The sequence below is a fragment of the Rhinopithecus roxellana genome, chromosome 21, assembly GCF_007565055.1.
Source record: "Rhinopithecus roxellana isolate Shanxi Qingling chromosome 21, ASM756505v1, whole genome shotgun sequence".
NCBI classification, from domain to species: domain Eukaryota; kingdom Metazoa; phylum Chordata; class Mammalia; order Primates; family Cercopithecidae; genus Rhinopithecus; species Rhinopithecus roxellana.
The window spans coordinates 5,531,438-5,639,207 of NC_044569.1; the positions used below are offsets into that span (position 1 = coordinate 5,531,438).

Sequence of the window (107,770 nt, forward strand, 5' to 3'; positions counted from 1 at the left end):
AAATTAATTTTTTAAAAACTTTTTTTTTGAGATGGAGTATTGCTCTGTTGCCCAGGCTGGAGTGCAGTGGCGTAATCTTGGCTTAATCACAACCTCTGCCTCCCGGGTTCAAGCGATTCTCCTGCCTCAGTCTCCTGAGTAGCTGGACTACAGGCACATGCCACCATGCCCAGCTAATTTTTGTATTTTTAGCAGAGACAGGGTTTCACTACGTTGGCCAGGCTGGTCTCAAACCCCTGACCTCATGATCCACCCACGTCGGCCTCCCAAAGTGCTGGGATTACAGGTGTGAGCCACTATGCCCAGCCTTTTGTTTTTTTTGTTTTTTTTTTGAGACACAGCCTTGCCCTGCCTCCCAGGCTGGAATGCAATGGCATGATCTCACCTCACTACCCAGCCTAATTTTTGTATTTGTAGTAGAGACAGGGTTTCACCATTTTGCCCAGGCTGGTCATGAACTCCTGACCTCAAGTGATCCACCCACCTCGGCCTCCCAAAGTGCTGGGATTACAGGCATAAGCCACTGTGCCGAGCCTTAAAAAACTTTTAAAATGTGCTCAATTTTAAAACAAAAATCAGTATGGAGTCACTCACATACGCTTGTTTTCTGTGGTCTCACACAATCTCTCATTTAGATTAGTCACATATATGCTGACTTTTTTAACACAATGAAAAGAAAGAAAAAAGGTTTCAGAAGATAGAATCCATGAAGAGGCTAGTAATGAATCCTCTGACCACAGAAAATCAGTGATAGACTGCAAGATCACAATTTATCCGTATCATAACAAAGAGGTATAATAAATTTTTTCTAAAATACCCAATTCATTTTTACAACGAATCACACTGATAAATATTTCTAAATGATTCATGTACTTTCATATGAGGTTATTAATAGTTATGCTTTTCTGGTAATAGTTTTTTCCTATTCTTGCTTCAAGGTCCAACCATAAATTTCTGGACAGTCTCAAATATCCCAAGGGCCAGGAATAAACCACAAAAGTGATAATTCTGGCCGGGCGCGGTGGCTCAAGCCTGTAATCCCAGCACTTTGGGAGGCCGAGACGGGCGGATCACGAGGTCAGGAGATCGAGACCATCCTGGCTAACACGGTGAAACCCCGTCTCTACTAAAAAATACAAAAAACTAGCCGGGCGAGGTGGCAGGCGCCTGTAGTCCCAGCTACTCGGGAGGCTGAGGCAGGAGAATGGCGTGAACCCGGGAGGCGGAGCTTGCAGTGAGCTGAGATCCGGCCACTGCACTCCAGCCTGGGCGACAGAGCGAGACTCCGTCTCAAAAAAAAAAAAAAAAAAAAAAAAAAAAAAAAAAAAAAAAAAAAAAAAAGTGATAATTCATCAACATTTATTTTTGCCAATGCAATAAATAAATCTGTCATGAGGTTAATTTCTCCTAATTTGTATAAAATAATCCCATTAACCTGGAAAAGTAATGATCATATTGATTTTTCTAGGGCTCAAACCCTTAGACAAATATCTCTTTGATTACCTGTTAGTGTAAAGAAAACTGAATGCATTTTATATTAATATTTAAACTACTGGTAACTGTAAACAAAGTAGCATTTATTAAAATAGAATATACACTTAATTTATACTAAATTCCAGGGAGATTTATACAAGTTTTTCAGCCTTAATTTTTAAAGGAACACATGATTTTTTTTTAAACATTACCAGTCAAGTATATACAAAATTGAAATACGCCATTCAAGCCAGATTGTGATTTTAAAATAACAAACCTCTAAATAGCTAAATAATATACAATGCGTAAAATTCTAATTACACACAGGTATAATTCTTACATAAATATTGGCCCTATAATACCGAGCGATATTTACAAGCAAACATGATCCAAACAGCACATGCAGATTCAGGGTAAGTAAACACTCGGACACGAACTGCCAGTCGCACTTGGTCTCCACGGCAACAGATAATTTCTTCACAGAAAGGAGATCTATTTAAGAAAAAAAAATTATTCAATTAAGAAGTGACTATACACTTTAATTCCTTATTTGCAAGTAAATCAGTATTTCAAATAATTGTCTCAGGCTAGGCGTGGTGGCTCATGCCTGTAATCCCAGCACTTTGGGAGGCCGGGACAGGTGGATCACCTGAGGTCAGGAGTTCAAGACCAGCTTGGCCAACATAGTGAAACCCACATCTCTACTAAAAATTACAAAAATTAGCCAGGTATGGTGGCAGGTGTCTGTAATCCCAGCTACTTGGGAGGCTGAGGCAGGAGAATCACTTGAATCCGGGAGGCAGAGGTTGCAGTGAGCCAAGACTGAGCCACTGCACTCTAGCCTGGGTGACAGACTGAGACTCCATCTCAAAAATAAATAAATAAAATAATTTTTTCAAATTCTGTCTCTGCTATCAAACACCCTATAATTTTGGTCAAGCTATTCACATTATAGACTATTGCCTTATATTCCAAACAAAATCAGAGATACCTGAGACTGCACCAAAATCACTGGGAAAATAATCCCAGACTATCTAGGGCTACATTTCAGACCAAATGAATCAAAATCTGTGGCAAGGAGGGTAAGTCACTGTAAAAGCTCCCATGTGACTCGGATGTCATTCCTAAATAACCACCAGATTAGGCTGGGTGCAATGGCTCACACATGCAATCTCAGCACTTTGGGAGGCCGAGGTGGGAAGACTGCTTGAGCCCAGGAGTTCAAGACCAGCCTGGGCAACATAGGAAGACCCCATCTCTACAAAATAAAGATTTTAAAAAAATAGCCACGTATGGTGGCACATGCCTGTGGTCCCAGTTGCTTGGAAGAGTGAGGTGGAAGGATCGCTTGGGCCCAGGAGGTCAAGGCTGCAGTGAGCCGTAACTGTGCCACTATACTCCAGCGTGGGCAGCAGAGCAAGACCTTGAGTTAAAAAAAAAAAAAAAAAAAAAAAAAAAACGAAATAAAAAAAACCCTGCCAGACTGATCTCTTAAGATTCTTAAACTGAAAAAAGGATTCCATAAATTACACCTTACCGAAGACATGTGGCAAATGCACGTCTTGCATTTCTATACACAAAATGTATTGGGAACCCTTTAAATGTGTGTCCATCAGGTACAGCCCTTCTTATGGCATCCTGAAATTCTTCATTGCCTGCTGAAATACTTGTTGTACGCTCAAATTCATAAGAAGCCAAAGCTGGTGATAAAAGGTAGGAGAGCTGGTCTTCCCAAACAGTAGTGAGGCCAAGATCCTATAAGCAATCAAGAGAAAAAAAGTGAAATACAAAAATATTTTCAAAACCAACTAAATAAAAATGTTGATTATTTTAATGTATACCAAGAAAAGATTTTTAAAAGCTATCATAATATTTTAATAATAATAATTATAGGGATGCATAGAAATAAAAATCAGATAAAAGGAACTATAGGTGATCAGATTTTACTTCTTAGAGAAATAACCAAAAAAATATTCAAAACAATGACGTTCATGAAGTCCCCAAATCCTGTACTACTCTAATATCTACTACAAAATACTATATGAAATAGCCTTAATATGGAGGACAGGTATAATTCTTATATTTTGAGATATTTTACTTAACTTTAAAGAGTTTAGGCCATGCGTGGTGGCTCATGCCTGCAATTCCAGCACTTTGGGAGGCTAAGGTGGGCTGATCACGAGGTCAGGAGATTGAGACCATCCTGGCTAACACGGTGAAACCCTGTCTCTACTAAAAATACAAAACATGAGCCGGGCGTGGTGGCGGGTGCCGGTAGTCCCAGCTACTCAGGAGGCTGAGGCAGGAGAATGGCGTGAAGCCAGGAGGCAGAGCTTGTAGTGAACCGAGATCACGCCACTGCGCTCCAGCCTGGGCGACAAAGCGAGACTCTATCTCAAAAAAAAAAAAAGAGCTTAGTAAGAATGAATCTGTTTATTAGACTGACTCTTCACTGAACTGCAGAGGTGAGAAAAGTCAACAAATTAATTCTATATGTGATTAAACAAATATATACTGAACATGTGCTCTATAAAACTTATATACTGTAAGAGATAAAAAGATGAACACATTTTACAGGCCCCTAGGGAGCTTAAAACATATTTCTATGGAATGTTAAAAACACGTGATTCCACTTATTTTTTACTTTTTTTAATTTTTTGAGACAGAGTCTTACTCTGTTGCCCAGGCTGGAATGCAGTGGTGCAATCTCGGCTCACTGCAACCTCTGCCTCCCAGGTTCAAGTGATTATCCTGCCTCAGCCTCCTGAGTAGCTGGCATTACAGGCACCCACCACCAAGCCCGGCTAATTTTTGCATTTTTAGTAGAGACGGGGTTTCACCATGTTGGCCAGGCTGGTCTCGAACTCCTGACCTCAAGTGATCCACCCACCTTGGCCTCCCAAAGTGCTGGGATTTACAGGCGTGAGCAACTGCACCCAACCCATGATTCCATTTCTAACACCAAATGATATCTATTGATATCTAGACACATAAAGTTAAAAATAATATTGTTACAAATACAAAAAATTCTCAAAATTCTAGATATTTTGATTATCATAATGGATCTCTGACATTTCCTCATTTCACATTCAAGGTTTTAACTCGTCACAAATGGTCTCAAAGGTCCATGATTAACAATGCTTCTCCTGTGGCAAAATGTGAACTTTTGCTGATTTACAGGCACCTTAACTTAAATAGTGATCAACACTGGCATCCGTCACAGCTTTGTTTTCTTTTTCTATAAACAGTAATTCTTTCTTTCTTTTTTGTTTTGTTTTTTTTGAGACAGGGTCTTACTCTGTCACCCAGGCTGGAGTGCAGTGGCACAATCTCGGCTCACTGCAACCTCCGCCTCCCTGGCTCCTTTCACCTCAGCCTCCAAGTAGCTGGGACTACCGGCATGCACCACAACACCTGGCTAATTTTTGTACTTTTTGTAGAGATAGGGTCTCACCATGTTGCCCAGGCTGGTCTTGAACTCCTGAGCTCAAGCGATCCACCCATCTCAGCCTCCCAAACTGCTGGGATTACAGGCGTGAGACACTGTACCTGGCCAAAAGTAATTCTTATAAGATATTGCTTTTATTTGTAAGCAGAACCTATGAAAAGAAAGCTAAAGGCAATACAAGTGATGGAAGGAAAGAAAAAGTAATAAGGGCCATTCATTTCCAGCAATATAATGGACCAGAGGTATCCTGACCAACTCTTGCTGAAACCATATTACAAACGCCAAGTTTTCCAAAATATATATTTAAATGCTTTGATAAGTGAATAAGAAATGTATTAGAGGCCAAAGCTAAGAGTAACTGGGAACCCAGAGAACATGTTTGATAAATCAGATTGCCTTTGACAGCCTCAAAGAACATAGAAAACAAGGCTCACCCAAGGTGGGGACTGGAATAGGGAACCCTAAAAGGCGAATTAGAAATAAATCTTGTAGGAATTTTGGATTCTAGTCCTTTGTTGGTGATATGTGTTACAAATAACTTTTCCCACCCCACAGCTTCAATCTCTTAATGTTTTCTTTTGATGAACTTAAGTCTTTAAGATACAATCTTTTCCTTTATGACTTAATACTTTTTATATCTTCTTAAAGGCACTTTACAAAGGAAATCTACATGCTATTTGACAAGAGGCTTGATCTGGCTGGGCACAGTGGCTCACAACTGTAATCCCAGCACTTTGGGAGGCTGAGGCAGGTAGATCACTTCGAGACCAGCCTGGCCAACATGGTGAAACCCTATCTCTACAAAAAATACAAAAATTGGCGGCATGGTAGCACATGTCTATAATCCCAGTCATTCAGGAGGCGGAGGCAGAATTGCTTAAACCTGGGAGGTGGAGGTTGCAGTGAACCAAGATCATGCCACTGCGCTCCAGCCTGGGTGACAGAGTGAGAGACTCCATCTTAAAAATAAAAATAAAAATAAAAGTAAAAGAGGCTTGATCTCATAAGTAATCAGGGAAATGCGGATTAAAGCCAGACATCTACTCAGTTGAGTATAATATGAAAACAAATAGAAACCAACCTGGGGAGAAAAATGAATATGAAAAAAATATGACCCAGTATACATATTTTTTCTTTTTTTTTTTTTTTTTTTTTTTGAGACGGAGTCTCGCTCTGTTGCCCAGGCTGGAGTGCAGTGGCCGAATCTCAGCTCACTGCAAGCTCCGCCTCCCGGGTTCACGCCATTCTCCTGCCTCAGCCTCCCGAGTAGCTGGGACTACAGGCGCCTGCCACCTCGCCCGGCTAGTTTATTTTGTATTTTTAGTAGAGACGGGGTTTAGTAGAGATGGCCAGGATGGTCTCGATCTCCTGACCTCGTGATCCGCCCGTCTCGGCCTCCCAAAGTGCTGGGATTACAGGCTTGAGCCACCGCGCCCGGCCTACATATTTTTTCTTTAAAAAATAATAGAGTGTTTCACCATATCCCCCAGGCTGGTCTTGAATTCCTGGGCACCAGTGATCCACCCACCTCAGCCTCCCAAAGTGCTGGGATTATAGGCGTGAGCCATCAAGCCCAGCCTAACCCAGGATTTTTAAAGGGGCAAATATGCGAATAAGCATTTCACAAAGAGGAAATCCAAATAGTGGTATTCAGCAAAAATCTTGACTCTAAGGGATGTGAACAAGTTCACCATTCTTCATTTCTAGGAGAAAGTAATTCTTTTTATAAGAATTAATTTGGAGATTTTTGAGTCTCAGAACTTAAACTCTCACGACTTTCAAAATTATAAGCTTCATAATAGTAGGGACTGTAGTTGCTTTGTTCAGGTCTAGAATAGTGACTGGCACTATCACACACACCAAAAAATAAATACATAAATACATAAATGAAAAGAAGTAGGAAACTACAACTGTTTCAGTGTGAATTACCTTCCTGTGTTCTGACACTAGAAGCCTCAGCTGCATTTCAATTTCATTACTTGTTACTGATGCGTCAATTGTGGATGCACACAGAGGTGGAAAGGGAGGAAGGGATGTTGTAGCTCCAGGAGCACACACAGATTTAATTGCTTCCTCACTCATGGGTTTCCATTTGGATTCATCATTCAAATCAAATACACAGGTTTCTACTGCATCAGAGGGTTGACAATTTCCCAGGAACATCTGATGGTTGAAAACACAACCAATTGTTCGATATGGGTACAGTGGTTTGGGCTGTTCAGCAACTGGAGGTTCATCAGGATTGGTAGGTTTATGGATGTACCTAAAAAAATTAAATAATTTTATATATGAGAACTTAAAACTTAAGAAGGCAGCATCTTACTGAGAAAATTATTCTAACACTTAAGGCCATAACTACTTTTCAGAACTAGAGTTTAATACTTGTTTTTCTTTATTTCCACAATTTGATTACTCTGTATTAATTGTATGGTACATCTTACAATACTGAAACCAACTCGAAACAACAGAATACATTCTATGTATACTGTTAAGATCAAAGGCTGGGCGCGGTAATACCAGCGCTTTGGTAGGCCAAGGCAGGTAGATCACTTGAGGTCAAGAGTTCAAGACCAGCCTGACCAACATAGTGAAACCCTGTCTGTACTAAAAATACAAAAATTAGCTAGGCATGGGAGCGTGTGCCTATAGTCCCAGCTACTTGGGAGGCTGAGCCAGGAGAATTGCTTGAACCCGGGAGGCAGAAGTTGCAGTGAGCCGAGATGGCATCATTGCACTCCAGCCTGAGCAACAAGAGCGAAACTCCATCTCCAAGAAAGAAAAAAAAAAATCAAAAAAGTTTGCCTCAGATAACATAATTAAAATAATCTGGTTATGCATTTTTAGGCACAACTAACCAAAACATTACTGGGCATGATTATCAACCAGGGAGAAAAAGGACTCAGGGAAATGAAAAGAGGGCCCATGGCTGGGCCTCTAGAACACATACATTTGAAGACAAGATAAAGGAAAAACTGCGAATAGCCAGAGAGGAATAATGAATATTGAAAGACAATTATAAGAAATAAGCTAAGGAAAGAGAATATTCCAGGAAGAAAGAAGTGAGACAGCCAGGTGGAAAGGGGTCCCCAGAGAAACTCCAACCAGCCTGTGCACTGGGAGGAGTGCACACTGGGGTGGAGCCACACAAGTTCGAGCAATTTGCAGTGGGGAGGAGCCTGGCCCCTCCTCTTCCTGAGTGGAACCTGAAAGTCAATCCGCCAGGCGGGAAGCACACTAGCAGGCACTATGGCTTTGTGGAGGGTCCCTGTTTCCCAGTTTTTTTCCTTTTTGTCCAATAAATTCCATTTTTCTCCCCCTTCAAATTGCCTACAAGCCTAATTTTTCGTGGCCGTGTGACAAGGACCCAGCTCTTAGCTGAACTAAGGAGGAAGTCCTACAACAGAGGTACTCAGCTCTTTCAAAATCTAAAAAATCTAATGACAGGCTAAAGTACTTCAAAAAATGTGTCCAGTGGATTGCCAACATGGAGATGGTAACCACATCAAATTTAAAAAAGAAATAATGATTTACAACTTGAACTTATTTTCAGGCTTAGGGATGATTATCAGAAAAAAACATATGCCGGCCAGGCGTGGTGGCTCAGCACTGTGGGAGGCCGTGACAGCCCAGGAGTTAAAGACCAGCCCAGGCCGGGTGCGGTGGCTCAAGCCTGTAATCCCAGCACTTTGGGAGGCCGAGACGGGCGGATCACGAGGTCAGGAGATCGAGACCATCCTGGCTAACACGGTGAAACCCCGTCTCTACTAAAAAATACAAAAAACTAGCCGGGCAAGGTGGTGGGTGCCTGTAGTCCCAGCTACTCGGGAGGCTGAGGCAGGAGAATGGCATGAACCCGGGAGGCGGAGCTTGCAGTGAGCTGAGATCCGGCCACTGCACTCCAGCCTGGGTGACAGAGAGAGACTCTGCCTCAAAAAAAAAAAAAAAAAAAAAAAAAAAAAAAAAAAAAAAAAAAGACCAGCCCAGACAACACAGCAAAACCTCATCTCTACAAAAAAATTAGCTAGGCATGGCTGTGCACACCTGCAGTCCCAGCTACCCAAGAGGCTGAGGTAGGAGGACCACCGGAACCCAGGAAGGGGATGCTGCAGTGGGCTGTGACTGTGCCACTACACTCCAGCCTGGGCAACAGAGTGAGACACTGCCAAAAAAAAAAAAAAAAAAAGAGAGAGAACTGAAAAAAAAAAAGATGCTAATCAAACACAGCTAGTAAATATAATTTACTGTTTACCAACATCATGTTGGTAAAGAATATTTGAGGTAAAAGTTTTCTTAGAGTTCATTTACTTAGCTGCCATAATTGAAGTACTTTTTTACGTAATCACTAAAAAGGCTCTAACTAAAATCATCAACACGTACCTTCAAGTACCATCAATATGGACAAAAAACCCTTATAATTTAAAATACTTATAACTTAAGCTGGGCACGGTGGCTCACGCCTGTAATTCCAGCACTTTGGGGGACTGAGGTGGGTGGATCACCTGAGGTCAGGAGTTCGAGACCAGCCTGGCCAACATGGTGAAAACTTCTCTACTAAAAATACAAAAATCAGCCAGGTGCAGTGGCGTGTGCCTGTAATCTCAGCTACTGGGAGGCTGAGCCAGGAGAATCGGCTTGAACCTGGGAGGCAGAGGTTGCAGGGACCTGAGATTGTGCCAGTGCACTCCAGCCTGGGCGACAGAGCAAGACTCCGTCTCAAAAAAAAATAAAACTTATAACTTCATTTTAATATCCTTATACACTTAGTAGACTAACCTGTGTCCTGTTAAACTCTCCCAAAAAGTGATGGTCCCATCAGTTCCACAAGTCATAACCCAAGCATGAGGCACTCCTTTTGCCTTGGTCCCAACACAAACAAAGGCTTCTAATCCATATCCAAGAAGAAGGCTGCACAGAAGGTTCGCGTGATCTTCACAGTCACCCTGGAAGATAAGACAAATTAAAATGAAGTATTCATTCTTCCATATTGTTTCCTCATTACATACTTAAATACAAAATTATAATAAAAATTTATTGGCCAGGCACAGTGGCTCACGCCTGTAATCCCAATACTTTGGGAAGCCGAGGCGGGTGGATCACTTGACGTCAGGAGTTGGAGACCAGCCTGGCCAACATAGGGAAACCCCGTCTGTACTAAAAATACAAAAATTAGCTGGGCGTGGTGGTGCACACCCATAGTCCCAGCTACTCAGGAGGCAAGGCAAGAGAATCACCGGAACCCGGGAGGCAGAGGTCGCAGTGAGCTGCAATCACGCCACTGCATTCCAGCCTGGGCAACAAAATGAGACTCTGTTTCCAAAAAAAAAAAAAAAGTTTTATAAAGAACTCACACAACATAGAAAGAAAAGTAGATTTTTTTTTTTTTTTTGAGACAGCCTTTTGCCTGTCCTGTCACCCAGGCTGGTGACATTATTCACAGCAGCCTTGACCTCCCAAGCTTAAGTGATTTTCCTGTCTCAGCCTCCCAAGTAGCTGGAACTAAAGGTGTGCACCGCCACACCTAGCTAATTCTTTGTATAAATGGGGGTCTTACTGTGTTACCCAGGCTGCTCTTGAACTCCTGGGCTCAAGTGATCCTCCTGCCTCAGCCTCCCAAAGTGTTGGGATTATAGGCATGAGCTGTTCCCAGCCTGGAATATTTTAATAGATTAATAGCTGAAGGACATGAACAAACAAGCAAACAAGTCATACAGCAAGAAATGCAAATAAATGGAAAACACTCAACCAATGACTGATAGTATCTATATGTGATAATTTCAAGAAAAAAATATATATAGGAAAAATGACTGGCAAGAAGAACAACAAAATGCCAACAATGGTTACTACTGGGGAGGTTATATATAATTTTCCACTCTATTTTCCAGATTTTCTTTGATGTGGTTATATTACTTTCAATTTTAAAAAGTTATAAAGACCTATAAAAAAACAGAAAATATTAGCTGGGCATGGTGGTGTGTGCCTGTAATCCCAGCTACTCGGGAGGCTGAGGCAGGAGAATCACTTGAACCCGGGAGGCGGAGGTTGCAGTGAGCTGAGATCATGCCACTGCACTCCAGCCTAGGCAACAGAGTGAGAGACTGTCTCAAAATACAAAAAAAAAAAAAAGAAAGAAAAGATCTGATACTGTGTTCTGTGAAAAAAATTACTAAGATATTAAACAGTATGGCTACAATTTTTTATTTAAGTGTACGAAAACTACAGGCAAAAGCAAAAATAACTATTTGAGTTGAGTTTCAGAATGAAGAACTTTCTTTCTGTTTTTCCCCTCAAGATAGGGTCTAGTTCTGTCACCCAGGCTGGAGTGCAGTGGCGTGATCTCAGCTCACTGCTGCCTTGACATCCTGAGCTCACTGCAGCCTTGTCATCCCTAGCTCAAGCGATTCCCCTGCTTCAGTTTCCTGAATAGCTGGGACCACAGGCGCTCATCACCAGGCCCAGCTATTTTTTGTGTTTTTGTAGAGACGGGGTTTCGCCAAGTTGCCCTTGCTGGTCTCGAATTCCTGGGCTCAAACAATCTGCTTGCCTCAGCCTCCCAAAGTGCTGGGACTACAGGCATGAGCCACCTTACCTGGCCAAGAAATTTCTTTCTCCAAAAATTTGCATTGGTGGTGCTACAGTTTTTTAAAAAAAAAATAACTGTAAGAAAACAAACAGCATTTTATAATTCTTAAAGTGACTTTACAAAAATTTAATAACCAATCTTTTATTTTTTAATTTACTTTTTTTTTTTTTTTTTGAGATAGAGTCTCGCTCTGTCACCCAGGCTGGAATGCAGTGGCGTGACCTTGGCTCACTACAACCTCCTCCTCCCAGGTTCCAACGATTCTCCTGCCTCAGCCTCCAGAGTAGCTAGGACTACAGGTGTGCACCGCCACACCCAGCTAATTTTTGTATTTTTGGTAGAGACGGGGTTTCACCATTTTGGCCAGGTTGGTCTCGAACTCCTGACCTCAAGTGATCCACCCACCTTGGCCTCCCAAAGTGCTGGCATTATAGGCATGAGCCACTGCATGTGGCCTAATCAACCTTTTAGACCCAAGTATTTCTGAGATTTTGTCCTAAAGAAAATTCAAAAGTAAAATAATAATATCTGCAAAGATAGTCAATGTAAAAGTTCATTCACGGTAACATCGAAAAATTAAAAATGAGCTTAACTTTACGGCCAGGTGTGCCGGCTTTTGCCTGTAATCCCGGCACTTTGGGAGGCTGAGGCGGGCAGATCAGTTGAGGCAAGGAGTTCGAGACCAGCCTGGCCAAGAAACCCCATCTCTACTGAAAATACAAAAAAAAAAAAAAAAAAAAGTCAGGCGTGGTGGCTCCATGCCTGTAGTCCCAGCTACTCAGGAGGCTGAAGTAGGAGAATTGCTTGAGGCCAGGAGGCAGAGGTTGCAGTGAGCCGGGTTCGTACCACTGCACTCCAGCCTGGGTGACAGAGCGAGACCCCGTCCCAAACAAAACAAAAGAAAACAAACAACAACAACAAACCCACTGAATAAAAAAAAGACCCGAACTTGGCAGTTAGGGAACTTAACAATAGGGAAATAGTTAAGTATATTTTGTATATTGACTCAATAAAACTTAAACACTCATTAAAAAAACGGAAATCACTTCAGGAGGCCAAGGCAGGCAGATCACCTAAGGCCAGGGTTTGAGACCAGCCTGGCCAACATAGTGAAACCCCATCTCTACTAAAAATACAAAAATGAGCTGGGGGTGGTGGCAGGCACCTGTAATCCGAGCTACTAGTGAGGCTGAGGCAGGATAATCGCTTGAACCCCGGAGACGGAGGTTGCAGTGGGCCAAGATCGTGCCATTGCACTCCAGCCTGGGCGACAAGAGCAAAACTCCGCCTCATTTAAAAAAAAAAAAAAAGAAATCAGAAAGATTGTAGCAACACATAGAAAAATGTTCATAGCATAATGCTTAATTATAAAGCAAGATACAAAAATTTATTTACATTAATTATAATTATGGAATAAATGATACATACATGGGAGAAAAAATATAAAAAGAAATGATAAACTGGGAATAGAATTATGGGTAAAGTTTCACCATTACTGTTAATGCTGTTGTTATATACATATACATACACACATATGTGTGTATATATATATTTTAACTTGCTCTGTCACCCCGTTTGGAGTGCAGTGGCGTGATCTCGGCTCACTGCAACCTCCACCTCCCAGGTTCAAGAATTCTCCTGCCTCAGCCTCCTGAGTAGCTGGAATTACAGGTGCATGCCCCCACGCCTGGCTAATTTTTTGTATTTTTAGTAGAGACGGGGTTTCACTGTATCAGCCAGGATGGTCTTGATCACCTGACCTCATGATCCGCCCGCCTCAGCCTCCCAAAGTGCTGGGATTACAGGCGTGAGCCACCGCGCCCAGCCTAAAGATAGTTTTACTTGTTTGTTATCATACTATCAACATTTTTAGAATACAGATTAGGAAATATCCCATAATCTATAAAATTAGTTTACTGAAATCAAGTCATTCAAAAAGTGTAATTAAATATACATTTGTATGTAAAACTAAACAAAATAGCATGCCATTGAAGATTTCTTTTCTATATTCATTTTGTACTGCCATTTTATCTTTTTGCTTTTTTTTTTTTTGAGATAGTTTCGCTCTTTTGGCCCGGCTGGAATGCAATGGCGCAATCTCAGCTCACAGCAAACTCTGCTTGCCAGGTTCAAGCAATTCTCCTGCCTCAGCCTCCTGAGTAGCTAGGATTACAGGCATGTGCCACCACGCCCAGCTAATTTTGTATTTTTAGTGGAGACAAAGTTTCTCCACGTTGGTCAAGCTGGTCTCGAACTCCCGACCTCAGGTGATCTGCTCACCTAGGCCTCCCAAAGTGCTGGGATTACAGGCATGAGCCACCGCACCTGGCCCCGTTTTCTCTTTTTTAAAGATGTATTATCTGAGCAAATTTCAACACATCAATAGTACCAGAAAGCCATGGTCTGGTCCTGGTGCTGTCTCTAATTCATTCTGTAAGTTGATTTCTGACACTTTAGTACTTGTAGGTCCCTACATCACAGAAATCACAATAACTTAAATAAGAAACCACATGAGAAAATAAAGATGCTGAGTTTTTTGTGTATTGATTTGTTACGAAAAATAGAACAAGGTTCTGACGTGGTCAAGTTGACAGCATAGCTGTCTCACGGTGCCCAAAGGGGTTAGTTCCAGGACCCTTGTGAAAGAGAATCCATGGATACTCCAGGCTTGTATAAAATGGTATATAGTATTTGTTTTGTTTTGTTTTTTGAGACGGAGTCTTGCTGTGTCCTCAGGCTGGAGTGCAATGGCGCAATCTTGGCTCACTGCAACCTCCACCTCCCAGGTCTAGGCAATTCTCCTGCCTCAGCCTCCTGAGTAGCTGGGATTACAGGCACGTGACACCACACCCAGATAATTTTTTGTATTTTAGTAGAGATGGGGTTTCACCATGTTGCCCAGACTGGTCGTGAACTCCTGACCTCAGGTGATCCACCCACCTCAGCCTCCCAAAATGCTGGGATACAGGCATGAGCCACTGTGCCCAGCCAAAATGGTATTTTACATATAACCTAAGCATATCCTGCTATGTACTTTAAATCACCTCTAAATTACTTAAAAATCTCAATACAATGTACATGCTACATAAACAGTTGTTATACTCCATTGTTTTATATTTGTACTATTATTTATTATTGTGTTATTTTTTACTTTTATAAATATTATTGATCTGCAGTTGGTTGAATCTACAGATACAGAACCTGTGGGTACAGAGGATTGACTACATGTACATTTTCCTAAAGCATTATTTTACAAATGGATTACAAATTCAGAATAACTATGATATACTGCTACTTAATTCTATTATGTGTGTATAATACCTTGTTTCTACAGAGAAAGGCCAGCAGAGTGCACCACTGCTCCTGTTTACCTCCTCCTCCAATAACAGGGGCTCGTTCATAACCAAGGACATTAACAAATCTTGCTGCTTGCCTTGGAGTATCAAGAAGTCGTCCAGCTCGAAGTGGTTTAACATAGGAACAGACTGGTCTATTTATCCCATTTTCATCCTAGGGAAAAGGGGAAAAACATCTGTAATGACATATTAATCATCCCCAATTATAGAATTTTTTTTCAAATACATTAATGTAGGATAAAATAATTCAGCATACCATTGATTGAGTACTTACCTTGTATCCGGTATTAGGCTGCAAAGTGCTGTGTATATAATTTCCTTTAATCTTCATCTCTATTATTTTCATTTTATAGATGAAAACTGAGGAGCTACAGCTATCTAACTCTGAGCTGTTTTACTCCAAAGGCTGTGGCAATAAGAACTCCTCTGAGAAACGTGTGGGCAGGTATGTAGGGGAGGGAGAGGTGCTCTAAGCTGAAATATTCTTTCACATTACCATATAGAATTTAACAATATATAGCCAGACAGAACAAATAACTCTTCTGATTGGCTGATATAACAGAAATGATCATAGCTTGGTTCTAGTTTGTTTCCGTTAGGGCCTCAAATTTAGAGATCCACAGGAAACAATAATTTGTTAACCAAGTCAACAGAAAACAAAATTTCAAAAAACACTCTAGAAAAAGTTTTACGTTCTAAATACAGGATATATCTTGGTGTTGGTGCTGAGTAACTTGTATGCATATATAGGTCTCTGATGACTGTCTACCACTGTGATTTTACAGTTAGTATTACCAAAGCCCACAATCTCTTTACCTTCATGGTTACTGGTACGGCACTGTAAAAGGGCCACTTACTATTCAAGATTTGGGGATGACCTACCCTCTCTGATAGGGCTCCTCAGGACATAAGATCTAACCCAGCCAACAGAAACACCATCTGTTTGAATTATCAGAACCACTGATGTCTTTCTCCATAACCAAAACATCTTTTTCCAATATAGTCCCATACTTCAACAAGGAAACAAAAAAAAAACTCACTTATTTACATTTGATTATAGTGAGAAAGATCACGAATTTTTATGTTGCAGAGCAAATTGGCTATAGATTCCACTCATACCTATAGTTCTCAACAGAAGAAGGCATCAATTTTTTTTTTTGAGACAGTCTCGCTGTTGTCCAGGCTGGAGTGCAGTAGCATGATCTCAGCTCACTGCAACCTGCACCCCTCCAGGTTCAAGCGATTCTTGTGCCTCAATCTCCTGAGTAGCTGGGATTACAGGTGTGCACCACCACACCTGGCTAATTTTTGTATTTTTGTAGAGATGGGGTTTCACGATGCTGACCAGGCTGGTCTCAAACTCCTGACCTCAAGTGATCCGCCCGCTTCAACCTCCCAAAGTGCTGGGATTACAAGCATGAGGTACTCTGCCTGGCCTAGAGGGCAATGATTTTTAAAACAGAGGATTATTATTCTAATTTGGGGGGGATATAGAGAACTATGGTTTTCTTTTACATGAACTTAGCATTACTAATAATCTAGTGTTGTATAAGAATACTAAGTCCTGAAATCACAAACTAAATATTAAAAGGATATCCTCAATCCTCAAGTGATTTACAACATTTTCTTAAAACCTAGTGGCCTTGAAGTTCAATTTCTGTAACTTATTTTAAGGTTTTTTGCACTAAAAAGTTCAAAAGGCATCAATGGATTACTATTATATTATAGCAAAACCAGCTAACAAAGGATAAAAAGAATAATGAATTATTAAGTATGATGGCCACGGTGAATCTACAGATCTTTGGTTAGGACTGAGGTGTAGGACTGTTACTCCTATTCTTACAAATCCACTAACAGGCAAGAAAAGATGAGCACATAAGAAGTGGAAGCATTTGCCTAAGTCAATCATCAATAGCATCTTAGAATGTAAGATATATTGTTTTATTATAGCAATATTCTAATATTATCTAAATATATCCCCACAAGCTAAAAAATAAAAAATTGTTAACCAAGTCAATTGAAAGCAAAATTTCAAAAAACACTCTAGAAAAAGTTTTACATTCTAAAGGCAGGGTATATCTGTATATCATCTATATATATATGTATTTATATATATTTCATCTATGAAAACAATATTGTTTTTATAATTAGATTGCTTTATACTGTTGTTCTTTAATTTCATAACTAGTCAAATACAGGAAGCAGCAGCAAGAAACAGGTCTGGCGAATCGAAATTAAATCAGCATTTTATTTACTCTGTGTATGGAAAGAGGTGGCATACACCAAAAAGGCACCAGTTGAAACTCCAATTTAATACAGGCTTTGCCATGACTGAGTTGCTGTTTGGCCTTGAAAAGAGTGTCCTCTTCTCTAACCTTCCTACTGTTTACAAAAAGAGCCAATGCCTGGCCACTTGACAATCTTATATGGTTACTATGAGACTAAATTACCTTCTACGGTTCAAATCTTACAATGAATTCTCAGAGAGAGGAATTCATTTAATATTTCGTAAAAGAAAACCCCACTTCCTTGACTTCCTTAGTGCCTCCCAACTTCTTCCTCCTCTTTGATCCTACCATTTCTCTGATTCACTGCCTTACTCCATCCTGAGCCCTCTCTGGTTCTAATTCCACGTGGCAATGAATAACCGCCTCATTTATATAGACAGCGCGGAGCCAGTTTTTAAATATGCATCTGTATTCATTTATATATGTGTGTCTGTATTCATTTATATATGTGTGTCTGTATTCATTTATGTGTGTCTGTATTCATTTATATATGTGTGTCTGTATTCATTTATATATGTGTGTCTGTATTCATTTATATATGTGTGTCTGTATTCATTTTTATATGTGTGTCTGTATTCATTTTTATATGTGTGTCTGTATTCATTTTTATATGTCTGTATTCATTTATATATGTGTGTCTGTATTCATTTATATATGTGTGTCTGTATTCATTTATATATGTGTGTCTGTATTCATTTATATATGTGTGTCTGTATTCATTTATATATGTGTGTCTGTATTCATTTATATATGTGTGTCTGTATTCATTTATATATGTGTGTCTGTATTCATTTATATATGTGTGTCTGTATTCATTTTTATATGTGTGTCTGTATTCATTTATATATGTGTGTCTGTATTCATTTATATATGTGTGTCTGTATTCATTTATATATGTGTGTCTGTATTCATTTATATATGTGTGTCTGTATTCATTTATATATGTGTGTATATTTTTTGATGTTGTTATTGTTTTGAGACAGAGTCTCACTCTGTCACCCAGGCTGGAGTGCAATGGCGTGATCTCGGCTCACTGCAATCTCTGCCTCCCAGGTTAAGCGATTCTCCTGCCTCAGCCTCCCGAGTAGCTGGGATTACAGATGCACACCACCACACCTGGCTAATTTTTGTATTTTTAGTAGAGACAAGGTTTCGCCATGTTGGCCAGGCTGGTCTCAAACTCCTGACCTCAGGTGATCCACCTGCCTCAGCCTCCCAAAGTGCTGGGATTACAGGCGTGAGCCACCGCGCCCAGCCAGGAAGCCAGTTATATTTTGATTGGTTTCTCCTTGCCCTTGTCCTGATATTGTTGTTACCTTGCCAACCAGTCATTCAGTATATAAACAGTGCTATCAGAAAGTCAGAAGCCATTTCCCTTATTCCCACCTCTAGTCAACCTCTCATTCCCAAGCTCCCTATCTGGAAACTAAACCACTTTTGGCCTGTTCCAAAATCTAGGGAAAGTAGGGTAAAGCTGGATGAATGCACAGGATCGGAGAAACTTAATATACTACACTATACTTATATGAAAGCATCTATATGAGGCTGAATATATACAAAATATTTGACCTGTTCCTTAGGAGTTACAAAAAAATAAGTGAACCTGACCATATAATTTATGTTGGTCTGTAAAAGAAAAAAAATGGGTTTAGGACTCAGGAAAAATGGAGGCAGAGATATATTGTTGAAATGCTTCAGTTAAACATTACTGGTCACTGGCTTAGAGGTCACGGTTATATAGAATTTTTTTTAAAACCCTAACAAAAAATATATATATGCCCAGAGCCCCCCGGTTCTGCACACAAGAGCTGGATTTACATATAACCTGCAAAGTGTCCAAATGGTTAATTATTTAGCACTAAGTATCAAGCAAATACACATTCCAAGTTAAACAAAATGGATTTTCATCTACTTTAAATCAAATATTTTCAGAAAGGGTTTAAAACAATAATTGATTCAACCTGAGAAAGCTGATTTTTCAAAAACCCACAATAATTGACATTGAAAGTAAAATAAGATATAGATTGATCTTGCCACTCACCTATGCAGTTAAAGAAAATATTACAAAATCAGCATTTTATTTTACAAATACACTTTTATTTTTTGGAATACATTTTACAGATAAATATTAAACAAAATTTACACACGTTAACAGTAAATCTCAAATACAGGCATAAAATTATTCTAATATAATTTACAAACCTGTGCAAAAATCTTAACGAGTCGTGAGTTGTGTGAGGGTCGAATTTGCAAATATTCTCTCCACCACTGCTTAGCATATACAAGAAATAATCGCTCTTTCTCTGCAGTTTTCTGACGTTCCAAAGCAAGCTTGAAATTGAAAAAAATATTTTTCAATTCCTATTCATTATCCTTAATTACTACCAAATATGTAACAAATTTATCTACTCCTATAAGAGCCTCCTGACTTCCCGAAGTTTCTACACTTACCCCTAGTACAATCCAGTCTCCATACAATAATCATAAGTCACCTTTTCTTCCTCCCAAGACAGAATTTTTTTTTTTTTTTGGTTGGCGGGATGCAGTCTCACTCTGGCGCCCAGGCTGGAGTGCAGTGACGTGATCTCAGCTCACTGCAACCTCCGCCTCCCACATTCAAGCAATTCTCCTGCCTCAGCCTCCTGAGTAGCTGGGACTACAGGCATGTGCCACCAAACCCGGCTAATTTTGTTTTGTATTTTTAGTAGAGACAGGGTTTCACCACATTGGTCAGGCTAATCTCAAACTCCTGACCTCATGATCCGCCCGCCTTGGCCTCCCAAAGTGCTGGGATTACCGCACCTGGCCCAGAAATTTTTTAATAGTAAATCATACAGGCCGGGCGTGGTGGCTCACGCCTGTAATCCCAACACTTTGGGAGGCCAAGGCAGGTGGATCATTTGAGGTCAGGAGTTTGAGCCCAGCCTGGCCAACATGGTGAAACCCTTTCTCAACAAAAAATACAAAAACTAGCTGGGGATGGTGGTACACGTCTGTAATCCCAGCGACTCAGGAGGCTGAGGCAGGAGAATTGCCTGAACCTGGGAGGAAGAGGTTGCAGTGAGCCGAGTTCATGCCACCGTGCTCCACCCTGGGCAATGGAGTGAAACTCTATCTCAACAAAAAAAACAAAACATACTGTCATTCTCTTGTTTAAAACACTTCATTCTTGGCCGGGCGTGGTGGCTCAAGCCTGTAATCCCAGCACTTTGGGAGATCATGAAGTCAGGAGATCGAGACCATCCTAGCTGATACGGTGAAACCCCGTCTCTACTAAAAAAATAAAAAAATAAAAAACTAGCTGGGCGTGGTGGCGGGTGCCTGTGGTCCCAGCTACTTAGGAGGCTGAGGCAGGAGAATGGCGTAAACCCGGGAGGCGGAGCTTGCAGTGAGCTGAGATCCGGCCACTGCACTCCAGCCTGGGCGACAGAGAAAGACTCCGTCTCCAAAAAAACAAAAAAACACTTCATTCTCCATCACACTGCAAAATACCTGCCTTGGCCTATGAACGCTGGCCCGACTCTCTCATTTTCTCCTCTCTCCCCAACCCACTACACTCCAGCCACACTAAGGCTTTCGTTCCTCCATAGGGGCTTTTGTTCTAGGCTGTTCCCAATGCTGGAAGCTCAGCCCCAGTCTTTGCGTGACTGGTTACTTCCTGCCGTTCAGACCCTTTCCCTACCTTAGTCACTTGACCTATGATCAGTCACCCAATAACCACTGTATCATATCCCCTGTAATAATTCTCCACAAAACACCTTCTACTATCTTATTATTTTGTTTGCTGACTGATTGCTTCTCCTGCACCAAAATCTGAACTCCTTGAGAGCAAGCTGTCTAGCTGTCTGCTGCCCTGTACACAGCTACATCTCCAGTGCCTGGAACAGTGTCTAGCACATTTTAACACCTGTTTAGGATCCATAAATATTTCTGACTTTAATTTCTTTTAAGAGACACGGTCTTGCTCTGTCACCCAGTATGGAGTACAGTAGCATGATCATGGCTCACTGTAGCCTCAAATTCCTGGGCTCAAGTGATCCTCCCGCCTTAGCCTCCCCAGTAGCTGGGACTACAGGGATGCGCCACCATGCACAGTTAATTTTTAAAAATTTTTGTAGAGATGAAGTTTACCTATGTTGCCCAGGCTGGTCTTGAACTCCTGGCCTGAAGTGATCCTTTTACCTTGGCCTCCCAAAGTGCTGGGATTACAGACTAATTAGCCTGGCTAAAATTTTTAATAGTGCAATTTTAAAGATAAAATTAGAAGCAATTTATCAGAAACAGAATAAACTTATGTTTTAGTCACTAGAAATTATAAATATGACAGTGGAAATATGAGAAAATATATATAAAATAGTGTTAAGTTTAAAAAGGAGAACCTGGCTGGGCACAGTGGTCCATGTTTGCAATCCCAGTGTTTTGGGAGGCTGAGGCAGGTGGATTGCTTAAGGCTGGGAGTTTGAGGTTTCAGTGAGCTATAATTACACCACTGCACTCAAGCCTGAGAGTCAGAGTAAGATGCTGTCTCTAAAAAAATAAAATTTAATTTAAAAAAACGAGCTACAACTCAAAAAAAGTAGAGCCCAAACATTTACTTTATATGTCACATAAATATATGAATAACATGATTAAAACTCATGTATAACACTTTGGAAGGCCGAGGCAGGCAGATCACAAGGTCATGAGATCGAGACCATCCTGGCAAACATGGTGAAACCCTGTCTCTACTAAAAATACAAAAATTAGCTGGGCGTGGTGGCATGCGCCTGTAGTCCCAGCAACTCGGGAGACTGAGGCAGGAGAACTGCTTGAACTCGGGAGGCAGGGGTTGCAGTGAGCTGAGATTGTGCCACTGCGCTCCAACATGGCGACAGCGAGACTGTCTGAAAAAACAAAAAAAACCCTCACGTATACATATATGTATATGTGTGTATACACCATTTATTGAAGAGACAGGGTCTTAGTCTGTCACCCAGGCTAAAGTGCAGTGATACAGTCACTCACTGTAACCTCAAATTCCTGGGTCAAGTAATCCTCCCGTTTCAGCTTCCCAAGGAGCTGGGACTACAAGCATGTACCACCATGCTTGACTGATTTTTCAAAATTTTTGTAGACACAGGGTCTCACTATGTTGCCCAGGCTGGTCCTGAACTGCTGGACTCAAAAGTGATCCTCCCACCTTAGCCTCCCATAGGGTTGGGTATTTATTTGAGTAACATCAAGATTGGTTTCCACTATGTGGTTTCAGGTATATATACCACCCATGACACATGTCAGAAGCTAGAGATTAGAGGGAGATGAGAGTTTACAAAAGGAAGGAAAAAAAGTTTAAAGAAAACAGGGCAGGGCATTGTTTGCCTGAGGGAGAAGCACTAGCATCTAACCACAGGTCTGTAAAAGGAACAGTATGACAGGCAGGGTGGAGTAAAGGGTTAGTCAAGGAGAACCATTCCACAAGTGCCATCCCAGCAAGTCAGCAGATAATAAGAACCTCCAAGCTGCAGACTGGCAGGAACTGAACGGGACAGCAAATCTAATGCAGAGGAGTGAAAACGTCTGCCGATCTTATAAGACCCAGGAAGAAAGTAATTCGTCAGAAACCTGACAGTGGAACTAGGGAAAAAAACCTTTCCAAATACACGCTAGAAGTGGCAAGCGCTTCTACCCTGAAGGCAGAGCAGAAAAGACACAAGCAGCAAGCTTTCAATAAACATCCGTGAAAGAACGTTAAAATCCCACCCCACTGAGGTTACACTCCACTCTTTTATCCTCTTCAGCTTTATCCTGTAATTGTTTCTTTTTTTTTCTTTTTTTAAGATGGAGTCTTGCTCTGTTGCCCAGGCTGGAGTGCAGTGGCGCCATCTCGGCTCACTGCAAGCTCTGCCTCCTGGGTTCACGCCATTCTCCTGCCTCAGCCTCCTGAGTAGCTGGGACTACAGGCGCCCGCCACCGCGCCCGGCTAATTTTTTTGTATTTTTAGTGGAGACGGCAGTTTCACCATGTTAGCCAGGATGATCTTGATCTCCTGACCTTGTGATCCACCTGCCTCAGCCTCCCAAAGTGCTGGGATTCCAGGCGTGAGCCACCGCGCCCGGCCTGTTCTGTAATTCTTATGTTGTCTCAATAAACGTTCATTGTATTTCCCAAACTAGAGTACAGATTCTCCTAGAAAAACAACCTTGTCTTCATCTTCTTTCTCATCCTTTTTGTGAACCTGTGAGTGCTAATCTAGAAAGTAATAAATGGTAATTTTCTAAAACTAGAGTGCCTTCTAGGATCAACAGTTAAATACACTACTATGAAAACAGACAGACAAAAAAAGAGAAACTCATAACTATTTACCTGTGTGTTCACTACTTCTTGAGATAACGTTTGATTGAGTGGTGGATACATTTCAAGTTTTATATTTAAAATTCCCACAGAAACTTTTGATTCTGTGCCTATAAACATAAATATTTAGAACTTCAGAGATTTCAATACTATATATATTTACTCAACCAAAGTATAACCAAAATAACTTAGGCACTTGGTGTTTCATCACTTACATGGAATAAAGATAACATTCAACATTACCTTTAATATTCATACTAAAAATGAACCAAATCAATGTTTTTAAACAAAGGTGTTTAATTCTAAGGAGATTAACTATTTTCTTAGCTTTCTGACGCTCTTTTTCTTCGTTAAGTAGAGGTGGGGGCTCCTTATGTTGTTCAGGTTGGTCTTAAACTCTGGAGCTCAAGTGATATTCCCGCCTCAGCCTTCCAAAGTGCTTGGTGGGATTACAGGCATGAGCCACCACACCCGGCCTTTCTAACATGTTTTAAGAAGCGTTTCTGACCTGAAGGATTTGAGACTCTTAAGTTTTATCTTCATTAAATGTATAATATCAACCAGACTTACATTAAATTCAAAGTCAAAGCAACTGTTAACACCTCATTCTGTCTCTACACACACACACTAAAAATTAGAAAGCATTTATATTGTCACTTATAGTAACTCCCATTTGTCACTTCCTATTATCAAATTACAGGCTGAGTAGAAATTTTTAATCCATGCCTGGATTTAAAGAACTAGAAAACAAGGCCGGGCGCGGTGGCTCAAGCCTGTAATCCCAGCACTTTGGGAGGCCGAGGCGGGCGGATCACAAGGTCAGGAGGTCGAGACCATCCTGGCTAACACAGTGAAACCCCGTCTCCACTTAAAAAAAAAATACAAAAAATTAGCCGGGCGAGATGGCGGGCGCCTGTAGTCCCAGCTACTCAGGAGGCTGAGGCAGGAGAATGGCGTGGACCCGGGAGGCGGAGCTTGCAGTGAGCTGAGATCTGGCCACCGCACTCCAGCCTGGGCGACAGAGCGAGACTCCGTCTTAAAAAAAAAAAAAAAAAAAAAAGAAAAGAACTAGAAAACAAATATACTTCACATCAAAATGATTTAATGTTTCTTTAGTGAATCAGAATCTGCTTGTTTCCAGGTCACTGCTATGATTATCATGTTAGGCCTATTTTTGAAGACAAATAATTGGGTATTGTCTTTGAAAATAAATTTCCTACATAAAGAACACTTTTTCTATAATTTTTATTTAAAAAAAAATACATTCTTGGTATGACTTATTAAAATCTAAATTACTGACCAGATGTGGTGGCTCACGCCTGTATCCCAGCTCTTTGGGAGGCCAAGGCAGGCAGATCACAAGGTCAAGAGATCGAGACCATCCTGGCCAACATGGTGAAACCCTGTCTGTACCAAAAATACAAAAATCAGCTGGGTATGGTGGCGCGTGCCTGTAGTCCCAGCTACTCAGGAGGCTGAGGCAGGATAATCGCTTGAACCCAGGAGGCAGGGGTTGCAGTGAGCTGAGATTGCACCACTGCATTCCAGCCTGGCGAACAGAGCTAGACTCCGTCTCAAAAAAAAAAAAAAAAAAAAAAGTCTAAATTACTAAGTCTGTGCTGTCCACTGGCAAGGTTTAACTCTGTGACTAAGGTTCACAACCAAAGTAATTCCATTTTATGTTATAGATAAAACATTGGTAGGTTTTGTTTTCTCATTTTATTAGCAAATATGTGTTACACAGCAGGCAGTATGCAAGATTCCAAGGAGACTGTGATAAATAAGATAGGCACCAGCTCTGCCCTCAAGGAGTACTTGATACTGACACTGAGCAAATTATTACCTCTTCCAAGTCTCACTCACCCACACTGTAAAAGGTTGGGAGAACACCTACTCCATATTTTGCAAGAATCACTGGTACCAAAGGGGATGTATTCCAGGGTGTGCTGGCTGGACACACATAAGTTTGTATGTGTGTCAAGAATATTAATTTTCTTTATAGCCTTACATTGTATCAAATGAACTTGAAATTAAAACCCTCAAAATTCCTGTATTCATTTTCCAGAAAAAACCATTTCTCCTAAGACAAGGTCAGATTGACCGTGAAGTGCTATAATGATACTATTCTTCAAGACATAGTCTCAAGACTAGGATGCTGGGGTCCAACTGTAACTCTAATGAAATTCTATTTTACAGGTTTCCCTCTTGGATTATAAAAACATTTTAAGGATATAAAATCTATTTACAAATGAACCATAGCTATTAAAAGGTTAACAATGACATATTAATCATCATACCTACACCCATAAGTTCCACAGTCAGACTGGTCACTCCATTTTCTGAGCCCAAAACCGATCGCCATTCCAGAAAATACGATGCTACTAAAGTCGTCTCACCAAATATGTCTGTTTTGATTAGCACCATATGAATTGGATCACTTATTGATAACATTGTTGTTGAATCAGCCATTCTGGTTCCATCACCTAGCAATATAATCCAAACGAAATTATACCACACTACATATTCAGTTAGGCCAACATAAAATAATACCTTTATTAAAGAATATACTAAATAATAAGCTTATATAAAACCAAACAGAACAATTTGCTAATGTCTCAGAAAGCGTGGAAAAAACTGGAAATACAAATACAGTCCTATTTCTATCACTAACTTTTCAGAAGACTGGCAAATTGTGATGAATTATCCAGTAACTTACAGCATATCAGTGCTTTCTGATTCATGAGATCAGTCTGTTCTTTAAAAATACTTAACTAAAGTATATGCTACTACAATAAAAAGCCTTCAAGTATGTCAACATTAATCCCCGAACTACCTCCAGAAATCCCTTTAACCTCCAGAAATTATCACTGTATAATCAACATACAACTGAAAAATACAGCACATTGAATCTAGCAATTTATCCTATTAATTGCCTTATTAGGGTAACATCTTTCAAAGGGGAAAAAAATAAATTTTAGTAATGTTTCAGTCATCTTTAAATCTAAAATTCTGAAGACATATTCTGAAACTTTGCTTAGTTTACAAATATAAAGATTTCCATATTGACAACTAAAATGTACAAAATACCTTTACTGAAAGAAGCATAGTGTAAAACAATTACAGGAATCAAGTAGCATAAAATTTAGTTATGAGAATTATATGCTTTATTGGAGAAATAAGAAAAAAGAGAAAAAAACCAAAATGACAGTTATATGTTCACATCTAAATTTGACTCTTTATTTATTTATGTATTTATTTATTTAAACAGAGTCTCACTCTGTTGCCCAGGCTGGAGTGCAATGGCGCCATCTCGGCTCATTACAGTCGCCCGCCACCACTGCCTGGCTAGAAATTTTTGTATTTCTAGTAGAGATGGCGTTTCACCAAGTTGGCTAGACTGGTCTCGATCTCCTGACCTCAGGTGATCCACCTGCCTTGGCCTCCCAAAGCGCTGGGATTACAGGCGTGAGTCACGGCACCCAGCCTATTTTTTATTTTTTGTAGACAGTGTCTCACTTTGCCCAGACTGGTCTTGAACTCCTGGCTTCAAATGATTCTCTCACCTAGGCCTCCCAAAGTGTTGGGATTTCAGCTGTGAGGCACCGTGCCCAGCCTAAACTTTGACTTTTAAAAGTTACATAACATCATTAATCTGGTTATGTTTTATAAATGAGAAGGACCATGTCTCGTTTTTCACTATATCATCCCAGCACCTGCCTAGCATAACACTATGCACATAATAGGTATTTAAGTGTGTATTACTAAAGAATCAATGAAAACAGTCAAAAAATAATCTCCAGGGAAAATGAATCGCAAACAGAATATTGCAAGAAGGTTGATAGTAGTTTAAATTGAAAAAAGCAGTGGGAGGCCGGGCGCGGTGGCTCAAGCCTGTCATCCCAGCACTTTGGGAGGCCGAGACGGGTGGATCACGAGGTCAGGAGTTCGAGACCATCCTGGCTAACACGGTGAAACCCCGTCTCTACTAAAAAATACAAAATAGCCAGGCAACGTGGTGGGCGCCCGTAGTCCCAGCTACTCGGGAGGCTGAGGCAGGAGAATGGCGTGAACCTGGGAGGCGGAGCTTGCAGTGAGCTGAGATCCGGCCACTGCACTCCAGCCTGGGTGATAGCGAGACTCCGTCTCAAAAAAAAAAAAAAGAAAAGAGCAGTGGGAAATGAAAGGCTAGAGATTCCTCCATTACAAATCTCTTCTTACAGAAAAAGTCATTGTTACTGTTTCACAATAAAACATAACAAAGATTTACTCAATTAAATGAGGATTTATTACTGTTTCTTACCCAAGCTTTCTCTGTGTACTTCAAGTAAAAAGCCGTCATGAAAATCTGGTTCACAGGCACATGGAACAGGTTTTGAACGAAAACGTTGGTTTCGATAATGTAAACATAAAGTAAACGTTGAACAAACTTGTCCAGGTAAAGGCTCAGGTTCTTGCAGATGTTCCAAGAAAGCTTTTCCACCCAAAACCTGAAGGTAAAGATACCTCCGTGTTGGATCAATATTAGCTGTAAAGTGTAGCAATATATATGAGGAAACTGCCAAATACCTTAAAAGAATGTGATCAATCATTAGGAAATAAAAACTTGACAGATAAAAACCCAAAACCAAAGACTAAAAAAAAGCAAGAGTAATAAGTTTATTACTGTATATACCAGAATCATTTGTACCCTGGGGAGAAGATACCCATATAATATGCTATTCTTTTCTGAGTTTATATCCAGGCTACTTTCTCCCAGTGGAAAGGCATCAGAGCCAACATGTAGTATACTTTTGCTTCTTAGCTGCTTATCCAACATTCCTCCACCTTCATAAACCAACTCATATAATTATCAATTCAGCAAGTGTATTTGTCAGATAATTATATTACCATTCAAAAGCAAGGCTATACAGTTTTTATAAAACATATTATTAAAACACAAGAAACTGGTGATCCTGTTTTTGCTTCTACTGTGCTATACATTAACTCTTCTGATATACTTCATGCAAAACAGAATCTATGTTTTAGCTAACTATAAAATTTTAAGTATTTTATTTTGGGGGAAAAAATGGAAATGTCTTCTATCAAATACCAAAGACTACAGCACATCAGTATTTACTATAAACCACAACTAAATTAATGTTAAAATATACATACTTTTTTTTAATGTTGATTGTCTATCAAAACAAATAGGTTGTTTTGGAGAGGAAGGGAGTTCTTGCTCAACACTGTCCTAGAAAGGCAGGGAAAAAAAAGCAAAACAAATTAGAAAACAATTATAGGTTAAGGAAATGTTAATAAACATGACTAAGCACTGAACCTAACAACAGGATAAGGCCCTTTCAAAGAACCCCTCATGGCCGGGCACGGTGGCTCAAGCCTGTAATCCCAGCACTTTGGGAGGCCGAGACGGGCGGATCACGAGGTCAGGAGATCGAGACCATCCTGGCTAACACGGCGAAACCCCATCTCTACTAAAAAAAAAAAAAAAAATACAAAGAACCCCTCATTTTCCTAGCCTAACTAAAATAATGAAAACAAAAGCCTGCATAAAAGATGACGTAACTGGTCACTCCTAAAATCAAATGCTAAGGAATTAAACTGTCTTCAAGTGATACTATCCACATAAAGCTAAAAACAAATCCTTAATGCCTTCAACAAGGGTAAACTTTCTGCATGCTTATATAACATGCTTATAATTCCACCATGAGCTGATTTTAATAAAGTGTCATCACATAGTAGAAGCTATTAGGTCAATTTTTATAACAAATGGGTTCATAAACTTCAAAAACCAAAAAAAAAGGTGCTGTATTAAAATACTTATTCCCTGTTGTATTATGAAGTCCATCCAATTTTCACATTATATTACCCAGGTATTGAGGTCACAGTTTTCATTATTGCCTCATTTTCAAACGAAGGCCTACTTACTAATTCTGCACTGAGAGACTATCATCCCATTATTGACCTATTTGTATGAAAAGATCTGTAGGACTCTTATGGACAATTATTTTCTTAAAGAAATTTGTAATTTGTTAATCATAGAGAATACCATCCCAAAAGAGTGCTTATTTTAAAAATATGCTTAATCTAAAAAAATTACAGATCATAGTGAAAAAGAACTTCGTTATGGGTAACTAATTTGACTAAAGTATGTATATTCAAAATTAACAGACCTAGAAAACAAGAAAATTCTGTCACTGTAGAGACCGGAATATGATATATAACACAAATTTCATTGATACACAGAACTATTTGGTGTATTCAAGGGCAGAGCTAGCCTATACCTGAAACAAGGACACTAGTAAACAGAATGACCTTAAAGTGGTTTCACTAAAAGGCAAGGCCCCCCGTCGGAACCTTATAAACAGTGTTACGCATTAGTATATACTTATACTCTCATTTATTTCCCTAAAAGATTACTCACAGTAACAAAATGAAGTTCTTTCATCACATCATCAATGATTCCTCGACGTCTAAGGGCTTTGATCAAATCTTCTGTTGATAAATGTTGTTGATCAGGTGCCAGTTCTTCCCGTATAGTCTCAGCAAGGATTTCTCTTATTCTGCCATGGACATCCATCTATGTAGAAAACTCATATTACAATTTATAACATCACAAAGCAGTCAAATACTGCTTCTGAAGTTTTAGGTTTCTCCAGCTAATATTAAATGCACAATTGTTACCACAATTGAATGGGAACAAAGGTAAGCTTTTAAAGAATGAATCTTTTGAGTACAAATTCTAGAAATGCTCTCCAGTGGTTATCTGGCACCTTTGTTACCATTTCTCCACAAATAACACTCAACCAAAAGGAATCTTCTGAGAGGGAGTATAGTACAATCAAAAGAACAGACTGGGGAGTAGGCAGATCAAAGCATGATCTTACTACTCTCATACTTCGATCTGCCTACTGATAAGGGACTCTTACCAGCTTTCAACTTATTAGATGTGTAACCTCAAGCCAACTTATTTACCCTTTATAAATCTGTTTCGTCACCGACAAGAATGGAAAACCCTAGTGTAGTGCCCTCTCACAATAGTGTTGTGAGGATTAGATAAAAGACGCTAGACACCTCGCACAAAGCCTGGCACACAAGGGCACCATAAGCGATCGCTTTTATCACCTTGTACTCAGTCGAGCGAGTGCTGCAGAGACTGGAGGTTCTTCCGGAGCTTCGAAATATTAGCAAATACCGTCATTACAAATCCTTTAGTAACTTCTCTTCCATGACTTCTTTGAGAATTGCTGATTGAAGCTCCAGGTTCAACTTCGCTAATACCCACATGTTTCAGGGGTGAAGAAACCCTGATATCTGCCGGGCGCGGAGGCTCACGCCTGTAATCCCAACACTTTGGGAGACGGAGGCGGGCGGATCACGAGGTCAGGAGTTCGAAACCAGCCAGACCAACATGGTGAAACCCCGTCTCTACTAAAAATACAAACATTAGCCAGGGGTGGTGGCGGCGCGCCTGTAATCCCAGCTACTCAGAAGGCTGAGGCAGGAGAATCGCTTAAACCCGGGAGGCGGAGGTTGCAGTGAGCTGAGGTCGCGCCACTGCACTCCAGCCTGGGCGACAGAGAGACTCCGTCTCAAAAAAAGAAAGAAACCCTGATATCTTATAGCAGAATATAAACCTCCAAATACAACTTACACTCGATTGGACTTCCCGAAGCTGCTCGCTAAGCGCTTCATTCTCACGGCCGTCCTAAAACGCCAAAACCGCTCGTTCTATCGCCCCAGACTCTTGCTAGCACCTGCTCGGCTCGTTTTCTCTCTCGGTGGCTACGACGCTCTCCTGCATCAAACTCAAAGCTCTGCCCACCCCGCGCTGCGCACCCCGCAGTCCTCGCTAGAGTCTCGGCAAGCAGGTGCCGCTGTCGGCCCGGGGCCGCCGGGCAGGAGGGAAAGGTCCTGGCTCGGCCCGGCGGTCTCTCCCAGCGCCCGCGACTCTCACCTTACTCAGCTGCTGGTGGATGAGCTGCTTCAGCTCGGAGGCTTTCTCCGGAGGCAGCGACATGCTGGCAGCCGGCGTCTCCCCGCCGCTTCTCCCCGCCTCAGACGCCCTAACTGCGCGGCCCCGGCCGGCCAGGGAGCGTTAGGAGCGACTGGAGCACAAAGCGCCGCAGCCGTTCGCCTAGCGCAGCTCCCTGGGGACGCAACGCCGCGTCAGGCCGGGGGCTGACCTGGAACTGAGGCCCCGGCAGCGGCGGCGCCAACTGTTTTCAAACAGTGGCGGACAAGCTGCACTCGGGGCTGGCCCGCACGCTGCCTGATCGTTTGCGCCCGGCGCTCCACCTCCCCGCTGGCCCCGCACCCCGAGACCTCAGCGCACCCCATCGCCTTGCTTGCTAGGGTCTGCGGAAGTGCCGCTCGCCCCTCTTCGCGGCCCCCCGGCGGCCTCTTTCTGCCCTCGGAACCGGCAGTTAGCTGGACAGGCCCTCAGGGCTCGGCGCCCAGGGACTCGAAGGACCCGCCTGCGCCCCGCGAGGCCCCGGGGACTCGGGCTTCCGCCTTCCTGCTGCCCTAGTTCTTTCAGTGTCACGCTTAGTCCCTGCTGGCCGCCCCACTGCGACCATGTTCGTTCCCTGCGGGGAGTCGGCCCCCGACCTTGCCGGCTTCACCCTCCTCATGGTGAGTCTCCGCTTGCGCTCGCGGCAGCTGCCTCGCGAGGCCCCTGCGGTGTCGCCACTTCGACCCGGGGTGTTCGGCGGTGCCTTGGGAGAAAGAGGGACCCTAGTTTCTATTTCAGGTTCTCGGCCGGAAAAAACAGGGAGGTTTAGCCGGAGGCAGACGTCCAAATAGAACCTTTGTCGGCTCTAAAACCAAACGTAGTCAAGTCTACAATTTGTAGTCTCTGTTTCCTGTAAAACATGATGTGTTCGTACATTCTGGATACACTGTACTTATGTTGTGCGGGGCATCTTTCAGTTTTACCCTAGAAAGTCTTTCTGCGACTGGTTTTAGAATCAGTCTTAAGCTAGCATACTATCGTTGTTAACCGGAGAACTACTGATAGGGCAATAAACGTTGATTGACTCTTGCCGGTAGTTAGCAGTTTTATCGCTCTTCATATTCGTTCATTGTTTTAATAAAGTCTATAATGTGCGGGTATTAGAATAAGACTAGGTGCGTGCCTTCAAGGAATTTACAGTGTAGTTGACAACATGTGTACTTAATAAGAGCAATAAATGCTAGGATAGAAGTTTGAAAGGATATGGAAAGGCCCTGAGGATAATTGGGAGGGAAGGGACAGAGGGCTTTGTTAAGAAAGGCTTCATAGAGAAGGTAGTAAGTAAAAGATGGAGGGGCTGTGGGCTGGGAGTAGATTTGGAAAGTAGGCGTTTCGGAAAGATAGATGTCTGTAACAGAGTCACGTAAGCATGGGGGACTTGAAGACTGCCAAGAATTTGGAATGACACGTTGAGAGAATAAGCTGTAGGCCCTGTGAACCCAGAAGGCACCACTGGAAAATGCACTATTTGGAGTGGTGTAAGGCTGGAGAGAGCTGGAACTCATTCTTATTCACTACATATAAAACACAGCCCCAGAGAAGAGTGTTTCAAAAAGGAGGGAGTGGCCATGTCAGAAGTAGCCCAGAGGTATGTAAGGTGAAGAAAGCGTATGTTTGGATTTAGCGACATGTTAATGGTGGTCATCTGGACAGTTACCAGTGAAGTAGGTGAAGAAAAAAGCCATATTGGAGTGGGCTGAATGAATGGCAGAAAACAAGTAAAGATTTGGGTTGTATAATATATATATATATCCAGTCATTAATTCAGACAGGCATGATGGCTCATGCCTGTAATCCCAGCACTTTGGAAGGCCAAGTACAGGAGAATCTCTTGAGCTCAGGAGTTCAAGACCAGCCTGAGCAACATAGTGATACTTCATCTCTACAAAAAAAAAATAATAATAAAAATTAGCCAGGTGTGGTGGCCTGCACTTGTATCTCAGCTACTCAGGAAGCTGAGGTGGGAGGATCACTTGACCCCAGGAGACAGAGGCTGCAGTGAGCTGAAATCATGCCGCTGCACTCCAGCCTGGGTGACAAGAGTGAGACCCTGTCTCAGAAAAAAAATTTTTTTAATAAGAGAAAGTTTCTGCTTATGTTTTTGTGGGCGACTTGGAGAATTTTTGCTATGTAGAGACACAAGAAATGAGGCTGAGCTAGAGGTCTATGTGGGGTCAAGATTTTCTAGAATGAAAGGTATTAGAGCATGTTTACTTGCTGACGGACATAATACAATAGTGAGGAAGAGAAGGATGGTACAGAGTTTAACCCAAGTGTCAAAATTGTTGAGAAGGGAATTACAGGAGGTGACTAGGCAATTGGTCGGTGACCACAGTGAGAAGTGGAGAACATGCTGAGGGAACACCCGGAAGGACAGAGAACAGAAGGAATTGTTGGAAGAATGCGAAGGAGGAGCTACGTTAAAAGGATCCTTTGGGGATAACCTCAATAAAAATTAGGCATGTATTAGATGTAGTTGGTAAGGGAATGGGAAGAAGTTTAGGTAGAGTGAATAATGTTGAACTTTTTTTTTTTTTTTGAGACGGAGTTTAGCTCTTTTTTGCCTAGGCTGGAGTGCCATGGTGCGATCTCGGCTCACTGCAACCTCCGCCTCGGGTTCAAGTGATTCTCCTGCCTCAGCCTCCTGAGTGGCTGGGATTACAGGCATGCACCACCACACCTGGCTAATTTTGTATTTGTAGTAGAGACAGGGTTTTACCATGTAGGCCAGACTGGTCTTGAACTCCTGACCTCAGGTGATCCGCCCGCCTCAGCCTCCCAAAGTGCTGGGATTGCAGGCATGAGCCACCATGCCCAGCGCACTTTTCTAAAATACAAAATACGGGGACAAATTTGGGCAAAAGTTTATAGTTTTGAACTTGCAGAATGTGAGTTTCCTGTGACCTAACCATGTGGAGACATCCATTAGTTTGAGGAGCTCCTACATGTTGTGGGATGTAGGTAGAGATTTGGCAGCTTTATTATTTTACATCATGAGAAAAAGAGAGTTTGTGTGTGTGTTTAGTGTGAAACGGTCACTTCAGCCTTTGGGAATGCGTGAAGAGGCACTGATAAAGCAAATGGTAAGAAGACGCAAAAGAGCTTCTGTTCGTACCTCGTAGTCTTTACACTTGCTTTCCCCCCGCATGGAATGGTCTTTCCCATTTCTCTGTAGGGCTGTCTCCTTTACCTTTTTCAGGTCTCTAGTCCTTTGTCAACTCGGCTGAGTCTTTCCTCGATCTCGCTACTTAAAATTGAAATCAGCCATGTACACACATCCTCACACTTTATTTTTCTCTGTAGCACTTACCACTGTATATTTTACTGTTTGTTTTATTACAGGTAAACCACTCTGGCTCGAATGGAAGTTCCATGAGAGCATGAACTTTTGTTGGTTTATTTTGCTACATTCCCAGTGCCTAGAGCAGCAATTGACATATATTAGGCGTTCAATAAGTATTTGTTAAATCAATAGTCTCAAAGGTGGAGGAGGCCTCAGCAGTTGTAGTTAATGAAAATCAATATCTAGCCATGATGCTATGACGCTTTCAGTACTAATACTATGATTATTGTTTTCTGTCTAAACTTTTTGAAGTGCTGCGACCAGGTGTGTTGGCTCACGCCTGTAATCCCAGCACTTTGGGAGGCTGAGGAGGGCGGATCACCTGAGGTCAGGAGTTTCGGACCAGCCTGGCCAACATGGTGAAACCCCGTCTCTACTAAAAATACACAAATTAGCTGGGTGTGGTGGTGCGCGCCTATAATCCCAGCTACTCAGGAGGCTGAGGCAGGAGAATTGCTTCAAGCCGGGAGGAGGAGGCTGCAGTGAGCCGAGATGGCGCCACTGCACTCCAGCCTAGGAGACAGAGGCAGACTCTGTCTCAAAAAATAAAATAAAGTGCTGCTAATTTTGGTGACTTCTGAACATATCTTTTATAATTTCAGCCAGCAGTATCTGTTGGAAATGTTGGCCAGCTTGCAATGGATCTAATTATTTCTACACTGAACATGTCTAAGATTGGTTACTTCTATACTGATTGTCTTGTGCCAATGGTTGGAAACAATCCATATGCAACCGCGGAAGGAAATTCAACAGAACTTAGTATAAATGCTGAAGGTATGTAAGACTTTACCTTGTATTGTTCCGCTACAAGGTAGAGTTGTTTTAAATTAGAAATAGACTTTATTGATAATTGTTTTGTAGCAAATGTTTACTTAGTGCCAACTTTGTGTAGAATTCACAATCCAGTCACATTGTCCTATTCTTTTACATCCTGGTTTTAGTTGTTAGACTCTTGTAAATGGCAACTCTTACGAAGGTTGAGAGTAAGATCATACTTGTGTCTTTTTTTTGTTTTGTTTTGTTTTTGTTTAAGACGAAGTCTTGCTGTCACCCAGGCTGGAGTGCAGTGGTGTGAGTTTGGCTCACTGCAAGCTCCGCCCGCCAGGTTCACGCCATTCTCCTGCCTCAGCCTCATGAGTAGCTGGGACTACAAGCGCCTGCCACCGTGGCCTGGCTAAATTTTTATAATTTTTTAGTAGAGATGGGGTTTCACCATGTTAGCCAGGATGGTCTTAATATCTTGACATCGTGATCCACCCACCTTGGCCTCCCAAAGTGCTGGGATTACAGGCATGAGCCACTGTGCCCGGCCCATACTTGTATATTTTATAGAATTTAAAATTTCCTTTTTTTTCAACATGGATTTTTTTCCTTCTATCCTCAGTTTTATTTCCTGTTCTTACTGGTATGTGTAACCATCACTAATAATATGGAAAGGCAAAAAGAAGATTGCTTTGGACTCAGTCCTGTAGGTTTAATATATGGTATGTCAACTAAGCCTCATCCTCCTAGTCATCCTCTTCCACTCTAGGATCCATAGTAATATGGTGTAGATAAGGCTCAAAGACATTGACTTGCCTGATGTCACTAGTAGGTGTAGGCTTTTCCCATACTGTAAATCTGTAATTCCTCATTGGACTATCAGGCTTGATTATCAGGGAACACTGGTTATAATGCAGCACAGCACCTGGTGAGTGAGAGAAGAGCTCCTGTAGATCGTGGGGCACGGGGGCGCCAGGTACTGCCTTTGATGGCTAACCATTCTGGTGACCTTTCAGCCCTCTGTTTACCATTGTAGGGTCAGATCCAGAGGGATAGAAGAGCACGAAAGGCCTTTGGTGAACTGAAAGACAAATGAAGACGCATTTTGGTTTTTGCGTCTTAACCATATCATCATTCTTAGCTTACAATAATGAAATGTACATTTGAGAAATGACCTTATTATTGAACTTCCTACAGGACAGATGGCTTTGTCAACACAAGACTAAATTTTAGTTACTGTCTCAGAGGATAAAGGACTGTAAATGGTTAAAACCAGAATTCATGACCGGGAACACTTGAGCCCAGGAGTTTGAGACCAGCCTGGGCAACAAAATGAGACCCCATCTTTACAAAAAGAAAAAGTAAAAATTTAGCCAACCAGTAGTCCCAACCTCTTAGGAGGCTGACTTGGGAAGACTGTTTGAGCCTGGGAGGTTGTGGCTACAGTGAGCCATGATGATGCCACTACACTCCAGCCTGGGTGACAGAGTGAGACCCTGTCTTAAAAAACGAAAGCCCCTAGAATTTGTATACTTTCCGCTAGTGGTAACAGCTATCTTTTATTAAGTATTACTAGTGAACTGAATGCCATGTACATTTTTTTTTTTTTTTTTGAAACGGAGTTTCGCTCTTATTGCCCAGGCTGGAGTGCACTGGCGCAATCTCAGCTAACCGCAACCCCCGCCTTCCAGGTTCAAGCAGTTCTCCTGCATCAGCCTCCCAAGTAGCTGGGATTACAGGCATGTGCCACCACACCCAGCTAGTTGTGTGTTTTTAGTAGAGATGGAGTTTCTCCATGTTGGTCAGGCTGGTCTCAAACTCCCGATCTCAGGTGATCTGCCCGCCTCGGCCTCCCAAAGTGCTGGGATTACAGGCATGAGCCACTGTGTATGGCCTTACAACTATTTTGTAAGGTAGTTTTATATATGAGGAACTGTAACAAAATTATTTATTAATATCTCCCTATATCTTACCCATATTAAAATTGGCCCAGTTTACCCCAAAATGTTGCCCAAAGTTTATTTGTCCAAACCAGCACCTATAGTATGAGGAGACTTCAAAAAGTTTGTGAGAAAATGAACAAAAAGATAAAAACAAAAAATATAAACTTTATTTCTGAACATCAGCTTCGTCAAGTTCAAGACACTTTTGTAAGCCATGACAGCAGCCATATAGTCCATCCCTAAAGAACTGAGTGGCCTGGGAATTAAACCATGTCAGTGCAGTCTTTTTTACATTATTAATTGAAGAAAAATGGGTGCTCTTTGCAGATTGTTTAAGATTAGGAAACAAAAGAAGTCAGAAGCAGCCAAATCAGGACAAGGTGGAGGCCTAATGATTTCCCATTGAAAGTTTGACAAAAGTGCCCTTGTTTGATGGGAGGAATGAGCAGCAGCATTTTTCTGATGGACAAGGACTCTCTGGTGAATCTTTTCCAGTTGCTTTTCTGAGAAAGCTTTGGTTGACTTTCTCAAAATGCCCTCATGGTAAGCAGATGTTATCATTCCTTGGCCCCCCAGAAAGTCAACAAGCAGAATGCCTGGAGCGTCCCAAAAAACTGTTGCTATGACTTTTACTCTTGACTGGTCCACTTTGGTTCAGAAGCTGAACCGCTTCTGCCTTGGTAGCCATTGCTTTTTCATCAGGATTATACTGGTAAAGCCACGTCTCATCAGCTACAGCTCCTTAAATATTTCAGGATCTTGATATCTCTTGTTTAAAATTGCCATTGAAAGCTGTGCTCTTGGCCGGGCGCGGTGGCTGAAGCCTGTAATCCCAGCACTTTGGGAGGCCGAGACGGGTGGATCCACGAGGTCAGGAGATCGAGACCATCCTGGCTAATACGGTGAAACCCCGTCTCTACTAAAAAACACAAAAAACTAGCCGGGCGAGGTGGCGGGCGCCTGTAGTCCCAGCTACTTACTCGGGAGGCTGAGGCAGGAGAATGGCGTAAACCCGGGAGGTGGAGCTTGCAGTGAGCTGAGATCCGGCCACTGCACTCCAGCCTGGGCGACAAAGCAAGACTCCATCTCAAAAAAAAAAAAAAAAAAAAAAGAAAGCTGTGCTCTTGTCTGTAGCTGACGGGACACAATGGTTTTGGTGCTCATCGAGTGGAAAGTTTGCTCAACTTTAATTGTTGAGTCAGAATTGTGTGAGCTGAACCAATTGAGAGGTCTGCGGTGTTGAAGGTTGTTTCTGCTGTTAATCGTCAGTCCTCTTCAATTCGGGCACATAGGATGAATTTTTCCTCAAATTGAGGTAGATGGTCTGCTGCTGTGGGCTTCATCTTTAACATTATCTCATCCCTTCTTAAGATGAGTTACCCATTTGTAAACTGCTGATTTCTTTGGGGCATTGTCCCCATAAATCTTTTTTTTTTTTTTTTTTTTTTTTTTTGAGACAGTTTTGCTCTTGTCACCCAGGCTGGAGTGCAGTGGCATGACCTCAGCTCACTTCTACTCTGCCTCCCAGGTTGAAGCAATTCTCTTGTTTCAGCCTCCTGAGTAGCGGGGATTACAGGAGCCTACCAGTATGCCTGGCTAATTTTTGTATTTTTAGTAGAGATGGGGTTTCTTCCCCCCCCCCCCCCCCCCGAGGTGGAGTCTCACTCTGGACGCTCAGGCTGGAGTGCACTGGTGCAGTCTCAGCTCCCTGCAGCCTCCGCCTCCTGGGTTCAAGGGATTCTCCTGCCTCAGCCTCCCCAGTAGTTGGGATTACAGGCGACTGCCGCCATGCCCAGCTAATTTTTGTATTTTTAGTAGAGACGGGGTTTCACCATGTTGGCCAGGCTGGTCTCAAACTCCTGATCTCAGGTGATCCGCCGGCCTTGGCCTCCCAAAGTGCTGGGATTACAGGTGTGAGAAGCAACTGCGCCTGGCCCCCATAAACTTTTTTATTTTATTTTATTTATTTATTTATTTATTTATTTATTTTTTGAGACAGAGTCTCACTCTGTTACCCAGGCTGGAGTGCAATGGCACGATCTCGGCCCACTGCACCCTCTGCCTCCCAGGTTCAAGCAATTCTCCCGCCTCAGCCTCCCGAGTAGCTAGGATTACAGATGCATGTACCACCACACCCAGCTAATTTTTTGTATTTTTTTAGTAGAGACGGGGTTTCACCGTGTTAGCCAGGATGGTCTCCATCACCTGACCTCATGATCCACCCACCTCGGCTTCCCAAAGTGCTGGGATTACAGGCGTGAGCCACCGCGCCCGGCCCCTCATAAACTTTTCTAAAGCATCAGTGATTTCACCATTTATCTACCCAAGCTTCACCATAAATTGGATGTTGTTCTTGCTTCAGTTGAAGCAGAATTCGTGTTGCTCTGCTAGGGGCACTTCATGTCTTATTCTTGTTACTGCCTCAGACCAGATCCTTCTCTGGTGTGTTACAGCAAGTCAGCACAAGTTTATTTTGGTGCAAAATGTTTTCATAAGTACACATTTTCTATGAACTTTGTGAAGACCCCTCACATATCCGATGGTTGTGCTGTGCCCTTGAAATCTCTTCTACGCTAGAGCAGTCCCTTTTTTTTCCATCACAAACTGATTTATTGAAGAAAAGACTGGGTGTATTGTTTTATACAATGTCCCACCTTCTGATTTGTCTGATTACGTCGTGCTGTCATTTGGCTTGTTCTAGCCCCTGTATTTTCTGTAACTGGAGTTAGCGCTAAAGGCTTGATTACATAAAAGGTTAATGTTTTGGGGCAGAATACATAAAAGGGGTTGTTGCTTTCATAGTGTATCACATCAGAAGAAAAAAGTACTAGGAAACAGGAACCTAACAACAAAAAGAATTACATAGGCCGGGCATGGTCCCACGCTTGTAATCCTAGCACTTTGGGAGGCCAAGACGGGTAGATTGCCTGAGCTCAGGAGTTCGAGACCAGCCTGGGTAACACGGTGAAACTCCGTCTCTACTAAAATACAAAAAATTAGCCCATCGTGGCAGTGTGCGCCTGAAATCCCAGCTACTCGGGAGGCTGAGACAGGAGAATCGCTTGAACCCGGGAAGTGGAGGCTGCAGTGAGCCGAAATCACACCATTGCACTCCAGTCTGGGTGGCAGAGTGAGACACTTGTCTTAAAAAACAAACAAAATTAGCCGGGCGTGGTGGTGTGTTCCTGTAATACCAGCTATTTGGGAGGCTGAGGCACGAGAATCACTTGAACCTGGGAGGCAGAAGTTGCAGTGAGCCAAGATTACACCACTGCACTCCTGCCTGGGTGACAGAGCAAGACTCTCTCTCCAAAAAAAAAAGAATTGTATGATACATTGATGAGGAGAGTATTGCTATTACCGAAGAAGTGGTAGCTTACATTTTTAAAAGCTTAGCCTGCCCACCCCCTACAGATACATTCTTTTCAAACCTAGGTCTGTTGAAACCTAGGTCTGTTGCATGTGTTCGTCACAGATAGGTTAGAGGCTGAGTAATCTGTGCCTTAGTCTCTTTTCCCTAAATTTATACCCCTTTCTCTAATTCCTAAACTTCCTTTGGACTGAATATACCTGGTGCTTGGTAGATTTGCTGAGTTCAGCATACCTCCCAGTCACACCACGTCGTGCCAGCCATAGGAGACAATCTCCGAAAGACCTGTGAAGGGGTGGCCTGCCCCTCCACACTTGTGGGTGTTTCTCGTTAGTTGGAACGAGAGACTTGAGAAAAGAAAGAAGACACAGAGACAAAGTATAGAGAAAGAAAAGTGGGACCCAGGGGACCGGCGCTCAGCTTACAGAGGACCCACACTGCCACCGGTCTCGGAGTTCCCTTAGTATTTATTGATAATTATCTTTACCATCTTAAAGAAAAGGAAGTAGCAGGATAATAGGATCATTGTAGGTAGAAAATTAGCAGTAAGACATGGATAAAGATCTCTGTGACATGAATAAGTTCAAGGAAAATGCTGTGCCTTGAGATGCATATGCAAACATCTCCGTAAACCTTTTAGCAGCATTGCTCCAGCAAGTCCCACCTTATTCCTAAAGGCGGTTTTCTCCTTGCTCAGTAAACAAAGCACACAATGGATTTTACACCGAGATGTTCCATTGCCCAGGGACGGGCAGGATTTTTAACCAGCAAGCTGCCTTCAGGTACTTGTTTAACAAAGACACATCCTGCACAGCCCAATATCCATTAAGCCTTGAGTCACCACAGCGCATGTCTCTTGCAAGGACAAGGCTGGGGGTAGGGTCACAGATCAACAGCATCTCAAATACAGAACTAAATGGAGTCTCTTATGTCTATTTCCTTCTATATAGACACAGTAACAGGCTGATCTCTCTTTCTTTTCCCCACAGACCTGTAATAGTAGAGACCTGATCCACCAAAGGATTTGCCGTTATTTGCAATCTGTTTATAGTAACCAACACTTACCCCTTAGCGCAATAGTAATCCTGTGTCCTTAGAGACTATTTTGTCCCTGACTCAGACAGGAGCTTCTCATTCCTTTTTTTGAGGCAGAGTCTCGCTCTGTTGCCCAGGCTGGACTGCAGTGGCGCGATCTCTGCTCACTGTAAGCTCCACCCCCCGGGTTCACGCCCTTCTCCTGCCACAGCCTCCTGAGTAGCTGGGACTACAGGCGCCCACCACCATGCCCAGCTAATTTTTTTATTTTTTAGTAGAGATGGGGTTTCACCGTGTTAGCCAGGATGATCTCGATCTCCTGACCTTGTGATCCACCCGCCTTGGCCTCCCAAAGTGCTGGGATTACAGGCGTGAGCCACCGCGCCCGGCTGCTTGTCATTCTTAGAATTGAAGTTGGGCAGGGAAGCCTTAAGCATCTCTAGAGTGGGCCCCTTGTAGAATCGCATGAGAGCTACGGATCCTTTTCCCAGAAAAAAATGCAAACACATTGACCCACATGACATTTTCTGTTATTTCAGATCCTTTAAAAGGTTCGGCCGGGCGCGGTGGCTCAAGCCTGGAATCCTAGCACTTTGGGAGGCCAAAACGGGTGGATCACGAGGTCAGGAGATCGAGACAGTCCTGGCTAACACAATGAAACCCCGTCTCTACTAAAAAATACAAAAAACTAGCCGGGCGAGGTGGCGGGCGCCTGTAGTCCCAGCTACCCGGGAGGCTGAGGCGGGAGAATGGCGGGAACCCGGGAGGCGGAGCTTGCAGTGAGCTGAGATCCGGCCACTGCACTCCAGCCTGGGCCACAGAGCGAGACTCCGTCTCAAAAAACAAAAAAAAAAAGGTTCTAAGGAACACACATGTACCTATTTCAGGATTTTATTACATGGCTAACATACTCCTACCTTGTACTGTTTCTTCTGTTAATCCCAATGAGTGTTGCTGTTCTCTGGAGACAAGAGGGAAGAATATCAAAAGCCAAAAAGTTCAGTTTTCTTAAGGATGATTTTAGTTGTCATAATACCAGAAATTTTCAGGGGAATACTTCTCTGGTTTTACAGTTAAAGTCAGAAAAAATAATTTTTGATACTTTCTTAGAATTAACGTTTCAGAAATGAATCTGTTCCATAGAATAAAGCCCACTGGCTCATGTTAAGGTGCTTCTAAAAGGTCTTATTTTAACCAGATGACATATATGTTCCGTATTTTAATTATTGAAAATATTTAAAGGCAAAAGGTATTATAATTCAATTTTTGTTTTTTATCATAATGATTTCAACTTGCATAACTTCACTATCATATGATTTCATTTTCTTCTTGTTTTTATAGTATATTCATTGTCTTCAAGAAAGCTGGTGGCTCTTCAGTTAAGATCCATTTTTATTAAGGTTAGTATGTCGTAGTTTGCCTTTTTGTTTATTAAAGTGTAATGAGAAAATAAGTAACATTAGGAATTAAGATTCAAAAATTACTGTTTTTAATGTATGTACACTTAAGAAGATCTGATTCTATAGAGAAATAATCTTAAAATATTTCAGATGTGTTACTGTCTTTTCATGATTATATAGAAAGGAAGTAGGACTTTTATTTTGAATGTCACGTATTTTCAGTTCGGGTAACTGGTGAAAAAATGTAAGCATATTAATATTAGAGGTTTATTCCATTTGTATTACATTTCAGCTGGTGGCATCTACATATAAACTATCAAATTATATATCAAATTATATATATGTCATAAAATAGTCTGAATCCGACTTCTTTCCTTCTCCACTGCTACCACTGAGTCCAAACCACTGTCATCTTCATGCCCGACTCTACTCTTGCCCAATCTACCTCTCGCAAACAGCAGCACTGACGATCCTCTAAACCTACACCACATCACTGCTCTCTTCAAAACCCTGCAGTAGCTTTTCCTCTCACTCAAAATTGTGATCCAGGAGAAGGGGCTTGCTTCCTAATGCACTGTGACAGCAGGTTTTTGAGAAAAGAAAGGCTTTATATTGCAGATTGACTCCCAAGGAGACGGGAGTTGAGCTCAAATCTGCCTCCCTATGCTGGCTTCAAGGCAGTGCTCTTATTAGAAAAGGTTCAGAGGGTGGATTCTGAGATTTGTAGGTGAGCGATGGAAGGAAAGGGTAGATCTGGTAAGTCCTTGGGCATGCACAGTTATCTTTTCATGCTAACTCATAGGGCCCATGTGCTAGTTCAGGGGAGTGAGTATGAAATGTGGCAATGGAGAGTCAGCTTGCGACACCAGCAGGCTTGTTCTTTGCAGATTCAACTTGTCCATATTGGTTCCAACCAATTTCAGCTGGTTCTTTTATCCCATAAGGAAAGGAAGTTTCAGTATTTTAGCAAGTAGGTTTCTTATCTGCTACCCTGCAAACTCAATAATTTTTTTTTTTTTTTTTTTTTTTTTTTTTTTTGACAGTCTCCTCTGTTGCCCAGGCTTAAGTGCACTGATGTGATCTCAACTCACTGCAGCCTCTGCCATCCTGGGTTCAAGTGATCCTCCCCGCCTCAGCCTCTGGGATTACAGGCACACGCCACCATACTGGTTCATTTTTGTAGTTTTAGTAGAGACAGGGTTTTGCCATGTTGGCCAGGCTGGTCTCCAACTCCTGGCCTCAGGTGATCCGCCCACCTTGGCCTTTCGAATGCTGGGATTACAGGTGTGAGCCACGCCCAGCCCAAACTCAAGCATTTCTGTTATTCATTGGTTTCTTTAACTCTTTGGGGATGGTTTCAAATTCACAGCCCTTACTGTGTGGCCTATGAGGCTCTATATCTGTGCTAATACAGTAGCCACTAGCCACATGTAACTATTTACAGTTTAATTCATCAAATTAAATTTAAAATTCAGTTCCTCAGTCACTACTCACGTTCCGAGTTCTCAGGAGCCCCTTATGGCAAATAGCCAGCAGAACAAGAGTCACGCTCACAGGGAGCTCTGCCAGACTGCTGCTCTGCGGAGCCTGACCTGCAGCCACACTGGCTTCCCTGTGTTGTTAAGACATTAACCTCATCCTCAGTCTTTCCACTCATTTCTCTGCCAGAATTCATTTTCTTGGAGACTCAAATGGTTTGCCTCCTTTAGTGTTTTCTTAAATGTTTCCTCATCAGAAAGGCCCTCTTAAACAATCCTTTCTTCCTTTTTTTTTTTCCCCCTTGAAACAGGGTCTCTCTTGCTTTGTCACCCAGGCTGGAGTGCAGCGGCATGATCTTGGCTCACTGCAACCTCTGCCTCCCAGGCTCAAGCCATTCTCCAACCTCAGCCTCCCGAGTAGCTGGGATTACAGGCATGCACCACCACACCCTGGCTAATTTTTGTATTTTTTGTAGAGGTGGGGTTTCACCATCTTGCCCAGGCTGGTCTTGAACTCCTGAGCTCAAGCAGTTCATGCTTCAGCAAATGCAATGGCGTGATCTCAGCTCACTGCAACCTCTGCCTTCAAATGATTCAAATGATTCTCCTGCCTCAGCCTCCCGAGCAGCTGGGATTACAAGCATGTGTCACTGCACCTGGCAAATTTTTGCATTTTTAGTAAAGATAGGGTTTCACCATGTTGGCCAGGCTGGTCTCGAACTCTTGACTTCAGGTGATCTGCCCACCTCGGCCGCCCAAAGTGTTGGGATTATAGGAGCGAGCCACCATGCCTGGCCCAGAGCCTGACTCTCGTAACCGCTATACTAGACTACCTTCTTATCTTAAAAGTTACCCTGCATTTCTTACCTGCGTTTTAAATTTTATTGAATGGTTATTTTATGAGCAGTCTTTGAAAAATTTTCATAAAGTGGGCTCCCCCTGAAATTTTATAACCCACATTCCAGATTTACCAGCTGTGAACGTCTTGCCATACCTGCTTGATCTCTCGCTAGGTGTGTACACACAGTTTCCTTCTTCGAAACAATCCAGAAGTAGGCTAGCAACATCATGTGTCACCCCTACATACTTCCGCACACATCTTTCAAGAACAAGGACACCATTACCACCCCCAAGAAAACCAGCGTTTTAGTGAATTTATTCAGGAGTATCATCCAACATACTCAGATTTCCATAGCTGTTCCCAAAATATCCTTCAATTCTGGATCCATTCATGGTTCACAGGCTGTATTTGATTGTTACATCTTTTTAGTTGTTATCCTTCAGAGTAAAATTGGCCTGCCCCGCTTTCTTTCTTTACAATATGGACCTCTTTGAGGAATCGGGGCCAGATGTGGAGCGTTCTCCATTCATCTGATTGTTTCCATGTGACCAGATTTGGGTCACAAATTTCTGGCAAGAACCCTTCACAGATGGCCATGTATTGGTTATTAGGTAACAATAGATTACTTAAGTAGAGAACTGGGAAGTTTTCTTTGTCCATTACAATAGAATACTTTTGAAATCTGGATTCTTCATGACTCATTGATTGATTTTTTTTTTTTTTTTTTTTTTTGAGAGAGAGTCTCACTCGGTTGCCCAGGCTGGAGTGCAACGGCACAATCTCGGCTCACTGCAGCCTTCACCTCCCGGGTTCGAGTGATTCTCCTGTCTCAGCCTCCTGAGTAGCTGGGATTACAGGTGCCTGCCACCATGCCCAGCTAATTTTTGTATTTTTCATAGAGATGGGGTTTTGTCATGTTGGCCAGGCTGTTCTTGAACTCTTGACCTCAGGTGATCCGCCTGCCTCCCAAAGTGCTGGGACTGCAGGCGTGAGCCACCATGCACAGCCATTGGTTTCTTAATTATAAAGATGCATTAGATAATTCATTGCTGTTTATCATTCACTTTCGGTTTAAGCACAGTAAGTGGATCTGAAAGTAATTTCAGTATATATAAATTATATATCGTTATTGCATAAAGTTGATGAGATAGTATATAGAATGTTGGTATGCTCTAAGACTAACGTTTAGATTTTATTCTCTCAATGGTGTGCAAAGTATAAATCAAAGCCATTCTGTGAAAAACTGCTTTCCTGGGTGAAAACCAGCGGCTGTGCCAGAGTCATTGTTCTTTCGAGCAGCCATTCATATCAGTGCAATGACCTGCAGCTTCGCAGGTATGTTCCTGCCTCTGGAAAGTTATTTTTGGTATGGTTTATACTATGATAATTTCTCTATTAAAAGGTTAAAATGAACTTTAAAAGCCACGTAGATCCTTACCTCTTCTCACTGGAGTTTAGAAAGAGGGGGGTAGGAGAAGGTCAGGAGACGGGAGGGAGTACAGTTAGGCAGATCTTTTCAGTTCCTGTGAGCTTAGTAGAGTTGGGGCATGGGAAAACATCGTGGAGAGAGAGAGTTTGGGAACCATGTTTTTAGTGTTTACTGTCACATGCATGGCAACATCACAGCTCAGCTAATTTAAGAGAATGAGCAGAAAAGGTACTCAAGATTTACTGGTTGATAACTTTTGAAATATTAATATTTTCAGTTATTTCCATATATGCAATCATTTTTTTAAAAACATTTACTTTTTGTAGAGACAGGGTCTCGCTATGTTGCCCAGGCTGGTCTCGAATTCCCGGGCTCAAGCAGTCTGCCTGCCTCAGCCTCCCAAAGTATTGGGATTGCATGCGTGAACCCCCCGCACCTGGCCACATGCAACCATTTGTATTTGCAGAAATCCACTTGCCTAAAGTGTAGCTCCCTGGCATGTCAGAGTGAGTTCTTAAATGTAAGACAAAGTATCTCAGAAATAGAACTAGAAGCTATCATTATCACATAAAGTTGGTAACATATCATATAGAATACTCTTATGCTCCAAGATGTAGCTTTTTATTTTTGAGATGGAGTCTCGTCCTGTCACCCAGGCAGGAGTGCAGTGGCGCGATCTCACCTCACTGCAACCTCCACCTCCTGGATTCAAGCGATTCTCCTGCCTCAGCCTCCTGAGTAGTTGGGATTACAGGTGCCTGCCACCACGCCAGACTAATTTTTATAATTTTAGTAGAGGCTAGGCTTCACCATGTTGGCCAGGCTGGTCTCGAACTTCTGAACCTTGAATTCACCTGCCTGGGTCTCCCAAAATGCTGGGATTACAGGCATGAGCCACCGCGCCCATCCCTAAGATGTAGCCTTTTTTTTTTTTTTTTCTTTTCTTTTTTTTGAGACGGAGTCTCCCTCAGTTGTCCAGGCTGGAGGGCAGTGGCGCGATCTTGGCTCACTGCAAGCTCCACCTCCTGGGTTCAAGCGATTCTCCTGCCTCAGCCTCCCGAGTACCTGGGACTACAGGCGCGTGCCACCACACCTGGCTCATTTTTTGTATGTTTAGTAGAGACGGGGTTTCACTATATTGGCCAGGTTGGTCTCGAACTCCTGACCTCAGGTGATTTGCCTCCCAAAGTGTTGGAATTACAGGCGTGAGCCACCACACCCAGACCCAAGATGTAGCTTTTAGATCATTTCTTTTTTATTATTTTTGGGATGGAGTCTCGCTCTGTCACTGAGTGCAGTGGCGCAATCTTGGCTCACTGTAACCTTTTTAGATGGTGTAGATCATAACTTTTATCACTTATACACATATAAAATCAGGATGAAAAAATACCAATAAGCCAAGAGTTACCTTTCAAAATGAGCTAATTTCTAGAACTTCCACAAAAGACATTACGGGCTTCATGGCAGAAGGAATTAATGCTGTGGGAAATTTTTGCAATGGGCTTGCCTAAGTGTTTCTGTCTTTTTATATTGTCTCCCAAGTAAGTAAGTAAGTAGCAAATCAGCAATATTTTTTACTTAAGTCTGCTGAAACTTGTGTTTTGCCTGTGCAGCAGAATATATGGAGACCAAGAGAATTTTAGCTAAAAAACCGATGTTTGCCTTAGAATTTGTATTTGTGAGTTTTTAAAAAGTTAACTATATGATTATTTCTAGTACTCCCTTCCGGTACCTGCTTACACCTTCCATGCAAAGAAGTGTTCAAAATAAAATAAAGAGCCTTAACTGGCAAGAAATGGAAAAAAGTCGGTGCATTCCTGAAATAGATGATTCCGAGTTTTGTATCCGCATTCCAGGAGGAGGTATCACAAAAACGCTCTATGATGAAAGGTGAGTTTGTTTGCCTGTTCATTTGTTTCCCACTTTACTTAAAAATGAAAGTAATGCAGTGAGCCGAGATTGTGCCACTGCACTCTAGTCTGGGTGACAGAGTAAGACTCTGTCTCAAACAAACAAGCAAAGAAAAAAACAATGAAATTAAGTCAAGGAATGTATTGGATTACTTACTGAAACTTTGAAAACGTATTTATAAAACTGGTACTATTTTAGAGTTCTTGCATTTAGGGAAAAGATTTAAACTTGGTTATAGAAGAAGTGGTTTCTAAAAAGCCATATTTAATGCTTTATTTTGTGTAACTTTTTAGGGATTCTGATACTTATTCTTTGCAAGCTCTACAGGCACACTTTTTAAAATTGTGGTAAAATACACATCCTGCAAAATTTACATACATTTATCATACATGTTAACTATATTTAAGTGTACAATCAAGTGCCGTTAAGTAACTCACAGCGTCTGTGTCCATCAGCACTGTCTACTTCTAGAACTTTGCCATCATATTAGATTTAAAAATCTGTACCTGTAAATAATAACTCCCAACTTTATTTCTGTAAAATTGGTGTTGATGTTCCCATTTTCATTTCTTACTTTAATAATTTGAGTCTTTCCTTTTTTTTTCCTTAGTCAGGCTAGCTAAAGAGTTGTCAGTTTTGTTTTTCTTTGAAGAACCAGTTTTGATTTTGCGGATTACTGTTTTCCTATTCTCTATTATTCTGTTATTCTCTATTATTTCTCTCTTATCTAATCTTTATTTTCTTCTGCTAGCTTTGGATTTGGTTTGCTCTTTTTTCTCTTTCCCCAGGTGTAAACTTAGGTTATTGATTTAAAAGTTTTTTTCTTTTTTACTGAATGTGTTTACAGCTGTACATTTCCTCTTAGCACTGCGTTCACTGCATGCCCTATGATTTGACGTTGTGTTTTCATTTTCACTCATCTCAGTATTTCCTCATTTCCCTTGTGTTTTTGTTCCCTATTCCTCTCTTGCCCCCCTCACAAACACTTACCTCCTTTCTATTTTTTATTTTTTTTTTTTATTTTTTTGAGACAGAGTCTCGCTCTGTCACCCAGGCTGGAGTGCAGTAGTGTGATCTCGGCTCACTGCAACCTCCGCCTTCCGGGTTCACGCCATTCTCCGGCCTCAGCCTCCTGAGTAGCTGGGACTACAGGCGCCGCCACCACACCCGGCTAGTTTTTTTTTGTATTTTTAGCAGAGACGGGGTTTCACTGTGTTAGCCAGGATGGTCTCGATCTTCTGATCTCATGATCCACCCGCCTCGGCCTCCCAAAGTGCTGGGATTACAGGCTTGAGCCACCGCCACACCTACCTTCTTTCTAAGAGTCAACTCACCCTTCACCTCCTGTCTGCAGCCTTGCCTGTTCTGTCTTCTAGACAAGGAAGTTGCCCATCTGCACTCCCACTGCACTCCCACCTCTTCTATACTTTACAAATCAGTCCTCCTCAACTTTTGCTTCTGACCATGACAGAGTAACTGATAGCAGACTCGCCCTCCTGCCGTAAAAAACACTGGAACCTGACAGAATTTATGGAACCTGACAGAATTTATGAAACAACTGTTTTCTAGACATTGGACTACAGGCAGCACACAGCTGTCATCCCTAAGAGAAGGCAAATTTTAAGTCTACAGTTGCCCAGCTTTCTGCTTGGAGATACTTTCTGGACTGCAGCACAGGGAGCGGAACCCAAGCAGAGCACAGTGGTCTTGCTGAGTGGAGGAAATGAGTTAAGATGACAGGGAGGCTGAGGCAACTTGAAATACAGGGCAGAGAATCAGAGGGTAGGGGTGGTGCCCATTAGACTCCGGGGGTCTGTCTCCTTGGGTCTTTTTCTGAATTCTAAGCCATGGGTATAGCGTGAAACTGAGGCCAGGCAAAGAGCAGCTTCTGGATAGCTGTAAGCTTGCCCACAAAGTTAGCAGTGATAAACAGAAAATGCTATAAAAGTTAGACCTACTCAGCATCAGACATTCGGGAAATGCAGATTTTACCCTAAAGAAACAATACTGAAAATACTCAGTTGTATCAACCAGAATAAAGTAGTTCCAAATAAAAAAGTAATAAAATAGTCATCCTCTGCCTTTCTTTTTAACAGAAGACCAGGGGGTAACATTGAAATGATTATCCCACAGTGTGTTACAAATGAGTAAGAGGCGAGATAAGTGAAGAGCACACCCCTGCACTTTCCAAGTTAGAGCCGTGAAAATGCAGGCACAGCCTGGGCGCCAGCCTTCTCCAGGCGAGCGCCTTGCCTAAGGCCGTCACAGCAGAGGCATTTAGGAACTGGAATTTTCTGAGCCATCAGAGCTCATGGTGGTTCCATACAAAGATCGAGAGCCCCTCAGGTATTTGAGAACCAAGTACTGGGCTAGTGTGAGTGGGGCTAACAATTTCTACTTTAGTTTTTAGAGACAGATACTGTGGTAAGTTAGCCTGGCATCACCTGCGACTTCCGAACGTACACATCAGAGTCTCCTCAGTGTCTTCCATCCCTTCCTTAGAACTCTGCTCGCTTTTACTTCTGTAGCTCTCTTTGTCAGTCTCTTGCTTTCAAGTTTTGGCATTTTTCTCACAGTTCTTGGTTTTAGGGTGTTAGGAATAATTTTTGCGTTTATTGGCAAGCAGGAAACTTTTTGCATTGGTATATCTCCATCTCATCACTAGCTTGAGGTGTTTATAGTGTGATAGGAGACTATGCTTTGGAGTTAGAGAGAACTAAGTTCATGTCCCGTCTCTGCCACTTACTAGATACAGAACTTTGGGCATGTTAACTACGTATTCAATTTTTTTTGTTTTGTTTTTGTTTTTTTGTTTTTTTGAGACAGAGTCTTGTGTCTCACGCAGTTCTCCTGCCTCAGCCTCCTGAGTAGCTACAGGTGCACGCCACCACGCCCGGCTAATTTTTATATTTTTAGTAGAGACGGGGTTTCACCATGTTGGCCAGGCTGGTCTTGAACTCCTGACCTCAGGTGGATCTGCCCGCCTTGGCCTCCCAAAATACTGGAATTACAGGCATGAGCCAGCGCGCCCGGCCTGTATTCAGTATCTTTAACCCTGTTACCTCGTAAGAGTAGCTAATACTTCTGTCATATTTACTGTGTGGTCACTGTTCTAAGCATTTTGCCTCCACTACCTCCTTTCACCCTCACAACAACCTGTGAAGTAGGTTCCATTATCCCCCTTTTATAGATGAGGAACACGCCTGGTTAAGGTAACTTGCCCAATATAACTGGTAGGTTGAAGAGCTAGAATCTGAATGCTGGTGTCTGTCCGTGTTCCCGTTATTCCAAACTGATTCTTTTATAAAATGGAGCTAATTAGAGCTTCCTCAGGATTATTAGAGGGGTTGTCATAACATGTGCAGATAATGCTTAACACATAATAATCACTCACCGTTTCTGGAAGAAGTAGGAACTTTTCTTTCCTTTAATGATTCCATTCTCTTCCACAGTTTCCCTCACTGCTTTAGACAGTCACAGGCGCTTCTGATAATTACTGTCTTCTGAAGTAGGTTTGGGGAGTAGATCAGAACATACCTTATCTGCTGTAGCCAAGGACACAAAGGCTGCTTTTTCATGCAGCCATGGGGTGAGGCATGATCATGCATGTTCCCCAGTGGGTGTTACAGAGGCCTGCTCTCACAAGTAGAAAACTTGATGTAGGGCAAAGGGAGATGGTAAGTTATCTTATAATGTGGCGTCTTTTCCTTACCCAAACCAGGCAGGTTATCGTAGCTGTGAAAACAGACACACTAGAATCAGCTCTTGTACCTGTGAAAAAATACTGATTCTTTTTATTTCTTGTAGCTGTTCTAAAGAAATCCAAATGGCAGTTTTGCTGAAATTTGTTTCCGAAGGGGACAACATCCCAGATGCATTAGGTCTTGCTGAGTACCTTAATGAGTGGCTTCAGATAATCAAACCACTTGTAAGTTTTCTTATAGCCTAAGCCTCTTCTTTGGTTGTGTGTATTCATTAACTTGCATTTTATATACTACCTAAGTAGACCAAATGAGTGAAGGTTTATATTAAATATAGACATATCTTTACATAAAATTTAGTTTAAGCTGAACTTTTGAAAATTAGAGGACAGTTAACCAACCTATTATTTACAGTTGTTTCATTAAAGCTGACTTTCCAAAAAGGAAAATCCTGAGTTCTTCGTTGTACTTACTATTCATGTTAGATTAATTATGCCAGACAAAGTCTTGCAATAATAAACAAGCCTTCTGTGGAATTCAGGAATTTTTTTAGGAAAGTAAGAAGTATTGCTACATGAGCAACACTGTAGCTATTGAATAAATATTACAGTTGATGTTTTCTCTATTATGAAATGAGAGCATTACACCCAGGAAAGTGAGTCAGCCTTTCGGCATAACAGAGCACCTCATAAGGCTGCTTTATAAGGTGGGTAACTAGCTTTTTAATTCATGCTTTTGCCAAGAACAACTTGATACAAATCACATGACACTGATTTTTTTTTTTAATACCGTATTCTTTTTTTTTTTTTGAGACGGAGTCTCGCTCTGTCCCCCAGGCTGGAGTGCAGTGGCCGGATCTCAGCTCACTGCAAGCTCCGCCTCCCGGGTTCACGCCATTCTCCTGCCTCAGCCTCCCGAGTAGCTGGGACTACAGGCGCCTGCCACCTCGCCCGGCTAGTTTTTTGTATTTTTTTTAGTAGAGACGGGGTTTCACCGTGTTAGCCAGGATGGTCTCGATCTCCTGACCTCGTGATCCGCCCGTCTTGGCCTCCCAAAGTGCTGGGATTACAGGCTTGAGCCGCCGCGCCAGGCCTCCGTATTCTTTTTGAATGTGATTTTCCATAATAAACTTCATCTGCAGCCTTTCTGGCATATCTTTATAATTTGGAACAGTTGACATGAAGACAAACTTTATTTTTCCTTAACAATAAAACCGGGCTACAAAAGTGTCAACCAAAAGGAACACAAAAGGAGAGTTTTATAATTCACTTTAAAAGGAGATCTGATGGTAAAAGTTTAAAGATAAAAATATTTTGTTCTTCAATTACAGAGCGATGACCCCACAGCATCTACCTCACGGTGGAAAATACCAAGTTCTTGGCGATTACTCTTTGGCAGTGGTCTTCCCCCGGCACTTTTTTGATCTGTTTTCTGTTTTCTACCCAGAACACTTAGTACCAACACAACTGTTAAACATTCTAGACAAAAAAATCATATGATCCGAGAACGTATTAGGAAATTACCTTCACCGTAAATGTCAAAGGAAAAGATTAAGGATCTCTTTGCCATGCTTTTCATCATATGCAACAAATGTGAATTTTGTACAATAAAATTTTATTTCCTAAGTAATTTTGTCTTAAATGTATTTTTTTTTAATTTCAGACTTATTAGCTTCCTAGTTCGGCTCTAATCACCACAAACTTAGTGACACACCAGTTTAATTTTTTAATTAACTAATTAATTTTCATTGTGTATGTTAAGTAAAATGAGACGAGGTCTTGCCATGTTGCCCAGGCTGGTCTCAAACTCCGGGGCTCAGGCAATCCTCCTGCCGTGGCCTCCCAAAGTGCTGAGATTACAGGCGTTACACCACTATGCCCAGCCACAAATTTGCTTTTAAATTCTGACTTCTGAGTTCTGGAAGTCAGAAATCCAAAAATGGGTCTGACGAGGCTAAAGTCGAGGTGATAGCAGGGCAGTGCTCCTGAGGAAGGCTTTAGGGAGAATTTGTGTTCTGCTGTTAGCAGCTTCTAGAGGCTGCCATATTCTTTGGCTCATGGGCCCTTGTATCTTCAAAGCCAGCAGCTTAGCATCTTCAGATCTCTCACATATAAAAGGACCCTGTGATTGCATTGGGCCCACCCCAATAATCCAGGATAGTTTCCTCATTTTGGAAGAATTTTAATCAAAATAATAAAAATGGTTTTCATTTTCGAGTGCCTGCTGCATACCAGTCACTGTTCACCCCTAATCTTTGGGACGTACGATTTCACTGACCTCTGTGCCTTAGCTTTCTCATCTGCAGCACAAGCACTACCCAGCACTCCGTGAAGGTTTCCTTTTGTTATGTAAATCATTCTGGATTCTGTGACCTTTATCTATTTCCATTTTGGTTAAAATATGAAATGGGGGTTGACATCAGCAAGATGGCAAAATAGGAAGTACCAGTCCTCATTACCCCACAGAGACATCAATTTATAGACCAAGATACCAGAAACCAGTTGAGTTGCACTCTCCCCACCTGGTGAGTGCAAAATTCAGAACAGCCACGTTGAAATGAGTAGGAAGAGTCATTTCACTTTACCCCACCCAGGATGACAGCCCAGCATGATGGCGAGAGTACGCCAGCTCCTGGCTTTTCCCAGGGTTGAAGGGGACAGACTCGGGGTCGGGGGGAGGTGGAGAAGGTTGGAGCATGTGACCAAGATTCTGGCTCTTTCATCTTGTCTGACTTAGAATAGTGACAGAACTGGCATCCTTTGGATGCCTGGGGTCTGCTAAAAGCACATGAGAGTGGAGCATAGCTTGCCGTGCCACCAGAGCCTGTAGTACCACAGACAGGCCAGGGTGGCTGGACACCATCAAGAAAAATCACTCAATTTGCATTTTCTCTCCCAGGAGAAATGGAACTTACACGCCAGCATTCTAGCTTTTTGTAGTGCTGCCCAAGGGACTGTTGCCCATCTCATCTAACTCGGGGTGCTTATAGGAAGCTGTCATGCTTTGCCAGAGAGCCACTGAGAACAAAGGGGTGACTTGCAGCTGCAGCACCAGAGAACGTGCAATTCTGAAGACAGACACCAGAGGGAGCAAGAGATTACAAGATGAAAAACCAACAACCTTTAGTTGGAAAATAACACAATCCTAAAAAGTTGAACTTGGAAAAACGTTCAAGAGGTTCCAGAATCTCTACCTGGGCTAGTTGGTGAAGGTCTCCCCGGTACAAAGCCAGTATCCAAAGATTGGGAGTGGCCGAGTGCAGTGACTCACACCTGTAATCCCAGCACTTTGGGAGGCTGAGGCGGGAGGATCACCTGAGGTCAGGAGTTCAAGACCAGCCTCACCAATATGGTGAAACCCCATCTCTACTAAAAATACAAAAAAAAAAAAAAAAAAAAAAATTAACCAGGCGTGGTGGCGCACACCTGTAATCCCAGCTATTCGGGAGGCTGAGGCAGAATTGCTCGAACCCAGAAGGCAGAGGCTGCAGTGAGCCGAGATCGTGTCACTGCACTCTAGCCCGGGCAACAGAGCGAGACTCTGTCTCAAAAAGAAAAAGAAAATATGAAGCTCACTGGCAAAGTAAATACAGACAAATGCAGAATCCTTCAGGACTATAATGGTAGTGCACTTTTAATTCTGGTACCGAACTTACAAGACAAAGCATAAAAATAACTAACTGGCCAGGCACGGTGACCCACACATGTCATCCCAGCACTCGGGGAAGACAACTTGAAGCCAGGAGTTTAAGACCAGCCTCTGGGCAACAAAGTGAAGCCCCATCTCTAAAAATCAAAACAAAAACTGTAACTGTAAGAATATGTTAAAATACCTTAATGGATACACACTATGTAAAGGTGTAACTTGTGACATCAATAGTTTTTTCTTAGCTTTTGCAAAACAACCAGCAGACAACCCAGAGTGAGAGAAATTTGCAACTATGCATCTGACAAAGGAGTAATATCCAGAATCCATAAGGAACTCAAATGAGCTAGAAAAAATAATCCCATCACAAAGTGGCAAAGAACATAAATAGACAATCTTAAAAGAAGATATACAAGCAGCCAACAAACATGAAAAAATGCTCAACATCACTAATCATGAAGGAAATGTTCATTAAAACCGCAATGAGAATCACGTTACTCCTACAAGAATGATCATAATTAAAAAGTAAAAAAAAACAATAGATGTTGGCATGGATGTGGTGAAACGGGAACACTTCTGCACTGCTGGTGAGAATGTAAATTAGTACAACCACTAGGGGAAACAGTGCGGAGGTTACTTAAAGAACAAAAAGTAGAACACCATCTGATCCAGCAATCCCACTACTGGGTATCTACCCAAAGGAAAATAAGTCATTATATGAAAAAGACACATGTACACACATGTTTATAGTAGCACAATTCACAGCTGCAAAGATACAGAACCAACCTAAGTGACCATCAACCTAGTGGATAAAGAAAATGTGGTATATTCATCATGGAGTACTACTCTTCAGCCATAAAAAAGGAATGAAATAATGTCTTTTGCAGCAACTTGGATGGAACCGGAGGCCATTATTCTAAGCAAAGTGACTCAGAAATGGAAAACCAAATATTGTACCTCTCACTTGTAAGTGGGAGCTAAGCTATGAGGGCTCAAAGGCATAAGAATGGTATAATGAACTTTAGCAGTCCGGGCACGGTGGCTCACATCTGTAATCCCAGCACTTTCGGATGTCAAGGTGGGCGAATCACTTGAGGCCAAGAGTTTGAGACCAGCCTGGCCAACATGGTGAAACCCCCATCTCTACAAAAAAAAAAATATATATATATATATATATAAATTAACTGGATGTGGCAGCATGTGCTGGTAGTCCCACCTGCTAGGGAGGGTGAGGCACAAGAATCACTTGAACCCAGGAGGTGGAGGTTGCAGTGAGCCAAGATTGCGCCACTGGACTCCAGTCTAGGCAACAAAACAAGACTCTGTCTCAGGCCAAAAAAAAAAAAATGATATAATGGACTTTGAGGACTTAGCCAGGGAGGTTTAGAGGTGGGTGAGGAATAAAATACATGTTGGGTATAACATACACTGCTTGGGTGATGGGTACACTAAAATCTCACAAATCACCACTGAAGAACTTATCCATGTAACCGAAAACCACCTGTACCCCAAACACTACTGAAATAAAAAATTTTAAAAATAATTTTTTAAGATGAGGTCTTGCTATGTTGCCTGGGCTGGTTTTGAACTCCTGAGCTCAAGCCATCCTCCCACCTTGGCCTCCAAATGTGCTGGGGTTACAGGCATGAGCCACTGCACCTGGCCCTACATCAATAATTTAAAAGTAGAGTTGTAAAAGTGGTTTTTGTATATGATTGAGGCTAAGTTGTTATCAGCTTAAAATAGATTGTTACAAGTATAAGATGTCTCATGGATAACCACAAAGTAAATACCTATGTTCTTTCAAAATTGAAGTTTTAGGCCGGGCGCGGTGGCTCAAGCCTGTAATCCCAGCACTTTGGGAGGCCGAGACGGGCGGATCACGAGGTCAGGAGATCGAGACCATCCTGGCTAACACGGTGAAACCCCGTCTCTACTAAAAAATACAAAAAAAAACTAGCTGGGCGAGGTGGCGGGCGCCTGTAGTCCCAGCTACTCGGGAGGCTGAGGCAGGAGAATGGCGTGAACCCGGGAGGCGGAGCTTGCAGTGAGCCGAGATCCGGCCACTGCACTCCAGCCTGGGCGGCAGAGCGAGACTCCGTCTCAAAAAAAAAAAAAAAAAAAAAAAATTGAAGTTTTTCAGTCCTCTGAAACCCTGCTGCTGCTTTGTCAACTAAGTTTATGGAATATCCCAAATCCTTTGTTGTCATTTCAACAATGTACACAGCATCTTCACCAGGAGTAGATTCCATCTCAAGAAACCACTTTCTTTGCTCATCCATAAGAAGCCACTCCTGATCTCTTCAAGTTTTATCATGAGATTGCAGCAACTTATTCACATCTTTAGGGTCCACTTCTAAATTAATTCTTCTGCTATTTCCATCACATCTTGCAGTTACTTCTTTTACCGAAGTCTTGAACTGCTCAAAGTCATCCATGAAGGTTGGAATTGACTTATCTTAATGTTGATATTTTGACCTCCTCCCATGAATCAAAATATACTTAGTGTCATCTAGAATGGGGAATCCTTTTCAGAAAGTTCAATTTACTTTGCTCAGATCCATCAGAGGAATCACTGTTTATGGCAGCTATAGCCTTAGGAAATACATGTCTGAAATAAGAAGACTTGAAAGCTGAAATTACTCCTTGATCCCTGGGCTGCAGAATGGATGTTATATTAGCAGGCATGAAAACAACATTAATCTCCTCGTACATTTCCATCAGAGCCCTTGGGACCAGGCGTATTGTCAATGACTGGTAGTATTTTGAAAGGAATCTTTTTTTCTGAGCGGTAGGTCTCAACAGTGGGATTAAAATATTCAGTGAGCCATGCTGTCCACAAATGTGCTGCCATTCAGGCTTTGATGTTCCATGGATAAAGTACCGGAAGAGTAGATTTGCGTAATTCTAAGGGCCCTGGAATTTTTGGAATGGTAAATACTGGCTTCAGCTTAAAGTCACCAGCTGCATTAGCCCCTAACAAGTAAGCCAGCCTGTCCTTTGAAGCTCTGAAGCTAGGCATTGACTTCTGCTTTCTAGCTACGGAAGTCCTAGATGGCATCTTCTTCCAAGAGTGATGTTTCATCTACATTGAAAATCTTGTTTAGTGTAGCCGCCTTCACCAATTAGATGGATCTTCTGGATCACTTGCTGCAGCTTCTGTATCAGTAGCTGCTGCTTTACCTGCATGTTTACGGTATGAAAACAGCTTTTTTTCCTTAAATCTCATGAACCTACCTCTGCTAGCTTCCAGCTTTTCTTCTGCAGCTTCCTTACCTCTCTCAGCCTTCACAGAATTGAAGAAGAGATACAGCCTTGCTCTGGGGTAGGCGTTAGCTTCAGAGAAAGCTGTGGATGGTTTGCTCTTCTATTCAGGCCACTTAACTCTCCATATCAGCAGTGAGGCTGTTTTGCTCTCTATCATTTGCATTCACTGGAGTAGCACTTTTTTTTTTTTTTTTGAAACAGAGTCTCGCTTTGTTGCCCAGGCTGGAGTGCAATGGCACAATCGTGGCTCATGGCAACCTCCACCTCCTGGGTTCAATCGACTCTCCTACCTCAGCCTCCTGAGTAGCTGGGACTGCAGGCACGCACCACCAGGCCCGGCTAATTTTTTTTGTATTTTCAGTAGAGATGGGGTTCAGCCATTTTAGCCAGGCTGGTCTTGAAATCCTGACCTCAGGTGATCCTCCCGCCTCGGCCTCCCAAAATGCTGGGCTTACAGGCATGCACCACCACGCCCGGCCTAGAGTAGCACTTTTAATTTCCTTCAAAAACTTTTTCTTTGCATTCAACTTGGCTAGCTGTTTGATACAAGAGGCTTAGTTTGGGGCCTATCTGAGCTTTTGAATGCCTTCCTCACTAAGCTTAATCATTTCTAGCTTTTGATTCAAAGTGAGAGACTTGTGACTCTTCCTTTCACTAGAACACATAAAGGCCACTGTAGGGTTATTAATAGGCCTCATTTCAATATTGCTGTATCTCAGGAAATAGGGAGGCCCAAGGAGAGGGAAAGAAAAGGGAGAACAAATGGCTGCTTGGTGGTGCAGTCAGAACACATACATTTATCAGTTAAGTTCTTTATGTGGGTGCAATTTGTGGTGCTCCAAACCAATTACAATAAGTAGTATCAAAGATCACTGATCGCAGATTACCATAACATATAATAATAATGAGAAAGTTTGGGCCGGGCGCGGTGGCTCAAGCCTGTAATCCCAGCACTTTGGGAGGCCGAGACAGGCGGATCACGAGGTCAGGAGATCGAGACCATCCTGGCGAACACGGTGAAACCCCGTCTCTACTTAAAAATACAAAAAACTAGCCGGGTGACGAGGCGGGCGCCTGTAGTCCCAGCTACTTGGGAGGCTGAGGCAGGAGAATGGCGTGAACCCGGGAGGCGGAGCTTGCAGTGAGCTGAGATCCGGCCACTGCACTCCAGCCTGGGTGGCAGAGCAAGACTCCGTCTCAAAAAAAAAATAATAATAATAATGAGAAAGTTTGAAATATCTTGAGAATTACCAAGATGTGACACAGAGACCCAAAGTAAGTACATGGTGTTGAAAAAATGGTGCAATAGAACTTGCTTGACACAGGGTTGCCACAAACCTTCAATTTGTGAAAAAGCACAATAGCTGTGAAACACAATGAAGTGAGGGGCAATAAAATGAGCTGTGCCTGCACTAGCAACCCAAATTCAACAGCACATTAACAGGATCATACACCATGACCAAAAGGAATCCATCCCTGGATGTGAGGATGGTTCAACATATGGAAATGAATAAATGCACTACAACACATTAACAGAAAAAGGACAAAAATCATACGATTATGTCAATTGATGCAGAACAAGCACTTGACAAAACTCAACTCCCTTTCAATGCAAAACACTCAACGAACTAGGACTCCAGGGAAATTACTTCAACCTAGGTAGTCAAGGTTATATATGAAATTCACACAGCTAAAGTCATACTCAATGGTGAAAAACTGAATGCTTTTCTTGCAAGATCAGGAATGAGTCAAGGAAGCCCACTCTTACCACTTTTATTCAACATAGTTCTTAAGTCCTAGCCAGAAAAATATTCAAGAAAAAGAAATAAAAAGCCATCCAGATTGGAAAAGAAGTAAAATGTTATCTGTTAGCAGAGAACATGAACTTATATGTAAAAAAACCCTCAAAATTCCACAAAATATTAAAACTAATAAATGAATTCAGCAAAATTGCAGGATACAAAATCAACATTCCACCATCAGTTGTGTTTCTGTAAACAATGAACAATCCAATAAATAAATAAAGAACATCCCATTTACAATAGCATAGAAGAGAATAAAATAAACTGGGCATGGTGGCTCACGCCTGTAATCCCAGCACTTTGGGAGTCCAAGGCAGACAGATCATGAGGTCAAGAGATTGAGACCATCCTGGCCAACATGGTGAAAACCCGTCTCTACTAAAAATACAAAAATTAGCTGGGCATGGTGGCGTGTACCTGGAGTCCCAGCTATTTGGGAGGCTGAGGCAAAGAACCACTTGAACCCGAGAGGTGGAGGTTGCAGTGTCCGAGATCGTGCCACTGCACTCCAGCCTGGCGACAGAGCGAGATTCCATCTCAAAAAAAACAGAGAGAGAGAGAGAGAGAGAAATAGTAATAAACTAAACCAAGGAGGCAAAAGAGTTATATAAGGAAAATGATAAGACATTGCTGAAAGAGATTAAAGAAGACACAAATAAATGGAAATACATCTCATGTTCATGGACTGGAAGACTTAGTAATGGTAAGATGTCCATAATACCCAAAGCAGTCTACAGATTCAATGCAATCTGTATCAAAATCTCAATGGCATTTTTTCTGTAGACACAGAAAAAAAATCCTAAATTCATATTGAATCTAAAAGGACTCCAAATAACAACCTTGAAAAAGAACAAAGCTGAAGACCTCACACTTCCTGATTTCAAAGCATATTACAAAGTTAGAGTAATTGAAACAATATGGTACTGGCATAAAGACAGACATAAAGACCAGTGGAACAAAATACAGAGCCCAGAACAAAATACAAGGCATATTACAAAGCTGTAGTAATTGAAACAATATGGAATTGGCATAAAGACAGACATATAGACCAATGGAACAAAATACAGAGCCCAGAAATAAACCCTCATGTTTACTGTCAAAGATCTTCAACAAAGATGCCAAGACTACACAATGAAGAAAGGATAGCTCTTCAACAAATGGTGCCGGGAAAATTGCATATCCATGTAGGAAAGAATGAAAATGGGCCCTTATTCTACACCATATACAAAAATTAATTCAAAATGAATTAAAGACCTAAACCTAAGACCTGAAACTACGAAACTAAAAGAAAACAGGGGAGAAACTTCATAACATTAGGAGAAGGGCAATGCTTTCTTGGCTATGACACCAAAGGCACAGGCAACAAAATATAAAATAGACAAATGGGACTACGTCAAAAATTTCTGCACAGCAAAGAAAACAACACAGTGAAAAGGAAACCTACAGAATGGGAGAAAATACTTGAAAATCATTTATCTGATAAAGGGCTAACATCCAGAATATATGAAGAACCCCTACAACTCAATAACAACAGCAACAATAAATTTTTTAAATGTTCAAAGGATACCTCGTTTACCCTGATATTATTATACATTGTATTCTCGTATCAAAATGCCTCAAGTATCTCATATATATATATATATATATATATATATATATGTATGTGTATATATATATCTACTATGTATCCATAAAAATTAAAAATTTTGGGCTGGGCGCGGTGGCTCAAGCCTGTAATCCCAGCACTTTGGGAGGCCGAGACGGGCGGATCACGAGGTCAGGAGATCGAGACCATCCTGGATAACACAGTGAAACCCCGTCTCTACTGAAAATACAAAAATTAGCTGGGCATGGTGGCGTGTACCTGGAGTCCCAGCTATTTGGGAGGCTGAGGCAAAGAACCACTTGAACCCGAGAGGTGGAGGTTGCAGTGTCCGAGATCGTGCCACTGCACTCCAGCCTGGCGACAGAGCGAGATTCCATCTCAAAAAAAACAGAGAGAGAGAGAGAGAGAGAAATAGTAATAAACTAAACCAAGGAGGCAAAAGAGTTATATAAGGAAAATGATAAGACATTGCTGAAAGAGATTAAAGAAGACACAAATAAATGGAAATACATCTCATGTTCATGGACTGGAAGACTTAGTAATGGTAAGATGTCCATAATACCCAAAGCAGTCTACAGATTCAATGCAATCTGTATCAAAATCTCAATGGCATTTTTTCTGTAGACACAGAAAAAAAATCCTAAATTCATATTGAATCTAAAAGGACTCCAAATAACAACCTTGAAAAAGAACAAAGCTGAAGACCTCACACTTCCTGATTTCAAAGCATATTACAAAGTTAGAGTAATTGAAACAATATGGTACTGGCATAAAGACAGACATAAAGACCAGTGGAACAAAATACAGAGCCCAGAACAAAATACAAGGCATATTACAAAGCTGTAGTAATTGAAACAATATGGAATTGGCATAAAGACAGACATATAGACCAATGGAACAAAATACAGAGCCCAGAAATAAACCCTCATGTTTACTGTCAAAGATCTTCAACAAAGATGCCAAGACTACACAATGAAGAAAGGATAGCTCTTCAACAAATGGTGCCGGGAAAATTGCATATCCATGTAGGAAAGAATGAAAATGGGCCCTTATTCTACACCATATACAAAAATTAATTCAAAATGAATTAAAGACCTAAACCTAAGACCTGAAACTACGAAACTAAAAGAAAACAGGGGAGAAACTTCATAACATTAGGAGAAGGGCAATGCTTTCTTGGCTATGACACCAAAGGCACAGGCAACAAAATATAAAATAGACAAATGGGACTACGTCAAAAATTTCTGCACAGCAAAGAAAACAACACAGTGAAAAGGAAACCTACAGAATGGGAGAAAATACTTGAAAATCATTTATCTGATAAAGGGCTAACATCCAGAATATATGAAGAACCCCTACAACTCAATAACAACAGCAACAATAAATTTTTTAAATGTTCAAAGGATACCTCGTTTACCCTGATATTATTATACATTGTATTCTCGTATCAAAATGCCTCAAGTATCTCATATATATATATATATATATATATATATATATATGTATGTGTATATATATATCTACTATGTATCCATAAAAATTAAAAATTTTGGGCTGGGCGCGGTGGCTCAAGCCTGTAATCCCAGCACTTTGGGAGGCCGAGACGGGCGGATCACGAGGTCAGGAGATCGAGACCATCCTGGCTAACACGGTGAAACCCCGTCTCTACTAAAAACACAAAAAACTAGCCGGGCGAGGTGGCGGCGCCTGTAGTCCCAGCTACTCGGGAGGCTGAGGCAGGAGAATGGCGTAAACCCGGGAGGCGGAGCTTGCCGTGAGCTGAGATCCGGCCACTGCACTCCAGCCTGGGCGACAGAGCGAGACTCCGTCTCAACAAAAAAAAAAAAAAAAAAATTAAAAATTTTTTTAAATGGGCTGGGTGGGGTGGCTCACGCCTGTAATCCCAGCACTTTGGGAGGCTGAGGCAGGCAGATCACCTGAGGTCAGGAGTTCGAGACCAGCCTGGCCAACATGGCAAAACCCCACTTCTACTAAAAGTACAAAAATTAGCTGGACATGGTGGCAGGCACCTATAATCCCAGCTACTCAGGAGGCTAAGACAGGAAACCATTCTTGTTGGTCCCAGGCTTATTATACAATATATTCAATTGTCCTGAATGCATATGTTTTTGTTTTTTTTTTTTCTTCCTGAGATAGGGTCTCACTCTGTCGCCCAGGCTGGAGTGCAGTGGCAAAATCTCAGCTCACTGCAGCCTCTGCCTCCCAGGTTCAAGTGATTCTCTTGCCTCAGCCTCCTGAGTAGCTGGGATTACAGGCGCACACCACCACACCTGGCTAAGTTTGTATTTTTAGTAGAGACAGGGTTTTGCCATGTTGGCCAGGCTAGTCTCGAACTCCTGGCCTCAAGCAATCTGCCCACCTCGGCCTCCCAAAGTGCTGGGATTACAGGTGTGAGCCACTACATCTGGCCCTGAGTGCATATTTTAGAGAATAAAAGCACCCAACTGCCCAGTAGATACATGAGGATGAGTGAGGTTAAAGAGGACACAAGCTGTTTCTTAGATGTTAATGTCAAATAAAAGGTCAGTTATCGGCTGGGCATGGTGGCTCACACCTAGAATCCCAGCATTTTGGGAGGCCGAGGTGGATGGATCACCTGAGGTCAGGAGTTCAAGACCAGACTGGCCAACATGGTGAAATCCCATCCCTACTAAAAATACAAAAATTACCCGGAAGTGGTGGTGGGCACCTGTCATCGCAGTTACTCAGGAGGCTGAGGCAGGAAAATTGCTTGAACCTGAGTGGCGGAGATTGCAGTGAGCTGAGATGGCACCATTGCACTCCAGCCTGGGAGACAGAGCAACACTCTGTCTCAAAAAAAAGCTCCTGGATTCATGTAACCAGAATCCTTTATTTCCCTAGAACAGACGGCCTGCATTCCATTTTTAGGAGAAAGACAGAAGAAACAGTTATCAGAGATTTAGTTGAGGCAACCCTATGAGACTCTGTCCTGGAGCCCGTGTGGGAACAGCTCGGGCTCCAGGCCTTTGGTAGTTTACTTCAGTTATTCTTTGGAGAGAACTAAAGATTGGACTGAAGAGCCTCTTCCAGAATACGCAACTCTTTTTTTTTTTTTTTTTTTGAGACGGAGTCTCGCTCTGTCGCCCAGGCTGGAGTGCAGTGGCCGGATCTCAGCTCACTGCAAGCTCCGCCTCCCAGGTTTACGCCATTCTCCTGCCTCAGCCTCCCGAGTAGCTGGGACTACAGGCGCCCGCCACCTCGCCCGGCTAGTTTTTGTATTTTTAGTAGAGACGAGGTTTCACCGTGTTAGCCAGGGTGGTCTCGATCTCCTGACCTCGTGATCCGCCCGTCTCGGCCTCCCAAAGTGCTGGGATTACAGGCTTGAGCCACCGCGCCCGGCCAGAATACGCAATTCTTAAAAGCAAAGTCTATCTTCAGCGTACTCTACTTAATTTGTCAGGATGGCTTTCAGAAAATTCTTCAAAAACAAGAGCATTCTCTTATTATTGTTGGATGAGTCCTCAGGAGTAAGAGTGTTGGTGGGGAGCTGATCCACAGAGAACAGATCATCCATTTGGCCTTCCATTGTACTTCCCCAGCCCTCTGTCCATCTTCCTGCATTTCTAAGAAGAGAAAGGGGATGATTTGGGGTCTAAACTGTGCACTTTTTCTCTCTTTTTAATTTTACAATTTGAATACCATAAATTTATCATTTTTAAATACATAACTCAGTGGTTTATTTTAGTATATTCAGAGTTGTGCAACCATTACCACAATCAATTTTATATTTTTTATCTCAAAAAAAAAAAAAAACAACAAAACTCCTTACTCATTAACCTGGTACACTTTATGTATTTATTTAGAGACGGAGTCTCGCTCTGTTGCCCAGTCTGGAGTGCAGTGGTGCGATTTCAGCTCACTGCAAGCTCCACCTCCTGGGTTCAAGCGATTCTCCTGCCTCAGCCTCCCGAGCAGCTGGGATTACAGGCGTGCACCACCATGTCCGGCTAATTTTTGTATTTTTAGTAGAGACGGGGTTTCACCATGTTGGCCAGCCTGGTCTCAAACTTCTGACCTCAAGTGATCTGCTGGCTTGGCCTCCCAAAGTGCTGGGATTACAGGCGTGAGCCACCGCACCCAGCCTAGCTGGTAAACTTTATAAGCTGTTATAAAACTCTTCTCCCCTCCCCAACCCCTGCCAACAACAAATCTACTCTCTGACACACTATGTATTTGCTTATTCTGAGCAATCCATAGAAAAGAGGTTGTGGAATATGTGAAGTTGTGGAATCTGTGGCTTTTTGTGGCTGGCTTCTTTCATTGAGCGTATTTTCAACTTCCATCCATGTTGTAGCACATGTCAGCACTTTATTCCTCTTTCCTGCCAAAGAATATTCCATTTATGGATACACCATAATTTGTTGATCCATTCTTCAGTTGACGGACATTTGAGTTGTTCCTACTTTTTAGCTATTATGAATAAGGCTGCTATGAACACTTCTAAGTTCGTATGTGAACATGTGGTTTCATTTGTCTTAGATGCTATATTAGGCTGGGTTCTCCAGAGAACAAAAACAGGACTTATAGGATACACACACACACTGTGTATATACACACATACATATAGGTGGGTGTGCATACACATCTGTACAGTATACACACACGATTTACTATCAGGAATTGGCTTGTGTGATTATGGAGGCTGAGAAGTCCGAGATCTTCAGTCAGCAAACTGGAGACTCAGGAGAGCCAATGCTGTAAGTTCTAGTCCAAGTTCATGGGCTGAAAACCAGGAGAGCCAGTGCTGTAAGTTCCAGTCTGAGTCTGATTCTTATTTTTCTTTTTTGTTTTGTTTGTTTTTTGTTTGTTTTTTGGAGACAGGGTCTCACTCTGTCACCCAGGCTGGGGCAATCATAGCTCACTGCAGCCTCGAACTCCTGGGCTCAAGTGACCCTCCTGCCTCAGCTTCCTGGGTAATTGGAACTATAGGGGTTCGCCATCACCTTTTGTGTTCCTTGCAGGCCTTCAGTGGGTTGAATGAGGCCCACTGGCTGTGGGGAAGCCAACCCGTTTTATTTGTGTACTGATTCAAACATGAGTCTCATCCAGAAGCACCTACACAGACAGCCAGAAACATGTTTCACCACACATCTGGTGGTTAAACATGTTGACACAAAATCAATCACCACGGCTACACTGGCAGGAGCGGAATTGATGGGCCACATGATCACTCCACGCTTCCCTTTTTGAAAACCTGCCAAACTTTTTCTACAGTGGCGGCACCATTTGACATTATTACCAGCAATGCCTGAGGGCTCTAATTTCCCCATACCTTGCCATGCCATCCTGCTGGGATGTGGCATCTCTTTGTGGTGGAAAGTGTAATTTTGATTTGCATTTTCTTTGTAAAGACTAAGAATGTTGAGCATCTTTTCATGTGCTTATTGGCCATTTGTATATCTTCTTTGGAGAAATGTCTATTCAGATCCTATGCCCATTTCTTTTTGAGATGGAATCTCGCTCTGTCTCCCAGGCTGGAGTGCAGTGGCACAATCTCAGCTCACTGCAAACTCTGCCTCCTGGGTTAATGCCATTCTCCTGCCTCAGCCTCCCGAGTAGCTGGGACTACAGGTGCCCGCCACCATGCCCGGCTAATTTTTTTGTATTTTTAGTAGAGACGGGATTTCACCATGTTAGCCAGGATGGTCTCGATCTCCTGACCTCGTGATCAGCCTGCCTCAACCTCCCAAAGTGCTGGGATTACAGGCGTGAGCCACTGTACCTGGTCCTATGCCCATTTTTTAATTGGGTTATTTATCTTTTTATTTTTAAGTTGTAAGAATTATTTTTACCTTCTGGATAATAGAATCTTATCAGATATATAATTTTCAAGTATTTCTCCCATTCTGTGGCTTGTCTTTTTACTTTCTTGATAGTATCATTTGGTGCACAAAAGTTTAAAATCTACAATGGATATTTATTATTATTATTATTATTATTATATTATTATTATTATTATTTGAGATAGTCTTGCTCTGTTGCCCAGGCTGCAGTGCAATGGCACAATCTTGGCTCACTGCAGCCTCTGCCTCCCAGGTTCAAGCAATTCTCCTGCCTCAGCCTCCCTCGTAGCTGGGATTATAGGCGCCCACCACATCTGGTTAATTTTTGTATTTTTAGTAGAGACAGATTTCACCATGTTGGCCAGGCTGGTCTCGAACTCCTGACCCCAAATGATCTGCCTGCCTCGGCCTCCCAAAGTGTTGGGATTTCAGGCGTGAGCCACAGTGCCCAGCTACAATGGATCTTTGAGTTGAGTAATACAAGCCCTGCTTCCTTTCCCCTGAAGAAGTCTGAGTCAAACCTACATTCCTCATTAATGCGTTAATGTGAGTACATTCTTTTTTTTTTTTTGAGGCGGAGTCTCGCTCTGTCGCCCAGGCTGGAGTGCAGTGGCCAGATCTCAGCTCACTGCAAGCTCCGCCTCCCGGGTTCACGCCATTCTCCTGCCTCAGCCTCCCGAGTAGCTGGGACTACAGGCGCCGCCACCTCGCCTGGCTAGTTTTTTGTATTTTTAGTAGAGACGGGGTTTCACTGGGTTAGCCAGGATGGTCTCAATCTCCTGACCTCGTGATCCGCCCGTCTCAGCCTCCCAAAGTGCTGGGATTACAGGCTTGAGCCACCGCGCCCGGCCATTCTTTTGATATTGAGTCCGTGAGAGAATATGTGCCTAGAGGAATTCACAGAAATCTAGCAGCGTGGGCTTTCCTACACTGTAGAAATGGGGTTTGAGGAACTTTATTTCAGCACAGGCCAAGGGTCTCCAATGAATTTGGGTTATGCCACTATTAAGGAAATATTATTCACTATTATTCATTGCAAATATTATTTACTACTTGTATTGTAATAGCACACTAGTTTAGCTAAATTTTGGGTAAGATAGACTTTTGAGAAGCACAACTTAAGAAGCACATTTAAAGCATTATGCCTATGGCATGATGTTTCAAGTTTTAAATAACCACATAATAGAAACACACAACCCACAAATAAATTGGGAACTTCCTACATATGATTTCATTAGTTATCAGTAATTCCGTTTGGCAGATTTTGAGTAATCAAATTTTCATCTTTGCAATACATGTTTCTTTTCCTTTTTTTTTTTTTTTTTTTGAGACACAGTTTCACTCTGTTGCCCAAGTTGGAGTGCAGTGGCGTGATCTCGGCTCACTGCAACCTCCGTCCCCTGGGTTTAAGTGATTCTCATGACTCAGCCTCCCGAGTAAGTAGCTGGGATTACAGGTGCCCTCCACCACTCCCAGCTAATTTTTGTATTTTTAGTAGAGACGGGGTTTTGCCATGTTGGCCAGGCTGGTCTCGAACTCCTGATCTCAAGTGATCTGCCTGCCTGGGCCTCCCAAAGCGCTGGGATTACAGGTGTGAGCCACTGTGCCTGGTCTGCAATATTTGTGTCTTACGGAATAAACTCTTATCTAAATAACTGTGAAAAGCAGATAATGAGTATGTTAACAATCATTGAAACAAGATTCTTTTCGTTCAAAGAAAATACTTTTATGTTCTAATTTTTTACCAGACTTTTAAAACTTTTTCTGGATAAATACAATCAATTTATAATTATAAGCCTGAGGCTGGTGTGGTGGCTCACACCTGTAATCCCAGTACTTTGGAAGACCAAGGTGGGAGGATTGCTTCAGATCAGGAGTTCTAGACCAGCCTGGGCAACATGGTGAGACCCATCTCTACAAAAAGTAAAATAAAATTTAAAAAGTAGCTGGACATGGTCATGCACGCCTGTAATCCTTAGCTACTTGGGAGGCGCAGATGGGAGGACTGGTTGAGCCCAGGAGTTCAAGGTTACAGCAAGACTCTGGCTCAAAAAGAGAGAGAGAGAGAGAGAGATGCATGCATGCTTATTATAAGATATTCAGAAAATATAGTTTAAAAGAATATGAAAAGAAAACAAATATCACCCATAATCCTTACAGCCAAAGTTAAAAATTGTTAATCTTCTGGTGTGATACCACCCAAACTTTTGAAAATACATGTATAAATGCATATGTATGCATTGAAAAACAAAATTATATAGAATTGTGTTGCTTTTGAAAATTATTTAATGATATCAGTGATGAATACAGTCCCACTATAAACTGCTTCCTAGCTGCACCTTCCCGCCCTGTGCCCTCCTCCTGAGTGACCTGTTTCCAGATTGCTGAATGCTCTCCGACGTTTCTCTGCATTCACAGTGTGAGAGAAGACGGTATGTCCCGCTTCCTATTAAACCTTCCGGTAGAGGGACTATTTTCTCTTTTGCTGTGTAAGTTCTATTTCTATTTCTTTATTTTATTTTTTTTTTTTTTTGAGACGGAGTCTGGCTCTGTCGCCCGGGCTGGAGTGCAGTGGCCGGATCTCAGCTCACTGCAAGCTCCGCCTCCCAGGTTTACGCCATTCTCCTGCCTCAGCCTCCCGAGTAGCTGGGACTACAGGCGCCCGCCACCTCGCCCGGCTAGTTTTTTTTGTATTTTTTAGTAGAGACGGGGTTTCACCGTGTTAGCCAGGATGGTCTCGATCTCCTGACCTCGTGATCCGCCCGTCTCGGCCTCCCAAAGTGCTGGGATTACAGGCTTGAGCCACCGCGCCCGGCCTCTATTTCTTTATTTTTTGATGTGTAAGTTCTATTTCTTTTTTCTTTATGAAAGTCCCGAGCTCTGGCCCAGGGAGCCTGGCCGCTGTGGTGTGGTGCCTGGGACCCTAGCCAGGCCCTCAGTGGCCACAGCCAAGGGGCTAAACTTGGGGAGGGCATCTTTCATGTCATTTCCACAGTGCGGAACGGTGTGTCAGATTATAAAGTTAGCTCTGCTGAGTAGTTTCTAACCTAAATAACATTTTTACATCTTACGTTCCCTCCTCCACTTTTTAACTGGTTTGTTTTTGTTTTCTTTGACCTTGAGGTGACATGGTTTTTAAAGGATATTATATAGTCACAGGGAAAAAAATCATGACTGATGACAGAAATACAATTGTCTTTTTCCTTTGAGGAAAGGTAAATCAGATCAAAGGAAATAAGAGGTGAAGACGAAGCTTATCTGGCAGTAGTTCAATTTAAAATTCTAAACAGATTAAAACCATACTGAAACAAACAAAATGAGCATTTTTTTCTGAGATGGAGTTTTGCTTTTGTTGCCCAGGCTGGAATGCAGTGGCGCCATCTCAGCTCACCACAACCTCCACCTCCCAGGTTTGAACGATTCTCCTGCCTCCGCCTCCCAAGTAGCTGGGATTACAGGCGCCCACCACCACATCTGGCTAATTTTTGTATTTTTAGTAGAGAGGGGGTTTCACCATGTTGGCCAGGCTGGTCTCGAACTCCTGAACTCAGGTGATCCGCCCACCTTGATCCCCCCCGAAGTGCTATGATTACAGGCGTGAGCCACCGCGCCCAGCCTGCAATTTTTTTAAAGTTTCTTTGAATGGAGATGCTCTGTATTTAGATGCTCTGAAAATATTTCTTTTTCCAAGATAATAAATTCTGTGAATATAAGTATTTTCAACAATATTTTATGTAAATTTTATATATGTATATATAATCTTTTTTTTTTTTTAATTCCACAGCAGTTCTTAATTAAGAGAGCTCAGCAAAACCCGGTCTATTGTGATGATGCAGTGATGGGTTTGTTCTCACAGCTGTTAGCAACTAAAATACCCTGAAATGGTGTGGTTAGGCAATGAAACATCCTAGTTATGAGAACTTTCCAAATAACTGACACTCATTTAAATGCCAACACTTTTAATTTTTAACCACTGGAAGGAAATCTCTCTCATGAGATTCAGCTTCTAAAGTAGGGGATATCGAAACCTATGTTTTGGTATTGTTGACTGTATTTTAATCCCTATGGGATCGTGTGTGTGCTCTTCCATCGGTTTTTCTCTCCCTAGCTGGCCAGCTGTGCTTGCACAGTGCCTGCACGTATCACTTACTTAATGAATATGTGATGAATAAATGAATGACGATGACCAGGCTGCTGCTCTCCAACTGCCATTTTGCATGTAGCGCCAGCCCTGCCCACTTGGTCATTCATGCCCCATATTCTCCCAGCCCCCTCCCTCCTGAGCCCCCACCTCTTCACAGTTTGTCACATACAATCTGCTATGTAGAAAACCAAAACAGCCAAGTGTATTTATTAAAATTGTATTAAGAGTTAATGAAGAGTGGAGTTCAAAATGGGGGCCTAAGAAACTTGGCCTTAGGAGCCTCTGTCAGCCATGGACGTTTCTAAAATAGATTCATCCTTCTGAAGCAGACAGCCCGAGACTGGGCGCTGCTTTTTGAAATGTGTGTGTAACTTACAATATCCTTACAAGGATATCATAAGCAAAGCATTAGGCTGGGTGTGATGGCTCACACCTGTAATCCCAGCACTCTGAGAGACCAAGGTAGGAGGGTCATTTGAGCCCAGGAGTTCAAGGCCAGCCTGGGCAACATGACAAGACCCTGTCTCTACAAAAAATACAAAATATTCACAAAGTGTGGTGGTGGACAACTATAGTCCCAGCTACCCGGGAGGCTGAGGTGGGAGAATCACCTGAGCCTGGTGCCACTTCCAAGCATCTCCTGAATATGACCCTGTCTCATCATTGTCATTGTCACCTGGTCCAAGCCACCATCATCTCTTATCAGAATTGTCTCCTGGCCCTGGCTCCCCTCTGGTCTCCTGTGGGGGACCTCGAAGGCTAGAGTTGCCTGGAAAGGAGAAGGTGACGGAGCCTGCAAACCTGGTCCCTGCAGGGCACTCACTGGGCAGACACAGGGTGAGGGCAGGTGGAGAGAGACCCGGGGCCGCCAGCAGACACTAGGGGCTGGGCCCTGCATTGCATGCCTGAATGTAGTCACTTGCTTCATAATGTGGGATTTTTCAATGTGTAAAGTGTCATCCTCAGTCAGACTGTCATTGCTTTAATTTCTTATAAAACTTGTGCTATGCATTTGAAGTACACAAGACCATTTCCCACTTAATACTGGGAAGATTGGGCCGGGCGGGGTGGCTCACGCCTGTAATCCCAGCACTTTGGGAGGCCGAGGTGGGGAGATTGCTTGAGGCCAGGAGTTTGAGACCATCCTTGTTAACACGGTGAAACCACATCTCTACTAAAAATACGAAAAATTAGCCGGGTGTGGTGGTGGACGCCTGTAGTCCCAGCTACTCGGGAGGCTGAGGCAGGAGAATGGCGGGAACCCAGGGGGCGGGGATTGCAGTGAGCCGAGATCGTGCCACTGCACTCCAGCCTGGGCGACAGAGTGGGACTCCGTCTCAAAAAAAAAAAAAAAAAAAACACTGGGAAGATTGTTACTTTACAGGACACACCCGGCATTCCTATGTGTGGTGGGAAGGGAGAAGCTGTGAATCAACTGAGGTCAGGGGTTTGAGACCAGCCTGGCCAACATGGTAAAACCCAGTCTCTACTAAAGATACTAAAATTAGCCTGGTGTGGTGGTAGGCGCCTGTAATCCCAGCTACTTGGGAGGCTGAGGCAGGAGAATTGTTTGAACCTGGGAGGTGGACGTTACAGTGAGCCGAAACAGTGCCACTGCACTCCAGCCTGGGCAACAGAGCGAAACTCTGTCTCAAAACTAAATAAAGTCAGTGACAGTGGCACATGTCACACAATATAAATGTGCACACACACACTGCCTCAGAGTTTAAATGTAAGATGAGGTCAGGTGCGGTAGATCACGCCCGTAATCCCAGGACCATGGGAGGCCGAGGTGGGCAGATCGCTTGAGCCCAGGAGTTTGAGACCAGCCTGGGCAACATAGCAAAACCCCATCTCTACAAAAAATACAAAAATCAGTCAGGTGTGGTGGTGCACTGGTAGTCCCAGATACTCAGGAGGCTGAGGTGGGAGGATCACTTAAGCCCAGGAGGTCTTAGCTGCAGTGAGCTGAGATTGTGCCACTGCACTCCAGACTGGGCAAAACAGTGAGACCCTCTCTCTCAAAAAAACAAAAAATCAGTAAATAAATTTAAGATGATACACTGAGTTTCCAGTAGGTAGGCATCTTTGAAGGCTGTTTTGTTCTGTGCTGAATGACCAGCGTTTGAAACCAAATGTGACATGCTGAGTGGCCATTCTTCACGGAGCTTTTATTTGGGGAAAAAATAATTAGTGGTTCCCGAATAGAGGCCAGCACCGCGGTTTCTTCCAGCACCCCAGGAACTTTCATTCCCACCACAGGATGGTTTCCCACTTCCCTTCAACTGCAAAGTGACTCCTCCTGGTGCAGCTGTGGCCAGGATCTCCCCAGCCAGACCATCCTTCCCACTGTCAGGACTTTTTAAAAAATAGATAAATGCAGGCAGATGAGTTTCAATAGAGAGAAACTCACTCTTACTTTTCAATATCTCCCTTTTCAGTATTCGGCATTTTTAACATTTTTTGGTCTTGAGAGATGTGTGAAGCGAGCCATTATTCCGCACATATTGACTCAGCACCTACGACGTGACAGACATGGTTCTAGGCACGGCAGGCCCCTGCCCTCCTGGGAGCTTACATTTTAGACAGGTGATAAACAAGGATGGGGAAAGTGTGCTCTGGTGGCCATGGCTAATAACAGTGGATAGTATAATTGAAAATTGCTAAGAGTAGGTTGGGCACGGTGGCTCACATCTGTAATCCCAGCACTTTGGGAGGCTGAGGCGGGTGGATCACCGGAGGTCAGGAGTTTGAGACTAGCCTGGCCAACATGGTGAAACCCTGTCTCTACTAAAAATAGAGAAAAATTAGCCAGGCATGGTGAGGGGCGCCTGTAATCTCAACTACTCGCGAGGCTGAGGCAGGAGAATCACTTGATCCCAAGAGGCGGAGATTGCAGCGAGCCAAGAATGCACCACTATACTCCAACCTGGGTGACAAGAGTGAGACTCTGTCTCAAAAAAACAAAACCAAAAAAAGCCAAAAAGAAAGAAAACTGCTAACAGTAGTGTTGAAGTGTTCTCACCACACAAAAATGGTAAGTATGTGAGGCTGTGCATATGTTATTAGCTTGATTTCATAATTCAACAATACATATTTTAAAACATAATGTTATGCACCATAAATATATATCATATTTATTTATCCAAATAAAGGTACACTGCATACCATGTTGAAAAGTAACCTGGAAAAAGCAGATTCATTTGGGATAGTCAGCATCGCCAGATTGCTTTTCTTTTTTTGGTCACTTTCTTGCTCAACAATCTCTGATGCTTCCTTTAGTTTGTCCATCAGCCTTTGTGTCTGCACCCAGCCTCCCCTCCAAGCTCCACTGGGATCAGCTGTTTGCCTAAGCTCCCCCCGCAGGCCTGGCTCTCCTGTCTTCCACGCTCCCTTCCAGCCCCAGCCCTTGCTCCTGTTTCTGCACTCTTGGCATCAATCTCACCTCTCGGGCGTAGTGGCTGCTTCCTAAAGTTTCTGGAGACATGCAGCGGTGCACACGCTGGCCTTCTGGACTCGCTGGTGTGGGTCGCCTGCCCCGTGACCACGCCTCCTCGGATGCCGCTTCAAGGACTATTTCCCCATCCACAACATCTCCTAGGGGGACATTCACCTCCAGGATTTAACTCAGCTGCTTTCCATGGACATGATAGGCTCTCAGAAAAAGTTCTTCTGTTGAAGAAATGGAAGAGAAACCATTAAGTAGACGCATTCATACACAGCTTCTAAATAGATCTACCAGACCTTGTCCCCTACTCTTCGAAAAGATAAACAAATACAGATGAACGCTTGTCATTCTATCTACCAGACATCAGTTTTTTGTTTTTCAGTTTTTGAGGTTTTTGCTTTTGTTTTTTGAGACAGAGTTGCGCTCGGTCACCTAGACTGGAGTGCACTGGTGTTATCTCGGCTCACTGCAGCCTCCACCTCCCGGGTTCAGGTGATTGTCCTGCCTTGGCCTCCCAAGTAGCTGGGATTACAGGCACCCACTACCACACCTGGCTAATTTTTTGTATTTTTAGTAGAGATAGGGTTTCGCCGTGTTGGCCAGGCTGGTCTCGAACTCCTGGCCTCAAGTGATCCCTGGCCTCCCAAAGTGCTGGGATTACAGGCGTGAGCCACCGTGCCCAGACTCACTCAAATCTCTATCATGACAAACAACATCGCTGGCTGTCAGACAAGCTCGTGACTTTGCACAGCCATCCCAAGGACGTAGCAAGGACTCGGATGTGGTCAAGACAGTGGAGGTCCAGACAAGCTCTTCTTTTCCAAGAGGCAGTGAATGTGAACAGACATGTTTAAGAACCTTCCCCAGGGGCTGCTTTTTCAGTGACTGCGCCCTCAAATGCCACAGGGAAGAAACTGCAAAAGGCACAGATGTCTTGGCAGAGTCAACAGCCTGCTCTGGGAACCTGGGGGTTGGCTTGAGGGAGGGCAGCCACGGGGCCATCTGTTGTGAACGCCACTCACTAGACACTGCTCTGAACTTGAACACACAAGCTGAATACAACCAAAGCACCAACCAACGAGGTTGGATATTTTTTGTTTTATTTTATTTTAATTTTTATTTATTTATTTTAAGAAGTTAAAAATGATCATTTGGAAGCCTGCTGGAGCCAAGAGGACAAAGAATGGTGTCAGAGACCAAGGTCAACAGAGCAGTGCCGTGATCCGTCCGACACCGAGTCAGGCACAGCTGAAGGTTCTGCAGACGACACATGAAATCCCTGAGACTATGTCAGCTGAGCCCACATTCAAGGCCATGCCCGTGCGAAATCGGGAAGAGACAAAGTGGCCCCTGGCGGCTGCAGTGTGCACATCTGCCTGTCATCCTCCTGGTTCCCGAAACCTTCCATCTTCTTTACCTTCTAAGTCTCAGGAAAACACGTGATACCAACAGTGGATGTAAGTAGAGTTATGGCTTAGTTCAGGCAGATCTGGAGCTGGGAATTGGGAGTAAAACACGAAGCCTTAGGCTTGGGAGTTCAGGGAAAGGTCTTAGGACAAAGGACTTAGACTTGGCACCAGGTGGAGGAGGCGTCACGTTGGGCACGGGACAGAGACCTGTGCACCTCAGCTGCTCCCAGGGATTCTCCCTCTGTCTCTACTTGGGTCGTTCATCCTCTTTCCCAGTCAGTGCTGGCCTTGGGCCTCCCACCTCCGCGGTGCTTCCTGCTGCCTGCATGGTGGGTGGCTGGAGAAGAGAATGAGAGCCCACACTCACCCAGATACGCCTGGGGGAGGGGGGGTGCCAGTGCCATGGGCACCCAATTAGGATAAATAACTGAAAATGGTTCGCTAACCTTGCAGCAGCTTGCACTGGAAGCAGCAAAGCCCGGGACAGCGCCTTTGCTCTGCCCTGAGAGAATGTGCTTGGCCCAACACTCGGGAGCGTGTGGACAAGGCTGTGTCCCTGGAGCGCAGACTGGGATTCACCCACACTGCTCCAGCGCCAGCGGTCGGAGACCACCAGCAAGTGCACACAGAGGGGTCTTCAGCCTGGGGGTGAATATGTGCAACACGCATGGGTGAAGCATGGCTGACTCCAAACTCCAGAAGCTACTGTCACACTCCTCCAGTGTGCTGCACTGTAACTGTGTGTGTGCACATGCGTGCACACGTGTATGTGTAGTATAGCATGGTATAGTATTGTATATAGTCAGTTGACTCCTTGGTTGCAAATGACAGTTGATTTCCAAATGACTTAAGATAACACAAGAAAAACTGACCAATAACACTACAGGGATGCAATTTAGCTTCAGACACAACTGGATCTGGGGTTCTAATGATGTCCTCAGGGCCTGGACCCCCTCCAGTGGTTAGTGCTCCCGTCTTTGGGGTTGGACACAGTTCTGGGCTCTCTCCACTGGGCGGATCCCAGCAACTCCAGGCTGACACCTTCCCAGCCTCCCATCTGGGGGAAATGCTCCCCTTCTCCAAGGGACCTAAAAAAACTCAGGAACTCAGGCAGTATCCTAAACTAATGACCACATCTGGGATTGGTCACACAAGGCACCTGAGAGACGGGGATCAGAGGACACCGGCTCACCCAAAATGCGTACGCTGGGGGTGTATAAGGAGAATAAAGAACCGTACCAGGAAGCTGCAGCTACGACGCCGGGAAGGCAGAAACATCGGAGGCCTGCAGTGAAGGCCCAGCTCCACATGCTGCCAAGAGAGGCTCTGCTTTTAATATCTGCCTCCAGTTGAAGGCATCCCGTCTCTCCTAGCACTGCTCCTTCCCGTTGGCTGACATTAGCACGCATGTGACACTGGCCATCTGGTGACCTCAGCAGGCTTGGACCTCAGGGTTAGTCCAGGCTGCTGAGGATGGAGTTGGAGACAGAACAAATCGAGGGCCCCGTGTCAGCCCTGGGGCTCAGTTACACTCACCTTGGAGCCTCCCCTACTTCTGGAGTCTTTCTTATGATTTAACCAGATTTATATCAAGTTGTTTGTGACTCACAACCCAGAGCAACCTAACTGATACATCGATCATCAAAAAGGCAAGGGGAAAAACACGGTACTTTTTAAAACTAGATCTTTTTTTTTTGAGATGGAGTCTTGCTCTGTTGCCCAGGCTGGAGTGCAGTGGCGCGATCTCGGCTCACTGCAAGCTCTGCCTCCCAGGTTCACACCATTCTCCTGCCTCAGCCTCCCGAGTAGGTGGGACTACAGGCACCCGCCACCATGTCTGGCTAATTTTTTATATTTTTAGTAGAGATGGGGTTTCACTGTGTTAGCCAGGATGGTCTTGATCTCCTGACCTCGTGATCCGCCTGCCTCGGCCTCCCATAGTGCTGGGATTACAGGCTGAGCCACCTCGCCCGGCCATCATTTTTAAATGATAAATTTCTCTGAACCTGAATTTCTAGCTGTGTCTCCAACAAGACCATTTGTTTCAGGGTACTCTGCAAGTTGTCCTGATTTTTCTCAGCTCATTAATGCAAATATTTAGAGCAATCTTGAGCTCTGAAAATAACTCAATCACAACTTAAAAGCCATGTGTTTACAGTGGGGACATCTGATCCCACAGCCCTACATGAGTGCTTTAGTGCTGTCAGTCTTGGACAACCAGGAATGATGTGCACTGAATCGAATGCCATGGGCAGTCGACAGCATCACTCCTGAAGACTGGCCATACGGGGTTAACCTGAGTCTAAGGCAGATTTTAGGTCCAAATTCTAACATGTGGGAAACACAGGGATGCAAGAGTAAGTTAACATCACAAGGAAACAATCAGATACATCTCAAAGGTGGAACATTTTATAGGACAGTAAGTGTACTAAGCCAGCTCAGGCTGCTGCAGAAAGATGCTGCAGACTAGGCGACTCACAGAGTCTCACAGCTCTGGAGCCTGGAAGCCTAAGACAGAGCTGCCATCAGGGCTGGTTTCTGATGAGGCCTGTGTTTCTGGCTTGCAGAAGGCTGCCTTCTTGCTATGTCCTCAGTGTGTGCAAGTGGGAGAGGTTTGGGGACTAGGTCTGACGTCCCTTCTCTTTTCTTTTTTTTTTTAATTTAAATGAAATTTTTAGGGCCAGGCATGGTGGCTCACACCTATAATCCCAGCACTTTGGGATGCTGAGGTGAGAGGATCACTTGAGCCCAGCAGTTTGAGACCAGCCTAGTTTGAGACCAGATGGCGAGACCCCATCTCTACAAAAAGCTTAAAAATTACTGGGGCATGGTGGTACGCACAAGTGGTCCCAGGTACCCAGAAGGCTGAGGTGGGAGGATCGCCTGAGCCCGAGGTGGAGGCTGCAGTGAGCCATATGAACTGCGCACTCCAGCCTGGGTGACTGAGTAACACCTTGTGTCTAAAAAATAATTATTATATATATTACTATAAATATAATATAATATATATGTATATATATTTAGAGACAAGGACTCACTCAGGCTATTGTGCAGTGGCACAATCATAGCTCACTATAACCTTGAAATCCTGTGCTCAAGCAATCCTCCTGTCTCAGCCTCCCAAAGTGCTGGGATTACAGGCATGAGCCACCTCACCCAGCCTCTTTCTGTTCTTCTAGGGTCACCAGATCCATGGGACCAGGGCCCACCCTTATGACCCCATTGAACCTTAACCTTAATTACCTCCTGTATTTGTCAGGGTTCTCTTAGAGGGACAGAACTCATAGGGTATATATGAGTTTATTAAGTATTAACTTACATGATCACAAGGTCCCACAACAGGCTGTCTGAAAGCTGAGGAGCAAGGAGAGCCAGGCTGAATCCCAAAACTGAAGAGCTTGGAACCTGATGTTCAAGGGCAGGAAGCCTCCAGCGCAGGACAAAGATACAGACGGGCAGGCCAGGCCTTTTCACGTGTTTCTGCCTGCTTTATATTTGCTGGAAGCTGATTAGATGGTGCCCACCAGATTAAGGGTGGGTCTGCCTTTCCCAGCCCACTGACTCAAATGTTCATCTCTTTTGGCAACATCCTCACAGACACACCCAGGATTAATACTTTGTATCCTTTAATCCAATCAAGTTTACACTCAGTATTAACCATCACAAATCCACCCCTTGTCAACTTGAACCCACACACATCTCCTGAGATCATACATCATCTTCAAATAAGGACAACAATCAGGTCATAATCACACCTAACATAATACAACTATCCTTCGTACAACCGGAGGCACACAACCCCCAACCCAAATACTATTACATAAAGTTAACAATACTTAATTGTAGGCCGGGCGCGGTGGCTCAAGCCTGTAATCCCAGCACTTTGGGAGGCCGAGACGGGCAGATCACGAGGTCAGGAGATCGAGACCATCCTGGCTAACACGGTGAAACCCCGTCTCTACTAAAAACAAAAAGAACTAGCCGGGCGAGGTGGTGGGCGCCTGTAGTCCCAGCTACTCGGGAGGCTGAGGCAGGAGAATGGCGTGAACCCGGGAGGTGGAGCTTGCAGTGAGCTGAGATCCGGCCACTGCACTCCAGCCCGGGCGACAGAGGAGACTCCATCTCAAAAAAAAACAAACAAAACAAACAAACAAACAAACAAAAAACAATACTTAAATGCTAAATGAAGTCAATAAATCTTATGTCACATGATAAAGGAGAAAGGAAATAAAATGATTTTCTTGGTACAAGTGTGTACATGCACAAAACTTGTTTTTAACAAAAGAAGGAGGAAGTACTCGTAACAAGTACAGTCCTCGGTCCTGCAGCGGGTCACGTGGTCATGGCTGGTATTGATAACAACCTTCTTCTACTACCCCTTCTGCATTCCCTTCGGCAGGCACCTCAGCAGGTTGTGGCTATTTTCCACATGGTATGGGTGGAATGACCCATACCTTCCTTCCTGAAGGGTCTGGGTTATTTGCAATCCTGCCTGGATTGGGCCGTTGTAGTTTCCTATTGACCTTAATCACAGGACATGGTAATACTAAGAGACGCCCTAATGCATCTCCTGTATTCCATGCATGCTCTTCCTTACCTCCGTTGTGGAGCAGTAGACTGATTTCATCTTGAAAGTCCAGGTCAAGCACCCCAGCCAACACTATAACTCCCTTCTTAGACTGTTGACTTAAAGGTAAGAGGAGCCAAAATGTCCGGGTGGCAATTTTAACTCCCAGTTTAATGGAATCATTGTTGTGTCTCCTGGTGGGAGCATTCCTCCCTCTGGAACTAGGACCACTAGGTCAGCAGAAAGTAATGTCACAGGAAAAGGAAGCAAAAAGTTTGCTAAGGGATCACCATGGGTGGTGGTGAGTGGCGCCACTTCTACTTCCACCCCTTGAATCCTGCACATGCGAATCCTGGCTACGGGAGAAACAGTACCGCACATTGGACGCTGATTCAGAGCATACACGGCCTTCTGGAGAACTCTGCCCCAACCCTAGATGATGGGAAACATGGCAAGACCAGTGAATTCCGTGAGCACGAGCCCACTGTTGCAATTCTTTAGCCGTAAAGTGAGGCCTTGGTCAGAGGCAGTGCTGTGTGGAATACCGTGACGGTGGGTAGAGCATTTTGTGAGCCCACAGATGGTAGTCTTGGCAGAAGTGCTGCGTGCAGGATAGGCAAATCCGTATCCAGAGCAAGTGTCTATTCCAGTGAGGACAAACCTCTGCCCTTTCCATGATGAAGAGACCCAATATAATCAACCCGCCACCAGGCAGCTGGCTGGTCACCCCCGAGGATGGTGCCATATCGAGGGCTCAGTATTGGTCTCTGCTGCTGGCAAATGGGGCACTCAGCAGCGGCCATAGCCAGGTCAGTCTTGGTGTGTGGAAGTCCATGTTGCTGAGCCCATGTGTAACTTCCATCCCTGCCACCATGGCCCCTTTGTTCATGGGCCCATTGGGCGATGACAGGTGTGGTTGGGGAAAGAGGCTGAGTGGTGTCCACAGAACGGGTCATCCTATCCACTTCAATATTATTGAGATGGAGTATTGCTCTTACCACGCAGGCTGGAGTGCAATGGCAACCTTGGCTCACTGCCAAGGTTGGTAAGGGATCACCACCTCCCAGGTTCAAACAATTCTCCTGCCTCAGCCTCCCAAGTAGCTGGGATTACAGGCATGTACCACCACACCCAGCCAATTTTTGTATTTTTACTAGAGTCAGGTTTTCACCATGTTGGTCAGGCTCTTCAAAGATGCAGGTGCTGCCTTCACAAATCTATTTTGCAAGGCATTGGTCAAGGGTATTATATGTTCTGGATCCTTCCAGCTGGAATGAGTAGGTCTAAAGCGACTAATCCACTCCACCATCCCACTCTCCCTAAGCCTTTGGATCCCTTCCTGTACATTAAACCAAGGGAGATGAGGCATTTCCAGCTCGTTCACAGTGCGCCATCTTTTAATCCATATTTCAGCCAAGCAAGTAAATAAACTATTAGAACATTTTTAACTCCCTGAGCTGCAACATTAAAAGCAGAGTCCCTACTTAGGGGCCCAAATCAATAAATTCAGCCAGATCTAGCTCTATGTTCCTTCGACCATTATCCTATGCCCTTAATATCCATTCCCACGTCTGTTCTCCAGATTTCTGTTGACATAAATCAGAGAACTCAAACGGTTCTTTTCGAGCCTGTAGTGCACCTCCTCATGGGCCACACTCAGCCTCAGCTCCAGGGGCCCACCAGGACTTTACAGGTCTAGAAGCAAACAGGGGTGTTGGGGGTGGCTCCCAAGGAGAATCAACATTATCTTGCCTGGCGACTGCCTCAGGGGAGGCCATCACTGTTGCCTCAGGGTTGGGGAGGGGATGTTGCCGCTATATATACATTTCTATATATATAAAGGGGAGTTTGTTAAGTACTAACTTACACGATCACAAGGTCCCACAATAGCTATCTGCAAGCTGAGGAGCAAGAAGAGCCAGTCCGAGTCCCCATACTGAAGAACTTGGAGTCTGATGTTCGAGGGGAGGAAGCGTCCAGCACGGGAGAAAGATGTAGGCTGGGAGGCTAGGCCAGTGTCTCATTTTCACGTTTTTCTGCCTGCTGGAAGCTGATTCGATTGTGCCCACCAGATTAAGGGTGGGTCTGCCTTTCCCAGCCCACTGACTGAAATGCCAATCTCTTTTGGCAACACCCTCACAGACACACCCAGGATCAATACTTTGTATCCTTCAATCCAATCAAGTTGACACTCAGTATTAACCATATACCTCCCTAAAGGCCCTATCTCCAAATCCAGTCACAATGAAGGGTTAGGGCTTCAAGAGATGAATTCTGGGAAGACACAATTCAGTTCCCAACAATAAGTCTCTTCAAGAAGTCAACGATATTTCACGAAGTGACAGGAAGACTAAAAGATGCCTAAGAGAAGTAACACCCAAATGCGATGTGTGGTCCTTATTTGGATCCCAGTTTTAACAAACCAGTTATAAAAGATATTTTGGGAACAACTGAGGAAATTTTAACACAGATTGGGTGTTAGATGGTATTAAGGAACTTTTGATCTTGTTAGATCTTATAATAGTATTGTGGTTATGTAGAATTTTTTGTATTTTTTCGGAGTTGCACACTGAAGTATTTAGGATATGTGATGTATAGAATTTATTTTCACAGTAGTTTATAAAAACAGATACAGCAAATATGGGAAAGTAATAATTCATGAATTTAGTTGATGGGTGTATATTTGTAAAATATTCTCTATACTAAAATTATTCATATGTTAAGAAAATTAAGGCCAGGCACTGTGGGTCACACCTGTAATCCTGGAACTTTGGGAGGCAGAGGCAGGGGAATTGCTTAAGCCCAGGAGTTCCACCAGCCTGGGAAACATAGTGAGACCTCATCTCTATAAAAAATAAATAGAATTAGCTGGGTGTGGTGGTGTGCACCTGTGCCTCCTTTTCTCTCTTCCTTTCACAAGGATACCAGTCATATTGGATGAAGCACTCACCTTACTCCAGTGTGACCTCATCTTAACTAACTACATCCGCAGTGACCCTATTTCTAAGTAAGTTTCCACTCTAAGGTACTGGGAAGGACGTGAATTTTGGGGGGAGGCACTCTTCCACCCAGTACACATGGTCTTAAGAGCTTTGCACAGCTTACATTGATACCTTAGGCCAGGCATTTCCCAGCAGGCAATTCTCTGGTTGTCTTGCAGAGTTTCTGAAGGGCTAAATTGTCCTTGGAAATGCTGAAATAAGATTTAAACAGAATGGCTCAATATCAGACCACAGATGCAAATTCCAGGTTTGTATCAGATCTACCAAGAAGATATTCCCTGGACTATTACTTTTTTCCTTCTTCATCATATCACTGTTTCAAGTGAAGAAAGTTTAGAGGGTTTTATAACTTTTCAAATACAAAGCATTTTTGGTTTTAGAACGTATTTGCTGAACTGCCTGGAAAGGAGTCAGAATTGAGCCATCCTTGGGACCAGCTAAGAGAGAACAGATCAGACATTGCACATGCATTTGGTTTTAAGACTGAGAAAAAAATGTATCCATTTGTGAAACTGAGTAGTTAATGGTTTGCTTTCTTATTTTTTTTCCTTTTTTTAAAAGATGGGTCTTGCCATGTTGCCCAGACTGGTCTCAAACTCCTGGGCTCAAACAATCCTCCTGTGTCAGCCTCCCAGAGTGCTGGAATTACTGGCGTGAGTCACTGTGCCTGGCCAGGTCATGCTGTTCTTAAGAAACACTTAAGTTGTCTTCAGTTTTGGAAAGCTTCATTTTATCAGAGAGTTCTCAGCTGTCACTACTCTTTTATTAGCAGTAGTTTTGATACAAGTTCATTAAATGAATTTGGAAAAAAAAACGCTGGAATGCAGAAACAAACCAGTTAGTTAAAGGAAAATGCAGATTTTCTAGCTTTTTTTTTTCTTTAGTTTTATCATTGACACTAAAATCAACAAAATATTAAAGAGGAAAACCAAAGGGAACTTCTGGTTTCTGGCCTTGCATGTAAGAAGCCTGGAAATCATCACTCCATCCTAACAAGGGAAAAGCTGAATAAATGGAAAAAGCAACAACTCTTCTTAGATCCATCGAGCAAGTGAGGTCACAGGGCAAACTGCTGCCCCAAGAATTGGAGAGACAGATAGGCAGACACAAAGAACCACAACTCACCAGAGCAGAAGCCTCCACAGGAACCGGGCTGGAGTAGGAAGGCCTGCAGTTAAAGAGGTCTGAGGATGAAAAGTACAGAGGGGCCCAGTCATAGGGAGGGCCCCACACTTTTATAAGTTTTACCCCCACAAGCTTGATCAGCTTCCTATGGTAAATATTGGAGAAAAAAATCCTCTCATGCTTCCAGCAGAGAGAAGGGAAAAGAAACCATTTTGAAACACACCGGAGCATTCTGTTCTTAACAAGGTCTGTTCTCAGGAGAAACTAATTAACCAGAACCAAACCCTAGCTCCAAAAAAAAAAGAAAAGAAAAGAAAAGAAAAGAAAATTTAAGGTCCGGTTTTCAACAAAAAATCACAAAGCATACAAAGAAATAAGAAAATGTGGCCCATCCAAATGAAAAAATAAACCAGCAGAAATTGCTATAGACTGAATGTTTGTGTCCCCCAAAATTTATATCTTGAAATCTAATGCCCAGTGTGGTGGAATTTGGAGGTGAAATATTGGGGGGTGACTAGGTCATGAGGATGGAGCCCTCATGAATGGGATTAGTGCCCTTGAAAGGGACCCCAGGGAGACCCTTCATTCCTTTTATCCAGCGAGAACAACAGAAGGTAGAAGACAGCTGTTTATGAACCAGGAGGCAAAGCTCTCACCAGACAGTGAATCTTCCAGTGCTTTGATCTTGGACTTCCCGTCTCTAGAACTGAAAACAAATTTCTGTTGTTTATAAGCCACTTAATTGATAGTATTTTGTTATAACATCTCAAACAGACTAAGACATGGTCTCTGAGAAGAACCCGACGGCACATCCACTAGACAAAGACTTTAAAACAATGGTTTCAAAGATGCTTAAAGAACTAACAGAAGATATGGAGAAAGTTGAAAAACAATGTATGAAGAAAATGGAAATATCGATAACAAGATAGAAAACCTAAAGAGAAACCAAAAAGAAATTCTGGAGGTGAAAAGTACAGTAAGTGAAATGAAAAATTAACTAGATGGATTCAAAGGCAAATTTGAGCAGGTAGAAGAATCTTTTTTTTTTTTTTTTGAGAGCGTTTCACTCGGTTGCTCAGGCTGGAGTGAAGTGGTGCAATCTCAGCTCACTGCAACCTCCACCTTCTGGGTTCAAGTGATTCTTGTGCCTCAGCCTCCCGAGTAGCTGGGATTACAGGCACCCACTCAACACACTAGAAATAGAAGACATTACTTCAATATGATAAAAGCCATGATGACACACCCACGATGAACATTATTCTCACTGGTGGAACACTGAAAACTTTTCCTCTAAAAATGGGAACAAGGCAAGGATGTCTACTCTTGCCACTTCTATTTAACACAGTACTGGAAGCTCTGACCAGAGCAAGAAAAATAAATAAAAGGCATCCAAATTGAAAAAGAAGATGTAAAATGATCTCTGTTCATAGACGATATGGTCTTATATGTAGAAAACCCTAAAGATTTAACAAAAAAGTTAAAATTAATAAAAAATTCACCAAACTAGCAAGACACAAAGTCAACAAATAAACACAGTTGCATTTTTATTAAATAACAATAAATAGGCTGAGTGCAGTGGCTCACACCTATAATCCCAGCACTTTGGGAAGCTCAGGCGGGTAGATCCCTTGAGGCCAGGAGTTTGAAACCAGCCTGGTCAACAGAGCAAGACCCCATCTCTACAAAAGAAAAAAATTGTTTTTTAAATTAGCCAGGCATGGTGGCACATGCCTGTAGTCTTAACCACTGGGGAGGCTGAGGTAGGAGGATGTCTTGAGTCCAAGGATTCAAGACCAGCCTGGGCAACATAGCAAGACCCCATCTCTACAAACAAAACAAAACAATAAATAATCCAAAAGAGAAATTAAGAAACAATTCCATTTACGATAGTATCAAAAATAAAATAACCAGGGATAACAAGAAGGTAAAAGACACAAAAAGACTACAAAGCATTGTTGAAGGAAATGTAAAAAGACACAAACAAATTTAAAGACATCTCGCCGGGCGCGGTGGCTCAAGCCTGTCATCCCAGCACTTTGGGAGGCCGAGACGGGCGGATCACGAGGTCAGGAGATCGAGACCATCCTGGCTAACACGGTGAAACCCCGTCTCTACTAAAAAAAATACAAAAAACTAGCCGGGCGAGGTGGCAGGCGCCTGTAGTCCCAGCTACTCGGGAGGCTGAGGCAGGAGAATGGCGGGAACCCGGGAGGCGGAGCTTGCAGTGAGCTGAGATCCGGCCACTGCACTCCAGCCTGGGCGACACAGTGAGACTCCGTCTCAAAAAAAAAAAAAAAAAAAAAAAGACATCTCATGTTCATGAATTGGAATACTTAATATTGTTGGGATGTCAACACTGCCAAAAGCAACCTACAGATTAATGCACTCTCTATCAAAATCCCAATGACATTTTTGTAAAAATAGAAAAGTCAATTCTAAAATGTATATGGATTGTCAAGAGACTTCAAATAACCAAAACCATTCTGGAAAAGAAGAACAGAGCTGGAGGACTCACATTCTGATTTCAAAATATCCTACAAAGCTACAGTAATCAAAACAGTATTATCATAAAGACAGACATATAGACCAGTGAAATAGAATTTAGAGCCCAGAAATCATGTGTGGTCATGTGACTTTCGACAAGTGGGGCCAACACGATTCAGTGTGGGGAAAAACAGTCTTTTCAACCACTGACATTGGGAAAAATTAGCTGGGTTGGTGGCAGGTGCCTGTAATCCCAGCTACTCAGAAGGCTGAGGCAGGATAATTGCTTGAACCAGGACCTGGGAGGGGGAGGTTACAGTGAGCCAAGATTGCACCATTGCACTCCAGCCTGGGCTACAGGACAAGACTCCATCTCAAAAAAAAAAAAAAGAAAAAGAAAAGAGAGTACTATGAACAATTGTATGACAAGAGATTGGATAATCCAAATGAAATTAACAAATTCCTAGAAACACAAAACCTACCAAGACTAAATCCTGAAGAAACAGAAAATCTGATTAAATGTACAACTAGTAAGGAAATTGAATTACTAATCAAAAATCTTCTGACAAGGAAGAGCCCTGGACCTGATGTCTTCCCTGGTGAAGAATTCTACCAAACATCCAAAGAAAAATTAACAACAATCCTTCTCAAATGTTTCAAAGAAATTTAAGAGAAGCTAACACTTTCTAACTCATTCTATGAGGCCAGCATTACTGATACCAAATCCAGATAGATACTATTAGGAAACAAAACAAAAGAAAACTACAGACCAATATTCCTTATGAACACTGACGCAAAAATCCTTGACAAAATACTAGCAAAATGAATTCAGCAGCATATTATAAGGATTATACACCAAAACCAAGTGGGATTTTTAAATCCTGGATTGCAAGGATGGTTCAACATATAAACTAATATAATACATCATATTAAAAGAATGAAGAAAAAAAGTGATTATCTTAATTGATGCAGAAAAAGCGTTTGACAAAATTCAACACATTTCACAATAAAAACACTCAGGTATTTCTTTATAGCAATGTGAGAAAGGACTAATACAATGAGGTACCTTGAATAGTGAAAATTACAGAAGCAAAAGTAGAATGGTGGTTGGCACTGGCTGGGGAGAAGGGGGAATGGGGAATTATTTAAGGGGTACAGAGCTTAGTAAGAGAGTGCTGGGGATGGATGGTGGTGGTGATAGTTGCACAATATGAATGTACTTGACATCACTGAACTGTACACTTAAAATGCTGAAGATGGTAAATTTTATGTTGTGTATATTTTACTAGAACAAAAAATAGAAAAAATTAAAGCAGAAACAAGACTTTCTTAGACAAATGAAATTTGAGGGAAATTGTTGCCAGTAGGCTCGCCTTGTAGGAAATGTTAAAAGAAGTTCTTGACATGTGTGGTGGCTCACGCCTGTAATCCCAGCACTTTAGGAGGCTGAGGGGGCGGATCACTTGAGGTCAGGAGTTCAAGACCATCCTGGCCGACATTCGAAACCACATGGCTACTAAAAAGACAAAAATTAGCTGGGCATAACAGGCATTATGGTGTACACCTGTAGTCCCAGCTACTTGGGAGCCTGAGGCATGAGAATCGCTTGAACCCGGGAAACAGAGGCTGTGGTGAGCCAAGATTGCGTCACTGCACTCCAGCCTGGGCAACAGAGTGACTCTGTCTCCAAAAAAACAAGTAAATGAATAAAAAGAAGTTATTATTTTCTCTTTTTTTGAGACGTAGTCTCACTCTGTCACCTCAGGCTGGAGTGCAGTGGCACGATCTCGGCGCACTGCAAGCTCTGCCACCCGGGTTCACGCCGTTCTCCTGCCTCAGCCTCCCGAGTGGCTGGGACTACAGGTGCCCACCACCACACCCGGCTAATTTTTTGTATTTTTAGTAGAGACGGGGTTTCACCGTGGTCTCGATCTCCTGACCTCGTGATCCGCCTGCCTCGGCCTCCGAAAGTGCTGGGATTACAGGCGTAAGCCACCACACCCAGCCTCTCTCAAGAACTCCTTTCTTCCTCGGCATGTGGGTTTCCTCTATGTTTTAGGTGGGCCTAGAGATGTAAGTCATGGCCTTTTTTAAAAGCTACAAGCAGAGCCGAGCACGGTGACTCATGACTGTAATCCCAGCACTTTTGGAGGCTGAAGCGAGTGGATCGCCTGAATTTGGGAGTTCCAGACCAGCCTGGGAAACATAGTGAAATCTTGTCTCTGCAAGAAAGTTTTTTAAAAAATTAGCCAGGGATGGTGGTGCACACCTGTGGTCCCAGCTACTTGGGAGGCTGAGGTGGGAGGATTGTTTAAGCCCAGGAGGTCGAGGCTGCAGTGAACCGGGATCGCGCCTCTGCACTCTCGCCTGGGTGATGGAGTAAGACCCTGTCTCAAAATGAATAAATAAAAATAAATAGGCCGGGCGCGGTGGCTCAAGCCTGTAATCCCAGCACTTTGGGAGGCCGAGACGGGCGGATCACAAGGTCAGGAGATCGAGACCATCCTGGCTAACATGGTGAAACCCCGTCTCTACTAAAAATACAAAAAAACTAGCCGGGCGAGGTGGCGGGAGCCTGTAGTCCCAGCTACTCCAGAGGCCGAGGCAGGAGAATGGCAGGAACCCGGGAGGCGGAGCTTGCAGTGAGCTGAGATCCGGCCACTGCACTCCAGCCTGGGTGACAGAGCGAGACTCCGTCTCAAAAAAAAAAAAAATAAAATAAAAATAAATAAATAAATAAATAAAACATACATACATAAAAAGCCACAGGCTTGCCCGAGTGCAGTGGTGTTTACAATTAATTGATAACAAGTAACAGACATTTTTGTTCTTTCTCCATTCCCATTGCTTCACTTGACTAGTTAAAACCACTTTTTTTAAAACAAGAAAAGCTACCAAAAATTGTATGAAGAAAGGACAGAAGACATCAGACGAGCCGTGCGCTTTTCTTTCCAGTCACACAGCGCACTGAGCACGCACGTGCATGGGTGTGGCCCGCCCATGTCCCCGGCGCGCCCTGTGAGGACGGGACGGGCTGTGGTGTGTGGCTGCTTCTCTGCGATCTAACGTCGACTCCCTAAGCAGATGCAGAGGAACCATGCCTTGGTCACAGCCCCAAGGCCACACCACCCAATTAATGGAATATTAGCATAATGTACTAAAGCTGAGCTTCAGAATGCACAAACACAGAGATGCTGAAGAAGAATGAAAAAAACGAAATACTATGAGATGTCAGGAAACAGCCTCAGTGTCAATTCTAAGGCAAGGCATCAGAATACAGAATCTCTTCCTTTCAAATCTGCTGGACATTCTTTAAACATTTCATTAGCTTTCCTTTAGAATGCCTATGTCTGTCTCCACAGCTGGTATCTGGCACAAAGTGATTTCTCTGAAATGATGATTTTCTGTGAAATGATATTTTATCATTATAAGAGTTACTGCCATTCTCCCGTTCTCCCATTCATGAGACTCCCTAGCTGAGTCTCAAATAATCTGCTCTAAACATCTTCAGCTTGAATTTTCTTGACGGTGAAAAAGAACCCCATACACGTTCTTAAAGGAGCAAATCTGAACTGCGGCTCCAGGAAGCGCCACTCCGCAGCTTCGTTCCATATTTCGACCTCAGTGACACAAGATGTGTTCTCTTTTGTGCCCATGTTTAGGATCCTTTAATACACCCCCATGTATGGCTTCACTGTTGCAATTTCCTTGACTCTAAAAGAGTTTGGGCCGGGCGCGGTGGCTCAAGCCTGTAATCCCAGCACTTTGGGAGGCCGAGACGGGCGGATCACAAGGTCAGGAGATCGAGACCATCCTGGCTAATACGGTGAAACCCCGTCTCTACTAAAGAACACAAAAAACTAGCCGGGCGACGAGGCGGGCGCCTGTAGTCCCAGCTACTTGGGAGGCGGAGGCAGGAGAATGGCGTGAACCTGGGAGGCGGAGCTTGCAGTGAGCTGAGATCTGGCCACTGCACTCCAGCCTGGGCGACAGAGCCAGACTCCGTCTCAAAAAAAAAAAAAAAAATAAAAAAAAAATAAAAGAGTTTGGATGACCTATGAAATTGAGCTTAAAATTATGAGTGAAATTTAGCATGGCAGAAAAAGTGCAGAACCCAGAATCACTATGCTGGCAAAATATTTTTGCTAGGTAGGGTTTGTAATTATAAAAGTGTAAAAGGAAAATAAATCTTGGGACCCCAAAGTCACTAAGCCAAAGGGCAAAGTCAAGCCGGGAACTGCTTGGGGCAAACCTGCCTCCCATTCTATTCCCACAGCAAGATAGCTACTAAGATAAAAAAGTTACATACCTCCCTCAGGAATTTCTTTGTGGACAAAGGACAGACAGAACTCAAAGTCACCCCTCTGCCCATTGAGATAAATGCGTATCTGACTGTCTCCTTCAGAAAGGGCTAATCAGAAATTCAAAAGAATGCAACTGTTTGTCTCTTATCCACCTGGAAGCCTCCTCCCCATTTCGGGTTGTCCCACCTTTGTGGACCAAACCAATGTACTTTTTATTTTATTTTATTTCATTTTTTTGAGACGGAGTCTCGCTCTGTTGCCAGGCTGGAGTGCAGTGGCGATCTTGGCTCACTGCAACCTCTGCTTCCCGGGTTCAAGCGATTCTCCTGCCTCAGCCTCCCGAGTAGCTGGGATGACAGGCACATGCCACCATGCCCGGCTAATTTTTGTACTTTTAATAGACATGGGGTTTCGCCGTGTTGGCCAGGATAGTCTCGCTCTCCTGACCTCGTGATCCGCCCACCTCGGCCTCCCAACCAACGTACTTCTTACATATATTGATTGATGTCTCTTGTCTCCCTAACATGTATAAAAACAAGCTGTGCCCCGACTACCTTGAGTACATGTCATCAGGACTCCTGAGGCTGCGTCACCCGCACACGTCCTTATCTTTGGCAAAATAAACCTCCTAAATTAACTGAGATCTGTCCCATATATTTGGGGTTTACAAAAGTAACACATGCTAGTTGCAAAAATTTCAAACAGTAAACCTGTGTAAAAACAAAAGGATAAAGCCCTGAAAACCCCTACTAATTTCCATCCCAGTCCCCAGGGTAATATTTTGGAGTGATTCTTTCCAGTTGTTTGCGTGTGTGCATGCGTGTGCACGTAATTTGTTCATCATACTACACTCACTGTTACTAAACTCTCTCTCTTTTTTTTATTTCTTTTTTTTGAGATGGAGTTTCACTCTGTCACCCAGGCTGGAGTGCAGTGGCGTAATCTCAGCTCACTGCCACCTCCACCTCCCAGGTTCATGTGATTCTCTTGCCTCAGCCTCCCAAGTAGCTGGGACTACAGGCGTGTGCCACCACGCCCGGCTAATTTTTGTATTTTTAGTAGAGACAGGGTTTCACCGTGTTGGCCAGGCTGGTCTTGAATTCCTGAACTCAAGAGTTCTGCCCGCCTCAGTCTCCCAAAGTGCTGGGATTGCAGGTGTGAGCTACTGTGCCTGGCCCAGTAAACTCTTTTTAATTAACAATATATCAAACATCAAACACACCTTTCATGTAATGTATTTATTTATGTATTTTTTGCAACAAGATCTTGCTCTGTCACCCAAGCTGGAGGACAACGGTGTGGTCATAGCTCACTGCAACCTTGAACTCCTGGACTCAAGAGATCCTCATGCTTTGGCTTCCCAAAGTGCTAAGATTACTAGACTTGAGGCACTGTACCTGGCTCATGTAGCTTTAAATATAGCTTTTGAAGAATTATTTAATTCTGCAGATTTTATTTTTAAATTAATATATGCTCATGGTAAAAAAAAAAAAAAAAAAAAAAAAAAAAAAAAAAAATTGGCAGGTGCAAATCCCAGCATTGTGGGAGGCCGAGGCGGGCGGATCACGAGGTCAGGAGATCGAGACCATCCTGGCTAACACGGTGAAACCTCGTCTCTACTAAAAATACAAAAAATTAGCTGGGCGTGGTGGCAGGTGCCTGTAGTCCCAGCTACTCGGGAGGCTGAGGCAGGAGAATGGCGTGAACCAGGGAGGTGGAGCTTGCAGTAAACCGAGATCGCACCACTGCACTCCGGCCTGGGAGACAGCAAGACTCCGTCAAAAAAAACAAAAAAAACAAAAAACAGCCAGGGGCGGTGGCTCACGCCTGTAATCCCAGCACTTTGGGAGGCCGAGGTGGGCGGATCATGAGAGGTCAGGAGATCAAAACCATCCTGGTCAACACAGTGAGAACCCATCTCTACTAAAAATAATTAGCCGGGCATGTTGGTGGTCGCCTGTAGTCCCAGCTACTTGGGAGGCTGAGGCAGGAGAATGGCGTGAACCCAGGAGGTGGAGGTTGCAGTGAGCTGTGATTGTGCCACTGCACTCCAAAGGGGCGACAGAGCGAGACTCTGTCTCAAAAACAAACAAAAAAACAAAAAAAAACCTATACGTTATTGAGTAGTAACATATAGGGATAGTGAAGTGCAAAAATCTTCAATTTGTAGCTTGATCAATGTTTGCATATGTGAACATTCATATAACCCCTACCCAGATTAAAGTATGAAACATTTCCAGACATCTGGAAAGAAGGTAAGCTTTTGAGAAAGAAACAAGGTTTTGAGTTCCAACAGGCTAAGAATCCAAAAGGATTAAAGCATAACATTTATAGATTAAAATGTTTCTCAAGGAGACAAAATGTTTTTCTGGGAGAAAAAAAGTTGTCTCTCAGAAGACACGCTGCACCCACCCTGCACCCTGCTTCCAAGAAGGGGACGGTCAGGCATTGTGGAGTGTGCTGGCCCCCGGCCCCTGTGCCAGTGTGCCAGTGTGCCAGAGCCTCTAGAGAGGTGATTAAAGTTAAATGAAAGCCTAAGGCCAGGGCCCTCACCTGATAGAGCTGGTGATCTCATCAGAAGAGGGAGGGACAGGGGAGCTTTCTCTCCAGGTGCGCAGAGTAGAGGCCACGTGAGGACACAGGGAGGAGACGTCGTCTGCAAGTCAGGAAACCACCCATTCCAGATGTGGAGTTTGGCAGTGCCTTCACCTTGGACATCCAGCCTCCAGAACTGTGAGAAATAAACTTCTGTTATAAGCCATCCCATCTGTGGCATTTTATTATAGCAGCCTGAACAGACTAAAACCAGGGTCTGAGGGCAGGAGGCCCATGCCTTCTCTCTAGACTACCGAGGGGGAGAGTTTAAGCCTCCCAGAGATGCCCTGGCACCACACAGCAGGCAGGTGGAGGGCGGTGCAAGGAGCCCCCGGGGTTCCCACCGCACGCTGACTTTTCCCAGGCTCCAGAGGCTGAGGGAGAACTGCAGGGGCCTCAGAGTTGGGGGTTTCATGCTATGCACCGCAGGCCAAACGGCACCAGGCAGGACCACAGACTCCCGTGGGAGACGCAGCAGAAGAGGGTCGGCTGGAGCTCGGGCCACCCCACAGCACCTCCTGTGCCGAGACACAGGTGCAAATGCAGAGGCCGCTTTGGAGAGGAGGAGGTTCACTTCCTCCAGCACTGCAGAACCTTCACTTCCCAGCCTTAAATGTCCCCCACGAGCCACATTTACCTGAAAAAGGCTATCTGGTGTTTCCCACTTGTCAGGCAGGCCGAATGCTCAAGGCAAAATTTTCCACAATATTGGAAAACATGTAAGTTATTTATTTATTTATTTTAGATGGAGTTTCACTCTTGTTGCCCAGGCTAGAGTGCAACGACATGATCTTGGCTCACCGCAACCTCCGCCTCCCAGGTTCAAGCTATTCTCCTGCCTCAGCCTCCTGAGCAGCTGGGATGACAGGCATGCGTCACCACACCTTGCTAACTTTTTGTATTTTTAGTAGAAACGGGGTTTCTCTATGTTGGTCAGGCTGGTCTTGAACTCCCAAGCTCAGGTGATCCGCCCACCTCGGCCTCCCAAAGTGCTGGGATTACAGGCGTGAGCCACCGCACCCGGCCCATGTAGCAATTTTCTATGCCCAAGCTGTGATCTGTGAAATCTGCAGTGACAATAAAACCATGGATGGGGCTCTGTGTGTGCGCATATGTGTGTGTGCCCACACCTGAACATATCTCCCCACCTCTCTGCAGTTTTTCTACTTTACAAACCGTTTAGATTTGGATTCTGGAAAACCCAAGATAGATTATTTTCCTCTGAAAGGGGCTAGCAAGCAGACCATCAAAAGCTGAATTCCTTCCCTTCCCCTGTAGATCAGAGGACCATCAGAGCAAGCACGTTTCAGCAGGAGGCCACCAGACACACCACGCAGCACCTGCAGCCCTGCGCCTTCCCGCATCTGACGGGTTTCAGCTGACAGCAGTCCTGGAGGCTCACAGCCCAGTGTGCACGGCCTGTGAAGCGGCCTGACCAGCTGCAGATACGCTCGCTTACAGGGATACCCCTGCAAGGAGGGACTCCGAGGAAATAAGTCATTTCCACTCTCTCCAGACACTGGTCTATTTTCTTAGGGTTTTGTTGATCTGGCTCCCAAAAGTCCTTTGTGATATCTAATCCTAGTATGTAAATAAAGGCGTTGTGGTGGCTTGGAATATGTGGTCTAGGCAAGGTGAACGACATTTCCTGGCTTTGCTTTTTTGTATGTTTCCATTAGGGTGGCCATAAGGGCAAACTTGTGGGAGATCTGAGGGCAGAAGTGAAGCAGGAGGTGTCATGTGTGTCGTACACATTGCCACCTGGCAGTGGGCTCGCCTTGGGAGTATGGGAAGGCAGCGGCCGCAGGGCTCCACCTTCCCTGACCAAGCCCTGGGTCAGGTGTAAAGGTCAGCTCAGTGACAAACAGCGCCAGCTCCTCCTGCAGGGCGATCAGCCCAGTGGTGCTGCGAGAGCTGCCACCTCATTCTATCCCTGCGGCCCTGCCCCCTCACCTTACATCCCCCTTGCCTCTGCCTGCCCTTGGAGACAGCCTTGGAGAGGTGGCTTACCCAGCTCCCACAGCTGCAGAAGGTCAAGTCCCTGCGACAAATAACATCACGGGCACCGGTACATGCCACTACCTCCAAGGGGCTCCGCTTCTCTCATTCATTCCTGACTGACAGCAGAATTTGGTACTGGAAGCGGGCTGGTCCTACAGAAACGGAATCTTTAAGATTAATTCTCTGAATTGATTCTGGGTTTTCAGGAATTGGTTGTTTGATCTGATTAGGCTTACAATTTAATGATTCTGGCTGGATGCCGTGGCTCATGCCTGTAATCTCAGCACTTGGGGAAGCTGAGCTGAGTGGATGGATTGAGCTCAGGAGTTCAAGACCAGCCTGGGCAACAAGGCAAAACCCCATCTCTACAAAAAATTTAAAAATTAGCTGGAGGTGGTGGGCGCCAGTAGTCCTAGCTACTCTGGAGGCTGAGGTGGAGGATCACCTTAGCCTGGGAGGCCAAGGCTGCAGTCAGTCATGATCATGCCACTGCACTCCAGCTTGGGCAACAGAGAGAGACCCTGTCTCAAAATAAAACAAAACAACACTGCTTATCTCCTGTAGCAACACAGCCAAGATTTCTGAAAGCCATATCCAAAGTCTAACCCTGTGTGTGGCTGAATTACAGCACAGATGGACCCTCCATCCTCTCAGGTCTCTTTTGCTAACATTAGGACACTGACCAGGAGGGAATGGGACCCAGGGTTGGAAGAAAGACATATGGGCAGGCTCCAGTGTTGCAGGGGACCGTAAACCCTGCCAAGTCCGCTAAGACTTCTTTGTCCATGGAAGCAGCCCTCATTCCCTGCCAAAGTACATTCCTGTTCCCCTGTCTGGGAAGACGCCACTTACTGTCCTCAGAACCAGCTTGACCACCACCCCTTGTTCTAGACCCAGAACCAGACTCAAGTTCCAGTAAGTCCCTGAGGGGAAAAACAAAAGAACTGCCTGATTTTGCCATTTGTACTGAGAGAAACCTGGGAAATAAGCGTGGACATGGACCCAAGCGTGTGAGATGGAGTTCGAATGAATGTAAAATGATATTAGGTCAAAGTTCTTGTTACGGGATCATCAAGCTGCCTTCAGATCCAATGTGTTAGTTTGGGGCTGGGGGCATCTCAGTTTGCCCGGGACATTTTATGAAACATGGACCCAAGGGGCCCACACCAAACGAAATGGAAGTGCTGGGGTGCCCCAGAGGAAGGCAGGCATGCAGGCGCTTTGGGAGAGGGGAATATCAGAGTGCACTGATCGTGTGAGACCTGCTCACTCGCCCCTCCCCATGTCTCCTAGGTGGGCCCAGAAAACATGCTCATCACAGGGGCTCTGAGAAACAGATTTGTGAGGGGAGCACCAGCATCCCTGGGGAGCTCTGTGGTGGACAGGAATTACAGCAGCACGGGATTCATTTGATGGGTACCACTCATTCCACATAGATGGTGGGTTCCCGGGCTGCAGAGAGTAAGGGGCATTATTTAATCACCAAAGGCAAACTGGGCGTGCTTACTGTAACAGACACAGGAACGAAGTAGTCTCACTCACAGGGACCTGCAGTGCTGGCTGTCGGTCAGGATGTCCTAGACCTGAAACAGAGGGCGACCCTCTCATGTCCTATCTGAGCTGCATAGTCAGAAAAGCTTTCCATCCAGTAACCAGAAACCTGAATCGCCCCAACACAGAGTGAAGAGTCCTTGGCCACATGGCCGACGCGATCCGTCCCACACACCGAGCGCTCTCTTGATGCAGGGAGCCAGTCTCCTGCTGGAAAGGCCTCACCACACTGCCAGGCGTTTCTATCACTGGTCTTTATCTCAGCCTTCCCTAAAGGGGACTGCACCCATTTTCTAGTGTGACTGTGCACTGGAGAAGGCAAAAGAATCAGATGTGAAAGGACTAGAAGCTGGCTCAGAATTGGCACCGGTTCCTGGAGATGCAAACCACCACCGACGTCCCCCAGTCAGAGGAGCTTGTGGAGGGCAGGTGACCAATGGCATTTTGGCTCATGTTCTTCTCACAGTGGTGTCCCAGTTTTGGAATGCATAATATCTGGAAGAGATGTGCTCAGGAACTTGGAGAATCCATGCGTTAGTTCCCTGACCTGTGGTACAAGGCAATTATGGCAGGAGAGGCCCAGAGGAAGCCACTGACTGCCTCTACTTAAAAAAAAAAATCTTAAAACCAAAAGCAGTATCACATTTCTGGAAGGACTGCAGAAATTGTGCCACTATCAAAGTAGTCAAAGATGCAAGCCTGGTGATTCCTACCATATTCCCATCCAAGCCACTTATTTGGCCTGCACATAGACTGATGTATCTTTGGGGATGACAATGGATTGTCCCTCAGTCAGGTGGTGACTCCACTTGCAGCTGCTATTTCAGATGTAGTTTCATTACTGGAGCAATTAACGTATTCCTTGGCATCTATATGGAACTATTGATTTGACAGATGCCTCTTTATACCTTTAGTAAATATCATCAGAAGCAGTTTCCTTTCACCTGGTAAGGCCGATAATACATCTTCACTGCCCCAAGTCTGGCTGTATCAGCTTTCTAGCCCTGTGCCATAATGTAGTCACCAGCAACCCTGATCACCTTTCCCTTCCACTAGTACATTATATCGAGCAAAACACGCAGTTGGGACATGTGAGCAGGACATAACAACTACTTGATACATGGAGTAGCCGCTACTTCTGCCAGATGTTGAGAAATCAGCCCTCCAAAAATGTTAAAGGGTCCAGTCGTCCGGGGCATGTCAAGATATCTCTTCCAAGTGAAGGGCAAGTCGTTTCGGCAACTGGTCCCTCCTACTGCTAAGGAAGAGTAACAGCACTGAGGGGCCTCACGGGATCTTGGAGGCAATATGTGACTCCTCTAGGCCTGCTACTCCAGCCCACTGACCTAGTGGCTGTTCCAGCCGCCAGTTTTGAGGAGGGCTCAGAGTAAGAGATGTCTCTGCAATAGGTCAGCTGTACCAGCTGCTCTGCATTTGGCCTGTGTGACCCTGCAGAACTGATGGGGCTTAAACTGCCAGTGATGGATAAGGAAGCAGCATGCAGCCTTTGGCAGGCCTCCATGGGTGAAGACAGTGCAAACCCTCAGATTGTTAGAATGTGCTACCCTCAGTGAATACTCTCCTTTCGAGAAAGTTTTTGGCTTGCTACCAGGTTCTAGCAGACATTGAACGACCATGGGCCACCACGTCCTCCTGTGGCCTGAGCTGCCCATCATGAATGGGTGCGGTCTGACTCACGAGTTAGCCACTGGATGTGCACAGCCGCACTCCATCTTCAGTGGAATACACGGGATCGGGCTCGAGCAGGTCAAGAAGGAACAAGCTGCACGAGGAAGTAGCCCAGATGCTTGGGCCCGTGCTCCTACCACGTGGCCATCTCGCTGTCCCTCCCATGCCTGTGGCCTTATGGGGATTCCCTACGACCTTGAATTTCATTCATATTTTAAACTTACTTTGGCTGGTGGTCACCTAATGTAGTAGGAATTAATTTTCAGTCTTGCTTTCTAAAACTGGGGTCTGTTGACGCCTGCCCTACGTTAGTGTGTCCTATAGGATCTGTAGATCTCTCACCTGGGGCACTCTCAGGTGAATCTACCGCACTCCCACGAGGAGGTCCAGGAGCCATTATCTGTCTCCATCTGCAGCCTCCATTATGCCCCTCAGGCTAGCAATGAGTTCCTCTAAAACACCTAGCAATACGGTCCAGACTTAATTGTGCTTCCACTTGGACTTGGATTTCACATGGGGACTCCTAGGCACTCATTCTCTTAACCCACAACAATGGTGAGAATTTTAGGCATAATAGGAGCAATAAGGAAATTAAATTCCAGTCATTTTTTGGTCATGCCACAAATATCAACAGCAACTCTGGCTCTGATTCAAATAATACAGACATTAGTTAGGCAAACTCTGACTATAAACTAAGCAGCGTTTGGAGACTGGGTGCTAGGGTTTGGATCACTAAAACTGGGCTAGAAGCTTCTTTTTATTTTTTGAGAGGGAGTCTCGCTCTGTCGCCCAGGCTGGAGTGCAGTAGTGCGATCTGGCTCACTGCAATCTCTGCCTCCCGGGTTCAAGCGATTCTCCTGCCTCAGCCTCCCCAGTAGCTGGGACTACAGGTGCCCGTCACCACTCCCGGCTAACTTTTTGTATTTTTAGTAGACACGGGGGTTTCACCATGTTAATCAGGCTGGTCTTGAACTCCTGACCTCGTGATCTGCCCGCCTTGGCCTCCCAAAGTGTTGGGATTACAGACGTGAGCCACCTCACCTGGCCTAGAAGCCTCTAAGCAGCACAGTGAGGTAGGGTTTCTGCAGGGGAAGGCTGGGCACAGACTGCTGAAGGCCCCACAGAACGTCACTTAAGGGAGTCACCTTGGCTCTAGGTCTGTCCATGTCTTTGCCATCCCAGAAATGTCCCTTTGTCCTTGACTTGTGATTGATGTAACTCAGGGTTACTGACATGTGATACCTAAACTCACAAAATGCCAAGCCATGTGGTCAACTGGGCCAATTTGCTTGTTGAAAAAAATGACTGTGTATTCTTCTTAACCTGACCCATGAATGTTATATTTCAGGAGGCAGAAAGCTTATCTGGAAGTTGGCTAGTGGGCATGGAATCAAAGCAAGACGGGCTGTCATTGGACTCAAATGTTTCATGGCCTTGGGTCCTTGCGCTAGCTGGCTGGCTGGCTGGATAGATAGATGTCCAAGTTAGGAATATTCCGCCATGTAAAATAGAGACTTTCTTCTGTGCTTCACCACCATGCTCCCTTCATTACTAAACTCCTTCTGACGGACACATTATTTCTTTAGGCATGTTACTGCAGACAACTAGATTTTGGTTTGGGAGCCATTTTGTCTTTTTAAGCGACATTCAGTAGGTCTGACTTCATCCTTATGTGACTTTATCCATTTTCACAGAGGAGCAGTGTTCAGTGTTTTCCCCCAAGCTCCTGGAAGGGGCCTCCTGTCGCTGCCACACGTTATTGACATGACCTGTGCTGAACCTGGCCAGCACCACCTGCTGAGTCTCTTTCTTCACCTTTCTAGTATTTGCTTTTGCCTGTCACAAAAGGATTGGTACACCTGCCGTGTACCAAAAATGTATCATTTGAAAGAATCAAAAATAACAATTGTTACATGCATTTAAGTACATAAAAATATATGAACTCCAAATAATATCTTAAAAAATAAAAAATCGGCCAGGCGTGGTGGCTCACGCCTGTAATCCCAGCAATTTGGGAGGCCAAGGGGGGCGGATCACTTGAGGTCGGGAGTTCAAGACCAGCCTGACCAACATGGTTAAACCCCATCTCTACTAAAAATACAAAATTAGCCAGGTGTGGTGGCACATGCCAGTAACCCCAGCTACTCAGGAGGCTGAGGCAGGAGAATCGCTTGAACCTGGGAGGTGGAGGTTGTGGTGCGCCGAGATTGTGCAATTGCACTCCAGCCTGGCGACAGAGCGAGACTCCATCTCAAAAAAATAAATAAATAATTAAAAATAAATAAATAAATAAATAATTGCCATTGGTGCTCTCTAGGACACTAACTAGTCTGAAAATTGATAAATAAAAGGAAAAAATCAAGCATTATCTATCCTGTTTTGACAGTATAAACCATATTTCAGAACACCTTAGTAGATGAAGGAAAGTACGCTTTGATTTTTAGACATAGGGTCTCTCTGTTGCCCAGGCTGGCATGCAGTGGCCTGATCATAGCTCACTACAGTCTCAACTTTTGGGCTCAAGAAATCCTCCTGCCTCAGCCTCCCAAGTAGCTGGGATCACAGTGCCCGCCACCACCATGCCTTGCTAACTTTTTAGTTTTTGTAGAGAAAGAGTCTCTCTGTGTTGCCCAGGCTGGTCTCAAACTCCTGGCCTTAAGTGATTTTCTCATCTTTGACCCCCCCAAAGTGTTGGGATTACAGATGTGAGCTACCATGCCTGGCTCAAGACACATTGTTTGTAGAAAGAAAAACCATGGCTAGTAAATGCAGGGGGAAATGGAATTAGAAAGTTCCTATGTTGCTTTCTCTAATGAAATAAAGATTGAGGCAATGATCACCAATGGCTACTGAAGTCCACCAGGTGAGAGGGTGAAGTGGCACTTCGTGAGGCTGGGTCAGACACCAACTGCGTCCACCAATCAATCTTAGTTTTACGAAAAGTGCGACAACTAGACATGAAGTGTCTCCGGATGTGACACCAAAGTGCACAGCACCAGTCATGGAGGGTTCCTGCCACGAACGTCACACTGAAATCTAATGGGCACCTGGACATAGTGATCCGTTTCCGGGAACAGATGACAGAGGGACCGACAAATGTCACCACAAAGATACCATCACCACATCCAAATTGTGGGAGATTTTATAGGAAAAATGACCCATGTTTTTCCTCAGGAATAAGGAGCATGGGGGCCAAAAGGGAAAGGGCATTGTTACAGAGGACCAGATACTCAGCTGCCATTTCCAGAAAATGCACTGGGTGGACAAAACTTGGATCCTTATCCAAGCAAATCAACAGCAAAGACATGTTTTTGAGATAACTGTGGAAAACTGAAGACAGACCTGGCGTTAGAAGATGTTAATGCATATAGATCTTACTGAATGGGATAATGATACCGCCATCAGGAGAAGCTGTAAAGAGCCCTTATCGGACTAATGTGTAGGACATTACATGACCCCTGGAGGTAAGTCTGCAAGAAGAGCAGTGTTGAAAACGCTTGAGGCTGGGGTAACCCACGGGGTTCATGGCACGATTCTCCACACTGTTGTGTATATTGGAAACATTCCACAGTAAGTTTAACAAATTAAATTACATTTGAGGCCAGGCGCAGTGGCTCACATCTGTAATTCCAGCACTTTGGGAGGCCAAGGTAGGCAGATCACCTAAGCTCAGGAGTTCAAGACCAGCCCGGCCAACATGGCAAGACTCCGTAACTACTAAAAATGCAAAAATTAGCTGGGTGTGGTGGCAGGCGCCTGCAGTCCCAGCTACTCGGGAGGCTGAGGTAGGAGAATCACTTGAACCCGGGAGGTGAAGGTTGCTGTGAGCCGAGATCACACCACTGCACTCCAGCCTAGGAGACAGAGCGAGACTCCATCTAAAATAAATACATAAACAAACAAACAAAAATAAATTACATTTGGAAAAAAAAAGAAATACCACTTTTGCCAGCACCAAGTACCTGTGAGATGCCTGGAAGCCAGGCTCAGGGAGCAGCTTGGAAGGGGCCACTGTACTCCAGCCTGGGCAAGACAAGTGAGACCCCGTCTCTTAAAAACACATAAATATACATAAAGTTTCTCAGTATGTAGTTTCAAATTATTTTATTTCAGGAAACTTTTCTTGATTTACAAATTTCAGTCTTCTGTTCACTTTGGATTTCTTCTTCAGGGACTCCTATTATCTGTATGTCACAGTTTCTTCCCCTGTCTTCAATATTATCACTTCCTCTTGAATCCTTTTTTCAGTCTTCCTTTCTTTCTAGTAATTGTTAAATTTTAGATTAGTTGTAGATTTACAAACAATTGCAAAGCTAACACAGAGTTCCTCTACGTCCCACACCCGGTTTCTCCTCTTGTTAACATCTTACATTAGAATGGCAAATTTGTCACAATTAATGAACTAATACTGATCCATTGGTATAACTAAAACCGACCATTTATTCAGCTTCCCGTAGTTTTTTTTTTTTTTTTTGAGACGGAGTCGCGCTCTGTCGCCCAGGCTGGAGTGCAGTGGCTCGATCTCCGCTCACTGCAAGCTCCACCTCCCGGGTTCCTCACCTGCCTGGCGACGGAACCTACTGAGGCTCACCTGCCTCAGCCTCCCGAGTAGCTGGGACCACAGGCGCCGCCACCTCGCCCGGCTAGTTTTTTGTATTTTCGGTAGAGACAGGGTTTCACCGTGTTAGCCAGGATGGTCTCGATCTCCTGACCTCGTGATCCGCCCGCCTTGGCCTCCCAAAGTGCTGGGATTACAGGCTTGAGCCACCGCGCCCGGCCGCAGTTTTTAGCCTGATGTCATTTTCTGGGCTGGAGCTCACCGAGGATGCCCGTTGCAGTTGGTGGTTGTATTTCGTCTCCGCAGGCTCCTCCCCAGCTGAGACTTCCTCACACTTTCCTTGTTGCTGATGAGCCTGTCAGTGTTGAGGAGGCCTGGCCCGCTGTCCTCTCAGCGGGGACGTGTCTGGTGTTTTTCTCACGGTTAGATGCGGTTTTGTGTTTGATGGGGAGGGAGACCATAGAGGTAAGGCGTTCTCTTCACACCCATGCGAAAGCACACACCACCACCATGGCTCACTGCCTGGGTGCTAACTTTGGCTGCCTGGCTGAGGCACGGCCTGATGTAGTTTTTTTTTTTTTTTTTTTTTTTGAGACGGAGTCTCGCTGTGTCGCCCAGGCTGGAGTGCAGTGGCCGGATCTCAGCTCACTGCAAGCTCCGCCTCCCAGGTTCCCGCCATTCTCCTGCCTCAGCCTCCCGAGTAGCTGGGACTACAGGCGCCGCCACCTCGCCTGGCTAGTTTTTTGTATTTTTAGTAGAGACGGGGTTTCACCGTGTTAGCCAGGATGGTCTCGATCTCCTGACCTCGTGATCCGCCCACCTCGGCCTCCCAAAGTGCTGGGATTACAGGCTTGAGCCACCGCGCCCGGCCTAGTTTTTGTTTTAATATAAATAGCACATTCTTCAGCTGCTCATTGTATTACTATTCCTGCGTATTTAGGCGCTGGATGCTGTGATAAGCACTTGAGATCTTATTTCTTCCTCTCAACAACCCTGCGAACTATAGGTACTAATATTATTCCCATTGTACTGATAAACAGAACTTTTACACACACACACAAATTGTGGTAAAATACACATAAAACTTACCGTCAACCATTTTTACTCGCACAGCTCAGGGACTTCAGTACATTCCCATCCGCGACCACACCCTCCGTCTCCAGCGCCTTCTCATCCTCCCCACGTGTTCGACGTCTCGCCCCTGGCCCCAGGGACACCACGGCTGTCGGTCTTCGGGAGATGGAACTGGTTTCAGGGCAGCCGGCCCACCCCGAAGAGTCCTGGAGCCAAAAGGGAACGAGCTTCTTCCTTCGGGTGGGGAACCGTTCACGGCGCTGCTTCCAAGGTATCTTCCTCCTGGCCGTTTCCTGGGAGTTCTCTAAAGCGGGGGCCACGGAACGGCGCGGCGTGGTGTGCGCGGCGTGGTGTGCGCGGCGTGGTGTGCGCGGCGTGGTGTGCGCGGCGTGGTGTGCGCGGCGTGGTGTGCGCGGCGTGGTGTGCGCGGCGTGGTGTGCGCGGCGTGGTGTGCGCGGCGTGGTGTGCGCGGCGTGGTGTGCGCCGTCGGGGCCCCCGAGCGGGCTGAGGGCCGTGCCCTGGGGCTGCGCCACCCCGCTCCGAGGCGGAGCCTTTCCTGGAACCCGCTTCCCTGCGCTGTTCCCGACCGGAGGCTGCGGACGGCACAAGCCCCCGCGGCGTTTTGAGTGGGGAAGTGAGTCGGGGCCAGTGCCTCCAGGGGAGTCGTGGGCGGATGCGCGGCCACGGACTGGGCTCTCGGAGCTTCCCATAAAACACCGGAGACCCACTCGACGGCCTGCGGGCCCAGATACGCCGGTGCGGACGCCTCTCGGGCAGGACGAGTCTACAGCCAGCAGGAGAACTTTCGCGATCGCCCTGCGCAGATGCTCCCCTCGCATGAAATCACCGCTAGGCGTTAGCCGCGGGCGAAGCCCCGGTCCGGCCTCGGGGAGTACTGAGGGGACCGCAGGTGCAGGCCGTGGGGGCGGCCGGGCTCGGGCCGGCTCTGCAGACCCAGCTCCACGCGGAGGGCGA

The 107,770-nt window shown here is 43.9% G+C and overlaps 2 protein-coding genes and 1 long non-coding RNA gene across 5 annotated transcripts; 1 reads left to right on the forward strand and 2 right to left on the reverse strand.

Annotated features, from left to right (window-relative positions):
- Positions 1 to 1,345: 1,345 nt before the first annotated feature.
- On the reverse strand, positions 1,346 to 31,715 carry CEP76 (centrosomal protein 76). Of its 3 annotated transcripts, none has more exons than XM_030925980.1 (12): positions 31,430 to 31,715; positions 29,897 to 30,052; positions 28,630 to 28,700; positions 27,776 to 28,000; positions 25,773 to 25,958; positions 23,488 to 23,585; positions 19,348 to 19,476; positions 14,823 to 15,011; positions 9,695 to 9,861; positions 6,851 to 7,184; positions 3,011 to 3,228; positions 1,346 to 1,965 (listed from the first exon to the last, which is right to left on the reverse strand). In XM_030925980.1, the coding sequence occupies exons 5-12, from the start codon at positions 25,942 to 25,944 to the stop codon at positions 1,827 to 1,829; spliced, it is 1,446 nt and encodes a 481-aa protein (XP_030781840.1). In that variant the 5' UTR covers positions 25,945 to 25,958; positions 27,776 to 28,000; positions 28,630 to 28,700; positions 29,897 to 30,052; positions 31,430 to 31,715; the 3' UTR covers positions 1,346 to 1,826. The 3 variants fall into 3 exon arrangements, with proteins under 3 accessions (XP_030781840.1, XP_030781839.1, XP_010373927.1); XM_030925979.1 differs by having other exon boundaries at positions 27,776 to 27,962; positions 28,630 to 28,705; positions 31,430 to 31,699; XM_010375625.2 differs by having other exon boundaries at positions 28,630 to 28,705; positions 31,430 to 31,699.
- A 221-nt stretch (positions 31,716 to 31,936) lies between these two features.
- On the forward strand, positions 31,937 to 54,328 carry PSMG2 (proteasome assembly chaperone 2). The gene is made up of 7 exons (XM_010375609.2): positions 31,937 to 32,106; positions 35,432 to 35,603; positions 43,281 to 43,339; positions 46,875 to 46,993; positions 48,804 to 48,977; positions 52,806 to 52,926; positions 54,030 to 54,328. Exons 1-7 carry the CDS (start codon positions 32,050 to 32,052, stop codon positions 54,120 to 54,122), a joined length of 795 nt encoding a protein of 264 aa, XP_010373911.1. The 5' UTR covers positions 31,937 to 32,049; the 3' UTR covers positions 54,123 to 54,328.
- Positions 54,329 to 65,867: 11,539 nt separating this feature from the next.
- Positions 65,868 to 66,626, reverse strand: LOC104671956. The gene is made up of 2 exons (XR_749343.1): positions 66,410 to 66,626; positions 65,868 to 66,102 (listed from the first exon to the last, which is right to left on the reverse strand). It is a non-coding gene; the product is annotated as an uncharacterized LOC104671956 (long non-coding RNA).
- Positions 66,627 to 107,770: the final 41,144 nt, after the last annotated feature.

What these genes read in the sequence shown, in the direction of transcription:
- CEP76 (XM_010375625.2), bottom strand. Translation starts at nt 31,492, where the DNA reads ATGTCGCTGCCTCCGGAGAAAGCCTCCGAGCTGAAGCAGCTCATCCAC. An exon ending in TCCACCAGCAGCTGAGTAAG is followed by an intron (nt 30,053 to 31,429) that starts GTGAGAGTCGCG and finishes TTTTCTACATAG; the next exon opens with ATGGATGTCCATGGCAGAAT. An exon ending in AAGAACTTCATTTTGTTACT is followed by an intron (nt 28,706 to 29,896) that starts GTGAGTAATCTT and finishes CTGCCTTTCTAG; the next exon opens with GACAGTGTTGAGCAAGAACT.
- PSMG2 (XM_010375609.2), top strand. Translation starts at nt 32,050, where the DNA reads ATGTTCGTTCCCTGCGGGGAGTCGGCCCCCGACCTTGCCGGCTTCACC. An exon ending in ACTTAGTATAAATGCTGAAG is followed by an intron (nt 35,604 to 43,280) that starts GTATGTAAGACT and finishes TTGTTTTTATAG; the next exon opens with TATATTCATTGTCTTCAAGA. An exon ending in TAAGATCCATTTTTATTAAG is followed by an intron (nt 43,340 to 46,874) that starts GTTAGTATGTCG and finishes TGGTGTGCAAAG; the next exon opens with TATAAATCAAAGCCATTCTG.